We start from the raw sequence: 144179 nt of genomic DNA on the forward strand, positions 1-144179 counted from the left end.
ACTTATTCATTGATTCATTCAACAAGTATCAGCCGCCTTCTGCAGGAAAAGGCAGTATTTGATATTTGTAAGTACACAGGCTTTGGAAAGAGACAGCATGAATTTGAGTCCCCTCCCTGTGAGCTATTTGTAGTATGACTTTTGATAAGCGATTTACTCCTTTTAAGACTCAGAGTTTCCTTCTCTGTGTGTGTGTGTTAGTCACTCAGTTGTGTCAGACTCTTAGCGACCCCATGGATTGTAGCGCGCCAGACTCTCTGTCCATGAAATTCTCTAGGCAAGAATACTGGAGTGGGTTGCCATTCCCTTCTCCAGGGGATCTTCCCAACCCAGGGATCAAACCCAGGTCTCCTGCACTGCACGCGGATTCTTTACCATCTGCACCACCAGGGAGGCCCTTCAGTCTCTGTAGGATAGGGTTAATAATATTACCATAAAAGAGTAATTCATTAAAGCACTGGACACAGTATCTAGTAACTATTCAGTAAGAGTCATAGCATCAGAAACTGTTATCACCACAATGCATGCTAACTAACTGTGCTGCTAGACTGGGTGCTAGACACCTTTATCATAAGAGTAAATTCACTCATCCATTTGTTTATTCATCTATTTAGTAAGTCAATCAGTCAACAAATCATTTTTTAATGCTGTTCTAGGCTGTGGAAGCTCACAAGTAAGGAGGAGACAGATAGTAAATAAATGGTGGAAACCGAAGTTGGTGAGAGCCGCAGAGGAGATGTGTGTGTGTGTGTGTGTGTGTGTGTGCAAAGAACCTGGCATTGTGGAGGGAGTTGTCAGAAACTTTGCCAGGGGCAGGAGGCAAAGGTTTCATGGCATGGGAGACAAACAAGCAGCATCTCCCAGAAAGAGTGCAGCCAGTGACACGAGGGCGTGAGGGAGGGAGGCGAAGACCACACCAGGGAGAGGGAAAACCATGTGACAGGAATAGGTTTCTGGGATGATGGCCATCGCTGACTGGAGAGGAAGGTCCTTGACTTTTCCTTGGATTTGGCATTCTGAGGGCCTGGGATTTAATTTTTGAGCCTGTAGACTTAGGTCTACCTTCTCAGAAAATTCTCATAAAGATTTGATGAGTTAACCTATGCAATTCTTACGAATAAATTGAGCAAAGCTGTAGGCAAGTAGTGTTTTCATTTTTGCAATCACTCAATCACTTACTGGCAAGAAACTGAAGGTCCAAAGGCAAAAAGGAAATTTGGGTTTAATAACTGTTTGCAATGGATATTCTAATACGATTTTCATACTATTTTTCTATCACTTGGATTTATTTTATTAGCCTTTAAATATCAAACACATGATTCTGCTGCAAAAATGTACTTTTGAGATGTTAACAGAAAGTATTATCAACATTCACTTATTAGGTTAGAAGATATTCTAAACACAAAGGTTCCCATCACTGGGGTTTCTATGGGAAGAAAACTCTGCTACTGCAGTACAAAACACAGACCAAACCTATAGCACTTTTTGTCACTTCCCCAGGCTCCAGGCTGCCCGGGACCCTTTCTGAACACTTCTGCACACTCCCAGCAGCCAGAATGTCTCCTGGGAGGTATATTTTAGCCCTTAAATCTGGATTAAAGCAAGATAAGGGAAAAAAAATTGGGATTGAGGGTAACATTTATTTTCTGTTTATACTTTTCTGTATTTTCCAAATTTTTCTATAATGAATGTGTTTTACTTCTTACAAATTTCCCCCAAATTACATAATTAAAAACATCATAATAATGGGAACACAAGTTAAACACTAAATCACTTGGGTTTCACATAATAGCTTTCTTTCCCTTCTCATAAGCCCATCTTGCTTTGTTTAATGCATCGTGACAGAGACATTAATGGTAGTGATTAAACCTCAGTGAAAACCACATTTTGTGTTACTATTGTCAAATTTATCTGTTAAATTTCATGTCTGTGAATTTCCTTTTCTTAGCTATATCACATTTTAGAATTTATAACTTAATTCTATTTTAATACTGTGTTTTTTAATCAATTTATTGTCACAAATGATAAAACAATAGGAATACAATAGCTGAACATTGATCTTTTTCTTACAAAAACTTCCCTAGAAACCTCGTAATAGGAGCAGGAGAATTGGAGGTAATTCTCTCAATTTTTCCCAAGGACTTAATAACAAACCACACGCAGCCAGTAATGAAAACATTTTAATCATCTGGCAATACCAATGGCTAATATTATATTTTAAGAATCAAATCAGGATTATAATATAACCTTATAGACTGCTTTTCTCAAGAAATTAAATCATGGGGAAAAAACATCATCTCCTGGTCATAGTCTAACACAGCAAGACATATTTTAATTGTAAATGTGTCTTTTAGAGCCTTTAAATTTCAAAAAGATGATGAGGAGGATGGATCCTGTGTACTTACTAATCTGTAAATAGAGTACCAGGCCAGGAATCAATTCTGAAATGCGGCATCAATTGCACAGGCTTCCACTTAGTTTTAGTTGAATAAAAGCCCTACTAGATACGCAAATAACATCAAACTTGCCAGATTAAAGAGAGGCCCCTCATACTCTAAATCATGATTGTCAATCATCACCCAGGATTAAGGGATATATTTTAAAAACCTAAAAGCAAGCGCTTCCTTTTAACTTCTGCCTACTGCGCATTTTGGATTATCGCCCAGAAATAGTATTACTTGAAACAAGACTGCCTCCCTCCTACCACCTATGAGAAGTGCATTGTTACCATCTGCTGTTGTCTATTTGGAATAAAACTCAGCAAGGCATGCAGCTTAATGTTCAGAGCCCTTCAGCAGACTCTGCTTGTGTTTAGAACACAGCTTCATATTTAAATGGAGCTGATTTTTGGTTTAGTCAGTGTTTTCTCAACATTGCTATCCTCCCCACCAGAAAGAAGCAAATTAGTCTAAGGACTAAGACGACCACAACATATTTATGTTGTAAAGTGGAAACTTCCTTTAAACCCTGCAGTGGCCAGTGAAGCCTTACTTGTAAACTCTCCAGGTTTTTTCAAGTGAATAATTTTTCCCATTTTGTATTTTCTCATTAGCATTACCCTCTCCAGACATCCATATTACTTTCACTATTACAAAATATTTTCTTGTAAAAGGCATGTGTTCTTAATAAATAATACCCCAAAGATGTGGTTATCAAAGGGCCTTGAATATAAATAGGGAACTTATAAAAAGAGTTATAGGCGATCTAACAAAAAACAGATTTTGTGAATTTGTATGAAAGAGATGTGCAAATAATATCTCTAAAGTATACACAGGAAACTAATGACAGATTTCTTTAGCTACAGGTGGAGGGAGACAGAATCTAAAGTGGGAAAGATTTACTTGTCTATGTTATTTTATGCTTTTTATTTTTAACATGTAAATATATTAAATATTTTTATAAATAACCAATAATTTTAAATTGTGAAAAATAAAGAAATTCATACTGATTCTTTAAATTTAAAACAAAATCACATTTTGGAACTAACCTTATCAAGAAACAACCTTTTAATAAGGTTACTAAAACAAAGTGTTAATTTATGAAAAGTTTAGCATTCTATTAAATTGTTAACAAAACACTGAATTGAAACCCAACAGGTTGCTTCATTGAATTCATTCATCCACTCCTGGCAAAGACATTCCAAATTTGAGCTTAATTAATATTCCTTCTTCTGGTTTCCATAGTTTCTTTTTAAACATGAGTACCAGTAGAAACTGGCAGTAACTTCACCCATATTCTCAATAATAAGCCCCTCTGGCTGTCAATATGTATGAAAAGGACATTTTTTTCCACACTCAGAAGAGCTGGCATTTTCACATCTATTGTTTAAAAATATCTGGTAACATTTCTTTCTCCCTCTTTTTTACTTTGTGTATGTAGTTTGACATACTTAACTCTTTCCCTGCCTGTGGTTTTCACAATGCTCAGTTGAAAAGTGAATGCTCCAGAGTAGTGTTTTGATCCATTCTGGATTGAAATATCAGCCTTCCATTCTACCTTCCCAGAACCTCAAAACAGCAGTGGTTGATGAACTGGGACCTGACAAGTGTTCTGACAGAAACAAATATCATGGCTTAAAATTTACGTGGGTGCAAGATTCTTTTGTTTCTCTTCTAAAACCTGAATGAAGATCTCTCTTGGCCACTGTAAATTATGAGTTGGCGCCTTACCAATTTCTTTTTTTTTTTTTTTTGGCAGCAACTCAAAGCAGGTGGAACTTTCCCAACCTGGGATGCAAACTGAGCAACCACTGAACCACCAGGGAAGTCCCTGTCCCTGATTCCTTATTGGTAAGAAAATACATCCATATGAGTAACTAACATGGGGGTCCACTAAAATGGTTCATTTGGGTACAACTAATTTGCTACATTCCACACATTTATCCTAAGGCTAGGCATTTTCCTATGGCCCAGAGCAGAGAAAAGCTGTCTCAGACTGGTGATACCTCTTCTCTTTGCCTCATTTCCTCTTGGATCTGTGTTTGTCTTGCTGGGCTGATGCCCTCTGGGAGTCAGTGTCTCCAGCAGTATGCTCCTGGGTTGTAGCTGCCTACCAAAACATCTCTGTGTCCACTCAGTTTTAGCCTAGAATGTTCACCTGTTTCTGCCATGATGCTGTTGCTACTTTTCAGATTTTGCTCTTCTTTTTCATCCATCTGTTTCCATCTCTGTGCATTTGCACATCCAACACTGCTAGTGAAAATATTTCTGCTGACTAAATGTGTCCGTTGACGTTTACGATAACATTTACAGACTTCTTGATGTGAAATGAGCTTCATTTTCCTTGGTTTGCACAGATCAGGCCTGGGCCACACATCCCATCAGCCCCTGTGGTCTCTGCTCGTGCTGTTCTTCACATTCAGTCTTCAGTGGCCACTGGTGTCAAAGGTACATATGTAGACCCCACCCAAAGGCCCGCGGTCAGTCACCTTTCTGGCTACTTCTCTTTGGCCTTGCTGACAGCCATGGTTATCCCAACAAGTAACCACACAGAGCAGTCTGCTCTCATGGCCAGTATAGGCTTTGTCTTATCCACGTCTACCCTGAGATTCACTGATCCCTGTGTTTTTCCCCTGAAAGGGATTATTTATCCAATTCCAATGGGTCTGAATGAGAAGAATAAACTTGTAAGCAAAGGATGGCTAGAAATACAACATGCCAGGGAACAAAGACTATTTTGCTCCTAGTTGTGTGTTTTTCCAGAACTTTCTCCCTTCTCCTATGATTTTTAGTCAAAAGGCAAAGTGCTAATTTTTAATACAAAAAAGATGTCCCTTGCATTGAAACTGCTGTTTCCCCAGAAAAGTCCTAGGAATAAATTATAATAGAATTTAAATTTAAATAAATTAGAAATGTGCTGACCCTATGTGGAAAATATCTATATAATATCACCAGAGGACATTAAAACAGAAAAGCACACCATTTTTCTTTAATGGGAAGAACTTAATAATCTAAAAATGCCAATTTCCCCCAAATTAATATACCAATGTAATGCAGTCTCAACTGCAATCTCAACAGACATGGCAGACATGCACAATGTGCATACAGTATCTCCCCTGCTTATACACATATTCCACTGTCCCATCAAACTTCACTTTAAAAAAGTTAAGTTCAAAGATAAAATAATATATTAAGAATTTCAAGATGATGTGAACAGAACCTCAAACCTGGAGCCTGGGCCTTGTGTAACCACACAGATGGCACACATATAAACCTGACCCTGCCATATTTAAAAGAGAAACTCTTCCCTGCCAACTCTTCTTTCTCTTTATACTCTATTTTTTCCCCCAGAGCACTTATCACCTTCTAATGTACTGTAGAATTTACTTATTAATTGTATTGATTGACTTCTGCTGCTAGAAGCTCAACAACATCCAGGACTTTGTTCACTGATAAATCCCATGTACCTAGACCAATGCCCAGCACATAGGTGTTCAGTAAATATGGAACTGAGTGAATGAAAAATAAACCGTTGAGTGCGGATAGAGCCTTTATCCTAGGCTAGTAAGACTCTATGAGGTAGAGCTGTGTGGTGATTCATTACTGGAAATATGTCATGTTGACTTCTGAACATTGGGCACCCTTCCTTGAAGACCAAAGGAGACACTAAGGCCTCTCCACTCACATGTCATATTGCTGCTCTTTCGCAGGTTTGTCAGTTGGGTCAGAACCTTAAAATTAGTTCGAGTCATCTTTATTGACCATCTTTCAACCTGGAGCAGGCTTTGGGTCTGGCCTAGACAAACACTGGACATGAACTTGGGCAAATCCGGGAGATAGGGAGGGATAGGAAGGCCTGGCATGCTGCAGTCCATGGGGTCACAGAGTCAGACATGACTTACTGACTGAACAACAATTACCAACTGGCCTATGAATTCTTACCCACTGGCTCTAACAAAGGAAAGGCTCACTCCTTAAACTCTTCAGGGTGGTTCAGGCATTTTCATCCTCTGTTCATGCTCTGGTCAGGGTCACATCAATGCTTAACCTGTATATTTAAGTGTGAAAAGTATAGATTTCTTTAAGAGAAAGAACAAGTGTGAGAAGCTACCCCAGTCAAAATTCATGACATGACGACTAACAGAATTGAGCGCTGAGCAGGATTCTTAGAATTTTTCACTTTGTCAATGTACTGGTTTTGTGACATGACATGGGCTTTGGTGGTTGCTGGATAGTTTGGGTTTCTGATAGTAGATAAATCCATTATATTCTGAGATGTACCCTATGTTTGGGGAAAATTATCCAGGGTAGTCTCTTGTTACAAGAAAGTAATAGTTTTTCAGATGATCTTGGAGAAACAGTGAAGTCGTCCGAAGTCCAAATCCAGGTGATATTATCTGAGCAGCTTATTTTCCAAGAAACGAAACACAGTGGTTAGGAATACATGTACCAATAGCTGATTACCCATGTTCAATCCTGGTTCTACCTTCCCCTACCTGAGTGACTTTGCTTTGGGATTCTCCACATCTCAACTCTTTTATCCATAAGATAATAATGACAATATTAGTATCTACCTCATGGAGCTTTTGTGTAGACTTAATTTAAACTCACTAAAATAACATCTGGCATAAAGTAAATGTGTCATGAGCGTTAGCTATTGTAAGGAGTTCTGTTTAGCAACCAGATGCAGTGTTGGCTGGTGCTGGGCACTTGAAGCACTGGAGAGATGCTTTCCTATATGTATATTTCAATAGGACTCTCAGTGTTCCTCTGTGGTGTTATTAAAATGAACCCACTTGGGCTTTGAGAAATCCACTCCACTGTGACTGACCATCTAGTCCCTCTGTCAATCATTTTAAAGCATAAAAATGAACAGGCCTCAGACCAGGAGTGTGGGGGTGGGGCAGAAAGAGATTCTTTGAGTCTGGATTTGGCGCCTGAAAGCTCTTGGAGAGTTTTGTTGATGGGCGTTAAATTAGCCTCAACATCTGGGAGCCAGATAGAAATTCCACAGGGTCCCTGATACTGAATTACGGGCACGTGAACCTGAGAAAAATCACTGCCAATGGCAGAGTAAATCACTTTTGGAGCTGTTCTTTGGTTACCCCCCAAGCATGCAGTGAAGCTTTATTAACCACTACAACCTTAGGTTTGGAGGAATTCAAGGTGTTGGATTTACATCTTCGAATTTTAGCATTTAAAAAAAATTGACCTTTTGCAATTCAAGTCAATAAAGCAACGGTACACCGCCTATATATTTCTGGTTATATTACACTGTGTATTTCTGTAATGTCTGGGGTATGTGTAATGTGTACATGTTACTTTATAAAAGAGGAAAGAGAAAAATATTGTATATATATGCATGTGTTTTAATCCACCTACACAGGTGGATTAAATCCATCTACTACTACTAGCTGTAGCATATTAATCCATCTACTACTCTAGTAAGTCTTATCCTCTGAGGTCATATGAATTATTCAACAAACAGCACAAGCAAGGAGCTGTATTATATCCAGAAAGTTCTAGAAAATGTGCCTCCAGATTTTATATTATTTTTAATAGCACCATTAATGGGCATTAATACAAAACCAGAGTAGTTCTGTTTCAATTATTTAAGTAACCTCTTAAATAGAATATAACTTAAATTCTGTAAAGGGTGCACTCTGTAAATGTACTTCTCTGTGAATTATTACAAAGTGAACACACTCATGTAACAGTGCCCTGGATCAAGAAATAAAACACACTCTAGAACCTAAGCTCTTGAACTACCTCCTCAGATACTACCTATTCTTCCCCTCAAAGGAAACAGGGGAGTTGCTGGGTATGTACATTCAGTAGAACATAGCAAATAGCCACCCAAATAGCAATACATCTGTTCCTACCAGAAACAAATACTAATCCCTCTTGCTTCGCATTTGCCAATACTTGAAATTCTCAAGGCCTCCATTGAGATGCCTCCTCCTCTTGCCATTCTGGGGAATGCGTTAATATTACTTCAATGTGGTTTTAATTTGCAATTTCCTGATAACCAATGAGGCTGAGTATCTTTTTATCTATCTGTTGGGCACTGAATATCTGCTTTTGTAGACTGTGATTCAAAATCTTTTGCCAGTTTTTCTACTGAAATATCCTTAATGATTTATAGTTTATTCATGTTTTGGATACTAATCTTTTTTCAATTATGCATACTGCAAATATTTTCCTTACTCTGAGAGTTCTTAATTTAAATGTAATTAATTAAATGTAATTTAAATGTAGCATAGAGGTAATTCATTTTGTTACCTGCAAAGATTTTTTTTTCCTATACCACCACAGATATTTGCCTGGTATCTTCTAGAAGATTTATTGTTTTATCTTTCACACTTGGGTGCATAAACCACTAAGAATTCCTTTTTGTGTATGGTATTAAGTAGGGAAGCGGGATCAAAATTCATAAATATACTACTCCTCAGCACCAACTTCATCATAAATGGAAGTATCTGTGTATGTATCAGTCCAATCTATTTCTGTGCCCTTTATTCTGTGCTGCTGCTCTATTTTTCGTCACTATCACACTGTCTTAACTACTGTAACTTTTTAATGTGCTGAAAGTTCTCTAACTTTTTCTTCTCTAAGGAATTTTGGCTATTGTTGGACCTTTGCACTTTCATATGAATTTTGTTGTAAAGTCGCTAAGTTGTGTCCAACTCTTTGTGACTCCATGGACTGCAGCACACCAGGCTTCCCTGTCCTTCACTATCTCCCAGGATTTGCTCAAATCTATGTCCATTGAATGGGTGATGTCATCCAATCATCTTATCCTCTGTCTCCCCCTTCTCCTCATGCCCTCAATCTTTCCCAGCATCAGGGTCTTTTCCAACGAGTTGGCTGTTTGCATCAGATGGCCAAAATATTGGAGCTTCAGCTTCAGCATCAGTTCTTCCGATGAATGTTCAGGGTTGATTTCCTTTAGGATTGATTGGTTTGATCTCCATGCTATCCAAGGAACTCTTCAGAGTCTTTTCCAGCACCACAATTCGAAAGCATCAGTTCTTCAGTGCTCAGCCTTCTTTATGGTCTAACTATCACATCCACACATGACTACTGGAAAAACCATAGTTTTGACTATATTGACCTTTAGCAGCAAAGTAAGGTCTCTGCTTTTTTTTAAGGTGGTCCCATCTCTTCAAGAATTTTCCACAGTTTGTTGTAATTAGAGTCAGTCAATTTTTACAACAAATGAGCTGAAATTTTGATTAGGATTAAGTCTACAGATCACTTTGTGGAGAACTGATTTATAATGCTGAGTCTCCTGAACTATAAATATGGCCGTTCACCCTCTTTAAATTCTATGTTTTATAATGTTATGCATAGAGGTCTTACATGTCTTTCACTAGTTTCATTCTTAGATATTTGATGTTTCTGTAATTTTTTTATCTTAAAATTGTTTTAAAATTTTTATCTTAAAATTGTTTATTGGCATAAAGAATAATTTCTAATCTGTAGTATACAGAGTTTGTAACCTTGCTAATTTCACTTATAACTTATCTGTAGACCTTCTATGTCCTTCTTTCCAATGTGTTCAATCTGATGCTTTATTCTAACTTTTTGAAGTAGATTTAAATGTTTTCTTCTTCTCATACATTCACATTGAAGGCTTCAAATGTTTCTCTATGCACTGCTTTAGCTGCATCCCACAAGTTTTGGTAAATTGTATTTTTAACACTCAGTTCAAATATTTTTTAATTTCCAGTGTAATTTTTCTGACTCCTGAGTTATTCAGAAATCTTCTTTTTTTTCCAAATTGATTCTTTTATTTCTGACTTTATCCCACCATAGTCACAAAACATACTCTGAATGTCAAATTTTTGAAAATTGTTAGGACATTATAGCCCTACCACAGTCAATTCTGTAAATTTCCATATGCACTTAAAATGAATATGTATTCTGTAGTTATATGTGACTATCATTTACTTTATAATCTCCTTTACAGGAAAATCAAAATATTAAAATCTACTTTAAAAATACATTTCTCTTTACTGATGAAAGTCAAATATGTATATTAAAATATTTACTAAATTACAAAATTTTAAAGTGTATCCATAATTTTCTTAGGTAATAAAAATACTTAATATTCTGTACATTCTTCTGATCAAACCCATTAGTAATCACAATGAAAATAATTTTATTTCATTGTGGTAATAAAATTGCTAAAGCAGACATAAAGGCATCTGAAGGGACTTCCAAGGCAGTCCAGTGGTTAAGACTTCACCTTGCAATGCTGAGGGGTGCGGGTTTGGTCCCTGGTCAGGGAGCAAAGATCTTACATGTCTAATGGCCAAAAAACCAAAACATTAAACAGAAATAATATTGCAACAAATTCAGTGAAGACTTTAAAAATGATCATCAAAAAAAAAAACAACTTTAAAAAAGAAAGGCATCTGTAGTATAAGAATGACAATGTGTGTTTTTTTTTAATCAAATTCAGAAATAAATTACTTCTAGAAGATTTTGTTAATCCTTTGGTTAACTAGTAGCCTGCTTCAGACAACTCAGTTATGTAAAACTTCCAAAAGATCCAAAAATATACCTTCAAAATGTGTCTGAAATCCATCAAATACAATTAATTTGTGATATATCCGTAATTTGTATTCATGCTTCGCACATACTATTTCTAAGGAGTATTGTTAACCTTATTGAGATAAACATGCAGTCTTTGGGATTACAGTTAAATATTATGGCTGAGAGCTATTACAGATCTGCAATGTCTTCCCAGAAGACACTTGATATCCCCCAGGTTAGAGATTAAAATTCTGGTGCAGAATTGGGAAGTTGGTCCTGAATATTCATTGGAAGGACCGATGCTAAAGCTGAAACTCCAATACTTTGGCCACCTGATGCGAAGAACCAACTCATTGGAAAAGACCCTGATGCTGGGAAAGATTGAAGGCAGGAGGAGAAGGGGACGACAGAGGATGAGATGGTTGGATGGCATCACCGATTCAATGGACGTGAGTTTGAGTAGGCTCCAGGGGTTGGTGATGGACAGGGAAGCCTGGCATGCTGCAGTCCATGGGGTCACAAAGAGTCGGACACGACTGAGAGACTGAACTGAACTTACAGTCCAACTACAGGAAGTCGTACTTTCCAACTTAAATTTTCTAGGACTGGTATCATTTGAGTTTACCAATTACATCTATATACTAAAATGCTATAAAGCTTTTTTTTTAAAGAACAAAAATTCAACAATATATGTATCAAATAAAATATTATTCAAATTTCAAAATCATTCCTCTGTGTTTCAAAGCCATAAAAAAATAGATTTTTTCTTTTGCCACAATAATTTCTAGTATTTTTTTAAATGATTAAAAAAGCATAATTTTGTTAATGTGTATAATGTAAGGCGGAGAAGGGCATGGCAAACCACTTCAGTATTCTTGCCTTGAGAACCCCATGAACAGTATGAAAAGGCAAAAAGATAGGACACTGAAAGATGAACTCCCCAGGTCAGTAGGTGCCCAGTATGCTAATGGAGATCAGTGGAGAAATAACTCCAGAAAGAATGATGGGATGGAGCCAAAGCAAAAACGATACCCAACTGTGGATGTGACTGGTGATAGACGCAAAGTCCGATGCTGTAAAGAGCAATATTGCATAGGAACCTGGAATGTTAGGTCCATGAATCAAGGCAAATTGGAAGTGGTCAAACAGGAGATGGCAAGAATGAACATCGACATTCTAGGAATCAGCAAACTAAGATGGAATGGAATGGGTGAATTTAACTCAGATGACCATTATATCTACTACTGTGGGCAAGAATCCCTTAGAAGAAATGGAGTAGCCATCATGGTCAACAAAAGAGTTCAAAACGCAGTACTTGGATGCAATCTCAAAAACGATAGAATGATCTCTGTTCGTTTCCAAGGCAAACCATTCAATATCACGGTAATTCAAGCCTATGCCCCGACCAGTAATGCCGAAGAAGCTGAAGGTGAATGGTTCTATGAAGACCTACAAGACCTTTTAGAACTAACACCCCAAAAAGATGTCCTTTTCATTATAGGGGACTGGAATGCAAAAGTAGGAAGTCAAGAAACACCTGGCGTAACAGGCAAGTTTGGCCTTGGAGTACAGAATGAAGCAGGGCAAAGGCTAATAGAGTTTTGCCACAAGAACACACTGGTCATAGCAAACACCCTATTCCAACAACACAAGAGAAGACTCTACATGTGGACATCACCAGATGGTCAACACCGAAATCAGATTGATTATATTCTTTGCAGCCAAAGATGGAGAAGCTCTATACAGTCAGCAAAAACAAGACCAGGAGCAGACTGTGGCTCAGATCATGAACTGCTTATTGCCAAATTCAGACTTAAATTGAAGAAAGTAGGGAAAACCACTAGTCCATTCAGGTATGACCTAGATCAAATCCCTTTTGAGTATACAGTGGAAGTGACAAATAGATTTAAGGGACTAAATCTGATAGACAGAGTGCCTGATGAACTATGACAGAGGTTCGTGACATTGTACAGCAGACAGGGATCAAGAAAATCCCCATGGAAAAGAAATGCAAAAAAGCAAAATGGCTGTCTGAGGAGGCCTTACAGATAGCTGGGAAGAGAAGAGAAACGAAAAGCAAAGGAGAAAAGGAAAGCTATTCCCATCTGAATGCAGAGTTCCAAAGAATAGCAAGGAGAGATAAGAAAGCCTTCCTCAGCGATCAGTGCAAAGAAATAGAGGAAAACAACAGATTGGGAAAGACTAGAGATCTCTTCAAGAAAATTAGAGATACCTAAGGAACATTTCATGCAAAGATAAGCTCGATAAAGGACAGAAATGGTATGGACCTAACAGAAGCAGAAGATATTAAGAAGAGGTGGCAAGAATACACAGAAGAACTGTACAAAAAAGATCTTCACGACCCAGATAATCACGATGGTGTGTCACTCACGTAGAGCCAGACATCCTGGAATGTGAAGTCAAGTGGGCCTTAGAAAGCATCACTACGAACAAAGCTAGTGGAGGTGATGGAATTCCAGTTGAGCTATTTCGAATCCTGAAAGATGATGCTGTGAAAGTGCTGCACTCAATATGCCAGCAAATTTGGAAAACTCAGCAGTGGCCACAGGACTGGAAAAGGTCAGTTTTCGTTCCAATCCCAAAGAAAGGCAATGCCAAAGAATGCTCAAACTACCGCACAATTGCACTCATCTCACATGCTAGTAAAGTAATGCTCAAAATTCTCCAAGCCAGGCTTCAGCAATACATGAACCGTCAACTTCCAGATGTTCTAGCTGGTTTTAGAAAAGGCAGAGGAAACAGAGATCAAATTGCCAATATCCGCTGGATCATCGAAAAAGCAAGAGAGTTTCAGAAAAACATCTATTTCTGATTTATTGACTATGCCAAAGCCTTTGACTGTGTGGATCACAATAAACTGGAAAATTCTGAAAGAGATGGGAATACCAGACCATCTGACCTGTCTCTTGAGAAACCTGTATGCAGGTCAGGAAGCAACAGTTAGAACCGGACATGGAACAACAGACTGGTTCCAAATAGGAAAAGGAGTACGTCAAGGCTGTATATTGTCACCATGCTTATTTAACTTATATGCAGAGTACATCATGAGAAACGCTGGGCTGGAAGAAACACAAGCTGGAATCAAGATTGCCGGGAGAAATATCAATAACCTCAGATATGCGGATGACACCACCCTTATGGCAGAAAGTGAAGAACTAAAGAGCCTCTTGATGAAAGTGAAAGAGGAGAGTGAAAAAGTTGGCTTAAAGCTCAACGTTCAGAAAACTAAGATATGGCATCTGGTCCCATCACTTCATGGGAAATAGATGGGGAAACAGTGGAAACAGTGTCAGACTTTATTTTGGGGGGCTCCAGAATCACTGCTGATGGTGATTGCAGCCATGAAATTAAAAGACGCTTACTCCTTGGAAGGAAGGTTATGACCAACCTAGGTAGCATATTTAAAAGCAGAGACATTACTTTGCCAACAAAAGTCCATCTAGTCAAGGCTATGGTTTTTCCAGTGGTCATGTATGGATGTGAGAGTTGGATGGTGAAGAAAGCTGAGCACCACAGAATTGATGCTTTTGAACTGTGGTGTTGGAGAAGACTCTTGAGAGTCCCTTGGACTGCAAGGAGATCCAGTCAATCCATTCTAAAAGAGATCAGTCCTGGGTGATCATTGGAAGGTCTGATGTTGAAGCTGAAACTCCAATACTTTGGGCACCTCATGCGAAGGGTTGACTCATTGGAGAAGACCCTAATGCTGGGTAGGATTGGGGGCGGGAGGAGAAGGGGACGACAGAGGATGAGATGGTTGGATGGCATCACCGACTCTATGCACATGGGTTTGGGTAGAATCCGGGAGTTGGTGATGGACAGAGAGGCCTGGCGTGCTGCAATTCATGGGGTCACAAAGAGTCGGACACGACTGAGCGACTGAACTGAACTGATAATGTAAGTCAGTAATGTTAGTCTTCAACAAGTTATGTAAGAATCTTCGAGTCATTTTGATTCCTTCTTCCCTGCCCTCCATATTCAATAATCAACAACATATGTCCCATTGGTTTAATCTTCCAAGTGTTTCCTGAATCCATCGCTTCCTCTGCATTCCTGTGCTACTCCCCTAGTTCATGCTTTCACCATCCAGATTAATGCAGTAGCCTAGCTTCAGCTCTCTTCTGCCCCCTCAATCATGTCACATATTCCTATCAGCCATCTTTTCAAAGAGTGTTCATGTTCTTCACCTACTTAATCATTAATGGTTGGTTCTTTATTATTTTTACGTAAAGCCTAAACAATTTGCATAGCACTTAAGATTCTTAAGAAACTAACCTTGATCCAAAAATTCCAGCTTTACTTGCTTTTTTGATAGACCACATACCCTAAGCTCTGCTCACAGTAAATACACCAGGGACTCATGCACCATACTTTTGCAAGTGTGAGTCACGTCTACATGGAATGCCCCTCTACCTGTTCCATTTCCTTAAATACTGTCTTTTAAAAGCCTAGCTGAAATCTAACCTCCTTTTGTGAAATCTTTTTGGAGGTAGAGGTAATAGAACAAAGTGGTTAAAGCACTGGCTCTGGCAACCCATGGTTATAGTTTGAATTCTGACTCTATTACTTTTTAGAAATGTAACCTCAGTCAAGTTAGCTATCTTTGCTGTGCCTCATTTACTTCATTTGTAAAATGGGGGTAACAACAGTACTTAGCCCCCATTGTATTAAGTGCAATAACAGATGTGTTATTAGTAAGGTGTCTGACATATAATAGTGAGTCACTCAGTCATGTCTGACTCTTTGTGACTCCATGGACTGTAGACTGCCAGACTCCTCTGTCCATGGAATTCTCCAGACCAGAATATTGGAGTGGGTAAGCCATTTCTTTCTCCAGGGGATCTTCCCAACCCAGGGATCGAACCTAGGTCTCCTAGATTACAGGCAGATTCTCTACCTTCTGAGCTACCAGGGAAGTCTGCTTGACACATAATAGGTGTTTAATAAAAGGCATTCTGTTAAGAGCCTATAGTGATGTCAGAATAGATTAGCTTAAGATGTCATGTCTGAACCCAAATAAGGATATCTGAGAGCTAGATCCTCTTCCGATGCTACCAGCTTGCAGTGACCATATACCACTTTCATTAAGAGCTAATAGCTAAGGCTTTCAAATCAGCCCGATGGCAGATGTGCATCATGACTTTATCAGTAATTATGTGACCTTGAGCAAGTGCTACAAAGTGCGGAGAAAAGACACTTGTGATTGTTTTTCATTCTCATCTCTTCTGTCAGCTTTTTAAAGGTATTTCTAGTCCTATGTGGGATCATCTCATTCACTTATTTTTCATCTAACAAACATTTATTGAAATGCTGTCCTTTGTTCAGTACAGTATTAGAAGTTAGGGATATTAAGTAAAAAGATCCTGCCCTCAAAAGTCTAGCCTACTGAGAAAGTTAAAGCATGCAGCCAATAATAAGCCAGTAATAAGTGTTATAATGGTAGCATGAAACTAGGTGCTGTAGAAGCCCACAGCAAGCTGTTATTACATTTGTTAGCTGGTGGGGATGGTACGTAATTAAAACTATTAAAGTTACCTTTTATTAAACACCTGTAATAGGTCACAAGTATCTTTTCTCCACTCTTATAACACTTGCACAAGGTCATATAATTAGTTAAGACACAAGGTCACGATGCACATCTGCCATTGGGCTGATTTAAAAGCCTTAGCTCTTAATCAAAGTGGTATATGGTCACTGCAAGCGGCAGTATTGTAGGAGGATCCAGTTCTCAGATATCCTCATTTGGGTTCAGACATGACTTCTTAAGCTAATCTATTTCTGATATCACTATAGGCTCTTAACAGTATGCCCACATTTGGAATTACAGAATTTTAGCTTGCTATAGCAGTGATCACAGGGCACTAACAAGGAAACTGAGGGTTGAACAGTTTGCCCAGATACAGACTCCTATTTCAAATGAAATTTAACAGTAAATCCAGTCTAGATACAGACTTTCTCATATAAAACTGATCTTACTTAAATGTATTTTTATTTATCAGCCTACACAATAATTTTATGATCATTTTCTTTTGAATTTTATTAGTAAAAATATCCTATTGGTATTTAGTCCTTAATGGTCAGATTGCCATTCTCAGAATTGGTTTCTCTGATGTACTTTATCACTAACTAACTACTATCGCAATAGCAAGGACATTATAGAAAAACCTATGACATGATTTCAAGTTCAATTCCTTTGAAATAAATACAAGTCTCATGTTTTTGGCATAAACACTTTACCCTTCTCAATTCAGTGTTACTAATTTGATCACTACAATAAAAGAAAATACACCAAAAATTTGTTGTTTCTGAATAAAGCAATTATGAGTAATTTTTATTTAGAATTTTTAAATCTTTACATGTTTTCTGTAATGACTGTTTTCATTCCCCCTACTTTGTTCTACAGCCAAAGCCTCAGAGACTGAGTGAAGTGAGGAAGCCGCCCTCTTGCATGGGGCAGGAAACACAATATGGGTACTGGAGCTCAAATGAGGTAAAAAGGGTATCACATAGGAGAATGTATGTGTATGTAAATTTAAAACATACGTGTATATACACACACAAAGCCCCAAAGCACCATCCACTGAGAAGGAGTGGTGGCACAGACATTTCAATTATAAGCATATCTCATGTACAAATTGTAGCTTCTAAATACCAATTTCCACTAAAAAGATGGAGAAACAGCTGATTCAAACGATGAGGCAGGCAAGTACAAGGTAAGTTTGGAGAAAGCTGTGTGCCCAATGTAAGAAAGTACTTAAAAAATGATGACAACGTGTCAAAAGGACACAGGAGCAAATTTGAAGGGGATCCCATTGACCAAATGTGAGACAATTTGAGATTCAAAATAAGCAACAGGTTATAATCCTTTGACCAGAAAACCATTAATTCAAACTGAAATTTTGATTAGGAGCAGGATATATACATAGTTTCGAACTACCTTCTCACAAAATTATTACAAAGGGAAAAAGTAACTTTACAGTAGAGAACCCTGATAGGTAGCAACGTAAGCAAGCTATTAAAATGAGTATCATCAGAAATGGTGCACTGAGATTGTGCACTACCTCATAGGCTGCAATGAACACAGACTTGCTTTTGTAATATCCCTGCCAAAAAAGCACAACTGGAACCTATTCACGAGGAAATAAATTCAAATTTAGGAACATTTTACATAACTGGCTTATAATCTACAAAAGTGTCAAGAGTAGCAAAAGTCAAGGCAAGACTAAGAAACCATTCCAGAGTGGAAGAAAGTAGAAATACTACAACCTAAAACACCACATGATTTTAAAGCGGATGCCTATAAATCATTATTGGGACAGTCAGTGAAACTTGAAAGGGGTCTTAGGATTAGATGGGAGTAATATATCAATGTTAATGTCCTGATTTTGATAACTGTATTATGACTATATAGGAGAATTTCTTCTTGTTGGAAATACAAAAGTATTACAGGGTAATGGGGCATCATGACAGCAACTTACTCTCAAAGTGGAAAAATTTTATTTGTACAATATTTAAACCTTTCTGTAAGTTAGAGATTGTTTCAAAAATTTTTCCTTAAAAACCAAAAAACTAATCAACAGATTCCTATTAAAGAGTTGATAAAGGAATTCTATGGGATATGTAACCCTAAAAAACAATTTTAATTATGATGAACTCTTCTGTCCAGCTCCTGGGTCAACTGTGAACATACATGTTCTTCAAAACTGTTTTAGTTTTATGTCATTAATTCACCCAGATAATTCTTTTCACATAGAGGACTTTCAGAATCTTAAAGACACACACCTACTCACACCCTCTTCCTGTTAGGATAGTAACATGTTCATAGGTGCTGTGAGAGAGAGAAGCTATGTGAGTTCTATTTTTTAATGGAACAAAATGTTTTTAAGTATTATTAAAAAAAAATAACTCCTCCCCCTTGTGGCGAAAACTGAAAATACATTCTACTGAAGAATCTTAATATAGAGGCACTTAGTATTATTTCTTATAAAGTATTTTCACATATTTTTATGTGAATCCCCTAAATAGCACACAGCATTTGCAAACAATATACTTAAGAGGTAGTGTCACAGTTTTCTTTAGTTCAGCACTGTCCAGATTCTATTTGGATAATTACTCTATAGCAAAAAGCTGAAGGTTTGATAGATTGCCACACAAAATGCCCGAGTTCAAAGAAACCAAATTTTTATCCACAGTATAAAGATTAAAATGACATGTAGGTAAAAAGGGGTGGCCCCATTCCAAGGCACCTGTCTATTTAAGATTACAGGGTCAAGAAGGCTTCCTACCTCTCAAAATTTAATCTAAAAAATCTGAAAGCCTACCGCTGAAGATTAATTCCTTGGAGTTGGTTCCATCCAATCTTCAGGCTTAGTTTATCAACATGAAGATGCTCTGGGAGAAAGACATTTTCCTTCATTTAAGATTGCCAATGGTGGAAACAAAAGGAAGTAACTCATCTGAGCTATAAATGAAACTTAACTTATTCCAGATTCTCATCCCTACTCTTAACTTTCGATACTTCTTCCTATTAAGTGACCAGTCACTGATAATTCTATGTTTTATTGACCTTCCAGTGATTATAAAGCAATTTAAGTGGTTTTTGAAAGTAAACTTAATTCCAGTTTCAGACTTTTAAATTAGAAGTGGCTCAGTTGGATACTGTCTCTTCAACACAGTAATATAAATATTAGCATCTCGGCTAAAATGAATTATTGACTATTTTAATACATGTTGCACAGTACATATTAATATAGAAAAATACATGTTATCAGCAGCATAATGTTGACCATGTTCTAATCCATTCCACCTGCTCAAATATTAGTGAAAATAATTATATATTTGTAATGCATCACTGCTGTCTAGCACAAATCTATGCCTTCTGAATAAATGACTTTCCTCTGAGCTTGTTTGCTGTTTGGAGTATGACTGTGATATATTCATATTTCAATTGGCTTCGTATGTACGGTGAGGCAGATAGCAACCTTCTAAACCACTTAGGAAATGAGCAAGTATGGTTGATTACTTGTCTCTCCTCCACAAAAGTGTTATTAGTCATAAGAACTGAAGTTTAACATTACCTCCCAGATAACAATGTTCAAGTATACAAAGGAAAAAAGTGTTTGTGGCTCAGTCGTGTCCGACTCTTTGAGACCCCATCGACTGCAACCTGTCAGGGCCCTCTGTCCATGGGATTCTCTAGGCAAGAATAATGGAGTGGGTTGCCATTTCCTTTTCCAGGGGATCTTCCCGAACCAGGGATCAAACTCGGGTCTTCTACATTACAAGCAGTTTCTTCACTGTCTGAGCCACCAGGGTAACCCCAAAAGTATACAGTGAAAGTGAAAGTCGCTCAGTCAAGTCCGACTCTGCAACCCCATGGACTACACAGTCCATGGCATTCTCCAGGCCAGAATACTGGAGTGGGTAACCTTTCCCTCCTCCAGGGGATATTCCCAACCCAGGGAACGAACCCAGGTCTCCTGCAGTGCAGGCAGATTCTTTACCAGATGAGCCACAAGAGAAGCCCCGAAAGTATACAGGGCCTCCTTTAAAAATATCAGTCTTATTAAGCCCAGGGTTATCAACCTAGCTGCTTCAAATTACGAATTAAAATTCTTATTTTCTAATGTGTCAGATTTCTCTTCTATATACACTTGAGGGTTGTTTCTCCCCTGAAAGACTGATCAGTAGTGAGAATAAAAGTTAAGAGTTAAGGCAATTTTAAAAAGATTAAATATGCAATATCTGATTACATGAAAATGACAGCCTATTGCTAATACACTGAGTACATTTTTCTCTTATGTTTTCACTCCAGCATTAGTTATTTTAAAACTACCAATGCACTAAATGATCAACAGAATTGGCAAACTTATGACGTTAAAATAGTTTGTTTCTGAAGGCAGAAATACTGATTTCTTCATATCTTTAAAGGTGGAATTGTCGTTCACTCCCATGTTACAAAATACAGCACAAAATATTTGAATTCTTTCTATTGCAAAAATTATAACTCAAGTACACAAAATAATACTAAAGAACTTTTTGAAGGAACGATTTCTAGTAGGCACAAACTGAATATTCAATTAAATTGCATGACCAGTTATAAAATTTTAAAACCAAATTTAAAAAGTATGACCACACACTGGACACATTAAAAAAAAAAGCGTTAACAGTAAATTAGATATTAGCTCTGTATCTCAACTTCATAATCCAAACACTACAATGAGAACCAAATACTGGATGAAAGGAAATAAACAAAACTAATGAGCCCATCAAACTAAAGGATCTATTTAATGTTACATAAGGAGAACAGTGTATAAAACACAAAGAGCAAGAATGATTCGGGTTTCGATCTGAGCCTTTTACTTAGCTGCAGACCTTCAGCAGATCTACTTAAAACTTTCTGGGCAATGGGTATCTTCAAATGGAGATAACAGTACTCTGCTCTTAGGGCTGCTTTGAAACCAAATTAAATAACATGCAAGGGGCTTTTAGCACAGTGCGCAAGACTTAAGTCAATAAATGTAGCTATAATTATCTTTATTATGCATCAAAATTTTTTAAAGGCTGTTTTTACTTTATGTAGAATTACTTAAAGTAACAATATGGACTGGTTCTTTTCCTCCAAAGTACACAGTGTATTTCAGGACAGACTTTCTCAAGCAAGGAGAAGTACCAGAGAACTGAATACAGCTAAACTAACTGGATGAAAGCACACAATGCTTTGTATGTCAAATTCTCCACTAGAAATTATGCTTCTAGAAAATATCTCACACTTCTGAGTCAATGGGCAAATAAGGGTAATACACAGAATATCTCTCCATTAAAAAGAAAAAAAAAACTAAACTCCAAGATATGAGTTTTTGAAGTCACTAACAAATTACACCTCCAGGGAACCTGACTCTCACATGCAGTTCAAGCATGCCTTAGGCAATAAATAAACATGACCACTTTCATAGGTTTTCTGGCATTTCAGGAACAAAAATCTCTTTATCTAACTAGATGTAAATATTCATCATCATAGATGAACAAAAGGCATTTTAAGGAAGCAGCAAATTCTCCACTTTGAATCTATTTACTGGGTGATAATTAAATGATTTTATGATGTGAAATATTTCAAGTAAAAGAGAAAAGAGATAGTCTAAACTATACCATAAATTAACTTACTTAGAAGCTCTCTTTAAAACAAGAAAGGTGCTAGGGATTTGCAACAATGGTGGTACTCAAAATGAGGCTACTAATAATTGTCTTAGAATACTCAGATAGCCAACTGTCTAAGGATGCATCCAGCCATTATTTAATAATTCCTCATAAGAAGTATTCATCTACTTTGGTTAGCTGTCATTTTCAATATCACAACTTATAGAAGCTAGACTTCCTTCTTAAATCTGCACTCTGTATTTCACTTTCTGTATCATTTTACGAAAACGTAATACACTCAAGCTTTTTCTTGAGTGTTTCTGCATATTCTAAAAATGCAGTGCTTAACAGTATATTTGTAACTTCAAAATATTATCTAAACATTGCATGTTAGCTCATGTGAAACTGGAAAATTATGAAGATTCTCCTTATTCAAATGTTGGCTAAAGTTACTAATGTACAAAGCTCCATTATTGCTACCTAAAATTTTACCATATGCATATGAAGACATTTTACTTATCTATCATCTCTTTTGAGTCATATATATTTTGGGCAAAATTTCATACTGTCCACTAATATGAAAACTACTTTAAAAATCAAATATAACGAATCCAAAGAATGAATACTGTTTTATACAATAAATTTTTTTCTTAGAGAAATTTTTCATTCCTAATTTTGATTATATAGTCAAGTATTTTTCTGCTTAAAAAGGAAGTGAGAAGACCTATGCCATGAAAAATAAGGAACATCTTAAAAATTTAATAAAAAATAATTTATAAAATTCAGTATGATGTCTTCAAAATGTAAAAATGGAATGAAATAAAAAAACAACTGCAAGGAATTTGTTTATTGAGCAATAATGTTAACACTTCTAAATTAAGTATTCACTTATGAGTTTTCTTTGTTAGTGTCCTGTCAATGGACATAATGGAAAATATTGCACAGAACTCAAATATAGAAATAAAAATTAACAAAAATAGCTAAGCAACAAATATATGTTTACATTTTAAAAATTAATCCAAACAAAATAATTTGAAACACTCCTCTGATGTGGAAGTCTTATAATGTTCTCTCATGTTTTATTTGATATTTTTTCCCTTTTTTTTTTTAAAAACAAATTGACACTGTGTACAAAGAGTTCAAATGGCCAGTAAAACTACTGCTTTAAAATTGTTGGCTTTAAGTAACAGAGGTATAATTTGAATTCACATCAGAGCTTTCTAAAATGGCAATAGTACAAGCATATGACTTTCTCTAATATCCAAAACTTGTTCTGGCTTTCTTTTGGCTAAGGAACAGAAAACTAGACAGCCTTCCAAAGCTGCCACAATTTCCTAAAATGCTTTGATAAATGTTGGCATACTTTATTTCTCTTGCTTACCTTGATAACACTGGGCTAAACAGAAAATGAAGAAAATTCAGTTAAAAGTAACTTAAACATAGTAGCTAGCTCACTCTGGGCCTGGAAGTTTTGGTAAAGTTGAACATTCAGAAACATAGTCTTAAATGTAGTTTTCCAAAATTAGGCCAAAAAGCCTACATTAGAGGAAAAAGAAAAGCCAAAAATGAGTCAAACATTATCTGTTCCTGGAAGACTATGAACAACACAATGGAAGCCGAAACACTACATACAGCTAAGAATGCATTCTTGCAGAGAAAGTTTACAGTTAATAATTTTTTAAAATTTCCACTTGATATTTAAAATTTTATAAGTGATTTATTATGTCACCATATTAAGCCAATTCAATTAACTACACTCAGTAGGAATCACTTCAGAAATGCCTTGAAAAAGATAATGACAGACACTATATATTTAAAAACTACTAGTCCTTATAAAGTTCATCTTTGGACTAGAATATAATGCTGATTATCAATTCCCAATTCCTCTTAAAATAGAAGACTACCTGCATGTTTAGCCATTTCATCTTATTTCAGTTTAGCGTAAGGATAAAAATTTTATAGGACTGCACTGCTGCTAAACACTGCCAATAATTCTCATATTCACCATTTACACTATACCTCACTTTTTTACTTCCCTTATAATATTAAAATAACGAATAAATATGGTCCTTTAGTTAAGATCCTCTACTTTATCTTAAGTGAAATATAAAATAAGGTAGCTTTATTAATTCCTTGCTAGCATTGGCTTAAAATCTGTTTACCAAAAAAGAAATTGTAAACTTTTTTTTCCTTTTACCCAGAAAGCAGATGTATTTTGATCCACTGCTAATACCTACATAAAATGTATTTCATTTTAGTTTTCTTTATAACATTTTTCTTGGAATAGTATTACTGTTGTACCTCAGAAAAAAATTCAATCAACCAACTACAGAAATTATGCCCAATTTTTAACCTTTGAAATAGGCAAAAATTTCTCCAGGAAAACTTAAAAATATTCTCACTAAGAATTATCAGTGCTGAAAAGGTCACTGAAAACTGATAAATAATAAATGAGTCTTGCTGTATTTTACCCATCATTAGTGCAAAACAGGATGCTGAAATTTCCCAATGGACTATGTTAAAGAACATGAACTGGAATACTGGTAACAATCTCATTTACCTTCTGACACCAACATTTTCCAGGATGAAAACAATGACATATAGCTTCACAGAGTTTGAAATTTATATAAGTTCAGAAATGGAATTAAAATTCAACTTAAGGAAAAAAGCAAAATATTCTTAGTATTGTCCAAATTTCAACTAAATCCTCAAGGATAAGTATGGCTGCTGTTTTTCCAAACAGTCATTTTTCAATAAAATGTTGGCTGTGTCATAAGAAACCTTCTGTGCTTTCTATCAACCAAGGCTTGCTGGAGTACAACACATTTCTCTTGTAAATTCAACCTCAGCTGAAATGTCGAGCAAGGCGGGCAGATCTATAGTCAGCACGAAGTTGTACGAAGGAGTGAAGAATGTTCTTGTCCAGATTAGCAAGTTGTTCTCCTGAGCAGACTTGCTTTAAATTATCTGGGTTTACTACGAGAAGATTGCAAAGTGCATGCAGAGTATCAAAAAGCTGTAATACCAGAGGAATCTGAATGGAGATAAGAGAAGGAAAAAAATAACACTGAAACAAAATAATTTCTAGTTTTATAATCAGTTTGTAAATTCTTCTCACTTATGTGCTGTCAGAACTTAACTAATGTTAAAGAGTTCAATGTTAGAATTTTTAAAAGCTACCAAAGTGTTAAAAAACTCAAATATTTCAGACGTTATATAAACTCAACATAATCTTTTTGAAAAGATTCATATTGTGCCAATTTACTCAAACAGTAATAATCATTTATACTTTTGTGAAGTAGAACTAGTTATCATTAATTTACAGCTTTTTAAAATAATTTAAACACTGGATGGAAACTGATTTCAGAGAGATATACTTGAAGAAAGAACATATTTTCTTGATATATGATACACAGCATTAGTTATGGGCATTAATAAGGTCATCTGGACTATGGAACTAAAATACGGCATTTTCTAAAAGCTCAAAGCAAAAAATGTGTTAATACTGGAATTATGATTTGAATAATACTTTTTCATGTAGGAAATGTCAGATCTGTCTCATTACAGTATCAACAAAAGTTATAAACTTTCCACTAATGATTATGTCAGTACACATTTTTATGATCTGACTTATGTTCTTGAACTTATTTACAAGTTTGATATTTGTGAATACATACCTTGAAGTCTTTGGCACACTTCCTATACTCAGCTACATCACAAATTGCTAACATGCCACCCATACAGCTATAGGAATATTGTTGAAGATGCTCATAAATAAGTCGATGAAAACGTACTCCAAGTTCCATCAAAACTGTATCCACATTTTTCCCATCCATGGAATTTTTAATCTTCTCCACTTGTTTTCTTACATAAGCACAGACTTTAACACAGGCCTGTAAAATTTTTTCTACACTTATTACACAGAAATATGCATCAGCTTAGCTAAGGAGAAAATACATATAATTTCTCATTAATCTCTAAGTATAAAAAAAAAACTTGGAGCATAATAAGATACATCAATGAAATGTTAATAAGAGTATGAATAAAGCAGATATTCTTACTAGCATATTAAATCATTTTACTCACATTAGTATACTGAATCAAAACATTGTTTTCATCTTCTGGCTTAAAATCTGTTTTCTTTTGTTCTGCAGCCAAGATATGCTTCATTTGTCCAATCATACAATTTAACGTCCTAGAGAATTGAGAATACCATGTATTTGATCCATTTAATTTACTTTAATTTATATTATTTATACTAAATTAAATTTAAATTATTTAATTTCATGTCACCATAAAACTATTTTACTATTGGTATACTTCAGATTTTAAAACAAGTAGATCTTGATAGCAAAGAGATCTTAGTTTTATTAGCTTCCTGCTCAAAACACAGGGCAAAGATTCATTTGTCCATTACTTTATTTAAGGAAATATTAAAGATCTTAGAAGACTGTCACTAATTCATTTCCTTCACAAGTATATTTGGAGAATGCTTAGGAAGGGAGTAAGAGAGGAGAACTTATAAGAAATGGCCAAAGTTTGGAAGAACAGGTGAGAAGAACCCGAGTTTCACAGTCTAAGGATAAGCAGGAGGCTGAATAAGTGGTACTGAAGGCCCAGTTGAGAAATGAAGTATGAGTTTGTAATGGCACGAACAATGTCTGAGTTTTGCGACATTCTCCAACAGCAATGAGCCATCCAGTTATCAGAATAACAGAATCTGCATTAATCCAGAGTTTAGGATCTGTAAGATAGTTATGATCAAAGGAAATAAATTTTAGGGTAATTACAAGGGAGTAATTAAAGATACGGAACAAGCAATCTAAGCGTTAACAGTGAATAAAACAAGCTGGGAAAGGACAGATTGGCAAGAAACAAACAAAGCTGGAAAGGATAGATTGGCAAAAGGCAAAGATATTTACAGCTAGAGTTCCTATAAGTAACTTATACTTGTATATGTTTTCTTGAATGGAAGAGAAAGGAGAATTACAGTAAGTAAAGTGAAAGTGAAGTCGCTCAGTCGTGTCTGACTCTTTGCAACCCCATGGACTGTAGCCTACCAGGCTCCTCTGTCCACGGGATTTTCCAGGCAAGAGTACTTGAGTGGGTTGCCATTTCCTTCTCCAGAAGATCTTCCCGATCCAGGGATCAAACCCAGGTCTCCCACATTGTAGGCAGACACTTTACCATCTGAGCCACCAGGGAAGCCACCAGTAAGTAAAAATATGCCCAAACCTGGTAGCATGGGCTTTAGAATTTGAGTCCCAGTTCTACCAGCATTAACTGTATGATCTCTAGCAAACTACTTCATTTCTTTAAGCCTTCACTTCCTCATCTGTAAAATGGAAATGGTATTTCTTACTTAAATGAAATTATACAGGTAAAGATCCTTGTACTGTGCCAATCAAAGAAAGTGAAAGTGATAATCACCCAGTCGTGTCCAACTCTTTGTGAACCATGGATTGCAGCTCTCCAGACTCCTCTGTCCATGGGATTTCTCAGGCAAGAATACTGGAGTGGTTTGCCATTTCCTTCTCCAGGGGATCTTCCTAACCCAGGGATCAAACCTGGGTTTCCTGCATTGCAGGCAAATGAAATTTTACAGATAAAGATCCTTTTATTGTGCCAAGCATATAGCAAATGCTTGATAAATAGATGATTATCATCATCAACATATGCCCACTATCATCTTAAAAGACAGAATCCACCACTCCATATTATGAACAGGTAATTAGTTAAAATAAACATCAAAAAATTTTCCAAATGTAGTTTTCACTCACTCAATGGAAGTTACTTTTAGAAAATTGGTATATTACTTTAATGCATTTCAGATATAAGCCTGAAATCTTCCAGGTTACATACCATTTTTAAGGAGTCTGGAGAGAGGAAGAGGAAGAGGGAAAGGGGAGAGAGGGAGGCAGGGAGAGAGAGCGAGGAGTGGGGACAGAGAGAGACAGAGTGTCTATAGGAGGCAGCATTTACCAAAAAAATTTAAAAAAAAAATGATTTTCAAATAGAACTGGTCTACAGTTAATCTAAACCTGTTGACTTCCATAAATAATAAATCTGGAATCCAATAAAATAACTTTATTAGGATGAAATAAATATGTAAAAATAAAATCAAACATTAGAGCAGGATAGTGGAATTCAAATAGACTTTTTTCTTGTCTGAAAATAATTTTCATGTTGTTATAATGGTGTTTTTACAAATAAAAAAATGCAAGAGAAATAGTAAAACTAAAAACTTGCCTATCAATGCCGGTATCCAATTTCATCTCCATCTGTTCAATTATTTCTTTTTTTTTCTGAAGGCATTCAGATAACTTAGGAGAAGAGCTATTGAATGTTTAAACGGGGAATAAAAATCATATTAGTAACCTTACAATTCTAAAAGTTTTCACAATTCCTGCTTATTGTTACATATCTAGACACACATACACACATACATTATTTTAATTTGCTTCCAAATCCAAGAAGCATATAAACAGTAATTATTTAGTATTCATTACGCTCAATTCATTACAATAGTCATACTAGGAAAAATTTATCAGTTAAAACAGGAGGATTTAGATCTATTATTTTCATCTCTAAGGAGATATCCCTTTAGAATATAAACATGATTTTGGAATTATTTGGTTTCCTTTTTAATTAAATTTCTGGTGTAATAGTAAGAAAAATAATAGTGTCTTGAAACTATAGTAAATTATATTAATTAAAATTTGTAGACTAACACTCAATCCAGTTGTATTTAGCTTTCCTATATTAAAAAACAAAAACCAACAACCTGGTAGTCATATTTGCCTTCTGAATATTACCTAAATGTCAAATAACACCAAAAATACTAAAGAATATGCAACCTTAATAGTTATATGTGAATTCTTCGCTATGTGGCATTAGAGCTCGTTAAAAAGTAAATTTCCTTTCAAAATATGATTCAGAGATCACAAGTAATCTATATCTTTGAGGTCATTTCTAGACTAATAATTTCTTGGTATATCAATGTTTATTAAAAATGTCTAGAATTTTATCATTTATATGAATATTTTTCCTCTTTAATGACAGTATACACATACAATTTTATAAAGCATGTTCATATACACACTACCTTACTTAATTCTCATATGCTTCAAAAGTTCACATAAATTGACAGGAAGATATAAACCAAATCTTATTTAATATCTCATCAAAACTTGTCCTACTGATGGCATAAAATTGTTACTGTACATCTTTTCATTACAACAAGTGGGAACAAGCTAGAAGTCACCTTCCATACAGATTTAGGTTTATGACACACTGTTTTCAAATAAAACAAAATTAATACCACAGAAAGAAGAGAATACAGGAAGGCAAGGAAGAAGAGTTTATGTTACTTTTTAAAAATTTTCTTTAAATTTCACATCTTTGAAATAGATATTATTATTTCAATACAAATTACCACACTACATTATTTGCAAATGGTAAATGTTAAATACTTGATGTCAAATTTCTGCTGTCAGAAAGGAAGGGGAAGGAAGAAGCAAATGCTTACATACACCCTGAGAGCACCTAGGTTGCTTCTTATTTCACACCCTCCTGTCCTGTTTGATGTTTCAATGAACGGCTGTTACTTTTAAAATTTAACATAAAGTAGAACATTATAATATTCTTTGAAATACCAATGAAAATCAGACAATTTGACTGACCTTATTAGTGGCATAAGGTGATCATTAAACTGCTTGTCAAAAAGATGAAAAATAGTATTGGCTTGGTGCACAACATCCAAAAAATAGAGATTTGCATTCTTAGAATCTGAAGAAGGAATTCCTAAAGTTGGAAGGCATGTATATGTTAGAATCATATTAAAGAAATTCATCTAGGCAACAGAAAAAAGAATGTGGTTTTATATATATATAACATGCATAAAAAGAACTGCTGTTTCAATAAGTCAGCAATAATTTTCGTAGACAAAAGAGTAAAATTAAGCTCATTAATAACCAAGTTTTAATGCCAAAATTTTCACCATATACTCAAGTCTTCATTGTTTGCTGAGATAAATCAAAAACTAAACTTGTAAGTGAATCATCTTGGACTATATCTTCTCCTTCCCCACCCTCTTGTGCCTAAAGATTCACATGAACCATGAACACACTTCTATTAATACCATTTTTCTTATAACCAGGCCTCATTATCTCTAATAACAGTTAAAATAATTTTATTAGTTCAAATCTCCTTATCTTTTATGCTGTATATTGTTGCCAGAGTAAGGTACTTAAACTTAACATATTTCACTATGTTCTCTATCCACCATTTCCTCAAAAATATTCAAAGACTCCTCACTGTCAACAAAATAAATTCCTGATTTTCAGCATTGTACTCAAGCCACTCCACATTCTGACAGCAAAACAGACAGCTGACCTCTTCAGATTTCAGTTTCCTCTTTTGCAAAAGAGTAGTAGATAAATTCCAAGGTGCCTACTAACCATAGACATTTATGTTTCTAGCTAAAATTAAAAGGCATAAAGGGCCAGGAGAAATATTCAGAGAAAATGAGAAATTAAAAGTTTAATACCTAGAGTTCTTTACAGAAGGATGATTTTTCTCCCCAAAGTTTTAAAACAAAGTGCTTTATTTTTCCACAAATGACAAAATCACAACTGGCAAGAAAACTGAAGCCTCCAACACAAACTTACAAGAGAAAAAAGTAGTCAATACACATGTATGTATTAGTATTAAATACTAATCCCGGCTATTAATGAAAGACATGAAAGGCAATAGTTAAGTATGTCTTTAAATTTAAAATTCCTAGAGAAAATTCAGTGAGTGTAGAAAAATGGATATAAGCATACATGCCAGTAACAGTACAGATTAGTGGGGGAAAAAATCCTTAGGAAAACAGTTTATATGCACAGAAATTTTAAAAATTTGAAACATACTTTGATCTGGTAATATTAGTTTCAGAATTTTATCCAGAGAAAATAATTCAAAAGAAGGAAAACACTATAAGTTCTACAAAGTTCACTACAGCCACATAGAAAATGCATAGGAATAGGAGGCATATTCTCATCCTACCAGAAAATTTCCTAAGCTCTTCCAAATTATGAATACTGCTATTAAAATGAAGATGCTAGGCTTCCATACTAAAAAACAAATCCTTCATACCATACGGAATCAAATTTATGTTACTTTTTTACTATCGTCATTAATCTTCATATCTTTGAGGTAGATATTATCTCAATATAAATGACATTAGGTTATTTGCAAATTGCAAATGTTAAATACTTGATGACAAGTTTCTGCCAAAAGGGGGAAGGGGAGGTAAGCAGTCTACAAATGTTTATGCACATCTTGAGAGCAACTAGGTTAAAATAATAATAATAAAAAAGCAGGCGAGGGGGAGAATAAACCACAAGGTTATTGAATTATGGGTAATTTTGCTTCAACCTTAGAAACTTTAAAGAAAGATGTTACACAAACATTTTTGAGCATGTGCTATGTGCTTTCTAGTAGCTTCAGTTCAGTTCAATTCAGTCGCCCAGTCATGTCCGACTCTGCGATCCCATGGACTGCAGCACGCCAGGATACCCTGTCCATCATCAACTTCCGGAGCTTGCTCATACTCATGTCCATCAAGTCGGTGTTGCCATCCAACCATCTCATCCTCTGTCATCCCCTTCTCCTTCTGGCTTCAATCTTTCCATCAAGGACATTTTCAATGAGTCAGTTCTTTGCATCTGGTGGCCAAGTATTGGAGCTTCAGCTACAGCATCGTCCTTCCAATGAATATTCAGGACTGATCTCCTTTAGGATTGACTGGTTGGATCTCCTTGCAGTCCAAGGGACTCTCAAGAGTCTTCTCCAACACCACAGTTCAAAAGTATCAATTCTTCAGCGCTCAACTTTCTTTATTGTCCAGCTTTCACATCTACACATGACTACTGAAAAAAACCATAGTTTTGACTAGATGGATCTTTGTCGGTAAAGCAATGTCTCTGCTTTTTAATATGCTGTCTAGGTTGGTCATAGCTTTTCTTCCAAGGAACAAGCGTCCTTTAATTTCATGGCTGCAGTCACCATCTGCAGTGATTTTGGAGCCCAAGAAAATAAAGTCTGTCACTGTTTCCATTGTTTCTCCATCTATGTGCCATGAAATGATGGGACCGGATGCCATCTTAGATTTTTGAATGTTGAGTTTTAAGCCAGCTTTTGCACTCTTTCACTTTCATCATGAGGCTCTTTAGTTTCTCTTCGTTTTCTGTTGTAAGGGTGGTATCATCTCTATATCTGATGTTATTGATATTTCTCTTTGCAATCTTGATTTCAGCTTCTGTTTCATCCAGCCCGTCATTTCGCATAATGTACTCTGTATGTAAGTTAAACAAGCAAGGTGACAACATACAGCCTTGACACACTCTTTTCCCAATTTTGAACCAGTCGGTTGTTCCATGTCCAGTTCTAACTGTTGCTTCTTGACCTGCATACAGATTCCTCAGGAGGCAGGTAAGGTGGCCTGGTATTCCAATCTCTTTAAGAATTTTCCAGTTTGTTGTGATCCACACAGTCAAAGGCTTTAGTGTAGTCAATGAAGCAGATGTTTTTCTGGAATTCTCTTGCTTTTTCTATGATCCAACAGATGTTGGCAATTTGATCTCTGGTTCCTCTGCCTTTTCTAAACCCAGCTTGTACACCTGGAAGTTCTCAGTTCATGTACTGTTAATGCCTCGCTTGGAGAATTTTGAGCATTACTTTGCTAGCATGTGAGATGAGTGTGATTGTGTAGTAGTTTACATACTTTGGCACTGCCTTTCCTTGGGATTGGGATGAAAACTGACCTTTTCCAGTCCTGTGGCCTGAATTTTCAAAAACTGATGAATTTTCCAAATTTGCTGGCATATTGAGTACAGCACTTTAACAGCATCATCTTTTAGGATTTGAACTAGCTCAGCTGGAATTCCATCACCTCTACTAGCTTTCTAGGTGCTAGACTATAATGCAATTAAGACAAATAAGATTCCTATCTAAGAGAACTTACATGCCATTCTCTCTGCTTAAAATACTTCTCCAAATATTATTCCTTCACTTCATTCAGCTGATTCATGTCTTCTCAGAGAGCCCTTCTCTGACCATCCTTTCTAAAAAAGCCCTCTTTCCCATGAATTCCCATTCTACCTCCCATTACTATTCTCTATTTCTTATTCAATTTTATTTTTATTCACTGTACTTTGTCTATCTTTTCCGTAAGAATGTAAGTTCATAAGAGTAAGTACTTAAGTATATGTTCAATGAGTGAGGGAAATACCAATAGATGAAAATTTTATTGCAACAAGTGCTATGAAAAAAGTTAATTCAATGATGAAATAATGAGTAACTAGGCTGGGAGAAGTGGGTCACTTTAGCTAGGTCCATCAACAAAAGACTCTCTAAAAATGTGGCACCTTAGTTAAGATCAGAAGGCTGAAAAGCTAGACATGAGAAGAGCTGAAGAAAAAGCAATGGGGGTTGGGAAGGGGGGACACCAAGTGCAAAGAATCTGAGTGAGGAAAAAGAATAAAGGCCAGAGTGGCTGGGGTAGTGAAGGGAAATGCAGATGAGATGAGGATGAATATACAAGAGAAGGCCAGATTAAAACTATGCTTTTATGAAGAGTTTGTTGCTGTTTTCCCCCTAAGTGTAATAGGAAACCACTAAAAGGTCTTAAACAAAAAAAATTTAAGACCCTTAAATTTATAGTATGACTGTTACATGGAGTCAGTTGTTTGGAAAGGTAAGAACATACAGAGAGACCAGTTAGGAGCAGATGGAGATCATGATGTTTAAATCAGGTTGGCATCAATGGAGATGGAGAAAAGTAGGCAAATTTGAGTTATGTTTGACAGTATATAGACAGGATTTGCTGACAGATTTGCTGGTTTTCAGGTTTGATGAAAAGAATTATGGCAACTCCTGGGTTTGGGGCTTGAGAAAACAGTAAATAGCAGTGCCTTTTAAAGACATGAGAAATAATGGGAAAGGAAGTTTAGATGGAAGATAAAGAGTTTCATTTTGGATACATTAAATTTGAGATGAACACAGAACAGATGAGAGAAGTCAAGGAGGCAACTGAACTAATGGGACTAGAATTTAGGGAAGAGGTCATTATTATCTTATTAATATCAGTAAACCTAAAAGGCCAAAAACAAAAGAAAAAATTTCATATGAATCTATTCCTTTCCACGTTTATTGACAAGGCTTATTTTCTTTTCCAAACTTTACATTACTCAACTGTCTCAAGCAGAATTCCTGTTATTTCCATTTCTGCTCCCTTGGCATTTAATAACTTACAGCATTGTATTACACTCTGCCATACACTGCTGTGACTTACATAGCTTATCCTGCCCTGCTCAATGTAAGCAACATGAGAACTGTGTCTTTGTATAGCTTTTAGCATTTGACAAATCCTTGCACTACAGGAAGTTCAAAAAGCATTTTGCTGCATTGACAGAGATGAATATATATAAAACAACAGTATGCCTACAGTTTAACCAAACAGGGTCAAAGGAGTTTAACATGAAGTATAATACAAATAAATGTACTTACCAGCAAGTCCTGTTTCCAAGGCATAATCAATATGTTCAATACATAAAAATTCCACAAGAATGGTAAAAATTCTAAAGGCATTCCTTGGTAAATCAGAAGGATCAGAGAGCTTTAAAAAGAAAAACCAAATACATCACTCCTCAGGTTTACCTTTAAAAAAGGCAACTTTTTTTTTTTCAAAAGCAATCTACTTTGTATAAGACATCATGTTCTGGTGTCAAATGGTAACTTAAATCTCTTCTGCCCACCCAAAATGCCTTTCTCATATACGTATAGTTACAGTGTTCCCTATTTGTCTACAATTCTCCGGCTTAAATAAGATTACTGTTTTCTGACCTGGATTGCAATCCATGTTAACTGTGACAGGAAAGAAAGAAAAGGAGAGAGAGAGAGAGAGAGAACCAATAGAAAATAAAGTCTCAGGTACACTTTAAAGCCAAGTATGTTTTAAAGAAATACACACAAACATAATATACACATAAGTACATATAATAAATGTACACTCAACTGCCATGTAAAATGCCTTTCTTAATGTCATAGTAAAAGAAGTCTGAGAGTCAGTTACTGAATAAAAGCTATTCTAGTAAAACTCAGAACCAGAAAGGATTCTTCATTTTATTGGAGGGTGGGGATGGGGAAATCAATAATAGACACTATAAAATAGGTAAGGCTCAATCCCATCTTCATCACTTCCTATTGAGTGAACACTTGAGATGTTATTTAACCCCACCAAGTCTCAATTTCTTCATCTGTAAGGTAGGAATAGTATTAATGGTACTTACATCCTAGCCTTGAGATGAAAATAAAGTATGAAAATACATGTAAGGTATTTTTAGCTTACTGTCTGGCACATAAGTTCACAACAATAAGTGTTCATTTTGATGTTGATGTTGCTGCTGCTGATTAACTACTTAATAAAAGAATCATTAGTAGTTATGCTGAGAAAATTAAATCCCTCTTAAAATGTTGGAAAATAACCTCTCAACTTCTTGTAACTGTTACCTATATTATTAATCAATTGATTGTTGCCTATTTGTCATCTCTATTCATGCTCCCTCTGAGAGTAATGCTTGTTATCTGATATATACAGCTGGGTGTTAAAAGTGCATAACCCACTTAAAATTCTCTAAATCTCTACTGCTTATAATTATTAGTTTGGTATTACTTGATTCCCCTGCTGGTCTTAATACCACCCCAACCTTTACCCTTCTCTACCACAACTCTCACCTCCCTTCTTTGCTCAATGATGCTTTACAAATGCCATTAGCAAGCCATTTTCCACATTCCTCCTCTCTACATCCAAATATTCATGCATAATTGAAAGAAGAAGTAGACTGAAAAATTTGTGAGGATATACAAGACAAAAATAACTGTTAACCAATTGGACTTAAATGCCATTCATAGAACATGCTATTCAACAACATTAGGATATACATTTTCTTTAAGTATTCATAAAACATTTACCAAGATGGATCATATTCTGGGCTAAAAAACAAGTCTCAATAAATTTCAAATGGATTCACATCATACAAAATACATCCTCTAACCACAACAGAATCAAACTGAAATCATTAACAGAAAGATATCTAAAAAATCCTCTAATATCTGGAAATGATATAACACACTTCTAAGCTACTCTTCAGCCAATAGAAATCAAAAGGGAAATTTAAAAGTATTTTGAACTGAATGAAAATAAACACAACAAATAAAAATTTGTTGTATGAAGCTAAAGCAGCATCTTAAAGAGAAAGTTATAATATTAAATCCTTATATAAGAAAATAAGAAGGGTCTCTAATCAATGATCTCACCTTCCACCTTAAAAAAACACATAAAGAAGGTCAAATGAAGCCCAGGTAAGCAAAAGGAAAAGAAATAATAAAGAGTGGACATCCATGAAATACAAAACAGGAAAATCAATGATACCAAAGCTGATTCTCCAGGGAAACCAATAAACTGATAAACCTATATCACACACACAAGACACAAATCATCAAAAATGAACAGGTGACATCACTATAGATTCAACAGGTTTTAAAAAGATAATAAGCTACTATATATGTAATAAATAAGAAAGTCATACTGTAAAGTACAGCAAACTATATTCAATACCTTATAATGACCTATAATGAAAAAGCATATACATATTATATATAATACTATATATATTATATACATAACTGGATCACATTGCTATACAATAGAAATTAACACAAAACTTTAAACAATGTTTTTCAATTAAAAAAACACACACACAAAAATCAACTGACCATTAAAAAAAAGGATAAGGCAATAACATGAACAACTTACTCCCAATAAATTCAACAATCTGTGTGAAATATACAAATCTTAAAGGACACAAACTACCAAAGCTCACTTTAAAAGAAATAGGTAACTAAAATAGTTCCATAGCTACTAAAGAAGTTGAATTTGTAGTTAAAAATACTCACAAATTTTAAAACTACAGGCACAAAAGACTTCGCTAATTTCTATCAAATATTTAAGGAAGATATAACACTAATTTTACCAAACTCTTCTAGAAAATTAAAGAGGAAGGAATATTTTCCAACTCGTTCTATGAGGCCAACATTACCTTGATACCAAAGCTACAAAGACATTATGAGAAAAAAATATGTATAAATCAATATACTTTGTGAACACAAACACAAAAATTCTTAACAAAAGTTTAGTAAACCTAATCCAACGATACATAAATAGGATAATACATGATGGCCAAGGCAGGGTTTATTGAAAGAATGCAAGGTTAACATTTGGAAATCTATCAACGTAATTCGCAACATTAACAGAATAACAATAAAAAAGCATTTGACAAAGCCTAATATCCATCCTTATAAAAACACCCAGAAAATTATGAATAAAAGAATTTCCTTAATCTGATAAAGAGCATCTATGAAAAACAAATGGGTCCTAATCAAACAGGGTTTCTCTGGTGGCTAAGTGGTAAAGAATCCGCCTGCAATGCAAGAGACGCAGGTTTGATCTCTGGTCAGGAAGATCCCCTGGAGTAGGAAATGGCAACCCACTCCAGTATTCTTGCCTGGAAAATTCCACGGACAGAGGAACTTGGTAGGCTACAGTCCATGGGGCTGCCAAGAATCAGACACAACTAAGCACACACACACACAAACACATATATGAGTGTATGTATATGTATGTGTGTGTGTATGGACCTAGAGGTTATCATAGTAAGTAAAGTAAGTCAGACAAAGACAAATATCATACAATATAGCTTATTTGTAGAATCTAAAAGAAAAAGAAGACACAAATGAACTTATTTTCAAAACAGAAAGAGACTCACAGACACAGAAAACAAACTTATGGTTACCAAAGGGAAAAAGGGGATGGGGGAAGGATAAAGGCTGTTAAGGCTGGGATTAACATATACATAAAACTATGCATAAAATAGACAACCAACAATGACCTACTGTATAGCACAGGCAACTATACTTAATATTATGTAACAATCTATAAGGGAAAAAATATATATACACACACATATATATATGTATAGCTGAACTGCTATGCTCTACGCCTAAAACTTAGGCTTCTCTGGTGGCTCAGACAGTAAAGTCTGCCTGCAACGCAGGGGACCTGGGTTCAATCCCTGGGTTGGGAAGATACCCAAGAGAAGGGAATGGCTACTCACTCCAGTATTTGTGCCTGGAAAATCCCGTGGACAGGAGTCTGGTGGACGCCAGTCCATGGGGTTACAAAGAGTTGGATGTGATGGAGCTACTAACACACACACACATACACATATTCTGAAACTTACATGATATTACAAATCAACTATATTTCAATAAAAAATTTTTTAAAAAAGGAAAAACCTACAGCTGGAATCATATTAATGATAAAAGACAATACATTAAGAATAATGCAAGGTGTATGCTCTCGCCACTTATATTCAGCATTGTAGTAGAGGTTCTGACCAGTGCAACAAAGCAAGAGAACAAAACAGGCATCTATATTGAAAGGAATAAGTTAAAACTGACTTCATTAGCAGACAACATGATACTCTATACAGAAAATCCTTTGGAATCTACAAGAAACATTATCAGAATAAGTGAGTTAGGTCACGTTAAAGGTATAAAATTAACATATAAAAATCAACTGTATCTGAAAACTCAGTTTTGCTAAAATGTCACTTCTGCACAAATAACTATAGATTCAAAGTAACTTCAGTCAAAATACCAAACTTCTTTCCCCCCAGAAACTGACAAATTAATCATGTGAATTATATGAAAACGCCTCCTATGGAAATGTTAGAGGATTTTCACTACCTGATTCAAAATTTTCAGTTATAGTGATCAAAAAAGTATAGTATTAAATTCTCAGAAGAAAACACAGGCAGTATGCTCTTTGACATAAGTCTTAGCAATATTTTTCAGATCTGTCTCCTAAAGTAAGAGGAGAGAAACAAAAGCAAAAACAAAATGGCACACAATCAAACTTTTAAAAGTTTAGCACAGCAAAGGAAACCATCAGCAAAACAAAAAAGCAACATACTGAATGGGATAAGATATTTGCAAATGATATGCAAGGTAAGAGATTATTAATATCCAAAAATATTAAAAAGTCATATAACTCAATATTTTTTTTTAAAAAACTGATTAAAATTTGGGCAGAGAATCTAAACAGACATTTTTCCAAAGGTGACAAACAGATGGCCAGCAGACAGATGAAAAGATCCTCAACATCATTAATCATCAGAGAAATGCAAATCAAAACACACACCTCATACAGAATGGCTATCAAGTCTACAAACAACAAGTGTTGGCAACGATGTGGAGAAAAGGGAACCCTAGCAAAATGTTAGTAGGAATGTAAACTGGTGCAGCCACTATGAAAAACAGTATGGAGGTTCCTCAAACAACTGACAGTAGAATTATCGTAAGACCCAACAATTCCATACCTGGGTACATACCAAAAAAACAAAAACACGAATCCAAAAAGATGCACTCATCCCAATGTTCACGGCAGCGTTATTTACCACGGCAGCGTTATTCACAATTGCCAAGATAGGGAAGCAACCTAAGTGCCATTAACAGATGAATGGATAAGAATATGTGGTATATATACAGAATGGAGTACTACTCAGCCATAAAAAATTGAAAATGTTGCCATTTGCAGCAACACGGAAGGACCTGCACAGCACTATGCTAAGTGAAATAAATCAGAGAAAGAGAAATAGTGTATGATATCACATACGTGGAATCTAAAAAGTACAACAAACTAGTGAATACAACAAAAAAGAAGCAGACTCATAGATACAGAGAACAAACTAGTGGTTACCACTGTGGGGGGATATATGGATATGGTGTAGGAGACACAAATTATTAGGCATAAGACAGGCTCAAGGTATTGTACGATGTGGAGAATATAGTCAATATTTTGTAGTAAGTGTAAAGAGAGTAACCTTTCAAAATCATATAAAAATTTTAAACGTCTTTTAAAAAAGAAAGAGAACTTAAAGGAAACAAATACAATAAAAGAAAATATAAAAGGAAATCTTTGTGACCTTAGGTTACACAATGATTCCTTATATATGTTACCAAAAATACCTCCCATAACAGAAAAGTGTCAAAGATAATAACTTCTATTCCTTGAAATACTGTTTAGATATGAAAAAGACAAACCGCAGACTGAAAAAAAAATCTGCAGATTAGGTATCTGATAAATGAGTTTTTCCCTGGTGGCTCAGACAGTAAAGCGTCTGCCTGCAGTGCGGGAGACCCAGGTTCAATCCCTGGGTTGGGAAGATCCCCTGGAGAAAGAAATGGCAACCCACTCCAGTACTCTTGCCTGGAAAATTCCATGGACGGAGGAGCCTGGTAGGCTACAGTCCATGGGGTTGCAAAGAATCGGACACAACTGAGCAACTTAACTTTAAACTTTAAAAAAAATGAGTTTTAATTAGATATACAACTGTCAAGAAATAAGAACTCAATTTTTAAAAATGTTACTAAGGAGAAATGAAAGTGTATGTCTGCATAAAGATATATACATGAGTGTTCAAAGCAGCTTCATTTTTAACAAACACTGGAGCCAATCTAAACTGCCATCAATAGGTAAGTGGATAAACAAAACAGTGAAGAATCTGCCTTTAATGCAGGAGACCACGGTTCAATCCCTGGGTCGGGAAGATCCCTGGGAGAAGAAAACGGCTACCCACTCCAGTATTCTTGCCTGGAGAATTCCATGGACAGAGAAGTCCATGGGTCACAAACAGTCGGACATGACTGAGCAACTAACACTTTCATTTCTTTTCCATGCAATAAAATACTATTCAGCAATAAAAGAACATACTAATACACACAACATGAATGAATTTCAAAACATTTATGCTGAGTTAAAGAATCCAGAAACACATGCATATACTGTATTATAATCCCATTTATTAAAAATTCTAGAAAATTAATCAACTTCTTGAAAAATTCTATTTAGTTTTCAAGACTCAGTCCTGAGTCTTGACAACTTTTTTTTGACAACTAATCTACAGTGAAGGAGGTCACAGTTGCCTGAGGACAGAAATAGAGGGAGGAGAAAAGGAGAATTTACAAGTAGAAAAGGAAACTTTGGGGGTAATGATCTGTTCATTACTTTGATTGCACTATAGCTTCACAAATGTACACATAATTTACCAAAGTTATCAAACTGTACAGTTCAAATACATGCAGTCTACTGAATGTCAATTGTATCTCGACATTACTAAGTTTTTTTAAAAAAGAAAAATTCACCCAATCTTCTCATTACACTGCTCTGTTTTATATCCTTTAATATTTCCAACAACATCTAACAAGGTCAAGTCCAAATTTCTAAGTATGGTATACAAAGAGTTTTTGTCTACATTTTCAAATTCCTGTCTCATCCCTTTCCCCATATCCTTTTTCAGTTCAAGCATTTCATGCTGCATGATTATTCTCTGTATATGTCTTTGTGCATGTAATATTCTCTTTTCCTGAAACCGCCTGCCAGAATCATCTTCTTGAAGATACCCTATTTATTTTTCGAGACCCAGACCTCAAATGTCCTCTCTTTTTTGAAATCTTCCCTGAAAAATACTCGTCCTCAATTTCCTAACCAGTCAGAGCCGGCTGCTTCCTCTTCAGGTCTCAACAGTGTATATCTGTTGTTGCTGTGCTGTTCAGTCACCCAGTCCTGTTCGACTCTTTGCAACCTCATGGAATGTATCACGCCAGGCGTCCCTGTCCCTCACCATCTCCCGAAGTTTGGCCAAGTTCATGTCCATCACATCGGTGATGCCATCCAGCCATTTCATCCTCTGACGTCCTCTTTTCCTTCTGCCCTCAATATTTTCCAGTAACAGGGACTTTTCCAATGAGTCAGCTGTTCACATCAGATGACTGGAGCTTCAGCTTTAGCATCAGTCCTTCCAACGAGTATTCAAGGTTGATTTCTGTTAAGATTGACTGGTTTGATCTTGCTGTCCAAGGTATTCTCAGGAGTCTTCTCCAGTGCCACAGTTCGAAGGCATAAATTCTTGGTGCTCTGCATTCTTTACAGTCCAGCTCTCCCAACTGTACATGACCACTGGGAAGACCACGGCCTTGACTATACGGACCTTTGTCAGCACAGTATATACTGTCTAGGTCTGTCACAGCTTTCCTACCAAGAAGCAATTGTCTTCTGATTTCATGGCTGCAGTCACCATTCGCAGTGATTTTAGAGCCCAAGAAGAGGAAATCTGTCACTATATACATAGTGTATATCTACTTGCACTAATTATTTATATATCTACCTCTTTTCCCACTATTCAAAAGTAATGTGTATGTTTTGTACTTATAACGTTAATGCCTAATATGGCAGGTGGTACAAAGTAAACACAAAATAATGTCTGTTAGATCAGACAGCAATGAATTAAACTGATTTTCAATTTGGCCATTATCCAGACAGAAGGTCATGATTTAGATCTAGTTACTGAGTGTGACTCAAGGGCTTCCCAGGTGGTGCTTGGTAAAGAACTTGCCTGCCAATGCCAGAGATATAACAGACCTAGCTTCAATCCCTGCATTGGGAGGATCCCCTGGAGAAGGGCATGGCAACCCACTCCAGTATTCTTGCCTAGAGAATCCCTTGGACAGAGGAGCCTGGCGGGCTACACCCCACAGGGTTGCACAGAGTTGGACACGACTAAAGTGACTAAGCACACACTGTGACTCAAAACAATAAATATGTTGACAGCTTCAGGTTTGATGAGCTGATGGTGTAGAACTATTTGAACATATTTCCAGTATTCAGAAGAGTAGAGCTATTACTGTATCAAATATAGCCATCACATACCCTGAGGTGTCATATCTTAACATTTTTCCAAATGTACTTCAGATTTTTTTTCTTCTGTGGTGGCAGGGGCAGTCCAACATTATAAAGTGCCTTAGGTATTCCTCCCAAGACAACCACTACTCTGAAACTGTTTATCACACCCATGTTGTGTATGCTCCTGAACAAAATATTTTTACTTTTTAAAACTTTATATTGTGGTATAATGAATATATCTTTCCCCATCTTGTTCTTTCCACTAAACATTATATTTTTGAGATTTACTCATGCTGATACATGTAACTCTAGTTTAGTTATTTAAATTGGTACATTAGCTTTCTAGTATATGAACAATGTCACTTTATCAATTCTTTCTACAGCACACTTAGTTTGCTTCTAATTTTTCACCATGATAAACAATGTAGCTTATGATGTTAGACATGTCCTGTGAACCTAAAAATTCTCTAGGAAATTAACAAATTACTCTCCAAAGAATACCAATTACTACTCCCACTGACAGTGTATAAGAACTTCTATTGCTCCACATCCTTACCAACAGTATCAACAAAATTTCTGCCAACCTATCGAGAATTAGTATTTTCCCTGTCTTAAGTTGCATTTCCCACCAGTGAGACTAAATATCATTGATAACTCACATTTTCTGTATTTATACATAGCCTTTGACTTGTTTTCTATCGATTTACACTTATATATAGTCTATATTGATCCATCAATATAAATATATAGACCACATACATCATACACATAAAAAATTAAGACTACCTCAACTCTCAATTTCATACTTAAGAAATATGTAGCTCCGTTTCTTCCTCTGTAAAACAGAGATAACAACCCCACAGAAATGTTACAATTACTAAATGAGTTAATGCATACCTAAAGTGCTTGGAATAGTGCCTGGAACATAGTATGTGCTGTACAATTACTAACAAGTATTATTTGTTTTATAAATCTTCTGCTACTAAAACTGGTTAAAGTCTTCTTTTCATACCCTGGCTTAATTGTTAACTTTGTTAAAGTGTGTTTGTTGAAGACATTCTAAATTTTTAATGGAGTCAATTTTTCCTTTCCTTTGATATCTGTTCTTAAAACAGCCTTCTCTCCCTAATGCTGTATTTTTTTATGATCTGGTTCTAATCCTCACTTTCATATCTTGATTTAATATCTCACTGAAGAAAATTTTGTATGCTCATTTAAAATCATATTAAAATATACTTCTAAACAATTTAAAAGTATTCTGTTCCCTAAACAAAAATCCTACTTTTTTATTATAATAAACAGGTGTTCATAACCAGAGAGCAGAGCTACATTTTAGTATAAACAAGCAAAATTTAAAATACACAGATATATATAAATTAAATAAATGTACAATTCTTACCCTATGACATCTTTCAAAGGCTTGTTTGGTTTCTTGCAAAAGATTAACCACCACTTCCTGGGACAGGAAAGTCTCTCCATGAGTATCGATACTTGGCCCCAGTGGTAAGTTGGTACGTTGTCTAATTCTCTCTTTCAGATCTTGAATACTAGTGAACAGAAACAAATGAAAAAAGAAGACTACTATACATAGATTTCAATTTCAAGTACTCTCAAACTTAGTATACATGAACTAATAAAAAGAAGAAAAATGGACCAATAGAAGGAGACCTAAAACTTCTCATTTCAATAAGTAGTTCCATTAATCTTTAAATAGAAGACTGTCATATGAAAAGTGACTAGATTTGCAGTTGTTATCTCTAAAGTCTCTTTTAGCTCTACAATTCTGACTCAATATTTAGCTCTACAATTCTGACTCAATAGTCAAAAACTCCTTGTTTGGTTTCCTTAGGAAGTAGGCTTTTCGAAGTAAGCTAATATTTCAGATAATTAAATGGCCCCACTTAAAACTAACTTTAAAATTTTAAAGCTTTTTAAATATACTAACTACTTAAGCATATTGTATATTTCTTTAATACCATTAAACATAATTTAGCTTTTCTAAATGACTGAGGGTTATTAAGAACATTTATTACGACCCCATAGATGGCAGCCCACCAGGCTCCCCCATCCCTGGGATTCTACAGGCAAGAATACTGGAGTGGGTTGCCATTTCCTTCTCCAATGCATGAAAGTGAAAAGTCAAAGTGAAGTCACTCAGTCGTGTCCGACTCAGCGACCCCATGGACTGCAGTCCACCAGGCTCCTCTGTTCATGGGATTTTCCAGGCAAGAGTACTGGAGTAGGGTGCCATTGCCTTCTTCAAATATATATATTTATAGAAGGCTAGATTACTTTTGTTCCTATTAATGGAATATATAGCTCCAGATTGTGAACTTTTAAAAAAGATTCTTATGGTTGTTTTTTAGTTTTTCTCTTTTACTTACTATTGCCTTTCAGATGTCACTTCTTATTCCTAATTATAATCTCTCCATGATCATTATTTAATATGTAACAAGCTTGGAAATAAGAAGCTGATTTAGCTGTATGCATATTATATAAACCATCAACTCAGACTATATGGCTCCACAAAAGTCATTTTGATTCATCCTAGAATCAACTAAATTCCAGATAGGTAAGATCTAGATTACTGAGCTGCCACCAATTCTTACAGCAAATCATTTTATTTTCTTCTAGGATGTGAGTAAATTCAGGTTTTAATGTATTACTTAAACAAGTTCATGCCCAAGTCATTTAAAAATCTGAGGGTATCAATTTGCAGGGGTTTTTGTTCTTTTTAACCACACCCGCAACAGCAGCAATAAAACAATTTACTTCCTAGTTAATAACCTGGAATAATTAACTCAGTCTGAAAAAAGGAAAGGAGAGAGGGTGGGAGGAACTTTTCATGGCACTGGTACTCTGTTTTACATTTTAATAATGTTATATTAGAATATTTCAAGTAGGAAGTCAAGAAACACCTGGTGTAACAGGCAAATTTGGCCTTGGAGTACAGAATGAAGCAGGGCAAAGGCTAATAGAGTTTTGCCAAGAGAACACACTGGTCATAGCAAACACCCTCTTCCAACAACACAAGAGAAGACTCTACACGTGGACATCACCAGATGGTCAACACCTAAATCAAATTGATTATATTCTTTGCAGCCAAAGATGGAGAAGCTCTATACAGTCAGCAAAAACAAGACCGGGAGCAGACTGTGGCTCAGATCATGAACTGCTTATTGCCAAATTCAGACTTAAATTGAAGAAAGTAGGGAAAACCACTAGTCCATTCAGGTATGACCTAGATCAAATCCCTTTTGAGTATACAGTGGAAGTGACAAATAGATTTAAGGGACTAAATCTGATAGACAGAGTGCCTGATGAACTATGACAGAGGTTCGTGACATTGTACAGCAGACAGGGATCAAGACAATCCCCATGGAAAAGAAATGCAAAAAAGCAAAATGGCTGTCTGAGGAGGCCTTACAGATAGCTGGGAAGAGAAGAGAAGCGAAAAGCAAAGGAGAAAAGGAAAGCTATTCCCATCTGAATGCAGAGTTCCAAAGAATAGCAAGGAGAGATAAGAAAGCCTTCCTCAGCGATCAGTGCAAAGAAATAGAGGAAAACAACAGAGCGGGAAAGACTAGAGATCTCTTCAAGAAAATTAGAGATACCAAGAGAACATTTCATGGAAAGATAGGCTCGATAAAGGACAGAAATGGTATGGACCTAACAGAAGCAGAAGATAGCAAGAAGAGGTGGCAAGAATACACAGAAGAACTGTACAAAAAAGATCTTCACGACCCAGATAATCACAATGGTGTGATCACTCACCTAGAGCCAGACATCCTGGAATGTGAAGTCAAGTGGGCCTTAGAAAACATCACTAAGAACAAAGCTAGTGGAGGTGATGGAATTCCAGTTGAGCTATTTCAAATCCTCAAAGGTGATGCTGTGAAAGTGCTGCACTCGATATGCCAGCAAATTTGGAAAACTCAGCAGTGGCCACAGGACTGGAAGAGGTCAGTTTTCGTTCCAATTCCAAAGAAAGGCAATGCCAAAGAATGCTCAAACTACCGCACAATTGCACTCATCTCACATGCTAGTAGGAGAAGGCAATGGTACCCCACTCCAGTACTCTTGCCTGGAAAATCCCATGGACAGAGGAGCCTGGTAGGCTACAGTCCATGGGGTCGCAAAGAGTCAGGCACGACTGAGCGACTTCACTTTCACTTTTTCCTTTCATGCACTGGAGAAGGAAATGGCAATCCACTCCAGTGTTCTTGCCTGTAGAATCCCAGGGATGGCGGAGCCTGGTGGGCTGCCGTCTATGGGGTCGCACAGAGTCGGACACGACTAAAGCGACTTAGCAGCAGCAGCAGCACATGCTAGTAAAGTAATGCTCAAAATTCTCCAAGCCAGGCTTCAGCGATACGTGAACCGTGAACTTCCAGATGTTCAAGCTGGTTTTAGAAAAGGCAGAGGAACCAGAGATCAGATTGCCAGTATCTGCTGGATCATCGATAAAGCAAGAGAGTTCCAGAAAAACATCCATTTCTGCTTTATTGACTATGCCAAAGCCTTTGACTGTGTGGATCACAATAAACTGTGGAAAATTCTGAAAGAGATGGGAATAACAGACCATCTGACCTGTCTCTTGAGAAACCTGTATGCAGGTCAGGAAGCAACAGTTAGAACTGGACATGGAACAACAGACTGGTTCCAAATAGGAAAAGGAGTACGTCAAGGCTGTATATTGTCACCCTGCTTATTTAACTTATATGCAGAGTACATCATGAGAAACACTGGGCTGGAAGAAACACAAGCTGGAATCAAGATTGCCGGGAGAAATATCAATAACCTCAGATATGCGGATGACACCACCCTTATGGCAGAAAGTGAAGAAGAACTAAACAGCCTCTTGATGAAAGTGAAAGAGGAGAGTGAAAAAGTTGGCTTAAAGCTCAATGATCAGAAAACGAAGATCATGGCATCTGGTCCCATCACTTCATGGGAAATAGATGGGGAAACAGTGGAAACAGTGTCAGACTTCATTTTTGGGGGCTCCAAAATCACTGCTGATGGTGACTGCAGCCATGAAATTAAAAGACGCTTACTCCTTGGAAGGAAGGTTATGGCCAACCTAGATAGCATATTTAAAAGCAGAGACATTACTTTGCTAGCAAAAGTACGTCTAGTCAAGGCTATGGTTTTTCCAGTGGTCATGTATGGATGTGAGAGTTGGACGGTGAAGAAAGCTGAGCACCGCAGAATTGATGCTTCTGAACTGTGGTGTTGGAGAAGACTCTTGAGAGTCCCTTGGACTGCAAAGAGATCCAATCAATCCATCCTAAAAGAGATCAATCCTGGGTGTTCACTGGAAGGACTGATGCTGAAGCTGAAACTCCAATACTTTGGCCACCTCATGCGAAGAGTTGACTCATTGGAAAAGACCCTAATGCTGGGTAGGATTGGGGGCAGGAGAAGAAGGGGACGACAGAGGATGAGATGGTTGGATGGCATCACCGACTTGATGGACATGGGTTTGGGTAGACTTTGGGAGTTGGTGATGGACAGAGAGGCCTGGCGTGCTGCAATTCATGGGGTCGCAAAGAGTTGGACACAACTGAGCGACTGAACTGAGAATATTTCAACATGTGGCTCAAAAGACAGGATTTGATGAATGGTATAAAAAAACTGAATTAAAAGAATTCTTCACAGAAAATTCTAATGACTATCAATATTCACAAGTTGTCCAAATATAAAAAGGGTTTTAATATCTTTAGTTTTAACTATAACATTTAACAAAAACACTTACCCTCCTGTGCCAATGGATCTCTTTTGATGGTTTTTTGAATCATAATAGCGTTGTAGGATCATAGCACTTCTGCTTTTCAAATAGCCAGTCTCTACTTCAATGTAGCTCTCCAAATAGGAAATGAAAATGGACTTGATAAGCTTAGACAAGAAAGTCTGTTTATCAGTACCTAAGTTAAACTCCATCAACTTGCTGGAAAGATTTGTGGTTCTTTTCATGGAAAAGAGGGGGAAAAGATAAATGTATATATTAGGAATAATAATAATATTAAGAAATACATATTTTTACAATGTGACTTTTGAAAAACTTACATTAAACTACCATTTCTTAAACCCTGGGAAGTTACTTAGGATGCAGAGAGCAATTGTATAAGGTTATATAAATATCTTAAGTAGAATGTATATTACAAATAATATCATAGTTTTGAAAACTGCCATAAACTCCTAGAGACAACTCAACAAGAGGAAACTGAGGCAACCAACCAGTCTAGAAATGGCAACGATGGCAGAATGGCTTCAAGTATGCCATTTGTGACATGGTACCAAGTCAAAATACTTCCTCTGTTCATTCTCTTCTCTGGACTTGCCTCTAATTTTCTGTTTCTCACTGCTGAAGATAAGACTCACAATAGTGCTGCTGTTGAAACAGACTTCCTGATTAAAGTTACTTTTGAAAACCCTCTTCTCAAAATGACAATAAAGAAAAGCAACAGGATTGGAAAAAAACTCCACATGAAGCTTCTACAAAGTATAACACTGCCATTTACAAAAGCACAAGGCAAAATTTCACATCAGACTTAAGTCTGAAACTGTCATTTGTTAAGAATTTGTCACTCCCTTTCTCAACTTCTAAAGCTTTAACTGAAAATAAATGTAATTATTACTCGTTCTTAAAAAAAAATTAAATAATGAACTAACTTACAATTAAGATCAAAAACATAATTCTCAAGTCTTAGTTTAAACAAAGTTTTATACTTCATTAAAGTGTATTAACATAAAGCATAATATCTAATAGTTAAAATGCTAAGAAAGATACTCTTATACAATACTAGTCTATACAGCCAAGTATTTAATGCTAAAAGCTACATTGCTATCTGACAAACTGTTATTCAAAAACACCTGAATACTTCCCAATTTTCTATTTGAAGAAAAGAAAATGTGAGATATTACTATTTTCTAATAATTAAAAATATACCTTGTGTATAAATCATAGAGACTTTTGAGATACTGCTCTGCATCAGACTTCCAACATTCTTGTAACTGGTCTTTCACAAAGCTCTACAAAGAAAAGTCAACATTCTGTTAATTAAGTAAATATTAAATTATATAGTCAATATTCTTTTCCTCTAGAATTACTCCACATTCTTAACTGTTCTGACTTAAAATTCAGTAGAAAAGGCAATGCATAGGAAATAGACCAATATAAAAAAAATTAGAAAATAGGTTTTTAGTTTACTGCTTCTCGTATTTACTTGTACATTTATATCAGTGTTGGGATTAAGCACTAAGAATCTCAAATATCTTGTCTTTTGAAAAAAAAATCCCAAAAAACAACACTTGAAGCTGTATCAATATGGCCAATTCTTTAAAGTAGCATTTCCCAAACTGTAGTCTAAGTAACACTAGTGTCCTTTGAGACACTAAGAGACATTACTATAAAATTGGGAAAGGCAGTACATTACATTTCCACTTCTAGAGGATCACAATACATATTAGTACCTTTAAAGGATATTAAAAGTCGTGTTTTTAAAACAATATTTATTTAACACTGCTGAATCCACTGGTAAACAGTTTAGGAAATGCTGCCTTAAAGTACAGAGCTGTGGAAGTAAAGGCTGTAAACAAAACGTTTAGAGTTTTTTCTTTTCATGTCAGTGCCATATGATAAAAATTCTATAGATCTTGTAATTCTTGTTCAAATTTAGTCTACTAACGTAAAATAAGGTAAGCAATGTCAATGCTAAGTATCATTCTTAGCATTTCAAAAATGCTATCAACTGGTCGAGGTGAGAGCCCAGTGAATATTAAAATCTGAGGCTAATCTATCACACCTGTTACTACTACTACTGATACACACATAATTTCAAACACATGCTCTGATGACCATGAGTGGCACCTTTTAACATTTTGTTTTAAAGCTTGACACTGTCACGCCTTTCCCCTATACTTAATAAGTGAATTACTGTTCCTAAGGATATTACACAGAAAAACTCAATTTTTACAAACTTTTAAAACAGAGGGAAAAAAACACATATTGTCTTAAAAACTACTTAGTCACTGTTTAAAATTACCTGTAGTTTGATTTCAAATACATTTTGAATAAGTTTAGCCAGTACTGTTTCTGGATTACTAAAGATATCTCCAACTTGTTTGTTCACCCGTTGACAGAGTATTGCTGCATCTTCAAATATATCGTTTCTCAAGTAAGCACCCTAAAGAGCAGAGGAATTTTATATAATGAATATATAATTTAAAATGCTTTTTAAAACACAAATTAGCATAAAATAAAATCAAATGAAGTGTACTGTTATGTTACCTCCTGGCACTGCTTTATATAAACATCAACACAATGAGAATAACCCTATGAAGAAGAAAGAAATACACATCACTGTTTTGGTTAAGTTATAACAATAACAATGTCAGTAAAAGAGGTATTACATTTAATAAAGCTATCTCTATGCCTCAATAAATGGCTAGCAGTAACAGCTACTCTCTGGTTTTTGTATTTCAATGGACACTTAAGGTCAAGCCTTCTTGCTTCTGAATTATGTCATAAAATGTTTTGACTAAAAAAAACAATAAACAGCCAGAAGGGAGATAAGACAATTTTCTACATCAAACTATATAAAAATTCAGTGATAAAGTATTAATAGTACTGAATATAAGATCCTTATTTAAATAATACTAAAGACCTAGGAATTAATATCATTTCTGGAGAAATATAAAAAATATACTTTCAAATTATTCCAAACAATGAAAATTAACACTGTGATACACTAAAACAACAGGGCAAAATCACAGACTGTAATACACCCTGGTGGCTCAGTGGTAAAAATCTGCCTGCCAATGCAGGAAACACAGGTTCAATCCCTGGGTGGGGAAGATCCTCCAGAGAAAGAAACAGCAACCCACTCTAATATTCTTGGCCTGGGAAATTCCATGGACAGAGGAGCCTGGTGGGTTACAGTCCATGGGGTCACAAAGAATCACAACTTAAGTGACAAAACAACAATATACAGAATTCACATCATCTCTACATTCCTTAAGACTAATCTGCACTTTAAATTTTTTCTACGTACCTTAAAATGAAGTAAAACAGCTGCTACTTCTCTCATTCTGGAGATTTCACCTCTTCTTTGAGCACCGGTAAACTCCTGAATCAACTGGCATTCTAAATCATGGTATTTACCTAAAAATAGAAAGTCATTCAGCTACAATGAGACAAAGAACACAGGTTATTTGTAAGTATATGGTTTCTTTATAAATATAATGACTACGAATCTAGCTTTCTTTTAAAAGAATTGTAAAAATCATGAGATTACAGGTACTGGATCAAAACCCTATAATATACTAAGGTATATAAATCTGTATTTTCAACACACACAAAAAATCTTCCCAACTGGCAGAACAGATCAGCTCCTATAGTCTGACTTCCATTTACGACTATGTAAAAAAACAGCTGGCTGGGAAAAACCTCCTAGATGTCATTTCTGAAAGCAAGAGAAAGGAAAAGTCTTAAACCTGACTTTAGAGAAAGAGTAAAGAGAACTATCAAACTCTGTACTAGAGTTCAAATGCTTTTACCATGAACAAAGGCAGATTCAATACCAAATTACAACTTAAGACAACATGTGGTATTTGATTCACTACATTCTTGGGGCTATTACGGTACACTTTGGGCAAAACAGGTGATTTTTGAACATCAGTGAGTTCCCAAATAGTGACTTAGAGCCTGCAAATATAGTGGCTATTCAAGAAATCTGGAATGATCTGCCTAAAATACAATCTAAAGAACAAGATTCAAGCTACCATGTAAGGAGTTAAATAGGTACTGAAATGGTCATATGAGTTTTTTTTTTTTTTTAGAGAGAGACTGGTATGTATGGATTCAAAAACAATGTCTAAGATATGTTGTTAAAAACACAAGGTATCAAGCTATTTGTATAGGATGCGCCCAATTTTAAAATACATGGGGACCACAGAAAAAAATTCTACATATTATATACATGATTTACGTTCTATGCTTATATCAAGATATCCGTAGAATACTATGGAAGAATACACAAGAAACAGATAATAATTAATAGCTGTTTCAAGGAAGAGGAATCAAATTCACAGTGGGGTGGGAGGATGACATTGTCTCCACTCTCTTCTTTGACGATTTTCTTTTTTTCATATAAGTAGTTTGATCACCTATCCAAAACAGTTAAATAAATAGAACCCCACTTACTTGCAATTTTAGATTTAACTTCTGAAAATCTGAAAGATAAAAACCAATAATGAAGTTCATTATTTGTGACAAATGTACCATAGTAATGTAAGATACTAATAAAAGGGAGAATGAGGATACATAGGAACTCTCCATACTAAATGTCTTCATAAAGGAAGGGAGGGAGGTGAGGGGGAGGGTGTGACCAGGGAAGAAGGGCAAAGACAAGGCCAGAGGGGAGAGAGTACTGACAGGAGGCACGCCATTTAACAAAACTGAAACTGGGCATTTCAGATGGAGTATCTAGTTCCCACAGAGGAAATTCACACTGAATAACCAACTCCCTTTTAAGGAGGGAGGAATTCTGAACGAGATATTAATTAACTGAGCCAGTCCCAACAACTGAGTTATTGACCCTACTCATATTCATTGGCATTTTAAATTCACTTGATATTTGTCTCTTTTCCCTTCTGTTGGGATTTTTTCATATGAAGTTTCATTATTGTCACTTAAAAGAAAATAAACAATAAGTATATATAAATGAGTTACTTTAAAACTGGAAAAATAAAATAGAAGCCATAAAAAGGACCCCGCATGTGCCTAGCATTCAACCTCTGCAAATTCAGAAATTAAAATACCAATTAAAATACACTAGAACTTCTTCAAATCATAAATATCAAAGGGGAATGCACAACATGGAAAATTAACGCTGAAAGATCTCACATAATTAGTTTAAAGTGATAGGTGAGGGGATGGCAAAAAAGATGCCAAAGATAGATAAAGAGAGTACTAATTCAAAGAGCTATACAAAATTGATATGGGCTTCCCAGGTGGCTCAGTGGTCAAGAATCTGCTTGTCAAGCAGGAGACGTGGGTTTGAATAAACCCTGGGTTGGTAAAATCCCCTGGAGATGAAAATGGTAACTCACTCCAGTATTTGTGCCTGGGAAATCCCATGGACAGAGGAGCCTGGGGGGCTATAGTCCTCAGGGTCAAAGAGAGTCAAACACGACTTAGCAACTGAGCACACAGATAACAAAATTAATATATCAAAGTCATAGTGAATCACAGAGTACAGAATACATGTTAGGTTATATTGATCTCTGTGAGAAAATTAAATTTGATTAGGATGTAAATTCAATTCTAAGGCTTGGGAGAGAGGTTAAAACAAAACTGTAAGAGAAGTATGTAACTGAGAAGTGGGAGAAGATGAGTATATGTCTGATGTTTGTATGGGTGGGAGAAAATTAACATGTACCCATTATGAGCTTTACATTTTATCCATTTAAGTAAATGGTTTAACTCTGAAATAAAAGCTTTTTTGTGGGTGACATTAAAAATCATTGCTTATAATGTTGGACAAGCATAAGAGTATCAATAATAGTTAAATGATTATTACTGCTAACTCTTTATGATGACACAAAGTTCAAAGTAAAATAAAATATATTTAAGGGTAGGGAATTCACTTTCACTCTATGTTTGGGACATAATGGGCAAACTTTAAGTATAGTAATAAATTTACATTCTACCTGTACCCGAGGATCTTCAAGTATCACAAAAGGAATAAGATACATTATCTGTTTTAAGAGAAGATATGTTTTTCCAGATATTTAAATGGGAGAACCACTATTAATAAAATTTCATTTAAGAGTCTGACATTCCACGGACTAAAGGAAATCATGAAAGAATTTTCTTCTCAGTGAAGCTTCTTTAAGGATGAAACCATTAATACTTGACTTAGCAATGGTCCTAAGGCCTGGCATCTAAAACAGGACTTTGTAACCTTAAGGTCCCTAGAAAGGAGCCTTTAGATAGGTTAAGTGGTCTAAAACTCCAAGAAATTATATACAACAGTCTGTTTATCTGAACCTTTTCAAGGCAATTTCATAGCTTTTACCAGCTTTTCAGAGGTGTCCAAGACTCCCAAAAGCTTAAGAACTCCCATCTAGAGGAAAAAGCAGCTCAAGAAACCATGTTTGATCTTTCTCTGCACTTCTACACTGTTATCAAAGTCCAAAAAAAAAAGAAAATTCAAAATGTCACTCGTCAATTTCAAAATTCTCCATCAATTTTTTTTCAAAAGAAAAATGATTGAGATTATTTCAACATATATCTTCAAATTTAGCTGCTAAGAGACCACATTTTTTCAATCAACTATTGCATACTGTATCTTTTAAAGGCAGTCCTCAGTAAATTTTTGTTGAATTAATGAGAAACTAATACAGGTAAAAGTACAATTTTATTCCATACATTACACACCATATAGCCAAATTAACTCTTGAGAAATAAACTTGCCTATCAAAAGGTAACTCCTGGGCGATTAGGTGCAACTTCTGAATGATGTCTGCTGCCTCCTTTATCTATTAAAAAATAAAAGCAATAATTAAAAAAAAAACTTAATGATTCAAAAAATAATTTTGTATTTAAAAATAGTAATATTCTCCTATGTACGTCCACAGACCCTCACCCAAACAATTTTCTTTTAAAATACACGACAAAATCTTGTGAGCAACAGGAATACATCTGGGGTATCACCAATAATGAGTCACTGAAATATAAACATTTGTCATTACGGTACTGAAATCTTGTGATTTTATAACGCCACGGTCCCTTCCCAATGAAACCTGCAGTGCAAGTCTACTCTGAAAAAATTCAAATAATTGACTGCCGAAAGCGAGTTTAAGTATCTTCTGAGTTTATGAACAGAGAAACAAGATTTATGAAAATAATTCAGACCATACTGGTGCATATACCCCACTTTAGGTGAAGAAAATAACAAAATGCTTGCCATTTAATGAACATATCATGTTTTAAAACTTGTTAACATGAAGTCTTCTGAATAGAATATGATACAAAAATGCTTGTACTTATTCAAGCTGTGTATCTAAAGGATTTAGACAAGGGGTCTAAAATTTTTTAAATGCAGACTGCTAAGTCACCTCAGTCGTGTCCGACTCTGTGTGACCCAATAGATGGCAGCCCAGCAGGCTCCGCCATCCCTGGGATTCTCCAGGCAAGAACACTGGAATTTGTGCTTATTCATACTAATGAATAGAGAGTTATATATGCTAACTTTTGAAAACAAATTTCAAATAAGCATTGAGTTTAATTTTGGCACACCTTTAGTAACTGATTTTATCATTCATTTTAACACTAAGAAAAATAAAAGAAAAAAAAACAGAGACTCCTACAAACATTGACAGAAGAGCTGAGAACCTTCAAACAGACCTTTCTAAGTGAGTACTCATGTGAAGTCTGGCAAACAACAATGGAAAACAAGAGCAGGGCCAAATGATACTGCTGATGCCAAACAAGAGTGAATATAGATGGCATTTCTGCTTCAGCTACTTCTCTCCTAGTCAGCATGTCACTGCCATTTTCAGTTACCAGACGCTCACTCTAATTCTGCTGCACATGAGCACAGGTTAACACTGCAAGATCACTTTTCAACATGCCATTTAGTGGTACTAGCAAGGTCCACCATTTTCTCCTCATCAATACTCCCTTCAGAGGGAAGCTGCCAAGTACATGCTTTATGTTTCCATCAGGAGTTTGTTCTTGTTAAGAGATGGAAGTCCCCATTATGCAGTGTTTGCAAACTTCACTTAATATAGGAAGAAGTACAGCAGGGTAAATAACATATGATTTTATGGAATTACCAAATTATTTTACAAAAACCGTTTCAGGCACAGTTCAGTTCAGTCGCTTAGTCGTGTCCGACTCTTTGCCACCCCATGAATCGCAGCACGCCAGGCCTCCCTGTCCATCACCAACTCCCGGAGTTTACACAAACCCATGTCCATCGAAGTTGGTGATGCCATCCAATCATCTCATCCTCTGTCATCCCCTTCTCCTCCTGCCCCCAATCCTTCCCAGCATTAAAGTCTTTTCCAATGAGTCAACTCTTCGCATGAGGTGGCCAAAGTATTGGAGTTTCAGCTTCAACATCAGTCCTTCCAATGAACACCCAGGACTGATCTCCTTTAGGATGGACTGGTTGGATCTTCTTGCAGTCCAAGGGACTCTCAAGAGTCTTCTCCAACACCACAGCTCAAAAGCATCAATTCTTCGGCGCTCAGCTTTCTTCACCGTCCAACTCTCACATCCATACATGACCACTGGAAAAACCATAGCCTTGACTAGATGGACCTTTGTTGGCAAAGCAATGTCTCTGCTTTTAAATATGCTATCTAGGTTCATTATAACCTTCCTTCCAAGGAGTCAGAGTCTTTTAATTTCATGGCTACAATCACCATCTGCAGTGATTTTGAAGCCCAAAAAAATAAAGTCTGACACTGTATCCACTGTTTCCCCATCTATTTCCCATGAAGTGATGGGACCAGATGCCATCATCTTAGTTTTCTGAATGTTGAGCTTTAAGCCAACTTTTTCACTCTCCTCTTTCACTTTCATCAAGAAGCTCTTTAGTTTTTCTTCACTTTCTGCCATAAGGGTGGTGTCATCCGCATATCTGAGGTTATTGATATTTCTCCTGGCAATCTTGATTCCAGCTTGTGTTTCTTCCAGCCCAGTGTTTCTCATGATGTACTCTGCATATAAGTTAAATAAGCAGGGTGACAATATACAGCCTTGACATACTCCTTTTCCTATTTGGAACCAGTCTGTTGTTCCATGTCCAGTTCTAACTGTTGCTTCCTGACCTGCATACAGGTTTCTCAAGAGACAGGTCAGATGGTCTGATGTTCCCATCTCTTTCAGAATTTTCCAGTTTATTGTGATCCACACAGTCCAAGGCTTTGGCATAGTCAATAAAGCAGAAATAGATGTTTTTCTGGAACTCTCTTGCTTTTTCGATGATCCAGCGGATATTGGCAATTTGATCTCTGGTTCCTCTGCCTTTTCTAAAACCAGCTTGAACGTCTGGAAGTTCACGGTTCACATATTGCTGAAGCCTGGCTTGAAGAATTTTGAGCATTACTTTACTAGCGTGTGAGATGAGTGCAATTGTGAGGTAGTTTGAGCATTCTTTGGCATTGCCTTTCTTTGGGATTGCAATGAAAACTGACCTTTTCCAGTCCTGTGGCCACTGCTGAGTTTTCCAGATTTGCTGGCATATCGAGTGCAGCACTTTCACAGCATCACCTTTGAGGATTTGAAATAGCTCAACTGGAATTCCATCACCTCCACTAGCTTTGTTCGTAGTGATGTTTTCTAAGGCCCACTTGACTTCACATTCCAGGATGTCTGGCTCTAGGTGAGTGATCACACCATCGTGATTATCTGGGTCGTGAAGATCTTTTTTGTACAGTTCTTCTGTGTATTCTTGCCACCTCTTCTTAATATTTTCTGCTTCTGTTAAGTCCATACCATTTCTGTCCTTTATCAAGCCCATCTTTGCATGAAATGTTCCCTTGCTATCTCTAATTTTCTTGAAGAGATCTCTAGTCTTTCCCATTCTGTCGTTTTCCTCTATTTCTTTGCATGGATCACTGAGGAAGGCTTTCTTATCTCTCCTTGCTGTTCTTAAAGTCATCCGTCAGTTAAAATATACTCTAGGCACAGAAGTTTTCAAAACCACAATCTAATAACCTGCTTACATCCGCTACTGATGTCAGCATGAGGTGAGAGACCACCCAATGCTAACATGTTAAAGATAATCAGGGCCACCAGGCATTATCTACATGGAGAACATTATGTTGTGATTCTAAGAAGAAAAACAACTAACATACTTTGTAAAGATGGAGGTAAGAGGGAATATATACTATGGATATAAATGTTTTTTTCCCCCAGAGAAGAAAATTAGAAGATTCTGAAAAGCAAAGATAAAAAAAAAAAACAGCAAAAATGACTATGGAGCAGGAAGAAAAAGGACTAAGATGTGCTATCTTTTCCCATTCTAATTCCTTCCACAATCACACACCGACATGGGTGATTTTCCTTTTCTTTCCACTGGGAAGGTGGCTGGTACACAGTACATAAACTGAAACAGCCAGAAGTTTACCTAATAATTAGCAATCTAGTACCATATATGAGGTTCCTAAGTGTAGTTAACTGTGACAGTACCAGGCCAAAAATAATGACTCAACAGTAACCCAAAATCTAAGGGAGACATGAAAGAAAAACAAGATAATTGTGAAAAGAGGACTAAAGTATAAGAAAAAAGAAACAAGACGAAAGAAAATGAGATATGGGAGAGAGTGAAGCAAAGGAAAGAAAATAAGAGGAATTAGCTTAAACACCGTTAAGTCTGTACTTATTCCTCAAAAATTAGACAGCTAGTGACCAAGCGACTGAGGTAGCAAGCATATGAAGATTTGTTCATATGAATCTTTCAATAAGAATCTTAAAAATTAAGAGACAATAGTAACATCAGGAACTACACAATTACTTGAGGATAATTAAAATGTTTAAAGTGTAAAGAAGGTAATTTCATTATATAAAACATTATAAGCAATACAAATCAGGTTAAAATACGTGTGCAATCACTATCAACATCATCACTATTATATCAAGCTTTAGGGATCTACTTATTTGTAACCTAATATGTACGCATAGCAAGCCTGAACTTTTAATGTCTTTCTAGAATGCTACAACATTCATCATCAAATTCAGTTGAAAGTAAACTTCTTGAAAACCAGGGCCAATGTCATTTGATTTTGCATAGTTTTGGTGGCTCAGACAGTAAAGAATCTGCTTGCAATGCACAAGACCTGAGTTCGATCCCTGGACGGGGAAGATCCCCTGGAGAAGGGAATGGATGCCCAGTTCCGTATTCTTGCCGGGAAAATTTCATGGGCAGAGGAGCCTGGTGGGCTATAGTCCATGGGATCACAAAGAGTCAGACACAACTGAGCGATTAACCTTTAGCATGATATGGAGAGTACTAAATCCTCAGTGATGTTATTTAGAGATGAAAAAAATAAAAATAGATGGATATGTGAGTGATTGAAACATTCTATACTTAACTACTTTCAACTTGTGCCCCACAAGATCTTCCATATAAAGAAACAATACTCTGCAATAAATAGTAAAATCATTCTTTTTCATTAAAAAATATATATATGTGGCACTAGTGGTAAAGAATCTGCTTGCCCACGCAGGAAATGCAAGAGATGCAGATTTGATCCTTGGGGTGGGAAGATTCCCTGGAGAAGGAAAAGGCAACCCATTCCAGCATTCTTATCTGGGAAATCCCATGGTCAGAGGAGTCTAGTGGGCTACAGTCCATAGGATCGCAGAAGAGTAGGATACAACTGAGCATACACACACACACACACACACACACACGTGTAATCAGTCAATTTTAAAATATTTACTTTTCTCTAGATTCTAAATGGCTGCCTTGAGCTGCATGAAATAAACAGACCAACTCGCACTGGGTAAAATATCTGCATTTTGTTTATAACAAAGGATAAATATACTCTACAATCCAACAGGTATAATCCAAGGTAACCCAAAATATAAGGCTTGAATTACAGACAATTTTATATACATATAAAACAATTTTAAAAATACATATAAGTATTAATATATACTTTAATAATATATTAGAAATATGTATGTTTCATGTAGGAAGCAAAACAAAAACATTCAAACAAAACAAAACTGTACCCTGAAGAAAAACAGTTTGGTCAAGCCCTGTGTGTGTGTGTGTGTGTATCACATGAATGTATAAAAGTTAGATATTGCCAGTGTTTCACAAGTGTTTAGGTATGATTATGTTCTTGATGTTAATCTCATCAGCTCTATTTTATATCATAATTCCTGGAACTCATTATTTAAAATACTGTCTTTTCTATAGACAAATTTTCTCTACACATATAAGCATTTCTTTCAAAGATCTCTAAAAATTATAAACTCTATAAACCTATATATTTCCTACTCACAAAACAATGTGTTGCTTAATTCAAAGTGAACTTCAATACAACTTAGCTTTTAACATTCCACTACCTGAGATATCCCATGGAGTAAGCCTGGAAAATATTCTGTAAGACTGTATCCAACATATTAATAGACAGTGTTATTACTATGTGCATATACTATCCATAAGAATGTCTATTTTTTCATGCACTTTTAATTTTTTTCCCCCTGAGGGGAAGAAAATGAGTTGAATAATCTTCTCCCAAGGTTGTAGAGTAACCAATACCATACAACCTTAGACAAGGATTAAGTGACTAGTGCTATGAAAAAGATTAACATGAATAATTAATTCAGATTTTTCAATTCTCTTTGATTCAAACTATGCTTTAATTTTTATAAAAGAACTTTATTCAAGTAACAAAAACTAGAAGCTCTGAATTTCTTGCACAGAAATATACTTCAGTTTGTAAATGATTTAGGGTCACACCACCCCCTACCCAGGGGAATATGATTATTAAATTCTGTTAATATTAAAAGTCAATTATGAAAAATAAATACTTATTAACATAGTAAACTCGATACTTCTAAACCATACACATTTCATAAACAAAATGCCAGGCAATCCAACTAAAAATTTGAATATAAATTTTGTTGGCAAGTGTATTTTTCAGAATAAAGACTTAATAAGTCAGCTATGCAGTGATTTGAAGTCTGACTCTGGAAAGCAGTAATTGTAGTTCATAATTAGAGCATTGTTAGTAATGTTATTATATGCTTTTATCCTTCTGACAGTGCTCACCTTTTCAGAATTTGTAAAAACATCAGATTTCAGTTCTCCATCTAGAAACTCATTGAAGTATTTCATCAACTTCTGAGCCTCTACTGCCCGTTGTCTGGGTGTGTTTACCCCCTCCAACTGGTCTCCAAGGTGACAGACTTTGGTTGCTACATAGCTGATGTGCTCATCTAGTTCTTGGAAATGTTGGAAGGCAACCTAGGAGAAACATGCACAAGCATAAAATACAATCAGAGAACCCAGATTAACTATTAATACTATCATCATTACCAAGGGGAATTTGCATTAGAAGTAATTTGAATCTATTACTTTAACTACTTAAAAATACATTATCTTATGTAAATTACTGACTTTATTAAATATTTTCTAACATTTATACAGGCTTAAGTGAAGGAATTGAAACACATGAAAACTGAGTAGAAATCAGCTTGCTAACCCCTAATACTAAAGAACAAACAACCCCTACAAGGCAGCAATGCTAAACATGCTCTTCTAACTACACTTATAAAGGTCAATGAAGTTCCACATCAGGCCCAGGATGTGAAAGAGGTTCAGAGGTTCCTGATTAAGTCTAGGGTCTAAGAAGTAAGAATGGCTAAGAAGCTTGGCCTGTGTATCCCAGAGTCAGCCTAATGATCTAGTTTTACTCCAAAATGGACTGCAACTGCTTTTCCCAGTTACACCAGCATTCTCATTAGGGTATCTGCCTCATGACTTCTGTGAAACTTCCCAGACCAGGTTTCCTCTAGGGAAAAATCTGATCCAGGCAATAGTTGTTCTGGTATTATTATTTCGCTTTATGATTAAATGAGAATGCAAACAAATACCTAAATATCCAAGCTAGTCATGACTCCCTAAAAATACAGCTCTGCTGAGGTATCATTCTTAAAAATTTGCATTGTTAAGAGAAGAAGCAAGGACCACACTGTACTGAATACCGTCCCATCCTAAGAAGGGAGTACTCTGACCCCAAACCATTACCCAGAAGCAAACAAGTGCACCAAGAGTGCCTGGTAGCAATCCATTAACATTTTATGACATGAGATGGGAGCAGTATAAAGAAATCTCAACAATTACTATTTGACTAGACTTTTTAAAAAAAAACTTAAAACTGAAAGGATATAAACATGTTCAAGTCTGTATATTCATTATTCAATTCACGGTTTACCTGATTGCTTTTCTGCAGTTCTTGTACCTTCCTGGCAAATTCCTTAGCTTCTTTCTGACACTGTTGCTCTAGTTTCTCTACTTTCCTTTGAATCCTTTCATCCATTATCTGGAGCTCCTGAATATGATTTACAAATTCTTCTAATAATCTAACAAAAGAAAATTAGAATATGTATCAATCCATCCATAATTGATCACTAGGAACTGATCAGTTCACTTATAATTGTAAATAAAGCATTAGTGAACATTCCTTGAGGAAGGGATGAACATGTTAATTTTCTCTCTAGCATCATGTTAGGGATTATCTCTGATATAAATGAAAACCTCATAGGGAATCTCCAGATTAACCCCCATTAATGAAACCAATTTTATAGAAATAGTCAAAAGGGTAAAATGTACTATATAAACATAATACTGTGCATTCTGGGGTATGGTGAATATTTTGCTCCCCCAATTTACAACAATACTTAAAACAGCATACTCAACATGTTTTATTTTAGAGATATAACCAATAATTTCTAATTTATTATTAATTGGAGAAAATATTAAATTCTCATAATGCAATAAAATCCCTTCCCCATGTCACTTAAAGTCCTTCTCTAAAATAAAAAAAACATAAAAGGAAAAAAAAAAATCTCAACCTTCTAATGTTTCTTCCTTTTATTGGCCAGTTGTTAACTCCCTTTACATGAATATTGAAAGGAATTCCAACAGTCACCTCTATTCCAGACACAAACTTGTACTAGATTGGGTCTATGAAAAAAAAATTTTACTTCACCTTTTAGGATCAAAAGCTTCAGGTCCCCCTCTAGAGCCTCCTCCCGGGGTTCTCCATACAAGACGTTCAATATACTCATCTGCCACAAAAGGCTCCTAGTTTACAAAATAAATTGTTTTTTTAAAAGTTTCACACGTCATAACTTACTACTTGAGAACTGAAATTAAACTACTAATTAAATGTATCTAATTATTAAAATGTACAGGCCTTTTTCTATTTAAAAAGTCTTCAATAAACAAATCATTTAATGAAAATTAGGATATTAAAGAGTTTGATAAGCAGGAACAATCTAATGGAAAAGTGAGCAAAGGAAACAACTTATAGAATAAATAAAAATGGCCAAGAAACATGAAACATATAAAGCTTCACTAGTAATCAAATAAGGTCAAGTTATTACTTTTTTTTTTTTGGCCTCACACTGACGTTTTTTCTTTTTCCTTAACTACAATACTTAGATACAACATTTGCGTAATTACAACATGCAACACAGGAGCAGGTAAGCTGAAATTCACACTCTCATTATTGTTAGAAAAGTTGAAATGTACAATATTTTTGGAGGGTGATAAGCAACATTTTGGTAACATCAACAGGTCTACAAATGCTCACACCGTTTAATCCAGTAACTCTACTTTTAAAATTTTAAGGGAAAAAGTAGATATGAACGCAAAATTTCTGTATTATGTATAATGCTGAAAAATTACTTACATAAATATCAACAGAATCATTATTGAAAAATTATAGTAAATTTATAGGATAAAAAATTATGTTCCTATTAAAATCATGTTGTAAAAAAATTTAATGAAATGAGAAAAAATGTTCACATATAATATCTAATATTAAAATAGCAAGACAAAATTTTCTAAACTTTATAGAAAAAAAGAATTAAAAAAAAAAGAATATCAGAATACAAGGCCCAATTGAGAAAATTATCATTCAAATGTTCACCATCAGCTGATAATGTGTTTTTTAGACACATAATATTAACACATGAATTTACATATTTTCCATATTACCCTATTTCATATAACTAGGTATTATATATATTGCCTTACACTTAGCATATAATTTAAACTGATAGCATTTGTTGGTGATTTCAGTTTGAATTCTTGTGTCTGTAAAACTTTCCATTCTTAATCATACTTTAAAAACATATTTTCATTAATGAACATTCACTGAACAATAAAATTTCCACTGCTTAGCAGTGGAATAAAAAGATATATATAACACAAATGGCACCTTCAGAAACTTACAGCATGAACAGGGAAAAAGTATAAAGAATACAGTAATAGTATGTGACAAGTAAAGTTTAAAATTTGTGCACAAACTACAGTACTAACATTGCTGAGTGAGTTGTTAACTCAATAGGTAGCTGAATGATGGAAATAGGATATTTGTTAATTCAGCAAATGTTTAGTAAACAACTACTCTTGTGTTGAGCACTGTGGCAGGCACTAAGAATACAGATGTGAATTCAATACACAAGTCTCTGCAAGTTCTCAAAGAAATGATCTTCTACTAAGGATACAAACCTTACATAGTAATTACAGAAATAACTAATCACAATTGTGATAAATGTGGGGGAAAGAAATTCCTGAATGCTCTACAAACAGCAACAGAGATGAAGGGAAGATGGAAATGAAAGAAGACTGGTAAAAAATGAGTATTGCAACAGTCTCACTTTCTGAGATCATGACACTTTAGCTGAGACCAGAGGAAAGAAGAAAAGTCAGCCAGAGAAAAAAAATGGAACAAACAGTTTTCCAGACCATTAGGGAAAGAGAAGATAGAGCTTAATTCATTAGAGGAAAATGGACTAGATCACAAATACCACATATGGAAGGATGTAGAGAGAGGTGACAATTAAAACCCGTAGATGATAACCTGTCCTTTTATCATCATCATCAACACATTGGAATTTGAGAGAATGGCTTACCAGTCTGATGTGAGAGGAGGACTGAGAGGATAAACTTCCGTCAGAACAATAACCATTGGAAAAAGAGGAGGAACACCAACAAGAGTAACAGCTCACATAATCATTTAACATTCACTGCGTGCAGTTAAGACCAGAGGTCCTATTTTATCCCCAGTTTATAATGAGGAAGCTGAGATTTAGGGAGGATACTTACTTGCCCAAGATAACACAAGCTGTATATGGCAGAGCTGAGATTTAAATTGCTGTTTCCACTGCTATATAACACTTAATAGTAACTTTGGGTAACTACAAATAGCTCCTTGTGCCTAAAGTTTAGGTGGTGAGAGTAAGAGGTGAAGCCAAAAAGGTGAAAACTGCCACATGAAAGCACATGCACAGCACTGATCCGTCTTTTAAAATTTCTCCTTATATTAATATGGCGTCAAAAATACAAGCCAATAATTTTATCAAACAATTGATAAACCATCACATGCCTTGTGTACATAAAATCCATGATCAACTTTCAAACTGTACATATTTTAAAAGAAAACCATACAGTTTTTATTATTGTTAATATCAGTAATTGCTTAAAAATAAACATCATTCCTTCTCCAGGAGAACTTCCCAACCCAGGGATCGAACCCAGGTCTCCCGCACTGCAGGCAGATTCTTTACCATCTGAGCCACCAGGGAAGCCCAGGACTACCATATGACCCAGAAACCCCATACCTGGGTATATATCTCAAACAACAACAACAGTAATTTGTAAAGATACATGCACCTCAATGTTCACAGCAGCATTGTTTACAATTGCCAAGATATGAAAGCAACGTAAGTGTCCATCAACAGGTGAATTGATAAAGAAGCTGTAGTATATAGATACAATGAAACACTACTCAGCACATAAGAAAGGATGAAATTTTGCCATTTGCAGCCACACAGAGATGAACTTGAAGGGCATTATGCTGAAAGTGAAATATATCAGACACAGAAAGACAAATACTGTACAAAATCATTTATAATGAGGGATCTAAAAAGATACAACAAACTAGTGAATATAACAAAAAGAAGCAGACTCACAGATATAAAGAACAAACTAGTGGTTACCAATGGTAGGGAGGCGGACAGTATCAGGGTGGGGTAACAGGAAGTACAAACTATTGGATGTAAGATATGCTACAAGGATGTATTATACAACATGGGGAATATGCCAATATTTTGGAATAACTGCAAATAAGTAAATAAATTCAGTTTACCCAGGTGCTGACATGATTGATGATTAAATATGAGTTAGATATTCTGCAAAGTAAATATTCTGACCCTCTGAAATACAATTTACTCATTTAGCAAACATATTTATATAATCATACCTGAGTCTACCTCACTTGAGACAAAAGACTTGACATGTCTAACAAATCTTAATTTACAAGCACAAATTGAGAAACAATGACTCAAAGTAATTTATATTTAGAGCTACTTAGAACTTCAGAAAGTCTGACAAACACATGAAAGACTTCTAAATAAGATGGTAATGACAGCTAATTTTTAAAAGTGTTTACTATGTGCCAAACATGTGCCTAGCACTTAACAATCTTATTTAATACATACTTAACAAGTCTATGAGGTAGGTTCTATTAATATAGACTAGTTTTACATCTGAGAAACTGTGATACAAGGGGGTATTTAATCCAAGGCCACATTGGTGAGCTACAATCCATGGGGTCACAAGATTTCGTTGGAGGTCTGGGTTCCAACAGACTCAACAAATCATGATGTCAAGCAGATCCAGGAACTATTCATCATAAGATGGAAGTAGTAACCCCAGGATCAAACATGAACAGAACCTGAAAGCAAACTGCATAAGCAGGTAGCCCATGTTTTTCACTACTACTGCACTAGCATGCTTCCCTTAATTCATATGTATGGCCTCATGGGAATCACTTAAAACCAGATGATAGAGAAGGAAAAAGCATGAGCTTGCTTCATGAAGAGTTGGCTAAGCATGTTGGTGTCAAATAAAAATGAACAGCAGCTGCAATCACAACTTCCCTCAGCAGTGGCCTTGAAACTCGGTGGCAAGAAAAATATCCTCCCAAAAGGCAAAGACTGGTCATCCTCATGGGTGGTCAGAAAACTGACCTAGTTAGAATATACATGGACTCATGGATAGTGGCCAAGGACCTAGCTATCAGAAGAGAAAGACTGGAAGAAAGAGAACAGGGAAATCTGGGGTTGACACACATGAATGGATACATGAGGCTGGGTATGAAATATGAAGATCTTAGTATCACATGTTAACATCCACAAGGAGACATTTACTATGGAAGAAGAATAAATAACCAGGTAGACAAGATGACTCTGCCACTCATCCCACTTGTAATTTTCCTCCAGGGTAAGAACCCCAAATGGAGTGCTAGAGGAGCTACCTGCCTCCTCCTTCCGCCAGTGTATATGAAAACATGGAGCTTAGTGGCACAAGAGTATTCTGCAGTGAACAGATGTGTCATCCAGATATCCCTTCAAGAAGGGTCTTGCTCTAGCTGCGAGCAGTGCTGTCAGCAGAGCATTCACCTGGCAGTAGTTTCAGGGATCCTTCAGCTGCACAGAGCTGCTTCACTCAATGTCATACCTTTCCCAATGTTGTCTGTGTGTGCTCAGTTGTGTCCAACTCTTTGTGACCCCATGGACTGTCTCCTCTCTCCATGGAATTTCCCAGGCAAGAATACTGGGGCAGATTGTCATTTCCCACTTCAGGGGATCTTTTCGACAAAGGGATCAAACACGGGTCTTTTGTGTCTCCTGCACTGGCAGGCAGATTCTTTACCACTGCACCACCTGGGAAAGCCAATGTGGTCTCTATCTAATTACTAACTAAGATGGGGACACAAAGGTCTGACCACTTGGGAAAAAATCAGGGCAACTCTGAGAGGTAATTTTAGTTTCAGAACTTCCCATAGGAACCATCACCACTGTCGCTGGGTCAGCACTGTACTGCTATTTCTACTAAGACCAAATTTTGCTTATCTACCCTGTCCTCTCACATATACTCACCCCAAGGGTATTTTCTAATAAATATTCTGCACACTAAACTGTCTTAAAGTCAGCTTCTCTGAGAACACCTGCCAACATTGTAGTAGTCTAGTCAAGAGATGCTAATGACTCAGATCATAGCAATGCAAGGGATACTGTCATACTGTCATATCGCCAGGTTCATGACCTTTTAAAGGATCTGTTCATATGGATGGGAGAGTTGGACTATAAAGAAAGCTGAGCGCCAAAGAATTGATGCTTTTGAACTGTGGTGTTGGAGAAGACTCTTGGGAGTTCCTTGGACTGCAAGGAGATCAAACCAGTCTATCCTAAAGCAAATCAGTCCTGAATATTCATTGGAAGGACTGATTCTGAAGCTGAAACTCCAATACTTTGGCCACTTGATGCGAATAACTGACTCAATGGAAAAGACCCTGATTCTGGGAAAGACTGAAGGCAGGAGGAGAAGGGAACAACAGAGGATGAGATGGTTGGAAGGCATCACCAACTTGATGGATCTGAGTTTGAGCAAGCTCCAGGAGGTGGTGATGGACAGGGAAGCCTGGCGTGCTGCAGTGCATGAGGTCGCAAAGAGTCGGACACAACTGAGCGACTGAACTGAACTGATACAGTGAGTGAACTGAATGCTGATAAACTGGATGTGGGAAGAAATTTTAAAAGGGAATCATGATGACTCATAGAGGCTGCAACCAGAACAACTGTGTGAACAGTGAGTGGTACCATTTACTGAGACTGGGAAGAAGATGGAAAAGGGAGTGGGGAAACAAGAGCTCTATTCTGCATATGATATGCTGAAGATGCCAATCTGATATACAAGTGAAACTGTAAAGCACATAGTCAGAAAAATAAGCTGTATTACAGGGAAGAAACTGGTGCTAGATATAATTTTAAAGTTATTTAAAACCTCAGAACTGGATTAGGTCACCCAGGAAGAAGGGCATGCCAACATGTGGAAATAGGAAGAGGAAAGGAAACCATCAAGAGACAAAATAAGAAGGACCAGTAAAGGAGGAGGAACTATTAAGAGAGAACAGTATCCTGGAAGTGAAGTGCAGGTTTTATCTTCATAGGCAATCAAATTATCACAAGAGTTAGAGATAAATCAGTTGCTGATTTCAAAAAAATGGAAGTTTTGAAAAAACAAAAAAATAAAATCTTTTCTGCTTATAAAACTAAATAAATCCCAGTAACTTACTAATACTTAGCACTGTAAAGGCATTTACAATGAGAAAGAGATAGGCAAATTAACAAATTCTTCAAGACCTCTAAATGACCAACTCCTCCTAAGAGGATTCTCAAAGATACCTGTAAACAATTCCCCCCAAAATCTCCTAGAATTTCATGAATCTAACAAAGGTATACCTTAATCTCTATTTTTCTATAGTAATTAAAAGCAAAATCAGCCAAAACGATCTAAGTATGTACTACAAAGATATTATCGTGTTAAATTCAACTTTGCATGCATGCTGAGTCACTTAAATTGTGACTGATTCTTTGCCACCCCATACATTGTAGCTCGCCAGGCTCCTCTCTCCATGGGATTTCCCAGGCAAGAAAAAAGGAGTGGGTTGCCATTTCCTCTCCAAAGGATCTTCGGATCCAGGGATCAAACCAGCATCTCCTGCATTGGCAGGTGGGTTCTTTACCACTAAGCCACCAGGGAAGACAAACTTTACATAATTTATTACTGTGTTTATCTGTTAAACTGATTTCATATTAAGTTTCATATTCTTTATTACCAATTGTAATAAAAACATGGGGTTTGTGGTCATTTCTACTAAAAATTAAGACCTCAAGCCCTTGAACAGGAACATAAATCCCTAATTAACACTTTCTCCTTGAGAAAATCCAACTAAACTTTCTCAAAAAGATTCAATAAAATATGTTACAGGCACCTACAAACTCAAAACCTATAATATTTTCGCTTACCTAGGTAAAAAAAATAAGGCTCAGAGGATTTCAGGAAGAAGTATTTCTGGGTCCTATTAAAGCAACTAACAAGTAGGTTCAGGTACTTCCTGTAGAAAGTACTTTTCTTAAATTCACTATGTAGACCACTGTCAAACTAATCTTTAAAACACTATTCACTTTTAGTCAGAAACTTCCCTATGCAATTTCAAAACTATGATGTTCACCCTCTTAAATCTACCCTTTTAAGTTCTTATTTTACACTACCTAACCAAATTTCTTTGCACCCCAAAATGAATAGGCACCTTACCAAGAGCCTACTCTCGTCTTCTGTTCAAACTCATGTTACTTCTGCTTCTTTACCTGTGACCAACTTACTCAATCCACAAGTATACTTGTGGGGAAAGGGTTCTTTCCCTAGATTATCTCAACTGATTTTTTCACTCTTAAACAATCCCCATGAAGCTGAAAAGGCTCCCCTGGTGGCCCACTTCGTAAAGAATCTGCCTGCAATGTAGGAGACCAGGGTTCAATTCCTGGGTCAGGAAAATCCCCTGGAGAAAGAAATGGCAACTCACTCCAGTATTCCTGCCTGGAAACTCCCATGGACCAAAGAGCCTGGCAGGGTACAGTCCATGGGGTTGCAAAGAGTTAGGTAAGACTAAGCACATGCACACAAGGCTTAAAAATTCAAATCCCAACACAGAATAATATTTAATACCAGTAACACTTCCATTTTGTCATTTATTGCTTTATAGTAACATCTGTAAGTTTCTCTCTTCTTACACTTAAATTGAAAGCAAGGGCAAGTTTTGTCATCCATTACTCCTATTTTCCAGCTGTGGTCAACAGAACAACGTTAAGCACATCACAGATGCACAATAAATCAAAACACTTGCTTGCCCATAGCCAAATCCCCTGCTGAGGACCTTGAAAATCAAGATTTTCCCCTTATATCCAAAACCAAAAAAGGCAGGACCACCACGCTCCACTCCAGAAATAAAAAATAGGCATTCTATGGTGCTGTAAATCCAAGACTCTACTAAAAACCAAACATGAGCTTTATGCAATTCCAGCACTGGAACTAAATGAATTTTACCCATTTGGTTTCTCCTTTTAACCACACTTGATTTTATTTTCATGAGACGATGTGTTTTGTGGTGGATTTAAATGAATTACGTCTAAATTCTTTTGAAAAGCACTACAAATGTTTTGTTTCAGGCTAGCAAAATGGGATTCATCCTATCCAAGGAAAGGCTGAAAGAAAGCACACACAAGACAACTAAGAGTCTAAGTGATAAGCGTGCCAGGAGAGCTTTTGTTCCAGTGGTCTTTGATTCTGGTTCCTAACACAGTCCTCCTAAAACTCTTCTAATCTGCTAAGGGACAAAGTTGATAGGAGTGGTTTACACAGAACTCCTAAATCTCTTGGAATCTCCTGGGAGCACCTTTGGCTCTACTGAAGCAACTCTTGGTGGGTTCCTGGATGGGGGCTGATCACCAGAAAGATAAAGCATGATTAGAAGCCTAGAACTTTCAGCCTCATCCTCTATACTCTGTGAAGAGGAGAAGGGTTAGAGATTGAGTGAATAATTGATGCTCTACATGATGAAATCTCCATAAAAATCCCTAAAGTGTGGGGTTCACAGAGATTCCTGGTTGTGGAGCACATCAAGTTGCTAGAAGGGTGGCACACCCAAGGAGAGAATGGCAGTGCGGCACTCCTTCTCCATACTCGGCTTTATGCACCTCTTCCCTCTGGTTGTTCCTGAGCTTTTTAATAAACCAGTAATGTAGTTACTAAAGTGTTCTCCTGAGTTCTGTGAGCCGTTCTAGTAAACTACTGAACCCAAAGAGGAGGTCATGAGAACCTCCAATTTATGGCTGGTCAATCAGAAATAGAGATGACAACATTGGTATTCAAAGTGGGGGCATTTTTGTGAGGCTGAGCCCTTAACTTCGAGCCCTTTGTGGGACTTAAGCTAACTCCAGGTAAACAGTATCAGAATTAGAGTGAATTGTAGAAAACCCAGTGTCTGTTGGAAAATTGAATTGTTGTGGGAAAAAAATCCCCAGCCCCATACATCTGGTGTCAGAAGTGAAGCAATATTGAGAGTACTGGTAAAGTGTTGAGAAAAGAAAGGCTTGTTTTGTTTTTTTTCTTTCACTCCCTCAACTAGATTTTTAACTCAAACCATCTTTTAATTCCAGTACCTGGAAGGATTTCTGGCCTAGGGTAGGAAAGGTAAGGAAAGCTAAATGTTTACTGAATGAATCTATTTTCTCATATACATGATACTATAATTGGTGGCCAAGTTCCATTAATACGCATTTAATAGCTAATATGGCCAGAACAAGTAGCATATCAACATCTTGAAAGTAAAGGAGTGGTCCTTACTTTTATAATTCATGTTCTTTATTAACTAGTTAATTGAACAACAGAATAAGTCTTTTTGAATAAGTCTTCAGTCTGTGTAACTTAATTTGTAAATCTAAGAGACATAAATATGTTTTTATACAAATGTGTTCTTCACTATTCAAATTCTAATCTGGAAGTCAAAGAGCCATTGTTACCACAGTCAAATTACCTGACTTCAAACACTATTATTAACGCATCCACATTTACAAAAAAGAAAAAAATTAAATCAAATTCCTAATCCTGGCATTTAGAACCTCAACAATTAAAAACTCCAATCACCTTACATTCAACTCCTCTTCATCATGCATGCTGTACTTCGTGAACTAAGATGAACTCTTCCCTTGTTTTTGGGGTCTACACTTGTATGGTCGGCTTTATTGGAATGTCCCTCCACCCAGTTCCACAAACTCAAATTTAATTTATCCTTTGTATTTCATTCAAATGCCACCTTCTAATCCTTTCCCACTTCTAGAGGTAATCTTCCTATCCTTTCAACTTCTAAAGCACTTTACCTAGACCCCTGACATCATTTATAACTTTATTTCAAGAGTAGGTACCTATATATCTATCTTCTCTCCCCCTATTTAACAGTAAGGGCAAGTTCTATTTATAATTCAACATTTTCCAATGTTCCATGGAATTCACAAAATTAACAGTAGAAAATAAAACATTCTCACGGTCAAAGAAGTTTGGGAAATGAATTTCTTAAAAATCTTTAACATACCAAGGAATATTGTAAATCTCTAATGAAATAAAACATGCCCATATCTAAAACTTCTTTGGGCTCTGAACCAGTTGTGTTTTTTTTTGCTTCACATTTCATAAGATTAATATGTCTATAGCAAATTCTTTGAGACATGAAGCCTCATTAACTTAGTAGGTACTCAACAGACTCTGCTTAACAAAGAATCGTCCCATAAAGGTAACTTGCCCAAGCAGAAGGGAAGACTCCAGAAGAATGACAGGTGAGAAAAATAGCAAGTGAGAAAAGGGAGTACAAAGTTCTCAGCAGTGCAGTGAAAAGAGAATACTTATGACAACAGAGAAAAAATTTACTATCCCAGCCACTTTTTATATGTAGAGGACATAACACAAACCACATATGAACTCTTTTTCGAATGTCCATCCTGAGGTGATCATTTAGAAACACTGCAGACAGAACTTTTAAATCATTTCTGTCAACTGAGGAAATATCTTGTAGTTCTCGTTTGTTGTATGAAGGTGTTTATGTTAAAAAGGAAGTCTCACAGGATCAATAAGATTTTAAAAGAGACAGGGTTAACACTTAAGACATTTCACAGATTCAAAGCATAATTTTGCTTTAACTTCTTTTTCAGTGTGAAAAAATTAAGGCACAATTCAATTTATTGGTGCATTAAAGCCAGGATGCATAAAAACTAAATATCCTTGACTACATCCTAACCTGTTTTCCATAGTTCTCCAGCTATGACTAAGGAAGAAAAACAAGAGAAAAAAAGGCACTCCCTGACTTGTCCTACAATCTATGTTCTAAAGGCAATAGCAACAGGAAATGGCAGTGATAACTAAAGTTTGGTTCTTGTTTTCTTTTTTCCTTCTCCCTGTAAAGCAAAGGGATCAACTTTTCACTTGGCAGTGAAAACTTATTCAAGGGTAGAATCCACTGTAGGGCTGAAAAGATAAATACACTTATCATTCCTATTAACATTTAATTGTAACTATTAATGTAATATGTTTTTAATTTTGATGAAGCAACAAACTGCACGTGGTCAGCAAAGAGAAAGTCACATGTGTTAAGATCCACAAGCATGTTCAATCAAGGGCACTCTATAAACCCTGTGGACACAGGACTAGCTGTCTGTATCATCACTGTCAAGTATTACCTGCTCTCATAACTGAAGTCATTGCATTAACTCAGACCCTAATTTAGTTTAACTACCTTACTAAATGGCAAGACATTAGAAAACAAAATAAACTACATTTATTTCTCTACTTCCTCTCCTTTCCCCATGCGGAACAGAAATCAAATACATTTTCAAGGAAGTATATGTGGACTTATATGGTCAAACATTTAAAGAAATAAAGACAACTGGGAATTCATAAGCCCAAAGGTTAGTATCCTATGAACGGTAAGACAAAGTTAACAGTTTTCTGTATATTAACAGCTGGTTGGTTCCCTATTTCATTAAAGATTTCAACTTCATAAATTAGTATCTGGCTCAGGAACACACAGTAAAAGCTTTTAGCAAAAAGAATGTCTCCCTGCTCCTGTCAATCAATAAACAAATGGCACAATTTTGGAGTAGAGAAATTAATGCAATAAATATATGTCCCTACACTTAAATCTGAGGAAATATAATATTTTCCAATTCTTTCTAATAATTATACTCCTTCACTCACAAATTACTATTTTATTACAATTTACTATAACAATGGCATATTCCTCAACAAATGCATTATCTATCCAAAAGCTGACAGAAATCCAAAATATAGTTAAATTAACACTAACAAATGAAAAGTTCCCAGTTGTTACAAAAGATGTGGTATTCAAATTTTAAGCCAAAAAACAAAACAAAACAAAACAAACCCAAAATAACAAAACAAAGCCTGCTGAATCTTACGCAGAAAAAACAATCCAATTTTCACCTATGGAGAAATTATCTATTGTCAACTTAATTAATGACTTAAATATAGTCTTCTTAATTATTACCTACACTTTTGTTACTCAGTAGGAAACATAAGCACACACAAAAAGGGTCCATCCTTCTCTTTCCTTCACATCTCAGCTTTCATTTCTTTCACAAAAGGAGATACCCTGTTGTTAGGTGGTCCAATTAGAATTTTCCTCTTCTATTATCTCAAGCATCACAGCTTCTCACACTGAATAACCCTTAGCTCAATTTTAAGTTTTAGAAACGGTACAGGAAACACATCAGAATCAGTGTCTCACGCGTTAAGGGGGTTATGTTACACTTCAACTCCTCAAGACCTGAACACAAATGTTAGTTTTAGTTTTGACTTTCTTCAGTGAGAAGGGTTTAGTAGGCCTCTATTGTCCTAAAAAAAGACTACAGCCTTCTCAAATGAAAGGGTAAACTGGTAAAGTGCCGCTTCCAACACTGGCTAACGGAGTCATTACTCAACCACAAGAAGCCCCCTGTCGTCCCGATCTCAAGGGGCCCCCCTCCCCCAGAATATCACGCGGGGATCCAGGCGACAAGACGGAACTCGTCAGACTTGGGTCAGCCTCCTCTTTCCGCGCCCTAAGTCAGCCCGTCCCATCCCGAGCTCATCTTCCAAAGCCCACACCCCGAGGCTCCCTTCCAGCCGACGCTGCTCTGCTAAGACTCCGGGCTCGCCCCCCTGCCCACCTCCCAACCCGGCGCCCCAAGCTACCCCTCCCCCTTTCACGCTCCGCCTGCGCCGACACCCGAGCCACCACCCCGCTCCTTCGCCTTCGCACCTTCCTTCCATCGGGCTGCTCTAGGGCAGCGGCGAACGCCCACTCCTCTGCCCGCCCACCTCGCTGCCTGCACCCCGGGCCTGCCACTCCCTGAAGAGCCGCGGAGACCCACCTCGAAGAGCTCGGCCGTCGTGGCCATCTCGGCCGAATGAGAGGCTCGCCTCGCACTGGATGCCGTCTCCGCTTCACATGCTGCGCCTCAGCGGCGCGGTACACAGGTCCCCGCTCGGCTCGCCAGCTCCGGCTCCCTGTCGCTGCGGGCCTCCCCGCTCCCCACAGAGCCCAGGCGGGGCGGGAGAACGGCCATGAAGCGAAGCCGCAGACGCCTGTCAGCTGCCTCCCGGCGCCGCCCGCGCCGCTCCCATTGTCACCGCCTCGGACGCCGGAAGTGGAGCTGCGCGCGCCCGGGTGGCTGTTGGGAGGGGCCGGCGAGGAGGCGAGCAGCTGGCGAACTGCCGAAAGGCTCCCCGCGCGAGCGAGTGAGGAATCATGATCCTTGCGGGCCACCGTCCCGGAAGTGGATTCGGGAGAGAGAAGGTAGTTGGTCTTGTGGAGATAAGTTTATGAGGACTTAAAATAAGGATTCACGGAGCTTTTCGAGGCGTGTGTTGTCCCGGACAGACTCAAAGGTTTTAGCCACTTCACCTGAAGGAGTTAGCTTCTCTGCTGAGCCCTATCTGTTTGCGGTGGAGCAGAAGGTGGCTCTGAAGACGCCTGAGAAAGCCCGTCTGCGCTTTGCCTCGGTGGCCACCTTAGCGATAAGCTGATGCCTTAGTGGCTTATCATGGCCCAGCGGGCAGTGTGGCTTATAAGCCACGAACCAGGAACTCCACTTTGTGGCACTGTCAAATTCTCCAGGTAAATGCAAATCTGTATCCTTAGGCGTGATAGATAGGATGGATTGATAGTGTAGCATAGTTTTGTGATGCTGTGCATCCCTGGTCCAACACGTGGGCAATTTACTTAACCCTTATAACATCTGTTATTAATAAGTGGAGACTGTGATACTACCTCATAGTGTTGTGAGAATTAAATGAGTTGATGCCTGGCACATTTTTTCCTGAGTAAAGTGAAGTGAAAATCGTTCAGTCGTGTCCGAGTTTTTGCGACCCCATGGACTTTAGCCCGCCAGGCCCCTCTGTCCATGGGATTCTCCAAGGAAGAATAGTGGAATGGATAGCCCGTTCGCTTGCCCAGGGCATCTTCCCAAACCGGGGTCGAACCTAGGTCTCCCGCCTTGCGGGCGGATTCTTTACCAGCTGAGCTACCAGCGAAGCCCTACCATCATACCAGCCTTACCACCTGCGTAAGATTGGTACAGAGATAACAAAAGAAAAGGAAACTTTCTGAGCGGTAAATGTTTCAGATTTTTCTACTTTTGTTAATAAAAATCGTGAAAGGACATTTTAATTCATTCTTCTGGAAAGTCCTTGATGAGCAGTATCAGACTGTTACTTTCAGCTTATGTTTAATTCCTAGAAATTCTGTTTACTTCTAAAGTTCCTAATTGTTGAAAATTGAAAAAATGCAAAAAGGTTAAAGTGAATTCACTTTTTTAAAATGATGTAAGCTGATCTAGTGCCACTTATATAAAATTTCCCACATTTTATCAAAATAACTCTGTGAAGAGAGTTACACATACAGTAACTCATTGTAAAATATGGGAGGTGATTGAGTAACTTGTTTCACCTTTTATTCTCCGTGTGGGCAGTTCTTGCAAACATTCATTCTTCCCTGAGAAAAGATCTATAGTGAAGTATTAATAGCTAGCTCTGAATCTAGATTGAGGCTGATAAAGATGAGTGTATTTTAAGTGAAAAGTGGTAGACAATGTGAATATGAATAATTCCTTCTTTTCTACCTAAGCAATTTCTGTTACTGGAGACATAGAGACTTGGAGTTTACCATTTTCTCAGGGATACTTGGCTTACATTTGTTGTTGTAGTATCTCAGGAGGTTATTTATGATCTTTAATATGGTTCATCAACCTTTTTGGTCCATCCTTCCCACATACTCCTGCTTTATTTATATATTCCCTTTGGTATCTTTATTTTTGCCATTTGCCTACCTCTCACAGGTACCTCATATGGTTGGTGTTATGCTTTTGTTTGCATGTTCATATATATATATATTTTTTTTTTAATTATATAATTTAACGATACAGATGTCATTCCCATTGCTTAACATTTGTCAGATTTCTCAGCATAATTTTTTTTGGCTGCACTGGGTCTTTCTTGCTGTGTGGGCTTTCTTAAGTCACAGTGAGTAGTAGTTACTCTCTAGTGGTGCACAGGCTTCTCGTTGTGGTATCTTCTCTTGTTTCGGAGCATAGGCTTTAGTAGTTGCAGCTTGCAGGTTCTGAGGCACAGTAGTTGTGGCGCACGGGCTTACTTGATCCATAGCATGTGGGATCTTCCCAGACCAGGGATCAAACCTGTGTCCCCTGCATTGGCAGGCAGATTCTTAACCACTGGACCAGCAGGGAAGTCCTCTCGGCCCTATTTTTAAGAAATATCCAGGTTACTTTGTGTTCATCTCGGGCATCACTGTCCACCACTTCAGTGATGGAAATGGGAAATGTTCTAAATCTATGCTGTCTAAATTATAGCCACTGGCCACATGTAGTTGTTGAACTTTTGAAATGTGGTTATTGTAACTAAGGAACTCAGTTTTTAATTTTGTTTCATTTTAAGTTTAAAAAGCCATGTAAGACTAGCAGCTATCATACTGGATAGTGCAGATCTAAGCCATTGTTTCTACTTGCTCTGTAGTACTCCAGTGGTTTCCATCTGCCACATTTTACATATCCCCTTCTGCTGATGATTTCCCAAATTGCCTCAAACTCAGCTAGCAAAACCATGCTGCAGTAGATAACCTCAAACAGTTACATGAGACATATCTATACTGATTTTGACTACTACCAAATAATTAGCTACTCAGAATACTTTGACCAGTCTACACTCTCACCATCACTATCTGTATTCTTTTCTAACACTTACTGCACTTTTTGCCAGTATTGGTGTAAAGAATATCTTACTTTCATTTGCATTTCTCTATGTAGCAATGATGTTAGTCTTTGGGCTTTCCTTTTCTGTGAATCGCCTATACATATTTTTTGTTTTTTCTTTGAGATTTGCTGGCTTTTTCCTGGTAACTTGTGGAAGTTCATTCTGTAATCTTGATATTAGTCCTATGTAATTTTTAGCTATTACAGATACTTGATCTTAACTTATTATCATTGTCAATTAGCTTTTCATTACTTTGGTTAAACAGAAACTCTTAGTTTTGTTACATAGTAGTTAGGCCTTTAGGGGATTTGTTGTGGTCTTTCCCTACCCTTATTGCCCAAAGATGTCTTCCCACATTATTTTCTCTTGACTTTGTCATTTTATTTATTATATTTAGACCTTTAATCCATCTATAGTCCATCTTTGGATGTGACATTAAGTAGGAATCTTATTTTGTTTTTCTCTGTAGTATGGGCTAGTTTTTCTGAATCATCTTCTGAACAGTATGTATTTTCTTCATGAATTTGTGGGCTGGTTTGATAGTTTATTATGTCTTCCATTGGTTTATCTCAGTTCTATTACTTTGTCTGTTCTTCTGCCAGCACCATACTGTTTTTATATCTGTGGCTTTGTAGCTTATTTTAATATCTTATAGAGGTAAGATTTTTGTACTGCATACAATAACTAGTTTCTTGAAGAAGTTGTGCTTGTTTCAGAGTTTTTTCCTACCATTCTCAGAATATTTCAGAACAAAACTTAAGATATGTTTGGGTGGACTTTTCAGCATCTCTATGAAGGCAACAAGTTGGGTTCAGATAATTCATCTGTCACTTGTTTATCTTGTATCATTGAACAAATTAATTAGGTTTTATTTTATCTTTTTCTGTTTTCTGACCTCTTGGGGCTAGAGTTAGAGTGAAACAGGTATGTGTATTATCCACATATTTGCCAAAGGATAAAGGCCATCTCTTAAGATTTGAGAATCCAAATGATCTTTCTTCTAACTATTTTTTTCCCCCAACAAAACTTAATTTAGATTCTGATTAGAGATTTGCTGTCTGGATAGACAGTAACAGCACCACTCAAGTCTAGCTTAGGTTGGTATTTTTCCCTATAGTTGTGGGGTCATTTAAAGTTCAAGTCCTACTTTACAAAAGGCCTAGAATAAATCTGAAAAGACAGATTGAGTCACCCAACAAAGTATTTATTGAGCACATATTGAGCTATCATATAAGGACCCAGGGAGCTTCCCAGGAAGCATTAGTGGTAAAAGAACCCACCAGCCAATGCAGGAGACCTGGGTTTAGTCCCTGGGTGGAGAAGATCCCCTGGAAAAGGGTATGGCAGTCCACTCCAGTATTCTTACCTGGAGAATCCCATGGACAAAGAAACCTGGCAGGCTGTAATCCATAGGGTCGCAAAGAGTCGGACACAACTGAAGTGATTTAGCACCACGCATAAGGTCCCAGATTGACTTATTTTTACAATTTCAGTCATGAAATTCTTGCACTTAGAATTTTAAGAGAACACTTAAGAGCTAAATTTTCCCTTTCCTCAATCAAGAAAACACATCAAAATGTAAATGAATGAGGTTCACTAATACATGAATAACTTTGAATACATTCTCATTTTTCTTTTTAAAAATTATTTAAACACCAGTTTGTCTCAGTTCTGTTACTTTATCTTTTCTTGTGCCAACAACATATTGTGTTTATATCTGTGGCTTTGTAGCTTATTTTAATACCTTGTAGAGGTAAGGTTTTTATACTGTGTACAATAATTAGTTTCTTGAAGAAGTTGTTCTTGTTTTCAGAGTTTTTTCCCACCATGCTCAGAATACTTCAAAACAAAACTTCAGATATGTTTGGGTGGACATTTCAACATCTCTATGAAGGCCACAAGTTGGATTCAGATAATTCACCTGTCACTTATTTATTCTATACTAATACAATATTAGTAGTATTAGAGAATTAGTACAAAAACATTTTGGCTAGGTGTGTTCTTGATCCCTGATCAGAATTGCTTGTATGTTCTTTAGCCATACCTTATTTTGCAAATAAGGAAATAGACTTTGAGAAGTTAGGCAATTTATACAAAAGCTGTGCTGTGCTTAGTCTCTCAGTCGTGTCCAACTCTGCGACCACCTGCACTGTAGCCCGCCAGGCTCCCCTGTTCATGAGGATTCTCCAGGCAAGAACACTGGAGTGGGTTGCCATGCCTCCTCCAGGGGATCTTTCCAACTCAGGGATTGAACCAGGTCTCTCACATTGCAGTCAGATTCTTTGCTGTCTAAGCCACCAAGGAAGCCTTATACAGAAACCAGTAGCAAATAATTGATTTTGTTGTGGACTTTGGAGTGGAGAAATAAGGAATGGGGGAAAGTACTTTTTTTTTTAATTAAGAAAATGTGATCTAACATTTTTGTAAATGAGCAAAAAGTATCTCCTGTTTCTCCCCAAAAGGTATGAATTAGTAACTTACTGTTCAGCATAGAGCTTGCAAACCATAAAAGGTTATTCTTATTTTATTCTTTTTGTTACCTCATAGTATCTTCCAAGGCCATATAGATAAACCACTATTACTAAAATGCCCTTCCATATTTTTGTAGGGGTTGGCAAGAAGACTCAGGGTACTAGTGAATTCCTAATGTGGAGGATTAAATTGAACCACTTTTTTCTATCCTGCTCTACTAAGATAGAATCAGAAAGAATATCCTGTGGTGGGATGGAAAAAATTAATGAAGGGAATCAAAAGGTACAAACATGGCTATAAAATAAGTAAGTCATAGGGTTGTAATGTACAGCATGGTGACTACAGTTGAATTATACTGCATTGCATATTTGGAAGTTGCTAAGACAGGAAGTCTTAAAAGTTTTCATTATAAGAAAAAAAAAAGTGTAACTATATAAGGTGACAGATACTAACTAGACTTACTGCAGTGATCATTTTGCAACATATACACATATCAAATCATTATGTTGCTTCCCTGAAACTAATATAATGTTATATGTAAATTATACCTCAATTGGAAAGAGAAGGAGGAAGGAAGGAAAGAGAAAGGGAAGGAAAAACAAGACTAGAAAATCTTCTTTGCAGTCTTATCTGTAGCAACAGAAGTGATGTTTCTACCAGTGGGAGTCCAGATAGATTGTAGTTCCTTAACCAACAGAATACTATGCAGCTGTAGCTTCATGTATACTAACTTGGAAAAAAGTGGGTTTCACTGTAAAATGTATCATTGTTTTTTAAAAATGACAGTATGTTTATGTTTTAAACATATACATGGCTTGCTTACCAAGTGGAAATCTGAAGAGCCAAGAGACTAGGATTTTGAATTAGAAACAGGTATCCTACCTATTTAAAAAATAAAGTAAATTCAATTTTTAAAAATAAAATAGTACTTTATCATTTGAGATATATCAAGTACATAAGAGTTTAATGTTAATATAATGTTTTTTTGGTTGTGATTTTCATGTGTCAGTGTATATATTTGTTATTGTGTGATTTTGTTAGTATTTGCCTTGTGTTGGTTTTGGACTTCCAGTTTTTGCAGGAATTAATTATGTTCTTATTTCCATTGATGCAGACGGTATCCAACTGTTGAAAAAAGAGCTAAAGTCTTCAATGGAGCAAGCTATGTGCCTGTTCCTGAAGATGGTCCCTTCCTGAAAGCACTGCTTTTTGAACTAAGATTGTTGGATGATGACAAGGACTTTTTGGAGAGTCGTGATAGCTGCTCACACATCAATAAAACATCCATTTACGGACTCCCAGTAGGAAGTGAAGAACTCTGGCCAGTTGTTGCTTTTCTGAAGAATGGCATGATATATGCTTGTGTTCCACTGGTTGAACAAACGTTATCCCCTCGTCCACCATTAATTAGCATTAGTGGAATTTCACAAGGCTTTGAACTTCTTTTTGGGATACAGGATTTTCTTTCCTCAGGTCAAAAAAGTGACAGTGAGCTAAATACCAAATTGAGCCAGCTGTCTGACTTGCTTTTACAAACCTGTCCCTTTGGCACTTTGTTAGATGCCAACTTACAGAATTCGTTGGACAGTATTAATTTTGTTTCTGTTACTCACCCACAAAAACAGCCAGCCTGGAAAACTGGAACATACAAAGGAAAACCACAAGTTTCCATTTCTATCACTGAAAAGGTAAACTCCATGCAGTATGATAAACAGGGGATAGCAGACACATGGCAGGTCGTTGGAGCTGTCACTTGCAAGGTGAGATTTTCTCTGATACTTGTTTTATCATACTACGTAATATTTATGGAGAAAAGTAAATTTTGCTGACTTTATTTTACATCATAATGTGACATTCTTGATTATTACCATAAATAGCAGTCATTAGATATTATATTCAAGTGAAATTTTGTTATCTTTTTGCATTCTTTACTAAATATACTAGCTATATGCAGTTGACCCTTGAACAACATGAGATAGAACTGCATGGGTCCACTTATATACAGATTTTTTTCATTGAATACGTACTACATTCAGTCCCATACTATCTGCGATTGGCTGAATATACAGTTAAATCCATAGATGCAGAACCTGGGATACAGACTGCTGACTGTAAAGTTATACATGGATTTTTGACTGCACAGAGGGTCAGCTGCATTGCTGTGTAATGAATTAACCTGTCATCACAACCAATAAACATCTACTATACTTACAGTTTTTGTAGGTCAGGACTTTAGGAGCAACTTAGCTGAGAACTTCTAGGGTGGATGTCTGTCACAGTCAAGATTTCAGCTGGGGCTGAAGTCACCTGAAGGTTTGAGTGGGACTGGAAGTTCTACTTGCAAGGTGACTCAGTCACATGGCTAGCAAGTTGGCGCTGATTATTGGTAGGAGACCTCAGTTCGTTTCCACATGGACTTCTCAACAGGCTGCTTAAGAACATTCTCACAACTTAGTGACTCCCCTTTGATCAAACAGACAATTGAACAGGCAGCCAGACAGCCACCTGAGGCACAAGTGAAAGCTATTCTTGTTATTACATAGACTGAAAGGTCATGTAGCATCACTTCTACCACTTTCTGTTCACCAGAAGCAGATCACTTTGTCAGTCCACATTCAAGGGAAGTGGAATTAGGCTCCATCTTTTGAAACAGTAAAATCAAAGAACTTGTGAAAATATTTTAAAGTCACTATACTTATTTTCCATTTTTTCTAGAGAGGGTGAAATTGACAAATCTTTGACTTAATATCTGAAATCATTTTCAAGGACTCATGTTTTATTTAAACAAGTCACTAGGTTAATATAGGGTTCTCTGGTTTGAGGTTAAATAATAGGAAAAGACAATGAAAATAACAATACAGTTAGCAGTGATAAGTGCCACATTCAATAATGATCAAAAATAGAAACCCTCCAAAAAAGAATGCTTATACATGTATATTAATATTCGGAGGTGTCTTTTTCTGTTTTCTTCCTTTATTCTCTGCACTAATAAACTTTTTATATATCATATTAATGTTGAGTGAGTGAAAGTCACTCAGTCGTATCTGACTCCTTGTGACCCCATGGACTATACAGTCCATGAAATTTTCCAGGCCAGAATACTGGAATGCTGGAGTGGGTAGCCTTTTTCTTCTCCAGGGGATTTTCCCAACCTAGGGATTGAACCCAGGTCTCCCGCATTGCAAGCGGATTCTTTACCAGCTGAACCACAAGGGAAGCCCAAGAATACTGGAGTGGGTAGCCTATCCCTTCTCCAGTGGATCTTCCCAACCCAGGAATCGAACTGGGGACTCCTGCATTGCAGGCAGGTTCTCTACCAACTGAACTATCCATGAAGTCCGTATTAATGTTGAGTAGCTATGTAAAAATCTAATAGATAAAAAGTAGATTTCAAGAACAGAGAATTAAAACAATCTTGGCAGACAAATTGAGTCTGTATTTTTCTTTTTAAGCTTGTGTGCGGGCAAAGTCGCTTCAGTTGTGTCCAACTCTTGACTCTTTGAGATCCTGTGGACCGTAGCCCACCAGGCTCCTCTGTCCATGGGATTCTCCAAACAAGAATACTGGATGGGTTTCCATGCCCTCTTTCAGGGGATCTTCCCAACCCAGGGACTGAACCTGTGTCTCTTACTTTCCCTGCATTGACAAATGAGTTCTTTACCACTAGCACCACGTTGGAAGCCCCTTTTAACCTTAAAGTGACCTAAAAATGTATGTGTTTGCTTTACACTCTCTTCTATTATGGTCAGAAATACATTCCAATTATTAATTTTAATGGAAATAATTATCGTAAATGTCTCCAACTTAAGATGTTTGCAGATTATGTCATTCACACCTCTTAAAGGCGTTGAATGCACTTCTCTCTTAAGTTCTCTAAAATAAAAGTAGGGAAATTCACTATGTGTTTTTTCATTCTGTGGTAATGAACAGGAATATGTTACATATAATTTAATACTAATTCATATCATGGTATTTAAATAGCTCTTTGGTAGACTGACCCTAGTTTTTTGCTTCTGGGAATTTTGAATTAGCTCCTATTCTTGGTCTAATACAGATAGATGATCATGATATTTAGTATAGGAATGAGGGTTTGTTTACTCAAGTATAAGAGAAGCTGAGAGAGTAAGTCTCTGATCCTCTGACAGTCACTAATGACTCCAGCCTAGAGACTAGGATAGACAGAGAAGCCCGAGTTCACAGAAAAGAAGCCACATCTGTGTTACAACCCCAGAGCAGGAGTTCATGGAAAAGTCTGTGAAAGTGCTGTGTGTGGCCACCACTGCCTTAAAACAGAGCTCTGAGTGAAGTCTGTGAAGCTATCATATCTGGTTTCCATGACTTTCCTACTATAATGACTTCCCTTTCCCTTCTAACTCCTAAATCTCTCATGAGTACCTCTCATTGGCAAACTAACCCAGACCACATAGGGAAGCAGATCCTGGGCTTCTCTGCATAAGAAAGGTAGGCCACGGAGGTGACTATACAGAATATAAGGCATCACACAACACATGTAATGAACTGACTTTTTAAGAGGAAAAGAGCATTGTTGCTGGAGAGAATAGCACATACAAGAGCGTAGATATAAGATATGATTTATTCAGGTAAATTCAAGAATCTAATAAGTCTAGAGCATTACTTGGAGGGTAGAAAATGATTAAAAAAATAAGTGGGAACCAAACAGCGAAAGGCTTTAAAAGTAATATAAAACTGAAGGGCAACTATTGAGAGGTTTTGACATAGGTACAATAGAATTAGAATTATTTTGTTAAGAGAGCTCTGGCATTGATGGAGAATCTATTGATTAGAGGAAAGTGAGTCTAGATACACTTAGAGAGCTGTGACAGAAATATTTTTTGTAACAGAAATAGAGAAAAGTAGTTTTTTAAGGGTTTTAAGTGTAAGCAGAGGGTTCTAGGAAGGCTCTTCTGGTTTCTGGCTTGGATGTCTGAGAGTGTAATAGAATCATTATCCAGAGCACAGAAAGCAATGGGAATAATTCCTTGAAAGAAAAGTGAGTTAAGTTGTGAAGTGCCTCAGATAAATTAAGAAAAGCCTCATCCAGAAAGTGACTTCTTCAAAGCTCTCGGTGATATCTGTGTTGCAGTGTGATCTAGAGGGAAGCATGCCAAATGTTACCATTAGCTTGAGTCTCCCTACGAATGGATCTCCACTTCAGGATATTCTGGTTCATCCTTGTGTGACATCTCTTGACTCTGCCATTCTGACTTCTAGTAGCATTGATGCAATGGATGATTCTGCATTTAGTGGACCATACAAATTTCCACTCACTCCACCGTTAGAGTCCTTCAACTTATGCTACTACACTTCCCAGGTAAGCAACCTTGGAGAAGTTGGCACTTTGCTAATCTTTATAACTATGAATTGTGTTGTTAGGAAATCACCATACTTTTGGTCCAAACAAAACCTTTTCATGAGTTACTTACCAGAAGATTCGGATTGTTTCCCCTTAATCAGCTTTTTCATGACCAATTTAAGTGACTGCTGACATGGGAGGGTGGGGGAGTGAAGGTACAAGCAGAGCCGCAGGAACTGTGGGCGGGTGTCAGGGATCAGTATGTCTAGTGCGTGTTCTGTGTGGTACGTCATAGAGAACCTGGAGGAGGAGAATCTGGACAAGCAAGAGTAGGAAAAAGAATGTATTACATACCTTTGTAAGGTACCTTTCTGGAAATGGAAAGAGATGGAAGAATCCCTGTCCTTAGAAGGAATGTAGCTCTGGACAAGCAAGAGTAGGAAAAAGAATGTATTACATACCTTTGTAAGGTACCTTTCTGGAAATGGAAAGAGATGGAAGAATCCCTGTCCTTAGAAGGAATGTAGCTCCATCATTTATTGTCAGAATGACTTAGAGTAACCTATTAGTCATTAAAGGCGTATGTGTACATAATGACTATATTACTGCACAGCTCTTTCCTCAGTCACTATTGGCATTTTAGACCCATTAACTTGAGAATCATGTAAAAAATGTGTTTGTTTTGTTTCCAGGTCCCTGTTCCACCAATTTTGGGTTTTTATCAAGTGAAAGAGGAAGAAGTACAACTAAAAATAACAGTTAATTTAAAACTTCATGAAAGTGTGAAAAATAGTTTTGAATTCTGTGAAGCTCATATACCTTTTTACAACAGGTAGGAATAAAATTACATGATGCCATGATTTCTGCCTTCCTCAGTACATTCACACTGCCCTATAATAAAATTGTCTTGGTTTTTACCTTATTTTTAAGATCTAAAAATTTTGTGTTATTTAAATGTATGTTGATTCTGAACCAAAACATAGTCATAAAAGTAATCTTTGTTTTTAAATGTCACCATTTTTCTGGTTAAATTTGCTAGTAAATTATAAGCTTCAGCCAGTATAGCTTCCTTGGGAATTATTTTTCTACTGGCTTTATTTCTAGCAATTTCTCTGCACTGTACCTATAGTTAATAAGTTAATAAGTTAAGCCAATGATAAAACCTGGTGAATTAAGTCAATTATAAGATTTTTCCTTACCAATTCTACTTTTAAATTTGTTCTACAGCATAGTTCTTTTCAAAGGCTACATACTATATAGTAAAAATCATAGTTTTAATGTTATGTCAATTCATGTGCCTGTGTTAATACATTCTGTATGACTTTGTAGTCATCTTTAGAATTAATAATGAAATGTATAGCATCACCAAAAAGGTTTATTGTGTTTCTGTGTTTTTTGAGATATGATACTCATTATTTATTCTGCTCTATTCTGCAAACTTAAATGCAGATCTGCTTTATGTTGTCCTTGTATTAAGTGACAGTAGCAAGATTTGACATATATCTCTTCAAACTTAAATCTGTGATTTTTTTTTTTTTCCATTATCTCCATTTCTTTTTTAAAGAGGTCCCATCACACATGTGGAGTACAAAGCTAGTTTTGGCCAGCTTGAAGTATTTCGAGAGAAAAGCTTATTGGTCTGGATTATTGGTAAACTAGGTTTTGGTTTTTTTTCATTCATTTGCTGTAGAACCTATTTAATTTATAATAGTTAATTGGTGTATTTCTGTTTTTAGGACAGAAGTTTCCCAAATCAATGGAAATTAGTCTTTCTGGAACTATAACTTTTGGAGCCAAAAACCATGAAAAGCAGCCATTTGACCAGATTTGCATTGGAGGTACAGCATATTTAAAGGTAAATATATGTATATGGCTCACTACATTAGAGATCTTTCCTTTGTTTCTGAAGTGCATGTATCTAATTGATTTTTAATATTTTCTAATCTTTTTTTGGGGGGTAGGAATTCTTTTTGTCTAAGTCCTCTTTTAGATTTTAGTAAAATTCTATTTATTAATCACTTTCTATTTCACGTAATACTTAAATATTTTAAGGTGAAAGAATTATGTAAAATTTAAAACACTTCAATTTAACCTCTTTCTACTCAACTCTTAAGATATCGCATTTGAGATTTCTATACAAAGAATGTAAGATACAGTCTTTGCGCTCTATGGATTTTTCAGTGATGCTTGTCAGTAATTAATCAGGACTGCCTGCTTTTGGACTTTCAAAAAAAGACTAAGCTCTTCCAACCAAAGTGGTCAAGGAAAGCTTTGTAGTAGCGATGAACTTTAAGGAAAACTCTGAGGCCCAGATAAGCATGAATATGAAGCCTTGAAGATGGACTAACATTTGTATAGGTAAAGACATGGTTTAATCATGGGAATGAAGGATAACTAGGCATATTTAGGAACCCGTGCTAGAAACAATAGTCACACAGAAGGCTGGATAAGTGATTTAAGTCTGGACTGTAGAGGGTTTGAATCTGGCTTTCACTGCTTGTTAGAAAATGTTATACTTTTTTTTGAGTATGGGAGTGGTCCTTCAGAAAGCGGTACTTTATGAGGATCAGCCTGAAATGGATGTGAAGAAGATGAGAGAGGAAAAAAGCTAGAGACAAAGAAACTTTTTTAGTATTTCAGATGAAAGTTGATAAATAAATGATGCTGAGCTAGTATAGTGTCACAGAAACAGAAAGAAAGGGAAAAAAAAGAATAGAGCTGTGATAAGGGTAAATCCTTTAATCTCATTAATTAAGGAGAAAGATAAATAGTTTTAAGTCAAAGATGGTGTCATTAAAAAAAATTATGACTTAAACCAGGAGCTTCCCAAGTGGCTCAGTGGTAAAGGATCTGTCTGGCTAGTGCAGGAAACACAAGAGACATGCATTTGATCCCTGGGTCGAGAAGCACCCCTGGAGGAGGAAATGGCAACATACTCCAGTATTCTTTCCTGGAAAATCCCATGGACAAAGGAGCCTGGCAGGGTACAGTCCATGGGGTCACAAAAGAGTCAGACACAACTGAGTGTCTAAACAACAACAAACCACACTTGAAGCTCCCAGAGAGCAGAGACCATGTGAATCTCATTCATTCATTATTTTATTCTGAGCATCTAGTTCAGTACCTCACACATAAATATTTGATGAATGGATAAACATACTTAGAAGAAAGTTCTATTTCTTAGAAGAAATATAGAGAAAGTTGAGAGGGAGTGGGCTTCATATCTCGTTGTTGCAGGTAACTTATACCAAGGTGGGTGTCTAGTAAGGGCTAAAAAATCTAAAGTTGATTTCTAAGAGAAAGCTCAGCTGTTCATAGGATCTAGGAGTTATCCATGGAAAAGAAATAGTTGAGGCAGTAGAAATGAATAAGATCAGAAAAAGATAAGAGAAAATAGGAAGATTCAGGAGAATCAGTGAAGGAAAGTGAAAAGTAATCAGAAAGGTAGCTGCTGCTGCTGCTTCTAAGTCACTTCAATCATGTCCAACTCTGTGCGACCCCATAGATGGCAGCCCACCAGGCTCCCCCACCCCTGGGATTCTCCAGGCGAGAATACTGGAGTGAGTTGCCATTTCCTTCTCCAATGCATGAAAGTGAAAAGTGAAAGTGAAGTCGCTCAGTCATGTCCAACTCTTAGCGACCCCACGGACTGCAGCCTACCAGGCTCCTCCATCCATGGGGTCTTCCAGGCAAGAGTACTGGAGTGGGGTGCCAGTGCCTTCTCCACAGAAAGGTAGCAGGAAGATCTAAATAGAATAGTATCAAAGAAATCAAAGAAGATAGATTGAAATCTATACATAAAAGTGACTGGGGAAATAGTAGTGAAATCAGAAGTACACTGATGGTATTTCTTCTGTACTGACTTCAACTGTGTCCACAAGGCTTGTTTCAATGATTATTAAAAAAAAATTCCCACTTCTATATGTTTTTCAGAAGAAAAAAAGGTGGGATAATTATATGTTTTTTCAAAGGTAGGGACTATAACTTTTCTATTCATTTTCATCACCTAACCAGTTACAGTGTCATGGAAAGCATGTAATAGATATTTGTGTTCACTGAATAGCTTTATTTTTATAATGTCTAGTTTTGTGGAAATCTGCCTTGACATAACTTCCAGCATCCAGAATTATGCCAAACAAGGAAGCCAAAGCTCTTTACCGTTAGATAATTTGAGTGGCAATAGGGAAAAAAATTGCTGAGGAGACCTGAAAGTTAGATCTATGCATGTGATCAGTTAGTTTGACAATCAAAAGAAGAAAGACAGGAAATGAGAGAAATATTCAGGAAAAGAAGAAGAAAGCAAAAAGTATAGGAAAACTATCAGGCTATTGCAAATTCAAAAGCTTTTAGCAGCAAAGATGAGGAGAATCACAACAAAAGGAGGCTGGTCTGTGATAGACTTTTCATAGTTTATGTGGCTATCACTATGCTTTCAGAGAAGATACTAATGGCCCTCTCTGTTACAGCACCGTATATTAACTGACATTTATACTAATGACACTACATGATCAATGAAATTCAGAAACTTACATTAATTCATTACATTAGTTGATTACATTTTAGAAAAGTTAGTTCTACATAAGTTAAATTTTAGTTTTCTGAAAGTAGAGCATTTGATTCCCTCCAAAACCAGATAAACTGGTGTTCCCTTTTTAGTAATTACATGCTTGTGTTTTGCTAAAAGGTGTGTAAAAGTATTATGATCTGAACTATATCACAATCACCTCGTCTTAGGGATAGAAGAGAACATACAGAACCACAGACACCACAGGGAAGGACCAGCAACATTGTAGTCAGTCAGTTCTGAGTTCAAATGCCAGTTCTACTACCTAAGTGTTTCCATCTCTGAACCTCGGTTCCCTTGTTTGTAAAATACAGATAACTTGCAGTGTAGATTAGAATGTATATTAGTGATGGGCCTGGTGTGTGTTAAGCACTTCATAATGGCAGTCTTAGAAAGAAATGACTCTCATACAGAAGGGACAGATTAGTGTATATGTGTCCATATGTACACTTGTGTACACAGGCACACATAAACAATATTGTTTGTGATTTTTATTTTGTGAATTGTGTGAAATACTTTCCTAAAATTGTGTAAAGGGAAAAAAATGTGACCATCATTTTTACCAAATAATCACCTTAACTGGGTACATTTCTCTTCTTGTTCTAGCTTCTTTTTAGGATCTTAGATTACACACTCACTGGATGTTATGTTGATCAGCATTCAGTTCAAGTTTTTGCATCAGGAAAACCAAAAATAAGTACATGTAAGTTGTACAGATTCAAGCCAACTTGAGGGAATTAAAGTGGTGTTATGTTATTATTAACTAAGATAAAATTAAAATGTGAAAGAAAAAGATCAGAAAATAATCCCTATTTATAAAAATTCTGGCCTAATCCATCCTGTGTTAATAGGTTATGTACATTGCCCTCTTCCTTCTCCTATTTATAAAGTGGTCTGAATGAGCAAGGATTGACATAAGGTGGGCTCTAGTCTAAAGTTGAATTTGCTTTGCTCAGTTTATAATATACTCTTTGACTCTTGGGCAAGTTAGTAAACTTCTTAAAGTTTTAATTTCCTCATTTGGAATTAGTAGTATTATTTATCTCAGGATTGTTATGAGGTTTAAATAAAATTTATATTGATCAATCACTCAACATAATATTTAGCATGTAGCATGGGTTCAATAAATGTTAAGTATGATTATTAAAATTTTAAATATTTTTAGCCAGTGTCATGGTCAGTGACCATTACTCATACCCTGCTTTACCAAAGGGAGAGCAATAGAAAGTTCCCTGCTTTTAGTGAGTTTGTTAGTATTTCATATATATATGTATGTGTTTCATATATATATAGTGTTTTATATATATATAAACACATGTGTGAAAATATAGGTAGAGGAAACAGCAATTTAATTAAAATTATTGAATTAAAACTTTAATTCGGATCAAATACAGACATATGGCATAAAACAAATAAGTAGTTAGAATGAGGGTAGAGTTAGCTGAACATAAGTAGAAACCTTTTTGCCTCATATGTTAAGAATAAAACTATCATTTTTAGATAAATATATCTAAATCATCAGGGCTTCTCCGGTGATTCAGTGCTAAAGAATCTACCTGCCAATGCAGGAGATGCAGGCTCAATCCCTGGGTTCAAAAGATACCCTGGAGAAGGAAATGGCATCCCACTCTAGTATTCTTGTCTGGAAAACCACATGGACAGAGGAACATGGCTGGCTACAATCCATGGTGGAGTCACAAAGAGCTGGACCCAACTTAGCAGCTGAAAAACAACAATCTTAAACTAAGGGTTGGGGTCCTTAAGGTAGGAAAGGTAGGACAAGACTTTGTAATTTGAGCTCAGAACTACTGAATTCTAGGCAATTACTTGTGAATGGCAGTAATAAATTCTATGAGGTATAACCAGAATAAGCCATATTCTTTACTGCCATAGGTTTTCCCTGTGCTTTCTCCTATATCATTTTTTTTTAAAGAAATTCATACATATGAAAGAATCTTCATAATGCTTTTTAAAAAATTTTTTATGAAGGCACAGTATAGTTGTTAGTTTGGACAAACCAGAAGTATTGTCTAAATGTAAATAGACCAGTGTTTTCTGTGGGAAATATGTTGTCTCTTTAGATAAAATCTAAAGTGTTATAAGTATATTGTTAATATTACTAAACATTGTAGTAATTTTCAGAGAGCATAATACAGAATGGAATGTTTCAGTAATATACCTACTTCTTAATATATGAATGAAAGAGGTCATTTTAAATGGATAATTATAACCAACTCTTATTTCCTTCTTCTTTTAGTTTCAAAATATAGCTATCACTTTGTGCAACTATGTGAAAAACTTTATTTTGCCATCATCTTGACAAGAAAATCTATATTAATATATAACTTAGTTCTGATAATAGTTTAATAATGCTAATGATGGTAATTTAAATAATAATAACTAATCTTTATTGCTTACTATGTGCCAGGCATAGTTCTGAGTGTGGGCTAACTCATTAATCCTTAGAATGCCCTATGTAAGTGTTATCTCCATTTGACGATGAGGATGCTGATGGAACAGAGAGATTAGGATCACATAGCTAGTAAATGGCAGAACTGGGACTCAAATCCAAGCAGTCGGTCACTAGAGCCTGACCACCTAACCAATATGCTGTTGCCTCTCAGTGTTACTAGATTCTCAAACTGAAGTAACAACTAAAAAAGGCAACAAAGTAATGTATCATTGTTGTTCAGTCACCCAGTTGTGTCCAACTCTTTGTGACCCCATGGACAGCAGCACACCAGTATCATACACCTACCCTTTTCATTATGAAGAAGATACATGAAGAGGTATTGTAGAAAAGGCAGGATTGGATAAATAGAGATGTATGGAATAAGAATTTACATGTGTCTAGCTCCAAGCGAGCATTTATCGTCTCAGTTTTACGTGTCAAAAAACTTTAATTCAAAGAAGTTGTCATTTGTTCAAAACTATTAAAACAGAAACCTTGAATCTGATCAGAACTATAAGAAACCACTAAAGCAACTTTTTTAAAACATTACTAGAAAGTTGAGTATGTATTTCTATCTATGAAACTTTGAATGCATAAAGAATAGCAAGAATAGAATCAGAACTGTGATGAAGAGGTTACAGAAGGGAAACCAATCAAAATATTTTTAATGTTTTTGTAGCTGAAGTAATGATCTATAAGAAACAGAATTTAGGGAAGATGTAAGAAAAAAATTAGCAGGTTTAGCATGAGGGATATCAGCATAAATTTGGCATATATAGGCTAAAAGATGGATTATTCATGTATTTAATAAACCCATACTTTTTAAAGTGGTAAGAGTTATAATAATGCCTTGATAAAAACTGAATCGAAATGACTGTATCAAAGAATTTCCTTCCTTGAAATAATTGTGTTCCAAAATTTTAAATACCATGACTTTGCTTCCTCACTGAATTTTTGTTAATATAATCTTATCTTTTTTTTAGACCGGAAGCTAATTTCTTCTGACTATTACATCTGGAATTCTAAAGCTCCTGCTCCAGTTACATATGGATCATTATTACTGTAATTGTCTCATGTTTAAATGGGATTTATATACTAGTAACAAGTTAAATCATAGTCTTTTATTTTTAATGTATATGCACATAACCTGTAATTGAAAATCATTTATTTAATTATAAAATATTCTTGTTCAATGTTTTTAGTCTGATTTAGTTTGAAAAAACATTTTAAAAACTAATGTATCCAGTTTTTTTACCCTTGATTTTACTTAAGTATGATTCAGAGCATAAAATCTAGTGATTCACTTTCTGCTTATTTTAGAGACTAGTCTTGACTTTCCTTGCCATACGTGCTTCTTCCTGCCCCTGTGGCAGACATGGCTAATCAATCACAGCCCTCTTTCTCCATTGGGCATGCGTAGATTTGGAATCAGGCTTCTTCTCAGTCCAGATCTGCAGACTGCCACTCCCAATGGATTGTAGATGAGTGTAAGATAAAAAAAACTATTTGCTCTTGCAAACCTGAGTACTAAGTGCTAGTACAATGCTTTGTTACAGAATACCAGAGACCACATTAGAAACAACTGTAAATCTCTTGAGAAAATAGCCAATGAAAATGAAGGAAAATTGTTTAAATAGTAACCTGTTTTTAATAAGAACTATCCTACTGACTAATAAAGAATCTTCATAATTCTATTTACAGTGCTTATCTCTGTTCTAGAGTTACTTTTCAGGCAAACTTATTAAGCTGCAACAGTAACATTTTGTTTAGGATGTCAGTAAGTAAGCATATTAAGAGGGGTGGGATACCTTCTGAAGATGAGCATAGTGTTTCGTGATTACTGAATATCTGCAGACAAATTTTTAAAGATAAATTTAGATATAGTATTGGTTTTTCTCTGTTTTATAATTCATTAATGGGTGAATTCAGGTTAAAATTCAAAAGCTATTTTATGGGTGTAGAGTATCACTTAATCGTATTTCAGTTTCATGTAGCACATTATCTTTACATTTGTCACTCTTGTTTCCTTATTGGCATGCTCTGGGTTTCTTTAGGAACCATCCAGTCATACTCTATTCTCTACCTGTTTTTACAATTATATATCACGTTCTATTTTCATAGTAGCTCAAGTTGGACTTTAAAGGAAAGATGAAATGCAAGAAAAGATGAAATCTCAAGATCCTCAAAACTTACTCCATGTCAAGTTACATTTTACAGAACAGAAGAGTTATAAAAAGTATGCATCACAAATTAATATTCAGTTAAATTGTATCTTGGTTTCTTTTTTATGAGTCTCTTAAGGAAAAGCTTAGAAAAAGCTGCGAACTTCCTGAAAGAGAGCTATGATACTTTGAAATGAGATTGCATATTAATTTAGGATTTGAAATATGATTTTTAAAATTAAGGTCAGTCCTACTCATTATAAATTCCTTTTCTGTAAAGCCTTATGGCATAATGTTCTATGTTCAAAAGTATCCCAAGTAATGAAAATAGAGTAAATTCTAGACCAGGACTTTTAGCTTGTTATTCTAGGCTAATCACAGATAATCAGTAGTAAAAACTTACCTTTTGAAAGAAGAAATCATTCCCCTTAGTTTTTTGAATCTCTTAAACTCAACCAAAGTTTAACATTTCACTTATATTATATTTCACTTATAATGGAGCTGTTTGTACATCTTGATTGTATAAATGTTTATCCAAGTACACTACAACAGGGAAGAGGCATTTCTCTAGTGAGTGGGCTGGGCTGAGATTCCATATAATAAACCCCTAGGTAAAACTTAATAAGCAATCAGAAAAACCAGTGAATCTTTGCTCTGACATTTCTAGAAACCTGAGGAAAATCTAAGAACTACTGGAGAAGCATAGGGGCGATGGGGAACCTGATGCCATCTGTTGCCGTTCCATTCTAACATACCGCTACAGAACTTAAACTAACTCATGTTTTCATCCTGTTGAGATCAGCTGGGCACACTGTGATGCTTTTGATTTTGTCTAGAAACCTGTCACTTCAGGATAATTTCTGAAGACAAAGTCTGTTTCCCGTTTGGTAGGTGACCTGTTTAATGTTTTCTCTGTGTCTGGGAACTCCTTAGTGTAATTAGCGACCTTTGAACTCCACAACTAATCCTGAGCTATTTTGTATTCCTTACTCATCTTTAAGGCTGGACCTTTCTTTTCTTCAGAGTCCGCTGCCACAATTAAAGAAGAAACAGCTGCATTTCAAAGGGATTCCGATTCCAGAAGCTTAATCGTGATTGACATGTTCTTATTCTAAGCTATAAGACACTCTTAAGAGTCCTTTCTTGGGTTAAAACTTCAATCATTTTCTAAAAAATTATCCCACTATGGATTTTATTCATTTTCTTTGATAACTATTCTTTGCATTTTTTAACTTGAAAGATGCTGTGCATTTGCACTGAATATGAGCACCTACTTCCAGTTAAAGATTTGGATGGTGTCAGACCTACTCCAGAGGCAGAATTGCTAAATTCCCTTTTAGTGCCAAAATATGATTATGAAATCTGATATCTATCATATGGGTGATTATTCTTCAGTAGACCCAAAATGTACAAAAAGTGTTAAATTTCTGAAAATGTACTCCAGAAAAGATAGTTCATGATTTTGATAAACTCTTCATTTCTTTACAAACAGTATTTTTTAAATTTTTTAAAGGCAGCAGTACCCCTACAGTGTAAGTCAGTCCTCTTACAGTGGTGAGCAATTTTTACCTTTTACTTTTTAAATAATTAATTCAAATGTCAGGTTTGAAGTAAATAACCTGTCAGGAATTCTTAAATTATTTGTTTAAAAAAATTTCAATTAAACATTAGTCTTATAAAATTAATTTATTCACACTAACTCAGTATTTCTAGTGAGTTAAAACTATAGTTTTATACATCATACGGTTTAAGGTGTTTCAAAGCACAATTTTATACATAGAACAACTGCTAGTATTTTTCTTCTAGTTTTTATTGTAGTATTTCAGAATCCTTTATAGACATTCATGGACTCCTGCACTACCCCTGGGAGGTAGGTAGGTCGAGTTATCATCCAGAGTCTCTGCTGGGACCGCTGCCACAGCACAATGGTTGTTTCTAAGACAAAGGTCAGAAAAGGGATGTTAATAAACAGTCCTCAGGTTTAAGGGACTTTTTTAGGATTACATCTTAAATTCCAACAAATCAGATTTAGGAGTTACTGAAAGTGAAATTGATCCATCCCTCATCCAAACTTTGCAATACTTTCCTGTTCTGACATCATTTAGATAGTTAGCTGTATTATCAGATTAGAAACCATTGTACCAGCCTGCTGAAAGGAAAAGGAGGCAAAAAGCTAAACATGGGATGAATTCTGAACCTTTTAACCTGGCTGAAGTATGTTGGTCCCTGTTATGCAAATACCTTCAATCCTCTGCTAAGTTCAGTGGAAATAATTTTCTTGAATGACAGGTTTATTCAGCAAGGATTCAGTTGGTGATTAATCCCCCTTTGATCTAGGGTATTTCACTTAACTACCAGTTACCTCGTTCTGACAAAGTGCAACTGAGATTAGGGCGATCACTAGAACACTACCAGGGTGTGCGTTTATTCTCCATAGCCTCTTAAAGCAAGGGCCAAGAATGCAATTTATTTTCAGTATTTGAAGATGTAAAAGTCCTGCCTGCCAAGTTAGAAAGTCAATTGAATACCAAATGAAGTTTATTTCTTACGTAATAGAACAAATGTTTCTTTTTACTTTGCCCAACAATGATTTCAGGAAACTTAGGCTTTGAAGTAACAAAGACTACATTCTAAGTATATCTTCTAGTTTTGTTTCATATACTAGAGTGTATATTTATTGGCCCTGAGATAACCCAAAACTCAAAGCTGCAGCTTAGGCTGAGAGAAATGCTTCTATTTTATGAAACTGCACAGTTTCTCCCCATCCACCCCCATTAAAAACTGTCATGGAATGTGGTAAATCCAATTGGGGAAAACACGTCACAATATACAATTACTCATCTTAAGACTTCTGATTTCAGAGCTTTATTTAACTTTGTCCTTTCTTGAGGAAAAAGCTTATTATGTTTCCATCATGAATCAGATCTTTTTCATAATGAAAGATACCATTACAAAAATACTTCAAACTCATTATTTTAAATTTATCAAAATAACTATTTTCCACAGTATTGTTTACTATTTTACTAATTTTTCTGCCTTTTTCTTGCTTAACTGGGTACCCTTCTTCCATAACTCGAATCTTTGAAATATTCTATGAAAATTTGTACAATATTTGAAGGATAAACTTGCAAGATGTTTCATGCTAGATTTCTCAAAGAATTCACTTTGTAAAACTGTTATCAATATTGGTGTCAATGTTTACCTTGCCAGATGTCAAATTTGGAGATTTATTTCTCCAGTATATTTTGAGAACCTTAAAAGTAGAAACAATGTATATCAAAATTTGTTTTTAAATAGTAAATTATTAATGACTAGTGTTATTACTATAGACAAAGCTTTTTTAAACACTTTATAGTTCATTATTCTGGTATCAATTTGTAGGTTATATATTTGGAGAATTTTCTTATACATCTTTTTGGCTCAGACTTTTATGATCCAATTTCTAAATAGAAACAGCGACTCAAATAAGAGCATATCTAACTTAGGTTGGTGCCAAATGAGCATCTCGAATTTGAATTTGATAACTAAACTTTCTGAATATCTTTTAATAGCAAGTTACTTAATCATGGTAAAGCTGAGGATCATAAAAAATATAAGATAGAAGGTAGGATCCCTGATCATGTTGCTAAGAAACTACAATAGTATTTTTAATAATTATACAGTAAATTTTTAGTTAGCAGTGATATTTGATGCACAGCATTTACAGATGGACAGATGCCCTGGAATGGAAACCACCTGCTAAATTGTTTTTCCAGTAGGACATGTGAAAATTTGCATATCTTAATATTCCATTAAACATTTAAAATGAAGCTATGTTTTGTTTAAATGTCTTCTTTTTAAATGATGGTTTCTGTAGAAAAAAAAACATTGTTTAGTTAACACACTACTAATAAATAAAAATGAAAACCTCTTAAATTTTTTACTTTTTCTTTCAAGGGACTTGAGTGCCCTCTACAGGTTATAGAGATAACCAATGACTGTAGTTTAAAAAAAAAAAACAAAAACCAAGCTCCAACCAGGTTTATTAAAGAAAAACTGTACATGATTTACTTTTCACCAGTTTGTTCCAGTCTTCTAATGATATCAGAATCACCAAGAAAATAAAACAATAATTTTTCAATTCATTTAGTGTAACTAATAATCATCAAACTAGCAATGGTTATCTTCAAAAGTTATCCTACTACCTGTGCTGCCATTTCTCAAGGTTGATCAGATACCTATAGAGTCAGACACTTCTCACACAAGATGCAACATATAAATTGGACTTGGTTTATCACCAGCATTTATAAAACCAGATCTAGGTAAAGAACTAGATCTGGGAACACATGCACAGTCTTAACATAGTGAACATTTGGCCTGCCCTAATTATTACAAAATCAGAACTGAATATTCACAGTGACTGTATTTTTAAACTCTGTGGTTTTTCCCTTTTAGAAGCAAAGTGTGATGTGATCTATTTTATTCATATTGTTAACTTTGTTAATTTGCCAGTGATTGAGGTAAGAGGGTTGTTTTTTTTTTTTTGCCAGTTTTATAGTTTAGTGTGAAGAATATAATGTTAATACCATTGAATTTTCCAAATCACTTAGCTGGCTTTTTTTTTTTGGTGGAACTCTTTAAATGTTGGAACTATAATAATACACATTCTCTTACAGAAAGCAGATTGTGAAAATATTCAGCTATTTTGAAATTTATTGAAAATGTGGAGAAAAACTTGATTATTTCCAGTTACATTTTTAGAATATTATACATTGAAATAAATAAGCCTTTTTGAATATGCATGATGTAAATTTATTAAATTACATGAGTTTTATTTCTTAATCTTGTTGGTGAGTGGTGATTGTGTTCAAGCTCAAAACATAAGGCCAAGTTAGAATTTCGTTATTTAAACAAAGTTAAGATTGAACAGATAATGCTTTGTTATTATTGTTGCATAGATCTGCTAACTAGAAAGAGTATTTTTACTTTAACAAAATGCAGAGGTTTCATATCTGAGTCACTCGTTTCAAAGTACCCATACTTTCTCAACAAGTGTAACAGACTTGTTTTGAAAGGATATAGGAATTCATTTTTTATATGAAACTATAGAACTGGAGCACTGGTGGCACTTCTGATTCACTTAAAACTGCCAGGGAAACTAAATATGATGAGAACTAGAGGAATGACTGGATCAAGTTAATAGAAATAGATCCTTTTGCAAGCCACATAATGATCCTGATCATCAACCTTGAAAAGTAAATTAGAACAAGCAAATTGCTGTTGAAAAATTCTTTCAGCACTGTGCTGTTGCTACTCAGCTAGTCATGGCTCAGCCAGAGGCAAGGAAAAAATGCACTCGGTTTTGCATTAACAAAGGAAACATTATTAAAGTGAATGTTTACATTCTGTTTATTGAAGTGTTCAAAGAATGTTTGTTGCATCTGCAAGCAACCTGCTATTCTCCGACTATTACAGTGCATGAGTGATAATAAAAATGAGTCATTTGTACATTTTAGAAAAATAATCAACATTTAACTTAAGTGTTCCTGAGCCATCTTACTTCAAAATATTCAAGTATCAAAAAAAAATAAGTATCAATACTTTCTCTTTTAAAGATTTTTTGTCACTAGGAAAAGTATCCTATTTAAAAAAAAAAATTCATTCACTGGAATACACATTCAAATTATTTCCAAATGCTCTATGTAGTTTTCCTCCCAGACTCTGCAATGCATGAGACATAATATAATTTTTAAATAGAAACAGTAAAGAAACTACTTAAATGAGTGTGTTACTGGATATATGTGTATTGGAGAAATAGCTTGATAATTGTAAGAGCTTTTTTGAACTACCTCATAAAGACTAAGTTGAGAATTAAACAAGACATCAGTGAAAAGCAGGAATGCTAAGCTCACATTTAAAAATTTAGTATTATATGTATTGGTAAAATTGAGGAAAGCAATAATTAAAAATTCAAAATTGTAGCTTTCATTTATGGGAAATGAACAATGTGAATCACTTTTAGAAGTAAAATGTAGTATTTAATAGGGATCTAAGTACCATATTTTACTTGGTATCTTAGCAGATGTTATGGAATACAATTCAGTATTCTGTAATCTGATGGACTGGCTAATTTTTGAGGAACAGTTTTCTTAGATGCACTAAGATAACAAGTTGTCAGTGTTCTGTATTTCAGCCTAAAAATCTTTCTGTTATACTTAGCAAAGATTATTAACCCATGCTATAGGCTGTTGAGAACCTCTTTGCCGGATATTTTATTATTTACCATTTCCTATGGTATTTGCAGAGCAGCATATATTTTTTAAAGTCTAGAAATGATTAAAATTACTTGAGTTAAACTGGATATTTTATATTTAAAATATCCTAAATATTTAAAATATCCTACGGAACTTCAATCTTTGTCCATAATCTTTAAAAAAAAAAGTTTTGAATCTAAAATAAAGCAAATGCCAAGCTTCTAACTCTGCTTTTGCTAAAGAAATCACCAGGAGAAGTGGTTAGTAAATGCTTTCAGTTTCTTAACTGATAGCAGCAAGAGGGCTTTTTAATATAAGTGGCTTCAGGCCCATAATTAACATATTTCCCTTATACTTAAAAGTCATATAATTTAATGTCAAATTTTTTAAACATTAAACTTTATAATTGAATGTTAAAGGCCTAAACCAAGAAAAAAAAAAAAGTTGCTGAGTGGGCCTCCCTGTTAGTCTAGTGGTTAAGAATCCTCCTGCCAGTGCAGGGGACATGAATGCAATCTCTGGTCAGGGAAGATCCCACATACTGTGGAGCAACTAAGCCCATGAGCCACAACTATTGAGCCCGCACGCCCTATTACTCCAGATCTACAAGAGAAGCCACTGCAACTAGAGAGTAGCCCCTGCTCACCACAACTAGAGAAAGCCCATGCACAGCGACAAAGACGTAGCACAGCCAAAAGTAAAATAAATCTTAAAAAAAAACTGCTGAGCAATCCATTTGAAATTGAGACATTAGTCAAGGAAAATACATAATTAATATTAAACTTTTACTGTGCTCCTATTATATGCCACTCCAGAGCTAGACAAAAAGACAACAAATAATAGCTAATTTTGAATGGTACATGATAACTCCTGCAATGTGTTAGCACTATAATATGGAAGACTATACATTGTATGGAAATTGTCCAAAGAGGTGTGATGGTTGAAGTTCACCAGGCATACAAAGGAAAGAAGGGCATCCCAGGGACAACGTCATAAACCTGGATGTCTAGTTCTCTGAAAAGAGCATCCCAGAAACCGGAGCGTCTAATATAGTAAGTATGTACATGTGCATACAAGGGAACATTTTTTCCTTTCAGATGTTCAATATTTGGATATTTAGATAGATATAAATTTCTAAGGAAAGCAATTACTGTATTTAATTTCCACCTGAATATGCAGGCATATGAACACTTTCCTAAAGACAAATATACACTTCCACACTCTGTCCCCCTTCTCTGCCTGCCTTCCTTGCTAATTATTGAATGCATGTTCACATGTGCTCGTATGAGACTTAGCTCTGCATTATCAGTGAAGAAAATATAAATGTATAAATAGGACTATACAGAAAAGATATGTGAAGAACTGTTGTATAATCTGTTGATACGTTAATATACAGCATACTCAGTCAATTGATAAGCTAAATTTTTTAGTTCACATCCTGTAGAACTACCATGGAACACATTCTTAACAATGTTTTATTTGGGTATATCACACATACACATGAATGTGCGTATGTGTGTAAGTAAAACAAAAATGCAGGCTCCAGAGCACTGCTCTTACATACTAGTTTGCAAATTTTACCCCACCTCTCATGCTAATATTTTCAACTTCTTGAGAACAATGACATTCATCTCTTCACATCTTTGTATTCCAAGTGCCACTAGAAACACAAGCTTGATCTTGATTCATTAAGTGAAATGTTAAAAATGAAGTAAAGCAGGTTGTTCTCCCACTTTACACAAATCAGTGATGTCTGGTGATTATGGTTTTGTGTGTGTGTATTAAAAGTCCATTGCGCAAACTGTGATTTCATCCACATTCAGCACAGGTGATTTCTGCCCTGTGATTTTCATCTCTAACACTATTGGGAGGATTTATTGCTGTCTGTGACACTACCCTTCAGACACACTCTGCAGAGTTTTGCCTCAACCTGTTAAACTAGCAACAGCTGAGGTCTGCATTTACTGCCCATCCTAGGACACATTCTTTGCAATTATGCTTCAGTGAACCCTAAAGCATTTGGCACTCTCATCTTAGGAATTCCCTTCTGGAGCTCACTCTCCAATGGCTTTGTGAGCTCCCCGCTATTTACCAGAGTTGATCCTGATTTTGTTCAGTATAATATCACCTGATATGCTATGATTCCCCTCACCCCATAAAGCCACAGCTTTCAGTGAGTCACATGTACTTATGAAATAGAGTGGTCTGTATCCAAAAATTCCAAGTGATTATTTTTGAAAATTTCCATTTATCATAAAGGCAGAATGGTAGAGAGGAAATATACAGTCTTTGAAGTCATACGGGCCTGGTTTCAAATCCCAGGCTCTGCCATTTACAAGCTGGGTGGTCCTGGATAAATTAACGTCTGAGGTCTTCACTTTTATCCAAGCTTCATAGGGTTATTGTAATCATTGAATGATGCAAATTTCTAGCTACATAGGTATTCAATTAGTGTTCATTCACTTCCATATCAAAGATTAAAAATAGCCTTTTCATGCAATTAGTTATTAGATAGTTATGCCTTCGGACTATCAAAATTATATGTATTGTCCATTTGCCCTTGGTTTTAAATGTTCAGCTGTATATTACATTGCAGGAATGCCTACTCCATTGCTTGAATGGGTCTTTAGGATTTAATAAAATGGCTATAGAACTGAGTAGGTGTAAGTGTTTAAGTTTGCTAAAGTTTAACAATTTATCACTATTCATGGAAAGACATTTACTCAAAATTCACATATTAAAGATGACTGAACAGCCATATTCTGCCAACAGTGGGATTGAACAAAAATAAATTAATCCACAGGACCATTGAACAAATGCAGTAATAACCCACAAAATATTAATGGAGATCAATTAACTTCTGGAAGGCTTTTCTTTATGTTGTCCAAGATATAGTCTGTACCACTCATAACTAATTGCTACATGTGGAAGTCATTTCTTAAATTTTCTTGAGATTTTTTTCCTAAAAGTAGAAAAGTTATTTGACAGTATAATTATTTTTTTAAATGTCGGGTTGATTGATTTATTGATTTAATAAAACATTTAAATTGTCAAATTTAGCTTCCTAGAAATCTGGAGTTTTAGATGATGGCACTTAAATCTTAGTAATGCTAAAAAGACTTGAAAATAATTTATTCTCTTCTCACAGGATAGTAACATTTTGCTTTGTGTTATCGCACTAGCCCTTTCCCCTAAATTAGCTCTATGAATAAAGTACTCGGAGTTGCAGCTGCAGATTTCTAATACCAGTGGGCATACTCCTTCATCTTCCCCAGGCCTGAGTCTCTACCACCACGCCAAGCCTCTCTTGATGTCTGAAAGTAGAAAAGTGAGTGACGTGATAACATCCTCCAGGCCTGGATGTGAGCCCCAGGAAACTCCTGCTGAAGACCACTGCCCACAGCCAAGGGGGGAGGAGCTTCCTAACTCCCTAGTCCTGCAAGGAGGCCACCCTTTGGATTCTTTGTGGGCAGTGCCTGAGAGCTTCCTAGAGGCATCTAAACTCACATCTCTTAATAGTTATTTCTCTCTGTTTTTATTTCTAGCAAACGTACTGGTTTTACATTTTTTAATGGTAATAGAAAGTTTCTTCCTTAAAGCTAAATTTAAAATGAATATGTATAAAGAAAAATATTGTGTAAATAAGAGTTCCGGTGTTAAATGACAACAGAAAGGTTGAAACTCAAATGAATGCACAAAAGTTATCTTGGGGGGCTTTTTGAAAATGAAAGATTGGACACTCAGGGAATCTGAAACTAGGAAGACTCTTCATTGTGCTACCGAGCATGAAAAAAAAATAGTGAAATTGTTAGTTGTTCAGTCCTGTCTGACTCTTTGCGACCCCCTGAACTGTAGCCCACCAGGCTACTCTGTCCATGGAATTCTCCAGGCAAGAATACTAGTGTGTGTGTGCTTAGTTACTCAGTCGTATCCAACTCTGCAACCCAATAGACTGTAGCCCGCCAGGCTCCTTTGTCTATGGGGATTCTCCAGGCAAGAATATTGAAGTGGGTTGCCATGCCTTCCTCCAGGGGATCTTCCTAACCCAGGGATCGAACCCAGGTCTCTTGCATTGTAGGCAGATTTTTTACCATCTGAGCCACCAGTGGGTAGCTCTTCCCTTCTCCAGGGGATCTTCCCAACCCAGGGATCGAACCAGGGACTCGTACATTGCAGGCAGATTCTTTACCATCTGAGCCATCAGCATAGTTTCCTAGGAAAGCCCTTGGAGGGGTTAGTAAATAGAGTGGTCAGTGGCATATATAGTGTGACTTTCACGTTAGGCAGACACAGTTCAAAAGCCATCTTTTTTAAGGAAACCTTGGCCCCAGCATCCTCATTTGTGAAATAGGAATCTTCATAAGAATGGTATATCAATAAAATGACACAGCTCGTATAAAGTGAATGGTACAGAGGTGATGGCATACATTCCCTTGACTCTCCCTCCAATAAAGATATCAACTGTTTTATTAATGACTTAGGAACTGGAAGTAGGTCACTATTACTTACAACACAAGTATTTTATTTTTTTGTAATGTGATAGCACAATAGGGAAAAGTAAAATATTAAATTCCCACATTTACTATAGGACAGAGAAATTTAAAGTTTGTGTTAATAGCAAAGTTAGATTTAGATTTCCATGTAGTTAGATAACCAACCCCACTGCTTCTTCTTAAACACACACACATACACACACACACACACACACACACACACACACAGGGGGTCAGGGAGAGGGGGAAGTGGGGAGAGAGAGAATGAATTCATACACACATATATATATTATTGTTCTTGCAACAGATCATTTTCCTCTCTGGTAATTAGGAAGCTGAGAGCTGAAATCTTGACCTTTTTTTAAAGAGGTGCAGAATTTTTCATGTATATTTTTGTCATCTTTGTATTGAATCATTTTACTATTTTAACTTTACTTTCACTTTGCCTCAATTTCTCTATCTTTTTATCCTACTATATCATATTGTACTACCCTAGCCTTTATATTGGTCTTTACTAATATACTGTTATATCCTTTATTTTTAATTTCTTCAAATCATTTTTGGAATGAAGCTGAGAATAATTACATATGCAAAAGGGTGTCATTGATCCACCACTGATAATGTTCCGAGCAAAATTTAAGAGAAAAGGATTGGAGAAAATTTAATGTGATCCTGAAACTGATTATGTCAGACAGTTTCCTGGTGACTTCTAACATGAAGTATTTCACTTGCTCAAACACAGCTAACTTAGTTATGCCACTGTCATTGTTTTACATCGAAAGCCATTAGAATCCATTCAGCTGTCTTTTAAAAATGGGACTTGCATCATCAACACCACCACCAGTTCCAAGTATTCAAATATATACATGTTGTCTTTTAGATTAGTCTTCTCTATAGGTGATTCTAGTGAAGCTATCAGAAAGAGAAAAATATTTGGAGGAATTTCTTTGCAAAAGCCTTCAAAGCTAATTTAAAAGCTGCTTTGTATTAAATACAGAAACCATTTTATCTGGCTTAATCAACCGTCTTTTAGTCATGGGGCTTAAATTTAAGAAATCAAATATTTGGAAGAATATGCCACATGGTTTAAAGGCTATTCACAAAAAAACAGAATTTTCAGGAAAATTTGGCACAAAGACAGAATCATGGAGTAAGTGTGTAGTTAACCAAAGACTACTTTGAAGCTCAATTGCAAATTCTGGTGTGTTTGATTTTAAATGAGTCTCAATAATAAGCACACCCCGTACAGCATAATCCTGTGTACTTCTAGCAAGCCAAAATATTTTCAGTATCAGGATTTATTTGGGTTCTGTTTGTATAAAGCATAAAGATAAATTTTTTAAATAAAAATAATAATTTGGGGGTCTTTTATAACAAAGTTCTATTTTGACAGGAAAATTATAGCAATTGTACCTGTAGTGTAAGGGACTGGGACTGCTTACAATGAAAGAAAAATAAAAAAAGAGTATTTGTGCATGTGTTTTCATATTCTAATGTGGCTACTCTATCAAGAGAAACTAAAAATTATGTTTGATAGGTCATTCTCATTTTTTATGACAACTTTTGATTACTTGTATTTAAGGTTAAATATTTCCTGACATCTTTACTTCAATTATTTTTAGATATTCACCCACAAATGCAGGAAGGCTGACATAATTATCCCCTTTTAATTCACAAAAGACGTTTATTTACCTATTTGTTATAACGCTTTTCAAGCTAGCATGCTGTTACTGTGACAAGACTACTTTGAACACACAGTGGGTAAAATCATATCGTATACTGCACAGCAACCCCAATAGCTGAATGTTAATTTAACCAGTAAAGACAAAGTAATTACAATAATAAGAATTCTTATCTTTTGATGGAGTTAAAAATGGAACTCAAATTGTTATATAGCCCATTGGCTTAGTAATCATTAGAAAAATTAACCAAAGGACAAAGTATTATTTGCAAAGTTACTATTTGTTACTAGAGATGCCAGTAGAAGATCTCAGTGTAATGTCAGGTGTGAATATTTGTGGCATATCTGGAATATTTAATATATGGAGTGGGTCATTTTTTAATACTTCTCACTACCAAATGACAAAATTATTTTCTGCAAGACCAAAGGGACAAGAATGATGGCCAAAAAAGGGGTACAGATAGTAAAAATTGTCTTTCATTGAATATATATGTACATATGTGTGTATCTCATATATGTATCTATATGCTATGCATATAATAATAATCATAAAAATACAAAATGAAATATTTATTACAGAACAAATTAAAATGTCCTTACTTTTAAATTTCATTAATGTATTTTTAAAGGAGGTCAAATTTATACCTACATATCAGTCTGATACACAAATAAAATAATAACATTACAGTAATTGATAGGTGAATTTTAATAAAACCAAAATATATAAAAAAAGGTACAGTTGAGACAACTAAATCATACCACTGATGTAACGTTCTATTTTCTTGGTATTCTTATTTTAAAACAAATATTAACATGAAAATATTATTCTAATTAGTAAAAGATTTGATGTTTGAAACAAAATTTACACTTTTCGAACATTATACCATACCTTAGAGTTAGCGTGCTGTTTAACTCTTGTAATAGAAGCTGCCCAGAAAGACTGAATCGAAGCAACTCAGGTTCTATTTCTTCATCTTTCCAGTCACTGTGCAAAACTATTAATTTCAAAAAAATTACGGCTTAAACACAGGATTATGTAGTGCTGCAAAGCTTAGACAGAGAACTGCTTTTGAAGGAAGCTTCAACAATCCTCAATTGTTATTACTCTGGAAAGGAATGGCTGCAGCCAGCTATACATGTGGGGCCAACAGTGTAATCGAGAATTGTCCAAATTAATTCACATGCAGGGTACAATGTTTATTAAAAGATAAGTTATCAAAATGTGCTCATTTAAAACTTTAATATATTCTATTTCAACTCAACAATAACCACAGCAATTTTTTGGTTTGAACTGACTAATTCAGCCTTCACCTGAGAATGCCAAAGCAGTCCACCTGAGGACCTTATTAAGATGTGCCCTGGGTCTTGCCACAATCTCTCTACCCACACCCTGACTCAACGTCTCCTCATGGACCCTCCCAGTGGGTCATATACCTCCCCCAGGACCTGTGAGTAATAAGCTTCTCTATTTCACTGATGGTTTTCACTGAACCCCTCATGGCTCACCATCTGACACCCCAGGGCCCTGCTTAACAAATGTTAGCTAAGTCATAACAATAGGTAAAATATGGAGTCTGTTAGTAGTGATAAATTCTTTGAAATTAAAACAAGAGGGGTAGGTGGACTTCTCTGGTGGTCTAGTGGCTAAGACTTTGCACTCCCATTGCAGAGCGCCTGGATTCAGGCCCTGGTCAGGGGACTAGATCCTTCATGCTGCAACTAAGAGTTCACATGCCGCAACTAAAGGTGCCCCACTGAAGATCAAAGATCCCTAAATGCTGCAACTAAGACCCGGTGCATTCAAAGAAATTAATTAAAATAAATATATATGTTTTTTAAAAAAGGGAAGGAAGAAGGATGCAGAGGCCCAGGGCTATAATGTTTACAACATAATGCACAATGGCCACAGAAACGGAGGGTGCTTGTGGCAAGGACAAGAGTGAGTCTTCTGGTAATTGGGAAAAGAGCAGCAAGTGTTGTGAAAAGTGGCAGCCACATGATTCAGGAAAGGAAGTCATCACGCTGGCCACAAGGGCTGCTGAAGATGTCACTGAGAAGTATTTTTTCTCAAACTCAGTACCTTGTTACAAAGTAAATGATTTGAAAACAATTGCAATAACTTCACCAAACACCTTAAGCCTAATTGCAGTCACAAACTATCTTCTGAAACAAGAGCAAAGTCCATAGACACTAAGGATAGTAATGCTTGAAACACTCTCCTAGGCAATATTGTTTTTCAATAAGGTACAGTCTGCTACAGGACTTGCCCTATTTCTTTTCAACTTTCTCTCAATAACTATTATTGAAAGTCAGAGGTTGGAAATTTGTAATCCAGGAGGCCACTCTGAGGGTATTTCAAGGGTTTAAACTGAGAAGTTGCCCAATTCCTGGGTGTGTCAAATCCAGGGAAGGGTGGAGAGAAAGGGTTATGGGTTGAAGCAGTCCTGACCCCGAGTTGCTGAGGCTGACCAGTACTCTGCAGGACTCAGGGTGTAAATCAGAAATAGCCATACTCTGGTCAAAGCCAGCCGCAAGGAAGAGGAGTTAGCCTTCATCTAAAATGGGCTTTGTCCTACTCAGAGATGCCTCCTTGCAACACAGATGTGTGGACGTTTTTCAACAGTGACTCTGCGGGGCAGTAAGAAGCATAGCACCTGTGGACCGGTGTGATCAAGGTCAGTATTCTTCTTTGCATGGAGCAGGTGGACCATGCAAAAGTCCCTTGTACTCTGAATAATCGGGCTTGGTGGGGGGAGGCATTATTTGCCTCTATTTATCCATGTCTTTTAGGGTTTCCCAGGTGACGCAGTGGTAAAGAGGAGGAGACATGCAGGAGACAAAGGTTCGATCACTGGGTCTGGAAGATCCCCTGGAGCAGGAAATGGAAACCCACTCCATTGTTCTTGCTTGGAAAATTCCATGGACAGAGGAGCCTGGCAGGCTACAGTACATCGGGTTGCAAAGAGTCAGACACAACTGAGGACATCCATATTTTTATGAATAGCTTATAGAGCAGTTCAGTCACAACTCCAGATTGCAAAAATATCCTTCTCTTCTCCTTAAATTGAGATGAAACCAAGTGAACTGTTCACTCTCTACCACCCAAGTTAAGTTTAAATTCTGGTCTCTAGTAGGAAATTTTCAGTATTCATTACCACACAAATATTTACTCTTACCATACCCAAATGCATAATGTTTAGGCTGATTTTGAATGTGTGTGTGTGTGTTAGTCACTCAGTCATGTCCAACTCTCTGTGACCCCATGGACTTCAGCCCACCAGGCTCCCCAGTCCATGGAATTCTCCAGGCAGGAACATTGGAGTGGGTTGCCATTTCCTTCTCCAATGTGAATTTTAGTAGTAGTAGTTTAGTCGCCAAGTCATGTCTGACTCTTGCGACCCCACAGACTGTACCCTGCCAGGTTCCTCTGTCCATGGGATTCTCCAGGCAAGAATACTGGAGTGGGTTGCCATGTCCTTCTCCAGATTTTGAACACAGATGATAACAAATAACATTTGTTAAGCACTTGAAAGAAAGTGAAAGTCGCTCAGTCATGTCCAACTCTTTAGGACCCCATGGACTATACACAGTCCATGGAATTCTCCAGGCCACAAACTGGAGTGGGTAGCCTTTCCATTCCCCTGGGGATCTTCTCAACCCAGGGATCGAACCCAGGTCTCCTGCATTGCAGGGGGATTCTTTACCAGCTGACTCACAAGGGAAGCCCAAGAATACTGGAGTGGGTAGCCTATCCCTTCTCCAAGGGATCTTCCTGACCCAGGAATCGAACCGGGGTCTCCTGCATTGCAGGCGGATTCTTTACCAACTGAGCTATCAGGGAAGCCTCTGTTTTAAGCACTTGCTGTTGATTAATTCCTAGGCGTTTTCTCTCTTAATCCTCCCAATAACCTATGGAAGTTTGGTAGCTCCATCTTGGCAGAGCAGGGAAACTGGTGAGGTTAAGTGTGGACCAGAATTAGAGCATAGGGCAGCCAGTATTGGAAGCACTCTCCGGTCTCTCATACAATGCCTTCCAGGAGGCAGATCTGATTTCTTTGGCAGTTGTACTCAAAGACCTCATATATCTTCCCCCCACCCACGCCCACACCCTCCACCCTTGTAGTCTTCTTAGCAGAGATAACAAGGAAGCTAAATTATTCACATTGAATCAACCCATCTTTTTTCTAATTTGGTTCGTGTGAATGAATGTTTCCCCACTCTGATCTCTCCTAACCTTCCCTTTTACAAAGGACACTTTTCAGTTGACGTGCATTCTCCAGCAAGCCTGCCAACAATACTTGGTAGTCATGTCTGAACTAAACTTTCATCCTGACTCCCTCTGTTTCCACAAGCAAAATGACTCACTCAGATTTCATAGGCAAGAGGTAAGAAAAATGTAAATATGATCCTTTAAATATCTCCTTTGGGTTCAGGGAATGCACTTTGCAGGGGCTAATTTTCAGAAAGTTTAATTGTTACCCTGCATCTCCAGCTTCCCTCCTGGAGCACCACAGGTGCTAATAGTGAGAAAATTTGACTGTGCCTCTGCTGTGTTCTCTTCATTAAGCTAATGGAACATTTTCCTCCCATTTTCTCCCTAGGGTAGCTGTAGGAATACAACCTTATAACTGTTGCTCTTAACTGTAATTGGGGGTAGTAGGAGTATATATAATCATATTGTCTTTCCTATGTGGTGGTAGTTTATTTATGACCTATTGATAATAGGTCCTAGCCAGCAGCAGAAAACTGTATTACATTAGCATTCCCTCCTAGGAGAGTGACTGCTAAACAAAGACTATTATTAACCAGAAAGAGCACATGCTAGGGATGGTCCATCATCCCAAATATAAACTTCATTACTGCAAAGATTGGCTCCTCTGGATGTCATGGGTGGTTTTTTTTTACTAAAATCAGTGGAGCGCTCACTTTACTTCTTTTTAGATATGTGACAAAGCTTTATTAGTCTTTCGGAGAGGTTCCCGAAGGCTGCTGCTGCTACTGCTGCTAAGTCACATCAGTCGTGTCCGACTCTGTGCAACCCCATAGACGGCAGCCCACCAGGCTCCTCCGTCCCTGGGATTCTCCAGGCAAGAATACTGGAGTGGGTTGCCATTTCCTCCTCCAGTGCATGAAAGTGAAAAGTGAAAGCGAAGTCGCTCAGTTGCGTCCGACTCTTCGCGACCCCATGGGCTGCAGCCTACCAGGCTCCTCCGTCCATGGGGTTTCCCAGGCAAGAGTACTGGAGTGGGGTGCCATTGCCCTCTCCGTCCCGAAGGCTACTGCCTACCTTCTTCAAAGTGATGGAGAGTCTTGTTTGGTCACTGAAGTCCTTGGAGTATCATGCACCTGGTGGAAAACTCAACGTTTAGCAACCACAAACCCAATACAGTATTCTTGCCTGGAGAATCCCATGGACAGAGGAGCCTGGTGGGGTTACAAAGAGCCAGACACAACTAAACTGATTTAGCATGCACCCACCCACCCTGATTCAGTAGTGTACTACACTGAGTATAGTTTGGGGCCAGCAGGACCCTCCCCAAAGGAGGGATGCCAAAATGCCTTGGGAACTTGTTGATCCAAATACAAATGAGAAGTTCTGCTGAGGCACCAACTCTGTATTGCTTTATCGTGATCTCTTACAACATACTTTGATGAAATAGCCTTTTGACTATCTTTTACAAGTTGTAGCATTCTTCGGGACATTGAGTATTCTCTGAACATTCTCCACAATTTGTGTGCTGCATTTGGTCTTCCTTAAAGAGTAACTAAAGAGAACTTGCATGTTTACCATTTGCTGTTTAAAATAGTTCCATTCAAGGACTGCCCTTTACTTTTGAATAGAAAGCATTTTCTAAGGTCAGTACACAGCGCTCATAAATGTATAAAATTAGGTTGGCGTCCATGAGAACATAGCATTGTGTATTCTGCCTCTACAAAGATACTGAACATCTAAGAATTTATTGCTGAACAGGATACATAGTCAAACACCTGAAATATTAGAATTTACGAACTGCCAATATGCATCGGTCAAACATTTGTTATGTGGAAACACAATGCTAAGAATCATCACAGGTATTGTTTCATTATATACTACTATAGCAGGCAGAATAGTTACCTCCAAAGATGTCTTTAGTCTAATCCCTGAATTCTGTAAGTGTGTTACCTTATACGGCAAAAGTGAAAGTGTTAGTCGCTCAGTCATGTCTGACTCTTTTCAATCTTACTGACTGTAGTCTGCTAGGCCCCTCTGTCCATGGGATTCTCTAGGCAAGAATCCTGGAGTGGGTAGTTGTTCCCTTCTCCAGGGGATCTTCTTGACCCAGGAATCGAATCTGGGTCTTCTGCATTGCAGGAAGATTCTTTATTTACCATCTGAGCCACCAGAGAAGCCTTATATGGCAAAAGGGAACTTACAGATGTGACTGAGTTAAGGATCATATATGGGAAGATTATCCTGGATTATCCAGTGGGCCAGTGTAATCACAAGAGGGAGGCAGGAGGGTCAGTTCAGTTCAGTTCAGTTCAGTCGCTCAGTCGTGTCCGACTCTTTGCGACCCCATGAATTGCAGCACGCCAGGCCTCCCTGTCCATCACCAACTCCCGGAGTCTACCCAAACCCATGTTCATCGAGTCGGTGATGCCATCCAACCATCTCATCCTCTGTCGTCCCCTTCTCCTCCCGCCCCCAATCCTACCCAGCATTAGGGTCTTTTCCAATGAGTCAATGGCCACCCTTCGCATGAGGTGGCCAAAGTATTGGAGTTTCAGCTTCAACATCAGACCTTCCAATGAACACCCAGGATTGATCTCTTTTAGGATGGATTGACTGGATCTCCTTGCAGTCCAAGGGACTCTCAAGAGTCTTCTCCAACACCACAGCTCAAAAGCATCAATTCTGTGGCGCTCAGCTTTCTTCACCGTCCAACTCTCACATCCATACATGACCACTGGAAAAACCATAGCCTTGACTAGATGGACTTTTGTTGGCAAAGTAATGTCTCTGCTTTTAAATATGCCATCTAGGTTGGCCATAACCTTCCTTCCAAGGAGTAAACGTCTCTTAATTTCATGGCTGCAATCACCATCAGCAGTGATTCTGGAGCCCAAAAAAATAAAGTCTGACACTGTGTTCCACTGTTTCCCCATCTATTTCCCATGGAGTGATGGGACCAGATGCCATGATCTTAGTTTTCTGAACATTGAGCTTTAAGCCAACTTTTTCACTCTCCTCCTTCACCTTCATCAAGAGGCTCTTTAGTTCTTCTTCACTCTCTGCCATAAGGGTGGTGTCATCCGCATATCTGAGGTTATTGATATTTCTCCCGGCAATCTTGATTCCAGCTTGTGTTTCTTCCAGCTCCGCATTTCTCATGATGTACTCTGCATATAAGTTAAATAAGCAGGGTGACAATATACAGCCTTGACGTACTCCTTTTCCTATTTGGAACCAGTCTGTTGTTCCATGTCCAGTTCTAACTGTTGCTTCCTGACCTGCATACAGGTTTCTCAAGAGACAGGTCAGATGGTCTGGTATTCCCATCTCTTTCAGAATTTTCCACAGTTTATTGTGATCCACACAGTCAAAGGCTTTGGCATAGTCAATAAAGCAGAAATAGATGTTTTTCTGGAACTCTCTTGCTTTTTCAATGATCCAGCAGATATTGGCAATTTGATCTCTGGTTCCTCTGCCTTTCCTAAAACCAGCTTGAACATCTGGAAGTTCACGGTTCACGTATTGCTGAAGCCTGGCTTGGAGAATTTTGAGCATTACTTTACTAGCAGGAGGGTCAGCATCAGAAAAACAAATATGAGCACAGAAGCAGAAGCTGGAGGGATGTGGCCATGAGCTAAGGAATGTGGGTAGCCTGTAGAAGGTAGAAAAAGCAGAAAAATGGATTATTCCTCTAGAGACTCCAGAAAGAATATAGCCTTGTTGACTCATTTTGGACTCTGACTGCCAGAACTGTAGATAATAAGTTTTTGTTGTTTTAAGCACTAAGTTTGTCGTAATTTGTTATAGCAGCAATAGGGCACAAATACAACCCCCAATAGCTTTGTAAAACAAACTAATCTCCATTTTACAGATGAGGAAACTGACATTTAAAGGGCTTCAAGAGGCTTAGTTCACCCTGCTTCCTCTCACAATGCAGAGTGTGTAGATATTTTTAGTGCAGCAGCTTTCTCTCTTAAAGCAATGAACTCTCCTAATGAGCGGCAAAAGCTGCAAGATGCATGAGTCAGGTGACTCACTAACTGAACACCCACTCTTTCGTCATCAGTCATCAGATTAGATGACTTCTTAATGAGCTTAGCTGAGTTTTTTTTCTCTAAAATTATGGCAGTTATGAAATCAGAGCTTCTTGCATTACTCCTTCCTTTGGCAAATATCTTCCTTTGTCTCATCATTTAAGTTTGAACTTGGAAAACTGTTTATATCAGAAATGAATAAACAGCGAGTGAGGGGAAGTGGCCTGATGTGTTTTCTAGTTTTGTTAGAGCATCTTTAATCAGGTAGGGTCTTAGAGAAGGATATCATGTTTCAGTGTAAAGTTCATAACCCGCAGAAATGGAGAGCAAACTTTTACATGATTAATTGTCATTTCCCAAGCCCCTAGCATCTTACAGATCCCTAAGTTCTGCAGTAAGTCTAGATAGGAAGGCTTGAGCCACAGGGATTTGGATTTATTTTGGTTTTAAGTATATTTGGCTCTTTAGTAAGGAATTTACCTGCAATGCAGAAGACACAGGAAATGTGGTTCGAATCCTGGGTCAGGAAGATCTCCAAGAGAAGGAAATTGCAACCCACTCCAGTATTTTAGCTTGAAAAATCCCAAGGACAGAAGCACCTGGCAGGCTTCAGTCCAAAGGATTGCAAAGTCCTTTGCAATCAGATGCAACTGAGCATATACACACTCTGGCTTTGCCCATTATTACAACATGGGGTGAATATTCCTCCGCTTCCTGTGTGGTACAAGTGAGAGCATCCTCACCTTCCCATGTGACCTGGGCCTGGGCAGTTGGCGTATTCTATCTCCTGACCACAAGGACTGGTTCAGGGAATCAAGAAGGATATGTAACCCAAGGTGGTCTAGACTTCTCTGTCAGAGAAGGAAAGATGTTTTCTTTTCCTCTTTGGCAAGCTCTCAGAATAATATAAGCCTATGACTCATGCATCTTGTGGCCATTTTTCCTGAACCTTGAGGGTCAGACATCTACTGCAAGGGAGAATACAGCCAACACCCAGGAGCTGAGAACTGAAAGAGAACAAAAACAAGAAAGTTCTGATTCCTCCAGCCATGTCTTACCCATGTCCTCGGACTCTTCCAGTACATGAACCGACAAAACACATTTTTTTAAACTTAAGTTAGTAGAATATGGATTTGTGATTAAAATATAATATATTTTAAATTTCATTTGTCAGAAAGGTGATCGTCTACCTGAAGAAAAAGATATATAACAAAAGCCTCCTTTTCAGATTGTCCCATCTGCCCAGTTTTCACTCTATACGTTCACAGTTGTTCTTAATTTTTATGTAACCTTACAGATTTACTTCATGCTTATACAAGCAACTGTAAACATATATCTCTGTTTTCCTCTATTTTAACACAAAAAGTATTATATTAGACATTGCTCTCTACTTTGCATTTCACCTAACAATGTATCTTGTCAGTCTTTTCCTATCAAAGGTGAGGGACTTTCTCCACTCCTTTATGAGGCTAGATACTACTATAGGATCCATTTTGATCAGAAGGACCTTGGGAAAAGCAGGTTGGTTTTGAGGAGTGGGGTCAACTCTATATGAGAAAATAGTGTAGCTCCTTGGCAAGGAGTGCACAGGATTTCTAAGTCCATTTTTCTTATCTCTTTTTTTTCACATCTTAACATGCTTAGTTCAGTTCAGTTCAGTTCAGTCACTCAGTTGTGTCCAACTCTTTGCGACCCCATGAGCTGCAGCACGCCAGGCCTCCCTGCCCAACACCAACTCCCGGATCCCACCCAAACTCATGTCCATTGAGTCGGTGATGCCATCCAACCATCTCATCCTCTGTCGTCCCCTTCTCCTCCTGCCCTCAATCTTTCCCAGCATCAGGGTCTTTTCAAATGAGTCAGCTCTTCACATCAGGTGGCCAAAGTATTGGAGTTTCAGCTTCAACATCAGACCTTCCAATGAACACCCAGGACTGATCTCCTTTAGGATGGACTGGTTGAATCTCCTTGCAGTCCAAGGGACTCTCAAGAGTCTTCTCCAACACCACAGGTCAGAAGCATCAATTCTTCGGCGCTCAGCTTTCTTCACCGTCCAACTCTCACATCCATACATGACCACTGGAAAAACCATAGCCTTGACTAGATGGACTTTTGTTGGCAAAGTAACGTCTCTGCTTTTTAATATGCTGTCTAGGTTGGTCATAACCTTCCTTCCAAGGAGTAAGCGTCTTTTAATTTCATGGCTGCAATCACCATCTGCAGTGATTTTGGAGCCCCAAAAATAAAGTCTCTCACTGTTTCCCCATCTATTTCCCATGAAGTGATGGGACCAGATGCCATGATCTTAGTTTTCTGAATGTTGAACTTTAAGCCAACTTTTTCACTCTCCTCTTGCACTTTCATCAAGAGGCTCTTTAGTTCCTCTTCACTTTCTGCCATAAGGGTGGTATTATCTGCATATCTGAGCTTATTGATATTTCTCCTGGCAATCTTGATTCCAGCTTGTGTTTCTTCCAGCCCCGCATTTCTCATGATGTACTCTGCATATATGTTAAATAAGCAGGGTGATGATTACAGCCTTGACGTACTCCTTTTCCTGTTTGGAACCAGTCTGTTGTTCCATGTCCAGTTCTAACTGTTGCTTCCTGACCTGCATACAGGTTTTTCAAGAGGCAGGTCAGATGGTCTGGTATTCCCATCTCTTTCAGAATTTTCCACAGTTTATTGTGATCCACACAGTCAAAGGCTTTGGCATAGTCAATAAAGCAAAAATAGATGTTTTTCTGGAATCCTCTTGCTTTTTCGATGATCCAGCAGATGTTAGCAATTTGATCTCTGGGTCCTCTGCTTTTTCTAAAACCAGCTTAAACATCTGGAAGCTCACAGTTCACGTATTGCTGAAGCCTGGCTTGGAGAATTTTGAGCATTTACTAGCGTGTGAGATGAGTGCAATTGTGCGTAGTTTGAGCATTCTTTGGCCTTTCCTTTCTTTGGGATTGGAATGAAAAACACACTTACTATTCCCCAAAGATTAACATCAAACTTCAGGGTTACCCTGGTGGCTCAGCTGGTAAAAAAATCCACCCACAATGTGGGAGACCTGGGTTCAATACCTGGGTTGGGAAGATCCCCTGGAGAAGGGAACGGCTGCCCACTCCAGTATTCTGGCTTGGAGAATTCTATGGACTGTATAGTCCACGGAGTCGCAAAGAGTCAGACACGACTGAGTGACTTTCACTTTCACTCAGGTTAACAGTTGCCATGAAAATTTTGAATGACCCTATATAATCTTGAAAAGTGAACCCAAAGCAAATAGAAGACTGCAACTCAATTTGGTTGACAAATATATTTTCTTTGAAAAGTATTTCAAAAAGATTTTTAACTACCTAGTAACGTTTAAAAGTTTTTAATCGTACTATTTCATAGTAATATTTTAGTATTTCATTTTTTATCTTTCATTGTTCAATTGTGGATTCATGACTATTTTACACTGTGGGTCATACATCTAATACTACTTTATTTATTTGTTTGCCCACATTGTTCCAGGTTTGTCTGATAGTAAGTTCTTCCAGGTTGGCTTTTATTTCCCTTTAACTTGCCTCATTTTTTGTTTCTTTCTTTTTGTTTTTTGAGCACTTCTTCACTGGCTGGCACTACAGGATATTCCTGGTTCATCTTGAATATTTTCTGCCTCAGTCGTATAATTAGCCATTTTTCCAAGGAACCTGGTTCCTTTTACTAGAGAATGTCACATATCCCTAATTTATTGCTGTACTCCACCCCACTGTCAACTTAAGAGCTATTTGAACACCAGGGAAAGAGAAAGATACTGATAATTTTCCTCAGGATTAATGTAAACTTTACTTTAACATCTGACTCTAGCTTCTTACAAGATGAAGACTGTATTAGTTGTCCCTTATCTTAGAAAAACAGTACTAGAAATTGGAATTTTCAGTCTTAACCTTGTACCCTTAGAAATGTTATTTAACTAACATTTTACAATCCATCTGAAGAATGCTAAACAGGTATTCCAAGAATTAGATCCAGTGATATTAAGTATTTTAAGAGCAGGAGGCCCACAAATATATAAGATAGTTAACATTCTTAGTCTTTGCATTTTTATTAGGGATAGCTAACAGATTTTATAAATCCCATACTCTGAGTTATTCAGAGTGTGCATAACTAGTGTCATTTTTTTCAACTTATCTTAAGGGGGAAAAAGAAAAGATGTTTTTACCCTACACATACAATGAATAACCAACACTACAACTAAAAATATTACTTCAGAAAAGGGCAGTTAAATTAGTCTGAAACCTATACTATATAAATGTGAATGCAAAGTTAATTATACTTTTTTCCAAAAAACTACATTTGTATTTACAGATACAAGGCTCAACTCAACTGTCTGTGTCAAATGACATAATCTGGTTATTAGACTTATGGTGGGATTTAAACATTTTAATGAAAGGGGAAAAAAATATTCTTTTGTTTAAGTTAAGTTTTGCAATTCAAAGGATTTGTTCCTTTGGGTCTCCAAGTTCCTCTTTTCAACATCAGAGAGCCTTGAAGGTAGTATCTTGGCTTCAAAGGCTTTTGCTTTTGAATCTAACTTTTACTTTGAAACTAACCAAAAAGAAACTAAGTATATCAGAGCCATACTTAATCCCCTAGGAGTCAGCATTGCATCAAGTTTATTAAAATTAAAGACTTTTTTTTTTTTTCTCCTCCTGAAATAGGCATCTGGTAATAAAAGGCAAATCAGCTGGGTTAGGATAAAACAGGCAATGTTTTTCCTTCACTAGTTCATTTGGAAAAGTCGCTTTGCTAATTGAGAAAAATTTAATGAATTTTACTTGTATTAAAATAGAGGTGATTGCTTCATGGCAACAGTGTGCTCATTTGAGAAAGTCATTACATTTATGTATTGTGTTTTCATGTAAATACTTTTGCCAAAATGTATTAGCAAGGAATATAATATTATGGTTCATGGTTCATGTAGTATCTGAAAAGAATAATTGTATAACTAATCAGTGAAAACAAAGTAAATGTTCCTCTTGGGTTTGTATAATAAAAATGGAATTAAAATTATTCAGGCTCAAAAATGCAAATACAATGCATCTCTACTAGCAGGGAAATAAAAATTTAAAGACAAAACCTGTATGTTAAGACCAGTGTTTCCATTCCTCTGAAAGTCTTAGTTTGATTCTAGAACTGATCTCATCAAAATTCACTTTCTGCATTCTATAAAGTAATCAAATACTTCACTGTTTTAAAAACAATAAAATCATCATTCCTTCTCCTGAACAAGCTCAATGATATTCAGAACACATTCTGGGGAAAATTAATGCTAATCAGTGCAGTGGCAGCAACCAAAATACCACTTTAATGTATTAAACAGTAATATAAGATTAAATTCACAGTAAACTCAAGAGCAAATAACCAATATCAATTTAAACAGATTAAATCCTGGGAAAGGGCAAAGGTTAGCAATGATTTGAAGAGATAACCAAATTCTATTGAGAACAATAGGTCTTGTATTAGACAACAGCAACCCCTACCGGAAGCTTGAGGCTGCCTGGGCAGCGTTCATAGGGGCTACAAGAAAGCACACGCAAGAAGAATGGATTTGTGAAGATGCTCAGACCTCTACTGGCAGGTGGAGCCGCCATGGAATTTGTGTGCATTAGTCTCCAGATCAATCATTTCTTTCTAATATTGTGTAATCACAATCGTAATTTCATCACCTAGAATTCATAATGAGGAAGAAATTGACTCAGAATGTTTTACTTTAGAGTGCCTTTTTTTTTTTAAAGAAAGCTAAATTTCGGTGATAAATACTCTACATGAAAAAGCAATATCTGCTTAGGCAAGGATTTTTAATTAGGCTTCCTTGAAATTTCCTTACTGTGCTCAGAATTGTTCCTGTCCTTAGTAGGGAATTTTCAGAGGGTGCTTTGATTTGACACCCCAACGAGTATGCACTGTGTATATAGCTGTATACAAAATATACATGCACACTCTCGCACACATATACTCTCTCTCTTACACACACACACACACACACCCATATATACAAACAGTGTGTTATTTATGATTCAAAAGGAAATGAGAGAAGCCCAGGTAAGATGGAAAGTCTGATGGAAAGTCTTCACCATCAGCTTGACCTCTTTAGTTCAGGTTTATGACTTTCTTATGTTATTTTCTGGGTGAGTGACCATTCTTAACAATCACTTACAAGAAGGAATATGGGACTTCTCTGGTGGTCTAATGTTTAGGAATCTGCCTACCAACACAGTGGACATAGGTTCGATCCTTAGTCTGGGAAGATCCCATATACTGCGGAGCAGCTAAGCCTATGCCCCACAGCTACGGAGCCCATGCTCTAGAGCCCGTGTGCTGCAACTACTGAAGCCCACGAGCCTACTGTCTGTGCTCTGCAATAAGAGAAGCCATCCCAATGAGAAGCCCATGCACTGCAAGAAAGAAATAGCCCCCTTGCAGCAACTAGAGAAAGTCTGTGCACAGCAGTGTAGCCAAAAATAAAAACAAAAAGAAATTAAAAAAAAATTTTTTTTAAGAATATGGAAACTTTTGAGAAATGGTACAAGGCAATAATTTGAGAAACAGACTAGTCATCTATAAAGCATACTCTTTTTAAAATCGCTGCAAAATGTCCAACGGTATTTTGAATTCAGTAATTCCAATAAATCAAAAGTTTAAATTGGGTTTTGTCATATAATTGAAAGAAATCTCCTCCAGGCTGACTTGCTAAACATGTCTAAATATCACAAGCAGTAAGTACAGTGATCAGAGAAATAAGCTGAAGAAAAATCAAGAGTGATCATTTTAACAGATGGGGGCACAGTCAGAGAGAGGATGGAAGAAAGAAGGAAACAGAAACAAGCACTGAAACCAGGCCTGACTTGAAAAGAAGCCTGAATTACTGTGGAAAACGAGCACAGAAACAAACCTCAGCTTTGCTTGACTGTCTGAACACCCATCTCACCACCTCCAGAACCAACTGCTTTAGTTTCACGAAAGAAAAAAAAAGAAAGAAAGTGAAGTCGCTCAGTCCTGTCCAACTTTGCGACCCCATGGACTGTAGCCCACCAGGCTCCTCCGCCCATGGGATTTTCCAGGCAAGAATACTGGAGTGGGTTGCCATTGCCTTCTCCAGGAGATCTTCCCGACCCAGGGATTGAACCAGGGTCTCCTGCATTATAGCCAGATGCTTCACCGTCTGAGTCACCAGGGAAGTTTCATGACTTACAAATGGTTTTTATAAAAACCTACCAGGGAGGCCCAATACCCAACCAAGAAGATCCTATCCCAGAGTCCACGTTCATGTTCCCGGTCAGAGAGGAGAAGCTGACTTTATTTCCTCTGGACCATCAGGGAAGTTCCCCCTTCTTGGAATTTTTGAAGTACTTGGGAGGAGACTGGGGGTAGCCAAGTTGGAAAGCACTTTGTTTAACCTTCCTGCCTGAAATACAGAGTAACGTGATTTCAGAAAGCAGTCAGATAATTTCTGGGAGTTGTCTGCAGGAGAGAGTGTTGATTTCCTGAGGCTAGAAGCATTCAACACATTCCTGTAAGAAACAAAACCAGAAGTATTTGAGATTACAAGTGCTTGAGGGAGGCAACTTAGTAGTTGGAAAATCACTCTGGGTCAGTGCAGAAGAGCCCAAGATCCTACACCAGCTGTGTGTCTTTGAGTGTCATGCAACCTCTCTGTGCCTTATTTTCCTCATCTTTAAAATTAAAGACGTTGACTATTTTTCCAGCTTTGATAGCAAAAGAAATTGTAATGAAGATACAGGATTTAGACAAGTCATGATCTAGCAGAGCTTCATAAAACCATCATTGTTCAAGAAGAGAAGGTGTCCACAGAATCCATGAACTAAAGTTAATGATGCATCTTCCCTGGATTCACTTATTATTTATTCTTTAATAGTTTTTTTTAAGGATCTAGTATGTGTCAGATGCCAAAGAGGAAATAGAATATAAACTTGCGTATAATTAAGTCTCTTCCTTCAAAGAACTTGCAACTCAGTGGGGAAGGAAGACAAATTTATTTTCACAACACAGAACAGTGAGTCCTCTGCTAGCCTATGCCACAACTTTAAGAATGTTTAGAAGATCTCAATCAAAGAGCCAAGGGTGAAAAGGATGGTCACAAAGTAAAGGTCACAAAGGATGCCGGGAGCCACAACACCCAAATTCCCCCTTAAATCCTGAACAGAAGTTAGCCACGAGGGAAAAAAGAGGGGTGCATTTTAGGCAAAGTGAGCAGCCTTTGAACTCAAGGCTGGAGCAAGGAAAGAACGGGGAAGGTTCAGGCAACCGCAAGCAGGGATGTGGCCAGAGAAGGGGCTGCAGAGAGAGAAGGAGTGAGCTGAAGGACAAAGCTCCTTCTACCCAAGGTGAGAACAGGGGTGGGAATACGACAGTATAGATTGGGGTTTTTTAAGACTGGTGGCAAGAAGACCAGTTAAGAGCTTGGGATAAAGTTCTATACTAAGGCCAGAGCAGTGGAATGAGAGAGAAGGGGGGAAAAATGCAAATATTTACAAAGTAGAGTTAGCAGGGTTTGGGGATTGATTGTTCTTGAGGGTGAAGGAGAGGAAGATGTTGAGGATGACTTCCAGATGTCTAGCTTGGATGGCTGGTGCAACTGACAGCAATGGAGGATGGAGATCAGTTTGGGTGGGGGAATGAGGAAGCTTGTCTGCCCCTTGGGTTAATGAGGCATTCAGATGGAGATATCTCTAGGGGTTCTAGAGGATAAAGAAGAGATTAGGGCCAGAGGTATTGATTTGGGAGTCATCTGGAGTGTTGTTCCAGAATCATATCGTCACAGCTCAGTGCCCAGTGGAAACTCTATTTTCCTGTCTACTACCTACTTTGCCAACCAAGTACTGAAAAGTCCTGTGGAATAATTCTACAGGCTTTGATGATACACCCAAAGCTGTGGGCAAGAGGGTGGGTTTCTGTGATTTGTAGGCTCTACTAGGCTTACTGGAAGGATTGTTTACTTACTGGAAGGATTGTTCTCCAAAGGATATATGAGGGCTGCACAAAGCAGCAAATGTCCCAAACTCCCCTCTATCCATCATTCATTCAGTTCAGTTTAGTTCATTACCTTCTGATAAGAACTTATTCTCATGACCGTATCCTGAAAATGTATACTTCTGTAACTCCTCCACATCAGAAATTCCATGTTCCCATCACAGCCTTCTCTCATCCCACATCTGTCTCCATCAGCCCCAATCTCATACTTGCACTAAACCTAATTTTCAAGTTCATCTAGGACTCTAGTCTGCAGACCCTGCCCATTTCTTCCTTATACCATCCTCCTCCCAGGTCTACTTCCCTCTCTTTCCAGTCTGTACCATATAGGTAACCAGTTTTGGTTATTGTGGGCTCATAGGATCACGGGAGACTCATAGAAGACACTGAGCAGCCTGAGGATGGACCATGACTGCCCTGAATTATCTTTTGGACTCAGACCTGAATACTCACATACTCCCTGATGTGTCCTCCCCAAAACCCCTAGTTCAGATGATACTCAGCTTATTGGTCCATACTACCTCGTATAACCCCAAACCAAATTGTTTTGAAGTGTTTTAAAGTGAGATTGCATTCTTGACGAAATCCTTTCCTCCGAGGAAGTTCAAAAGATGCCAGTAAAAGTTACCACAATTTTACCACTTGTAAAAGTTACCACTTGTAAAAGAATGAAACTAGAACACTTCCTAACACCATACACAAAAATAAACTCAAAATGGATTAAAGATCTAAACGTAAGACCAGAAACTATAAAACTCCTAGAGGAAAACATAGGCAAAACACTCTCTGACATAAATCACAGCAGGATCCTCCATGACCCACCTTCCAGAATATTGGAAATAAAAGCAAAAATAAACAAATGGGACCTAATTAAAATTAAAAGCTTTTGCACAACAAAGGAAACTATAAGCAAGGTGAAAAGACAGCCTTCAGAATGGGAGAAAATAATAGCAAACGAAGCAACAGACAAACAATTAATCTCAAAAATATACAAGCAACTCCTGCAGCTGAATTCCAGAAAAATAAACGACCCAATCAAAAAATGGGCCAAAGAACTAAACAGACATTTCTCCAAAGAAGAAATACAGATGGCTAACAAACACTTGAAAAGATGCTCAACATCACTCATTATTAGAGAAATGCAAATCAAAACCACAATGAGGTATCATTTCACACCAGTCAGAATGGCTGCTATCCAAAAGTCTACAAGCAATAAATGCTGGAGAGGGTGTGGAGAAAAGGGAACCCTCTTACACTGTTGGTGGGAATGCAAACTAGTACAGCCACTATGGAGAACAGTGTGGAGATTCCTTAAAAAACTGGGAATAGAACTGCCATATGACCCAGCAATCCCACTGCTGGGCATATACACCGAGGAAACCAGAATTGAAAGAGATGCGTGTACCCCAATGTTCATCGCAGCACTGTTTACAATAGCCAGGACATGGAAGCAACCTAGATGTCCATCAGCAGACGAATGGATAAGGAAGCTGTGGTACATATACACAATGGAATATTACTCAGCCATTAAAAAAAAAACATTTGAATCGGTTCTACTGAGATGGATGAAACTGGAGCCCATTATACAGAGTGAAGTAAGCCAGAAAGAAAAACAACAATACAGTATACTAATGCATGTATATGGAATTTGAAAGATGGTAACGATAACCCTATATGCGAGACAGAATAAGAGACACAGATGCATAGAACAATTTTATGGACTCTGAGGGAGAAGGTGAGGGTGGGATGTTCTGGGAGAATAGCATTGAAACATGTATATTATCATATGTGAAACAGAACACCATTCCTTGTTCGATGCATGAGACAAGGGCTCAGGGCCGGGGCAATGGGATGACCCAGAGGGATGGGATGGGGAGGGAGGTGGGTGGGGGGTCCAGGAAGGGGAACACATGTAAACCCATGGCTGATTCATGTCAATGTATGGCAGAAACTATTACAATATTGTAAAGTAGTTAGCCCCCAACTAAAATAAAAAAAATAAAAATAAAAAATAAATAAAAAAAATAAATAAAAATTAAGTTAAAAAAATAAATAAAATAAAATAAAATAAAATAAAATGGCAGCTTCTCTGTGCCACTAGAGAAATCCACAGTTCCTGGACATGATGAGTTACTCCATCTATTTTTTTCATTAAATAATAAATATCTGTCAAGCATATATTTCAAGATATATCCATAGCCTTTAATTTTTTTTCTGTAGCCATTTTAATCAGTTCAGTTCAGTTCAGTCGCTCAGTCGTGTCCGACTCTCTGCGACCCCATGAATTGCAGCACGCCAGGCCTCTCTGTCCATCACCAACTCCCAGAGTCTACCCAAACCCATATTCATCGAGTTGGTGATGCCATCCAACCATCTCATCCTCTGTCGTCCCCTTCTCCTCCCGCCCCCAATCCTACCCAGCATTAGGGTCTTTTCCAATGAGTCAACTCTTCGCATGAGGTGGCCAAAGTATTGGAGTTTCAGCTTCAACATCAGACCTTCCAATGAACACCCAGGATTGATCTCTTTTAGGTTGGATTGATTGGATCTCCTTGCAGTCCAAGGGACTCTCAAGAGTCTTCTCCAACACCACAGTTCAAAAGCATCAATTCTTCGGTGCTCAGCTTTCTTCACCGTCCAACTCTCACATCCATACATGACCACTGGAAAAACCATAGCCTTGACTAGACAGACTTTTGTTGGCAAAGTAATGTCTCTGCTTTTAAACATGCTATCTAGGTTGGCCATAACCTTCCTTCCAAGGAGTAAGTGTCTTTTAATTTCATGGCTGCAGTCACCATCAGCAGTGATTCTGGAGCCCAAAAAAGTAAAGTCTGACACTGTTTCCACTGTTTCCCCATCTATTTCCCATGGAGTGATGGGACCAGATGCCATGATCTTAGTTTTCTGAACGTTGAGCTTTAAGCCAACTTTTTCACTCTCCTCCTTCACCTTCATCAAGAGGCTCTTTAGTTCCTCTTCACTTTCTGCCATAAGGGTGGTGTCATCCGCATATCTGAGGTTATTGATATTTCTCCCGGCAATCTTGATTCCAGCTTGTGTTTCCTCCAGCCCAGCGTTTCTCATGATGTACTCTGCATATAAGTTAAATAAGCAGGGTGACAATATACAGCCTTGACGTACTCCTTTTCCTATTTGGAACCAGTCTGTTGTTCCATGTCCAGTTCTAACTGTTGCTTCCTGACCTGCATACAGGTTTCTCAAGAGACAGGTCAGATGGTCTGGTATTCCCATCTCTTTCAGAATTTTCCACAGTTTATTGTGATCCACACAGTCAAAGGCTTTGGCATAGTCAATAAAGCAGAAATAGATGTTTTTCTGGAACTCTCTTGCTTTTTCGATGATCCAGCAGATATTGGCAATTTGATCTCTGGTTCCTCTGCCTTTTCTAAAACCAGTTTGAACATCTGGAAGTTCACGGTTCACGTATTGCTGAAGCCTGGCTTGGATAGACTAAATCATTTTTATTCTCTCTGCCAAAATGCCCAACCTCCAGGGATCATTGATGAATATATTGATAAAGAAAAATAAGGTTATCCAGTTACCTAGAGTTAAATAGTGATATCCACAAAAAATAAACAGCCATCTGAGGAAGTAAACTAAGACTTTGTCTATAAATATGTGACTTAAGTTCCACAATGAGGAATTCCCAAAATTCTAATCAAGAAGATCTGAAACTTATGTTTAGAAAGGGTAAACTAATATAGTGAATGATATGGTATTGAAATTGGAGATAGGCTGTATGAACTGTCCAGGAAAAAGAGTGACCTCTCTGAATAACAAGGCTACATATATCTCATCTAATTCTGTTCATTAGTGAATGTCTGATTTTCTTTTGGGGAGTTGTTTGACTATAAAGGGAGAAGATACTGGTTGTACAGATGGAAATGCACCATATTCCTAGCAGTTATAGTTCTCATTGCCAATTAAAATTTTGGTGTTAATTTCACCATCTCTACTGGGAGTTTAGTTATGTGAGTTGGCATCTCCAAATCCTGCTTGCTTAGGCAGTTGCAGGTTCTGCAAAATATCAGGTTTGAAAGCCTTAGAAAAGCTTGCATAAATGCCACTTTATGGGACCCGCTTGCAAAAGGCTTGTTAATCCCTCCAGCCATACACTTGAACAGGATCCCCGCTACTACTTTCTATATTATTCAAAGAAACCCCAATTGATAAGCCAACAAATAACATTGACCACACTAAAACTTGTGTGGTTGTTAGTGAAAATGATAATTCTTATTTGTTGAATGTCCATAATATGTCACAAGTAGCTGTAGGTAACTTTTATATATCGATATGCTCAGTCATGTCCTACTCTTTGCGATCCCATGGACTGTAGCCCATCCAGCTCCTCTGTCCATGGAATTTTCTGGAGTAGGTTGTCACTTCCTTCTCCAGGGGATTTTCCCAACCCAGGGACTGAACCTAGATTTCCTGCTTTGGCAGGCAGATTCTTTACCACTGCACCACTTGGGAAGCCCGTAGGTAATTTATGGAGGTATACAAAAAAGGTAAATTTTTCCCTTGAAACCTTATTTATAACAGTGTGCTATGAACTGGATATTTGTATTCCTCCAAAATTCAAATGCTGAAACCTTAATTCCAAGCATTTGGAAGTGAGGCCTTTAGGAGATGATTAGGTGATGAGGATGGGGCTCTCATAAATGGTATTAATGCCCTCATAAGAAAAGGCAAGAGAGTTTGCTGTCTCTTCCTAACCACTCTGTGCCATATAGGGATACAATCAGAAAGTGGCTGTCTGCAAACCAAGGAGACACTACAAGCTCTGATCTTGGACTTCCTAATTGTCAGAACTGTGAGGAATAATAAATATTTGTTGTATAAACTACCCAGCCTACAGTAATTTGTTGTAGCAGCCCAAGCTAAGATGGTGAAAAACTACAATTAGCCTAAATATTCACCAATACAATAATAAAGTACAATCCAAAAACTCACAAATGAAAAGACTAAAGAACTACTCATGAAAACATGAACAGCCAGAATCAGGTGCTTTTTTATTATTATTAATCTGCTTTTTTTCTTTTATTTAAATTTTTTCTACAGCAAACATGTTTTATAATGGAGATGTTTTCATTCACTGCTAATTCACAAAAGGAAATTTTAATATTATTGTGTAAGTCTTCAGAATGTTTTTAGATCTTATTATTTCAGAGGAATGTCAGATTTCTTATAAAGGTTATATTGAAATTATAGATGAAATACAGATAGACTGTCTTTTTGGTTTACTGAAGAGTTAATTTGTCATTTTCTTGCTCATAGTTGGTTCCTCATTCAAAACAAAACCATTAGAGCAGCATCAGCCTAATTTTGCTTCATTACCATAGCAACATAAGAGTGACAAAAGCTCACAGCTCCTTCCTTCCTTCTTACATATGTGCTCTGTTACTGTTGCTCTTCCACCTACTTTCATTCATCACCTTTTTCTTCCATGCAATTTTCTTCATCTTTTTTCATACATTGGCTTCCTTCCACCTCACCAAATTTCTGTGGCAAAGGGTGTATGTGACTAATCAAAAGGCCCTAAGCTCTAAATGCCAATTTGTTTGCTCTGCTTTCACTCTTTAGGGAGCCTCCTGGACAACCATAAGTAAGGAATAGTTATATTTTCCCTGGGAAGTTTATCTGATTCAAACTCCTGAATACAGATAATTTCAATATTTAGACTTAATTTTAATGAGCCCATAGGTAGAGGAGAGAAGACATATTGGGGGCGTTGCTAGTAGTAACTGGGTTTAATTGGACTTTGTTCCATCCCATTTTCTCAACTCCTCCCACACAAAGACAAAATAAATTAACTATTGATTCTGGCAGTTGAGAAGAGATGAGACTATGTAACAGGAGCCATCACAGACAAACATTTCAGTTGCACTTAAAATATAATCAAGACATGGATACTGTTTTACTCTATGCAGAGAGTATACAGGTGACCTGGCTACCAAGTTTACTCTGAGTACCCCTTTTCCCACACCCCTTCTTCCTTCCTATGAGTTCTGACTTCTCTCATGTATCTGCCCTCTTCCTGGAAGCCATGTCCTTCTAGAGGGGTTAGCACCAGCTCCAAAGCCTAGATGGTGAGTCTTGATTGATACGAGTTAATTATGATGGCAACACTCTTTTGTCAGGATTGGCCTACGCATGGGCAAGCAATGTTCTTTTGGCCAATAAGACTTAAGGGGAAATCTGAGACTTCCCTGGTGGTCCAGTGGTTAAGACTCTGTGCTTCTACTGCACAGCAGAGGTTCAGTCCTTGATCAGAGAACTAAGATCCTGAATGCTGCATGCTGTGACCAAAAAAAATAGATAATAATAAAAAGACATAAGGGGAAATCTGCTGGTGGCCCTGAGAAAGGTTGCTGAGAGGTAGCAGAATGTGGCAATGAATTCTCCACTTAGTCAATAGGCAAAATGGGCATGCATAATAAAGCAATGTGTATGTAGATATTGGAACTATTTATAAACTTCAAACATAGTCAACTGAAGATTATCAAAGTTTTAAAAAATTTATCTTTGGCCTGACACAGTCTACAAGGCCAAGTAACAAAAAGTTAGCTTTTTGTATAATGTAAATATAATGGGAATACCAGAAAATATTCACAAATAAATAAAAAATGAAAGAGAATTTCAGGCACAAATAAACATTGAAAAAGAATGGAATTGCTAAAAAATCTTTACCAATGCATTCATGCTGACAGCACCATCATAAAGTGGCTGAAATGTTTGTTGTCATCAAGAAATTGTGAATCAATGAAAAGCTAAGTAGACACATAGAAAGAGCTTCACTGCACTGCACTGAGAAGACAGCCTTGGGTCCTGTGGGGAGAGAAGTAGGACCGAAGGGCAGGGAGTCCAGAGGAGCCTGCTCTCAGGAACGCAGAGTTGTCACCTAGAGAAATGGCATCTCCCTTATCACCCCACTGTGCTTTTCTGCCACACATCAATCACCAGATGGACAAGCAGCTGTCAGAAAACAGTGTCTGCTTGCCTCCTAAACGAGAGGACAGTGTGTGGAAGGTACTGTTTTAGAGCCTTGTACTTTCATGTGAGAAGGGCTTGTAAGGCAGTAGGAGCTCAGGATAGGGGTTACGTGTTGCAAAAATGTCCAGAAACATCAAACGTTACTCTCTCTGCAGAAAGGTAGGCTCCAGCTTTAGTTGCTGATTCTTTGGTTCAAGCTGAGTCCAGCCATACACAAAGAACAGACAAAAGCTGGCAAAGGACTGGCAGTCACCATGGGGCACTACAAACCAGTGCTGGTTAACTCTGGACATTGTTCCTTCTCTGTGGAAGAGAAGCACCTGAATTCAGCTGAAGCTTGGCCATGTCTCCTCCTCGGGACCTCTGGAAAAACTTTCCACGGCAAGACGGGACTCTGGTCACAGAAGGTCCTTGTTTCTGTATATATTTGAATGCTTATTCATATGGAGATTTTATTCCTCAGGCTTCACTGATTTTAAGCTGAGCTTCTTTTTTTTTTTAATGAACTATAAAATGAAGCATGACACAACTGTTGAAAATAATTTCTTTTTCAATAGCTGAACACAAGTGCAGTCTCCTTTTTCTGGAGGCATACGGAATTAGCCACATGCTTCTAATATTAGCATGTATATCTCCCACATAACCCTTTGACAACCCAAACTAATCTCTCTTTCAATTATCCATTTACTGTTTACTATAATACTAATCGTTACAGACCACTCTTTTGAGTGTCTTCTGCCAGTTGTCATGGTATATCAACTTTCAAAATATCGTTGTTTTCTTCAATAAGAGGTAAAATGAAAAAGCATTTTCTTTCATCTAATATTATGGATGTCAAGCATAATAAGATATTTATGGATCTTAAGAACTATCTGCCCATAGCATTCATTTCTCCAATGAACGTTTCTTAAATGTGTATAAAACATCCTATTACCTAAGAAAGAATTACCCATTATGCTTTCCATTGTATAGAAAAGGAAATAAAAGTCAGTTGCGTGATTTCTGCATACCTTTACCATGCAGTGGGGACATGAGAAACTCTAGGAACATCACCCATTAAATGATTTAATTGCTATTATATTGTCATTTATCAGTGTAGAAACAATATTGAGAAATGTGCACATTTCAAACCTCTATAGAATGCAATTTTTTGGAAAAAAAGACACTTCTTTCACCACTTCTTCTTTTGGATTTTCTCCTGTGTCAACTCTAAGCTAGGAGCACTGAACGCTGTGTGATCCTGAGCATCTCTGAGACAGGTTCTCCCTGAGCAGGAGATGTTGAAGAGTGGGTGAAACCCTCAGCACGCTGAAAAAGCAGACACTAAGATAACTGGTCTGTCAAGTTAGGCTTTCTTTTCCTATTTGTAGTCGTGTGGTTGGAAGATCTTTCAGGTCAAGCATCTGCCCACTTCCACACAAGAACGTGGCTGCTTCTATGTTCAAAAACAGTCTCTTCAAAAGTTGACCTTCAAATATCCTTGAAGGTAGAAAGACAAACGAACGTGCTATTGTTCCCGTAGATGACATGAGGCACCTCCCAATGTTTGGTCTAATCGGCTAATACCCTGTAGCAGGTGGAAACAGTCAATAGAATTCCCACAAGAGCCATTTTCTCATTTGAACAAGATGGAAATGTACTGGATTAAGTTTAAATATCATCTGTGACTGTAGCATATAGACAGTAAAGAAGTTTATAATACTGTGACGACTACCCTTGCAACGATTACTATCTTTTAAAATTTACCCTGTAGCCTACTCCCACAACTTGTTCAGACAGTGTGAATGGGCCAAAAACAGGTATCTCATAGTAGATCCAATAATCCACATATATTTTAGAAAGTCATTCACAGAATCCGATTTAAAACAATAAAACAGATCAAAATGCCACTGTGATTGTTTTTTCACTATCAGTCACTCAATTCCTCAGTATAGACTGTGACAGTCATCAAGAGACATGCAAAAGGCACCAATTATAGTGGTGGAAGCAAAAGGTTTGGCAAGATACAAGCCAACATTTGCCACAAATAATTTCCATGGAAATTCACAGTTGGATAATTCCTACATGAGGTGACATCAAGAATAAAGTAGTAAATAATCTGGTTTCTGAGTACAACTAAACAATGAAACATATAGAGAATGCACAAATCTTAAACAAGTATTACAGTACTGAAGAGATTATAAGTTCCTGTAATTTATACAGTCATACCAGCCCATAGACTCAACACAGTTGTTCTAAGATTCTATAAAGCAATAATTTTGGAGAAGTAACTGATACAACTGTCCCAATGAAACATCACAAAAATAATTAAGATATTAGTTTTGGAAGAGGAAAAGTTAAATGAAGAGGCAAAAAATAAGACAAGTAATCGTCTTGCTAATTCTGGTTTCATGCAGACTGGTGACTCATTTTAATGACAACTCAGCAGGTAGTATCTTAAGGACATTTCTATGCTGACAACAGATACCTATTAAGTACACACTGTTACACATTTATAGCTGTTGCTATCAAAGGAGCAGTTGTAATAAAAACACTAAAGTATAGAATATAGTATTTCTGTTGTCTTAAAAGAAATCAGAGCAAATAGATACAGCCTTTATCATACAGCAAAGACAATTGATTTTTTAAAGTATTTATTTATTTATTCAGCTGTATCAGGTCTTAGCTGCAGCACCCGGGATCTTTGTTGTTGCACACGGGCTTCTCTCTAATCCGAGTCTGGGCTTAGGTGCCCCTTAGCGTGTGAGATCTTAGTTCCCTGACTAGGGATCAAACCTGCACTGGAAGGTGAATTCTTAACCACTGGACCACCAAGGTAGTCCCAAACACAATTGGTTTTAAACTTGATTCCTTACTGAATCTTTATTATCTCTGCTCCTTGTTATCTTCTGAGTGAAAGGTACAAATTAGGGAAATATAGAAAATAGCCTGAGCAGCACAATACATCTTGCAGCAAAACAATATGATCTGTGTTACAATACAAGGAAGAAGATGCCATAGTTAGCAAGGAAGACCCTAAGTGGTCCTTTTCAATGGGAAAAGGAAAGAAAACATGAAAGAATTGTGCTCATGAGGATAAAGATTTTCCTGAGGTAGCATTTTTCCAGAGGATAAAAAAAAGGGAAAGTAGAGGCAGAGAGAGACGGGAATTAATCAATGGAGCAACATCTGAAAAACAATGGTTAAAAAAAACACCTGTTAAAAGAGTTTGTGGATATTTGGTTGGTATTTCTTCAGCGGAAAGAAAATTTTAATTATGTACATATGTATAAGGTATAAAAAATTCATTATTTAAAAATTGAGAGTAAAATATTTAATATAGTAAATGTGAAAGCACTTTGATAAATAAAAAGAACTAGATAACTGCAAAGTGTTATTTTGCATTCTGTGATATTTTCCATGACATTTTGCATTCATCAAAATGCTTGTCTTGCTATTATTAATAATTGTCAACAACAATGTGATGCTGTAGGTTATTGACAACAATGTTTGAATGAATGCTCGTCTTTGACATTAAAGTCTATAAATTTAGTTCTATTAGAATTATTGAGTAAGAAATTTTTTCTTTGTATATGCTTAATTATGTACTTATTTTCAGTTTTCCTTCAGAACGAGTATTAATTTCATTTTGAAAAATTGCTTTTGGTTGCTCCATAAAATGAAACTTTATGACCATGATTTTTATAGTATTATAGGGATGTTATCTAATTAGCCTAATTTATTATATCCCTAGGAGAGTGAATATGGGGTAATTTTTCACTATTTACCTAAAAATGATACTCCAGCTGAAGCAAAGGAACTAGTTGGTGGAGATGGTCATCTGGAAGCTCAGAATTTTAAAATTCAGTTAACCAATTAAAAAACCCCACTGCTTGGTTTACTTGATAAAGAGACAATTGTTTCGCTTTCAAAGTCAGCCTCAACATCATAATATATCTTACCTCTGTGAGACTCGATGATTTCTTCACCTTGTCACTATATCAAGAAATTAAAAGTATAAGAAGGATATTATATATTAACATATCTTTCTTACTTTGACTCTCAGCTAAGCTCCTTTCTCATGATTTTTTCAATTTATGAAAATGTAGAGGCTTTAGCATACAATATCAACACAATTGCACATGCTTTTACTTCCAGGTGAGAAATAAGACAGTATTGCTGAGAAAATGATTAGAAATTTGAACTATAGCTCAGTTGTGATTATCTTAAACTCAATATATTTCTATTTTTTAACAATTTTATTTATTTATTTTATTTTTGGCAGTGTTGGGTATTTGCTGTTGCTTGGGCTTTTGTCTCGTTGTGGAGAGTGGAAGCTACTCTCTAGTCGTGGCAAGCAGGCTCAGTAGTTGTGGCGCACGTGCTTGGTTGCCCTGCAATATGAGGGCTCCTCCTGGATCAGGGATCAAACCCGTGTCTTGTGCATTGACAGACAGTCTTTACCACTGAGCCACCAGAGAAGCCCTCAATATTCTTTTACTGGAACAAACAGAAGCAAAATTCACTTAGATAGTACCCTGGCAATTCAGGATACATTGTAACTCAGTTGTGAATTTATTAGATCATTTGGACAAATTGTTTCAACAACTTTCACTTCTGCCTCTTCTAAGTATAATAAGCATTATCATCTTTGCAGGATGATGTGACTTTGAAGAACTTGTTTTTAGAAAAACTTTCCGGATTCTCCCATTCAAGTCAGAATTTCCTAGACAAGAATACTGGAGTGGGTTGCTATTTCCTCCTCCAGGGGATCTTCCTGGCCCAGGGATTGAACCTGCGTCTTCTGCATTGTAAGAAGATTCTTTACCACTGAGCCATCTAGGAAACCATAATAAAAGAGGAAAACTGTTATTTACAAAAGTAGTATCTGTCAAGAGGCAAGTTTTCATCTCAAATATTTGAAAACATGCCCTTATTCCTGTATGGGTAGCATTTACATACAACTTCAGAGGAACACAATACTTGATGAAACAAAATCCAGAAGAGGCTTTTAAAAATAATAAAAACTTGAGCAATAAAGCAGATGAATTGATTTAATTGCCTGAATCCTGAGGACTCTTTTATTCATTCCACACCATGTCTAAAACATGCCAATGCCATAGATCCCTTTGTTGATCTTGTTTTGAATTTCCCAAGTGAAAAACACACCTAAGAAGCAAAATTGAATTTAGAAGTAGCTACTGCGAGAGCCGAGGAAGTGACTGGTCACGTTGAAACAGCTGCCTGCTTCCACCCATACATGCAGGCCACCCTGTCACCCCTCACAGCACCCAGTTGTCCCAGGGATGATGTTTCCATGGCTACCATCTACTAGGTCTCTGCCTGCAGGCTTATTAGACAAAAACCCTCTGCTGTTTCTGAATAAAAGAATTATGCAAAGCCACATAATTATTTTCTGTGGCTTCAATCTCTGAGCATTTGATCACTAGGTAAAACAGCCATTTACCTGTTTTCATAAATCTTTTTTTTTTTCAATTTTATTCCTAATGGTTTTTCGTATTATTGGATATGCTATCCTTCTACAACGTACGGTCAGGAAGCAACAGTTAGAACTGGACATGGAACAACAGACTGGTTCCAAATAGGAAAAGGAGTACGTCAAGGCTGTATATTGTCACCTGCTTATTTAACTTATATGCAGAGTACATCATGAGAAACGCTGAGCTGGAAGAAACACAAGCTGGAATCAAGATTGCCGGGAGAAATATCAATAACCTCAGATATGCGGATGACACCACCCTTATGGCAGAAAGTGAAGAAGAACTAAAGAGCCTCTTGATGAAGGTGAAGGAGGAGAGTGAAAAAGTTGGCTTAAAGCTCAATGTTCAGAAAACTAAGATCATGGCATCTGGTCCCATCACTTCATGGGAAATAGATGGGGAAACAGTGGAAACAGTGTCAGACTTTATTTTTTTGGGCTCCAGAATCACTGCTGATGGTGACTGCAGCCATGAAATTAAAAGACGCTTACTCCTTGGAAGGAAGGTTGTGACCAACCTAGATAGCATATTAAAAAGCAGAGACATTACTTTGCCAACAAAGGTCCATCTAGTCAAGGCTATGGTTTTTCCAGTAGTCATTTATGGATGTGAGAGTTGGACTATAAAGAAAGCTGAGCGCCAAAGAATTGATGCTTTTGAACTGTGGTGTTGGAGAAGACTCTTGAGAGTCCCTTGGACTGCAAGGAGATCCAACCAGTCCATCCTAAAGGAGATCAGTCCTGGGTGTCCATTGGAAGGTCTGATGTTGAAGCTGAAACTCCAATACTTTGGCCACCTGATGCGAAGAGCTGACTCATTTGAAAAGACCCTGATGCTGGGAAAGATTGAGGGCAGGGGGAGAAGAGGACGACAGAGGATGAAATGGTTGGATGGCATCATCGACTCAATGGACATGAGTTTGGGTAAACTCGGGAGTTGGTGATGGACAGGGAGGCCTGGCGTGCTGCGGTTCATGGGGTCGGAAAGAGTCAGACACGACTGAGCGACTGAACTGAATTGAACTGAGAGTGACTAAATAGAATAATGATGCAAATAACTACTCTGAACACAAAAGCGTAATGAGTTAGGGGTTTGCTCTTTGTTTTGCCAGGTTTCAAACTTATTAAGGTCCTGATTCCTAAACCCTGAGGGAAAGGTGAGAATATCCCGGTAGCTCTGGGGATGATACTCATCATAATATTTATGCTGAGTTAGCAAATGCAAGACACATGCATGGACACACCCTCCCTTGTGACTCACGTCTCTACCTGATCATGACCCTACGTCTCAGATTTGTCCACAGAACTCTTCTCAAAAAACAATACTATAGTAATGCTCATACATATGAACAAGTTCCTTTCTGAGAGTGTGTTCCATAAATCCAGTTTGTTCACAAGTCCAATAAAGTTAGCCTAGGTAACCAACTAACACAATTGGCTATATAGTACTGTACTTTAATAGTTTATAATACTTTTCACACAAATAATACATAAATAGTAAACACAAAAATAAAGAAAGTATTTTTAATCTTACAGTGTAGTACCTCGAAGAGTACAGTAGTGCAGTACAACAACTGGTAAACAGGCGAGATCATTGAGTGAATAGGCAAGAAGAGTTACTGACTGGAGGAAGGAAAGGAAGTGGGAGACGGTAGAGCTGAAGGATAATCAGCAACAGAAAACAATGGGCAAGTTGTAATTCAATTCCGCCTAACATTGATGGAATACGTTTGCGTCTCTGAAACTATGCAACTCAATGGTTCCTATGTAGAGGTCTTACTGTATAGACAACAACTAATTTTCAGCTGGACCTGCTTCAAGAGAACAAGCTCATTCACCATAGTACAGTTGTCAAGGGTGCCCAATGAGGGGTAGGGGTGGCGACTCATTAAGAAAGGAGCCAGAGGGGCAAAAGAAGGGGAAGTCCTAGAGTGCTGAAGAATGCCACATTGTATAAGAACAAAGTGTTTATCAAATCTGATTGCTCTCCCTTTCATAGATAGACACATTGATGCCATATATGGCTTCTACAGGTGGCACAATGGTAAAGAATCTGCCTGCCAATGCAAGAGATGCAAGACACTCAGGTTTAATACCTGTGTTGGGAAGATCCCCTGCAGGGGGAAATGGCAACCCACTCCAGTATACTTACTTGCCTGGGAAATCCCATGGAGAGAGGAGCCTGGCGGGCTACAGTCCATGGAGTCACAAAGAATCAGACACAACTAGCATGTACACACACACAGCTTCTGCAAAACTATAAGTGATCTTTTTTTAAAAAGCACACTAGACTTGAAATGAGGAGTGAGGATGATATTTCTGCTTTACCTCAACTAACCACTCTGGTTTGCCTGCCATATTCCTTTGAGTTTTTTATATGTATTCAGTATATACTTAAATTTGTGTGTATTCCTGATAACAAAATCAATTTATTCTTATTTTGAAAATTCCACTGTTAGTAAAATATATAAAGAAGAAAATAAGTAAAGAACCTCCATAACACCTCTACTAGGGAGACAACCACTCTTAGTGATTTTGCATCCATTCCTCCATAGTCTTCCTGCATATTTAGTTTTATCTTTTTAACAACTATATAGTAGTCTATGTCTGAATGCATCACATTGTATTCAACCAGCCCCCTTACTGATGGACCTGGAGTTGGGGACGGTGTTATTTCATTGTAAACAGTGCTCAGTGAACATCCTAGTACATGTGTTTCTGTGTACTTATGCAAAAATTTCTGTAAGGGAAACCCCTAGAGGTAAAACTGCAAGAACAGAGAGTATAAACATTTAAAATTTTAATAAAAAGTGTTAAATTGACCTTCAAATATGTTGTATCAATTTTTACTCTATCGGTGTAGTAGACTGACTGTTTCTCACTTGTTTTTAAAGGAACACAAAAATGATGAGAAGAAATTATTTAAAATTAGATTCATCTGGTCTTAAACTATAGTACTTAATTGAAAAAAAGAACACAAGTCCAAAGAAAACAGTATCAGTTGTCAGTTGTCGGGGTAAATAGATATCACAAATATGGCTTGTTGGACATTTAATTGATTTTTGAGACTGCTCACCATTATCAAAATGGAAAAATAGGACAGTACTTATCTGACTTCACATTAAAGGAGTGAGATCACTGGAAAAAGTGAAAATTTCTTATTATTAGTGCTTTTTTTTTGGTTCATCTTCAGTTCCAATATTTTGTCTCAAAGTGTGAGGGCACAGTACTGAGAATAATTTAACATAAATTAAGTTCATAAAAGTGTTAACCTATTTTCTTCATGGAATTCCTATGTTTGAAAAAACCCAAAATAAATTTGGGTGGAAAAAAATACATGCTTTTTAAAAATCACTTCTTGTTTAAACACTTACAGCATTGCCTACTTTTATGTGATACTTGTATTGCTTAATACAAAAGGAACTGTAAAGAAGTATATCTTAATAGACATCACGCTTATTAATAGCAATTACCAGTAACTACTAGTATCTCTGAGTACTAACTCAGGCACCGTGTTAAGTGCTTTACATGAATTATCTCATTTAATCCTTATTATAAACCTATGAGGTAAGTATGATTATCATCCCCCAGATCCAATCCACAAATCTTTTCCCCTGATAAAACACTTTAAGCATAGCCACAAATACAGATGCTTTAGATAGTCATTTGTAATGTTGAAAGACTTCCCTTGTGGCTCAGCCAGTAAGGAGTCTGCCTGCAATGCAGGAGACCCTGGTTCAATCCCTGGGTTGGGAAGATCCCCTGGAGAAGGAAATGGCAACCCACTCCAGTATTCTTGCCTGGAAAATCCCATGGACAGAGGAGCCTGACAGGCTACAGTTCATGGGATCGCAAAGAGTCGAACATGACTGAGTGGCACCTTAAATCTCATCTTCCTCCCATGGCTCACATCTCCTCTGAAAGGGGATACTGATTGATTATACCTTTGCTTTTCCTACCTTGGGTACTGTGAGGATTAAACATTAACACAAAAACAGGACATGTAATCTGTTCCGGATTTACTTGACAATGAAAGGAATTCAGAATTTTAAACATGCCAATGGATCATCTCAGCTGGAGTGAGCTGAAGAAGTTGGAACCTTGTCAGGAGGGTGGCCCTGATTCTCTTCTTTAATGCCCAGGTGGGTATAACATGGCTCTGCTTTTGTAAAGTTTTCTTTGCACAGAAGAAGGTCTCAACAAGCCCTAAACAAGCAACAGGGATAGATTCTTGGTGCTCATGGATAAGCCATGAGGACAATTTACCTCATTGATGAATTTCTGTTGGGCACTTGAGGGTTGCATTATGAGAGCAAAAGAGAAGAAAGCCCCAATGTATAGTAAAACCCAAACTACATTTGAAGGGAAAGGGATCTATAGAGAAAAAGAAGCTTGCAAATCTTGCTGGGCAGAGCATGGGCAAAAACTTTTGAGATTTGTAGAAGAAAAATGGCATTAGTGAGACAAAGCAAAAGAAGAGAGAAATTGATTGAATGTACAAAGGGGAATTAACATTCATTCCACTTCAGTCCAAAAGTGTATCATGTTTGTACTGAAATATTAATTCTGAACAATACTTCATCTTACCCTAGTCTGCAACAAAGGTAGTGTCCCTGGGGCATTTTGAAGTAGTCTCAGAAAATGAGCAATTGGAGGGAAGATGATAATGAAGCAGCCTTGATGTCATTTGATCAAAAGTAATGAAAGAGATAGAGAGATAGTGAGTCACCTGTGTAACAAATCCTAAAGGAAAGAACATCAGGTAATACTGGCATAATCTTTGGTGTTTAATGCAGTCTCAAATTAGACTCCATCTCCCAGACTGTCATCCTCCCTTCATTTGCACTTCAGTAGTTAATTAAACTCAGTTCCTAAATGAAATGTTAGCTGTGTCCAGTCATAATTTTATCTGAGAAGATTCAGCAAGACAAGAATATCCTAAAATGAATTTCTGGGCTTTAGGTTTCAAACTACTCTCTCCTTCTGGATCCTTAATTGTTTTCTGTCAAACTGGGAAGTTATTCTGGAATGTTTTCAGGATGTCCAAGTTTTTGCAAGCTTTATACCTAAAGCAGATTCACAGCTGTGCAGAGAATAACCTTTGAAGTTACCATGCTTTGTTAGTATCTCAAATATTTTTCTTTGATCTGGAGGCACCCTTTTTCCTAGGAAACTTTCTTGTGATTACTATATTTTCTGTCACCAAGTGTTTTTACTCTATAATGTCCATATTTCTTATGAACCAAGGGTGACAAATATGCACAAATATTTTGCCAGTTCTGTTGCCTTTGGTAATATAAAGGTAAGAGAAACGGTATCACTGGAGCTATGTGATTTAAGTTCTCATTTTAATGAATTTTGATTAGATAGTAATTTTATATTTTCTTTTTATTTTTACCTTGTGGTATTTCAATAAGAAATGTGGAGTCATTTGTAAACATTATGTAAAATGAGAAAGAGGCAGAAAAAAATCAATCTCTTGATTAGTTTCATTTTTAATTCATTATAGGACTGGGTCTCAAAAAGCTTTTTATTACAATGTTTAATGAATAATATATGTTTAAAA

General features: G+C 36.8%; 2 protein-coding genes, 1 long non-coding RNA gene and 1 other non-coding gene across 16 annotated transcripts; 2 read left to right on the forward strand and 2 right to left on the reverse strand.

Annotated features, from left to right (window-relative positions):
- The first annotated feature begins 15979 nt into the window (after nt 1–15979).
- LOC145513386 (uncharacterized) lies at nt 15980–19902 on the forward strand. The gene is made up of 2 exons (XR_014059354.1): nt 15980–16242; nt 17404–19902. It is a non-coding gene; the product is annotated as an uncharacterized LOC145513386 (long non-coding RNA).
- A 3066-nt stretch (nt 19903–22968) lies between these two features.
- EXOC5 (exocyst complex component 5) lies at nt 22969–76845 on the reverse strand. Of its 4 annotated transcripts, none has more exons than XM_081509580.1 (18): nt 76574–76845; nt 63730–63824; nt 62953–63100; nt 61788–61982; nt 55463–55527; nt 53189–53217; nt 52038–52147; nt 51275–51319; nt 51030–51170; nt 49934–50016; nt 48740–48949; nt 44381–44528; nt 34689–34797; nt 29819–29939; nt 28386–28472; nt 26223–26331; nt 25814–26029; nt 22969–25170 (listed from the first exon to the last, which is right to left on the reverse strand). In XM_081509580.1, the coding sequence occupies exons 1-18, from the start codon at nt 76598–76600 to the stop codon at nt 24982–24984; spliced, it is 2127 nt and encodes a 708-aa protein (XP_081365706.1). In that variant the 5' UTR covers nt 76601–76845; the 3' UTR covers nt 22969–24981. The 4 variants fall into 4 exon arrangements, 3 of the variants coding, with proteins under 3 accessions (XP_081365706.1, XP_081365705.1, XP_081365707.1); XM_081509579.1 differs by having other exon boundaries at nt 26223–26373; nt 28344–28472; XM_081509581.1 differs by having other exon boundaries at nt 61788–62041; nt 62912–63100.
- A 33-nt stretch (nt 76846–76878) lies between these two features.
- On the forward strand, nt 76879–106179 carry AP5M1 (adaptor related protein complex 5 subunit mu 1). 10 transcript variants are annotated; one of them, XR_014059352.1, is made up of 11 exons: nt 76879–76998; nt 83056–83701; nt 87046–87273; nt 87948–88087; nt 88820–88905; nt 88992–89110; nt 92426–92522; nt 95255–95333; nt 96393–96507; nt 97101–97320; nt 97457–100242. XR_014059352.1 is itself a non-coding variant. In XM_081509587.1 (9 exons), the coding sequence occupies exons 2-9, from the start codon at nt 83291–83293 to the stop codon at nt 96421–96423; spliced, it is 1191 nt and encodes a 396-aa protein (XP_081365713.1). In that variant the 5' UTR covers nt 76879–76998; nt 83056–83290; the 3' UTR covers nt 96424–96537. The 10 variants fall into 10 exon arrangements, 5 of the variants coding, with proteins under 5 accessions (XP_081365713.1, XP_081365709.1, XP_081365708.1 ...); XR_014059353.1 differs by having other exon boundaries at nt 97435–97626; XR_014059349.1 differs by lacking the exon at nt 97457–100242 and adding an exon at nt 105942–106179 and having other exon boundaries at nt 76981–77319.
- On the reverse strand, nt 100702–100829 carry LOC145515964 (small nucleolar RNA SNORA72). The gene has a single exon (XR_014061159.1). It is a non-coding gene; the product is annotated as a small nucleolar RNA SNORA72 (small nucleolar RNA).
- Nucleotides 106180–144179: the final 38000 nt, after the last annotated feature.

Source organism: Giraffa tippelskirchi, chromosome 7 (assembly GCF_054371585.1).
Source record: "Giraffa tippelskirchi isolate mGirTip1 chromosome 7, T2T-mGirTip1v1.2.pri, whole genome shotgun sequence".
Taxonomy (NCBI): Eukaryota; Metazoa; Chordata; class Mammalia; order Artiodactyla; family Giraffidae; genus Giraffa; species Giraffa tippelskirchi.

What these genes read in the sequence shown, in the direction of transcription:
- EXOC5 (XM_081509579.1), bottom strand. Translation starts at nt 76,600, where the DNA reads ATGGCCACGACGGCCGAGCTCTTCGAG. An exon ending in CGACGGCCGAGCTCTTCGAG is followed by an intron (nt 63,825 to 76,573) that starts GTGGGTCTCCGC and finishes TTTGTAAACTAG; the next exon opens with GAGCCTTTTGTGGCAGATGA. An exon ending in AGTTAAATCTAAAATTGCAA is followed by an intron (nt 52,148 to 53,188) that starts GTAAGTGGGGTT and finishes TTCTATTTTTAG; the next exon opens with GTAAATACCATGATTTAGAA.
- AP5M1 (XM_081509582.1), top strand. Translation starts at nt 77,246, where the DNA reads ATGGCCCAGCGGGCAGTGTGGCTTATAAGCCACGAACCAGGAACTCCA. An exon ending in CTTATTGGTCTGGATTATTG is followed by an intron (nt 88,906 to 88,991) that starts GTAAACTAGGTT and finishes TTCTGTTTTTAG; the next exon opens with GACAGAAGTTTCCCAAATCA. An exon ending in ACATATGGATCATTATTACT is followed by an intron (nt 95,334 to 96,392) that starts GTAATTGTCTCA and finishes CTATTTTCATAG; the next exon opens with TAGCTCAAGTTGGACTTTAA.